This window comes from Meriones unguiculatus, chromosome 14, assembly GCF_030254825.1.
Source record: "Meriones unguiculatus strain TT.TT164.6M chromosome 14, Bangor_MerUng_6.1, whole genome shotgun sequence".
In the NCBI taxonomy this organism is placed as follows: Eukaryota; Metazoa; Chordata; class Mammalia; order Rodentia; family Muridae; genus Meriones; species Meriones unguiculatus.
Window position 1 is genome coordinate 85521228 of NC_083361.1, and position 121896 is coordinate 85643123.

General features: G+C 42.0%; 2 protein-coding genes, 2 long non-coding RNA genes and 1 pseudogene across 8 annotated transcripts in view; 4 read left to right on the forward strand and 1 right to left on the reverse strand.

Annotated features, from left to right (window-relative positions):
- The window catches only part of LOC132647266 (uncharacterized), an 8161-nt gene extending 3271 nt beyond the window's left edge, over nt 1-4890 (forward strand). Inside the window, exon 2 of the long non-coding RNA XR_009585640.1 lies at nt 4049-4890. This is a non-coding gene — a long non-coding RNA (uncharacterized LOC132647266). The remainder of the gene's footprint in view (nt 1-4048) is intronic.
- A 14011-nt stretch (nt 4891-18901) lies between these two features.
- Pgm2l1 (phosphoglucomutase 2 like 1) lies at nt 18902-72072 on the forward strand. The gene is made up of 14 exons (XM_021660696.2): nt 18902-19295; nt 46714-46881; nt 47645-47751; nt 48808-48892; nt 51383-51466; nt 54028-54221; nt 55809-55998; nt 56299-56396; nt 57001-57178; nt 59134-59227; nt 59842-59971; nt 60195-60384; nt 62045-62178; nt 65376-72072. Exons 1-14 carry the CDS (start codon nt 19185-19187, stop codon nt 65476-65478), a joined length of 1866 nt encoding a protein of 621 aa, XP_021516371.2. The 5' UTR covers nt 18902-19184; the 3' UTR covers nt 65479-72072.
- LOC132647268 (uncharacterized) lies at nt 36340-84579 on the reverse strand. The gene is made up of 5 exons (XR_009585641.1): nt 84413-84579; nt 83051-83121; nt 44864-44949; nt 38037-38140; nt 36340-37038 (listed from the first exon to the last, which is right to left on the reverse strand). It is a non-coding gene; the product is annotated as an uncharacterized LOC132647268 (long non-coding RNA).
- Nucleotides 62186-65364, forward strand: LOC132647267 (homeobox protein TGIF1-like; annotated as a pseudogene).
- Nucleotides 84572-121491, forward strand: P4ha3 (prolyl 4-hydroxylase subunit alpha 3). 5 transcript variants are annotated; one of them, XM_021660698.2, is made up of 13 exons: nt 84572-84786; nt 93283-93425; nt 94346-94569; nt 98286-98435; nt 101055-101106; nt 105107-105270; nt 105458-105634; nt 110378-110442; nt 112588-112747; nt 114917-114979; nt 118639-118707; nt 119898-119994; nt 120697-121491. In XM_021660698.2, the coding sequence occupies exons 1-13, from the start codon at nt 84587-84589 to the stop codon at nt 120765-120767; spliced, it is 1635 nt and encodes a 544-aa protein (XP_021516373.1). In that variant the 5' UTR covers nt 84572-84586; the 3' UTR covers nt 120768-121491. The 5 variants fall into 5 exon arrangements, with proteins under 5 accessions (XP_021516373.1, XP_060223635.1, XP_060223636.1 ...); XM_060367652.1 differs by lacking the exon at nt 119898-119994; XM_060367653.1 differs by lacking the exons at nt 110378-110442; nt 112588-112747.
- Nucleotides 121492-121896: the final 405 nt, after the last annotated feature.

Sequence of the window (121896 nt, forward strand, 5' to 3'; positions counted from 1 at the left end):
TGTGACTCCAAGGGACCCGGCAAAGCCTTCCTTTAGCCCATGGATGGATATTGATAGTGCACATGTGCAGAAAATGTCCACCATTGCTTTCTGCCCTTGACCACCACCATGTTTATGATCTGAAGACTGCTCCTCTGAGGAGACACCGCCCATCCAGATTAGCTAAGCCAGTTAATCTTTGAGCCAGCTGTACACAATCATCCTGACTCCTTGTTTGTCTGAACATAATAACCTGCCTCCTTGTTTAGCTGTGTGCAATAACCCTGCTCCCTGTTCTACTTCAGATAATAAACACCTGCACTTTCAGAATGCTTCAGCTTCTCCAGCAGCTGATCCTAGTTCCTCGGTGTGCCTGTGTGTCTACCTGTCTGTCTTTTCTTTATTCCCTCACCACCCTAGTCAGGCCAAGTCACTGGAGGCCTGTGATAACTGTCTATCCACAAAGGTTTCCCACACTGTTAAATATTCATAAGATTTGTGCTTCTGCCACAAGTAAACATCATTGGAAGAAATGAATGCTGCCTTGGGATGTTGCCTCCTCTATGATAGGCTAGAACTCTAACCTGTTCCTGCCCAATCTATGTGGAGCCCGTGTCTTGAGTAATTGTCAGCCTCTATGCTGTTTTACTTGTATTACATCATTTCTAACCAGTCTTTGTAGAAGGTTCTTCTTTTTTTCCTCTCCAGACAGGGGTTCTCTATATAGTCCTGGCTGTCCTGGAACTTACTCTCTAGACAGGGCTGACCTCAAACTCAGAGATCCATCTGCCTCTGCTCCCAAGTGCTGGGATTAAAGATGTGTGACACCACTGCCCAACTTAAAAGAATCTATTTTTTTTTATTATCACTTAGCAGATGGCAATAACAAAGTACATGAGGCCCTGTGACTTGCCCAAAGTCACAGAGCTATTGAATGCTTGGGCTAGGGTTTAAAACTACCCTTTTCTATGCTATATGACTCTTCTTTTGACAATTTCTTTTTCTAGAAAAAAAACCTTTACCTTGCTTGGGCTAACCTACTGTTTTCCAGACATATCTTGGGTCATTTCCATTTCATGGATTTAGTAATGTAATTTTATTAAGAATTCAAGGAGCCATATATGGTGGTGTATACCTATAATCCCAGAATTTGGGAGGCAGAGGCAGGCAGATCTCAGTAAGTTCAAGGCTAGCCTGATCCATATATTGAGTGCCAGGCTAGTTTTGACTATACAATGAGACTCTGTCTCAAAAAAAAAAAAAAATCTAAAAGAGATTTAAATATTATCACATCTCTCATGTTTTAAAATTTTATTTGTGTATTTTGTTGAATGTATATAAATGTATATAAATGTTTTGTATATATAAATGCATGTACTATATGTATACCTAGTGCCATTGGAGGTCAGAAGAGGGGATCAGATTCCCCGGAACTAGATTCAAGGATGGTTGTGAGCTACCATATGGGTGCTAGAATATGAATCTGGGTTCTTTGCAAGAAGTGCTTTTACTTTATAATTGCAGAACCCAAGTTTATTTACTGGTTATGAAGCTGGAGATGAAAGATATAGTTACCCCTGAACTGTTTTGGTTCTATGTGATAAGGCATTACATAAGATTAATGGGAGCCACTGGGTACTCAAAGCATGTTAACCTAGGATAGTAGGTCAAAAAGTGTGTGTGTGTGTGTGTGTGTGTGTGTGTGTGTGTGTGTGTAATATTTTTTATGAAAATATGTAGGCTAGGTCCCTTCCTTCCCTGCCTGATCAGCTGCAGAATACCACAGGGCTAAGGGAGAAGTATTTGGAGAATGTTCCAGAGAGAATCACCACAGCCTTACACTAGGATTATTTATTGTAATCTGCAGCTGTGTCCAGCCACAGGGAGGAGGCATCATTGTCCATGCTTCCACTTTATCCTGATTACTGCAGGCTTATTTTTCTTAAATTAAACCAGCTTAGCATTTTCTCAAAGTGGTGTATTCCTCTCTAGCTGACATCAAAATTCAAACATGTCTTAAACTCTCCACAGTCTATTACAAATCTTATGTTGCCAACTTTACTAACACTATTAGCATTTTCTTCAAGACCTTTATCCTTCTTAAAGCCAACTGACAGAAGTCCTTCACATTGGTAGGTGTATGTACAATGCTTTAAAGATAGCACAATAAATGCTGCAACCTCTAGTTGCACAGAAGTCCAATATCCCTGTGATATTTCACACTAGTGGTCTAGTGTGTCTAGAACCAAAAAGTGCTCACCAAAAGTACTTACCAAGTGTTTTCAACTAACTTTATTAGAATTATTGTGCTTTTGGTTCTTTGCCAGGGGAGTGGAAAAAAGCTTCAAGCCACTGTAACTCTGGCTTTTAGCAGCTCAAGGGAAATCCCTTAAGAAAAGCAAAAGGGCTAACACCTTAGGGAGGTTGTTAACAATCTAGTATTTTCAAACCAGCTGGGAGTGTTTAATTTGTTCACTAAAAGGAGCAACACGGTCTCCAGAGTATGGTCGGAACAATGCTGCTTTGCCTATAGGTAGTAATAGTGTATTGAACACTTAAAATATTCTTAGCACACTAAAACAAGGGCTCTAGAAAGAGCAACTGGGGGCTGGGGAGATGGTCCACTCAGCAAGGTGCCTAGTGGCCAAGGATGAGGATGTAAGTTTCTTCCCTAGATCCTCAACAAAAGATCATGTGTGTACTCTCAGTGCTGGGGGAGGCACACCTAGACAGATCGCCGGGGTTTACTGCCTGGTCAGCCAGTCTAGCTTACTTGGTGAGCTCCAGGCCAATAGGACACGCTGACTCAAAAACTGAGGTGAACAGCTCCATAGGTAGATATATACACATGAATACCCAAACACACATGAACACACATGCACACGTGTGCACACACATGCACACATATACACACAAAACAAAAAGGAGCATTTTCATTTATGTTACGCTTTATAGTTTACAAAATGTTTTCTTGTCTCTCCTCTTGCCAGGTAGACAGATAGTATTAGCACTGATTTTTCAAAAGCTAAATGGTAATTGTGTCAGTTTCAGAAGAATAGTTTTCAGAAATCAGAATTATGGACATGTCCAGGGTCACACAGATAATCAGTGCAGAGCTCTGATTAGTCCCATGATACTCCTAGAAGAGAAGGGAAAATTACATAACTAGTTTAAGCTGGAAATTATCTACTGGCTTATGTAGCCGGTAAACTATGAGAGACACGGTCATCTTCCTAACATCCGTTCCGTTTCCTGTTGGTAGTTCTCCTGATTTTCCTTATCATCCTCCAAGCTACATCCCTGCTGTGGAGCTCAGGTGCTTCTGAGACAGTGACTTCACCCCTACCCAGAGCCCCAGAACTTAGAGCTCAGACTTACACCAATTAGCATAATTCTACTTCCTTGCCTTGGTTACTTGCTCAAGAAAGCATGTGATTTGATCTATGCCAATGAAAAGCAAAGGAAGTTTTGCCAAGGGTGTTGGGAAAGAACACCCTAACTGAGTATCTGGAAATAAATATTTGTTTCCCATTAAATGTACAGCTGCTTATTTATACCTTGATAGAAAACACCCTTATAGTGAGGGCTTTGATGGCACTGTCTGAAGGTACTCTGCAGTCAGCCTGTCTCTGGAGCTCCACAGGCTTCTTTGTCTTCAGACTTCCAGTGGGGGTGGAAGGAAGGTAGCCTGGGGACGAGTTCTGCACAGTTCAATAATCTCTGACAATGCCATCCAAAACCCCATTTACCATCTCTGCAGCTAGTCATAGCCTATCTTATACAGTTTCATAAGGTATGAAATGACTCTAGTGCAGCCTTCCATCAAGTCCCAGAAAATTCCACTCAAACATTAATGGGCCTCCTCTTACTTGCCTGAATGCCACAGAGTATTCAGTTCACAGTAATAAAATGATGCCGTAATCTAATAATAACTCCAGGAAGTGGAAAAGAAAGGTTGTAGAAACCAGGACCGTGGGACTGGCATCGGGGTCTCCACGATAACAGACTTGTTTACTCTTTCCATCTTGCATTCTTTCCATTCTCTTCAACCCTTTTTTATTATCTGCAGGAATTTGATCACCTGCCATTCATATTGACGTGGGTCTCACTAGGAAAGAGAAGCCTTTCAGACTGGATAGCATGAGGAGGGTCTAATAAAGAGACAAACTTTATTTAAGGGTAAAAATACCACAAAGACCTGTGTCCTGAAGCGAGAAGGAGCCTGCTGGGGAGACACGGCCATTTATGAGCCTGGAGGGAGCAAGGATGAGCGGGAGCCCAAACTGCTGATGGACAAGGCTGCATACAGAGGGTTAGCAGACAAGGGATGATGAGACAGCAATCCAGCCTCTGCGTGCACCTCACTCCTGTAATTGCCGGCATTCTCCACGGCCGCACCACCACGGGGCGCCCAAATTGAAGGAAGCCTGTGGAGAAACCCCACACAGGACAACCTTCCACGCACAGCGTGGGCTGGAGGAGGGGCAGGTGGAAGGCATCCTGTCCACTAAGGCCAGCAAGCTCTGCAGAACGAGGACATTTCTTTCCCAGAACAAGTGAAGTGTCCACTCAAGAAAGGGCCCTGGCCCTATTAGAGCAGGGGATCACTTCTTAGATCAACTCTATACGCATGTAAGCAACTTCTTACTCTCAACAAATCGCCTATAGGATTGAACTGCAAAGTGTCCAGTGCATGGAGGTTTACCATGTATGACACATAGGTGTCATCAAAGAACACACTGACTATTTGAATGTTACCTAGTTTTCCACTGACCCTTTGGGCTACCAAAAAGCATAAGAAGTCAATGGGAGCTATGTTACAATGTACATATTTGGTTTTTTAAATTAAATTATAAGTGCCTTGTAATTTGTTGTAATTAATGTTTGTTGTAATAAAAATGTTAGGTTATATATTTTATTGCTTCTTTTTTCCACTTTATTTATTTATTACAATTTACTCACTTTGTATCCCTATTGCAGCCCCTCCTTCCTCTCCTCCCAGTCCCACCCACCCTCCCTCTTCTCCCCTATGCCCTTTCCCTAGTCCCCTGATAGGGGAGGACCTCCTACCCTTATATTTGACCCTAGCCTATCAGGTCTCATCAAGGCTGGCTGTATCATATTCCTCTGTGGCCTGGCAAGGCTGTACCCCCCAGGGGGAGGTGATCAGAGAACCAACCACTGAGTTCATATCAGAGACAAGACCCTGTGCCCCTTACCCACTTGGAAACTGAGCAGCCTATGGCTTCCACTGAACAGGAGGTCTAAGTCCTCTCCATGCATGGTCTTTGGTTGGAGTATCAGTCTCTGCAGGCCCCCCTGGGCCCAGGTTTTTTGGCTCTGTTGTGGTGGAGTACAGCTTCTTTTTTAAAATATTTATTTATTTATTTTGTGTGCAATGTTGTTTTGCCTGCACGTATGTCTGTGTGAGAGTGTCAGATCTTGGAGTTACAGTTGTGACCTATGACAATGTGGGTGCTGGGAACTGAACTTGGACCTTCTGGAAGAGCATTCGGTGCTCTTAACCATTGAACCATCTCTCCAGCCCCCTATTTTACTGCTTTTTAAATGAAAACAGAGTACTTGAATATTACAGTGAAAAGCCTTTGGATGCAATTCTCCCTTTTCTGGAGATTTTTTTTGCGGCTAATTGTGGAAAATTGTAGCCATGTGTTCATTCACTGACATTTGCAAGCTATTTTTGCAGACCGTGTTCATTACTATGTACGGTCAGTGAAGCTTCTGCTTGGGTACTTCAGGGCTTGACCTAACCAGGGAGTGGTCGTTGGATGCCTGCAGCCGAACAGACAGAAACAAAACAGTCACAGTACTCTTCTCCTTGCCTAAACTAAAAACATGGCAGCAAAACACAACACACGGTGCAACTAAGGGCAGCCTCCAGAAAGAACACCTTGAAGCAAGGGTGTTTGCCTTTGCCAGCCTTTGCCAAGGCTGGTCTCGACGTCATGGTCCTCCTGCCTTTACTTCTCAAGTGACTGGATCGTAGTTTGACCCCCTTGCTCTGGTTCATTCAAGTGTGCGTCTAGGCAGCAGTTGGGGGGGGCGGCAGCAGATGGTGAAGGAGCGGGGCGGGGGGCGGGGTCTACGCACATGAGTGCAGGTGCCCACAGAGGCCAGGGGCATCTGATCCCCCTGGAGCTGAAGTTATGGTGGTTGTGAATTGCCTGGTTGGAGACTGAATTCGGATCCTTTCCAAGAGCCATACATGCTTTTAACCAGATGAGCTAGATCTCTAGCCCCGTTAACAAACATTGGATAACAAATTGTACTGGTCAAGATCTGAGGTGGGAGGAGAGTTGAACTAACTGACAACAATCTTTACAGGTAATTATGAAGCTCACAATCATTTGGGAGCAACAGGGATACATGGCAGGATAAAGCCTTGGATGAAGGGACAATAACATGGGGGAAAGGAGGAACTTTCCCTAAGATACATCTGTGTCTATAGAAATCTCTTTCTCTTAAGTGTCTTACAATATCTTGTCCATTATTTCCAGGGTCTATTCCCCTCCCCTTTCTACTTCCCACCTCCTCCATATGGTACAAAGTTATAAAACATCATATAGTATGTTACGTTTTTGAATGTCTTACAATGTATATTGTACAGCTTTACCTTGGACATAACAGATGTTTGGTCAATAAGTGAGTTTCTGTTAAAGAGAAATGTAGATTATGTAACCAGTGTTTCTGCAAAATAAAACAGACAGGCTATGGGAGAGAGAAGCGGGCAACACCTGACCCAGACTTAACAGACAACTCAAGACTTAAATATTTGCATATTAGCCGCAACAAAAGTGAGTCATTACTAATTCAGCAAATATGAAATAATTCTTAAATAAGCCATAATATAGTAAAGAGAAACAATAAAATGCCACGAAGACAGTCCAATATGCACACCCACTTTTGTTTAACTAAATAAAAGCAAAGTATTAATAGGTAAAGCTATCAACACAATATAAGTATATCTAATTATTAACTAAATAAAAAATACCATAGAGTCAAAAATTACTCATTGGTATGTTGCCTGCTTTTTGGTCACTTCTGCTTGATGGGACTTCCCTACCAGGCCACAGAGGAGGAAGAGGAACTCAGTCCTCATGTGAATAGATGAGCTAGGGTGTCTGGGTGGGGCTGCTCCCCTATTCTTAAGAATAGTGGAGAGGGGATGCAGGAGGGAGGGTGGGACTGGGAGGAGAGGAAGGAGCTATAACTGAGATGTAAATTTTATTATTAATAAAAAATTACTCATTGGGTTTTTGATGCCCTAAATTATTTGAAGCTGCTTGTAAGTGGAATGCATTCAGTCTTTTTGAAATACAATACTTATTTCCAAGGCTACTATTATAAGTTGGAACACAACATCCTTCCCTTAGCATGTCAAAAAAAAAAAAAAAAAAAAACCAAACAGCTTCTTTTGTGTATCCTTGCAATTCAAGCTTTATAAAGAGAGCTTACAGAACAGTCAAATGAAAAAAACCGAGAGTAAGTAGAAAAGAATAAAAGTCAAGTATCACAATGCTCAAATTACACGCTGCTGGGGCCACGGAACGAATGCACTTTTCAAGGGTTCTGCGTCACCACATTCCCTTTCTGCCAATATGAGATCAGGGAAAGAAAAGAAAACAAGACAAAAGGGCAGATTTATAATAAATAAGTGACATAATCCAAGTCAGTGAATCATTAGAAAACAGTTCTTGAGCTTCAGTGAGTCATCATCAGCTTTCAGGAGGAAAAATTTCCAGTTCCTTTTTCAGGGAGCAGATATGTTGCTATTCCTCCATTTAATTCAGTACCACAACCAATAAAATGTAACAAAAACATATTTTGAAAACTGCAGGTTGCAAGGTGGCTCAGTGAGTAATGGTGTTTGTTGCCAAGCTGACAACCTGAGTTCCATCCCTGGGACTCACATGGTGCATGCTGAGAACCGACGCACAAAAGTTGTCCTTTGACCTCCACACGCATGCTGTGGCATGCTGCTTTCCACCTCCACAAATAAACACTCCTCTTAGAAAGCTTAAAATATTTTTCAAAACATAGAACAAAGGCTGGTTCTTCCTCTGTGATGGGTACAAACTAGAATCATCTCTAAAATTCCACATGTGCCAGGGTGGCAGCTGGATCCCAGCAGGTGGCTGTGCCCAAGGCAGAACTGAACAGAACACACTGGTAAGTGGGTGTTTTGTCTGTATGTTTGTCTGTCTGAGAGTGCCAGATCTCCCTGGATTGTGGGGGCTAGGAATTGAACCCGGGTCATCTGGAAGAGTAGCCAGTGCTCTTAACCACTGAGCCGCTGAGCCATCTCTCTAGGCCCACCACAGCCCTCATCTAAGTCAGCCTCAGCTTAGCAGTGTTTGCCTGTCTCTTAGGCTGTAGGAGTCAAGCTAGCTTAATATCCCACGACTACTCTGCAAGTTGGAGTCTGCAAGGTCACTTCCAGGAGGGCAAATGCTGAAGCAGAAATGTTCCTGCATTCAAGACACTCTGTTAAGAGGGAGCAGGGTTCAATGAAGGAAGCGCTGAGTCCCACCATTCATATTCAGAGGACTGAAAACACCCAAACAGTGGTGTGGGGAAAATAGAACACTGTGGCTACACGGACCTTACCTGCTCTACCAAGCATTAGGCCGTCCATGTCATGGTATATTACTTAGCACATGGTGGCCTTTTCTACTTTTCTACAAAATAATGTGAAGTGCTTAACACAGATGCATCCACACACACTGTAGCTCACTGTCTCATTGCTGAAGACCACTCCATGTTTCTGCACCTGCACCCAAACCTTGCTCCTGCTCAGTCCAGTATTCAAAACAATCCCTTCTCCCTAAGGCCTCTAGTTCCCATGGTAACCAAAAGACATGTACAAAGGGGAAAAACTAACATAGCAAGGCTAGCTGCAGAATCTGAGCTATCCCCAGCCGACTTGCTGAGACTATATCCCCTTTCATCTTGAATACATGTAATAAATAAGCCACAATCTTTGTGGTTGGTTTTAACTATTTAATACTTTAGTTTACAAGGGGAGGGGGTGGGAAACTGGCTCAACCTGTTTTAAAAGGCTTATTGCCAATTTTTTTTGGTCATTTGTTTTTATTGCTTCAGGTTTTTAAATATTTCATAAAAGAAATTTCCAAAATTACTCAGGAAGCTTTTAAAGAAAATATCAAATGCTCTAGACAAACAATATCACGTTTTTAGACCTCAGAGAATACTTTAAGTAAAAGCAGGTAGTCTGCAGAACTGTCTTGGCTTACTCTGCCCTGACTGAGATCAAACATTGAAATAATCTCCCCAAGTATTCGGTGGGCACATAGCATAGAAGGAATGGGCTATTGGGACAAAGTTTATAACAATAATTTGAGTAGGTACTTCATGAGGCCAAATTATGATTTCCTCTGATGTAAGGTTGTATGTACTCAACCATAAGAAGTAAGCATCTATTATCCTTTTCATGTGCTTATTTCCTCTTGAGTTCCCTGTGGGAGTGGTATATGGTGTTTTGATGCCTTCCCTTCCCTTTTCTTTTGCAATAATGGAGACTGAATCCACCATCTTGCTCATGTTAGCAAAATATCCTACCACTGAGCCACATCCATGGCCCCTTTTTATTTTGAGGCTATATCTCATCATGTTGCCCACGCTGGCATTGAACTTGCAATCTTCCTGCCACAGGCTGAAAATAGCCAGGATTGCAGACAGTTTGCCCTGCCCAGCCTCTCTGGGGTGTTTTGATGCTGCTGAGCATTCAAGAGCTTAGGGAGATACGGCCTTCTGTCTTCAACTCTGCCTGTGGTATGCGACTCTCTGCCTTTCTCTCCTTTGTTTTGTTATTCCCGTCCTTAACAGATCCTGCCGCAGTGTTTGCATATATCAACTGTTCCTTTTGTCTTGCTGCCACAACTCCATATTTGCACAGGTTCCGTCTTCCTGCCCACAGCTCTCCCTAGCCGTCTAGCCAGGAGGGAATTGTGTTTATCTAAGGCACTCATGCAGCCTCATGCACCTTGCCATGGAGTCTTTATGGAGATGTATACATTTGCTAAGGACTTCTGGAAAAAGTTTCTCAGACTAATAAAAACCACGAATCATTCTTTTCTGCCCTTGGAAATGTCTGGGCTCAGAAATGATGCCTGAAATGGCATAGCTACTTATTTTTATGGGGATAGAGGTGACAAAAAGTGCTAAGCCATTGACTAAGCTAATCCTGGAGTGGGCTCAATGCAAAACTTCTTATTTCTGGAAATATTCTGTACTCTTATGGTTACAAGCCATTGGGGTATGGTTCATTATTTGTTGCCAAGACAGCTTAAAATGTTTCTCATATATGGCTGAGGAATTAATACAGATTATTATTGGCTTTCCATCTAGTTTGTTACAAACAAAAATGATAGATAATTAACACCAGAATAAAACTGATAACTAAAATAGACAAGGATCAACTAAGCAACCTGACCTGAGAGTCTCGGCCAGTTGAGTTCCCTGGGAATCAGTCAGCTAGGAGGCTGGCCCATTCCCCTGAGGACTCAAGGATTCATGGGAAAACAGCTCAAAGTAGGTTGGCAAGCACATGTGACCGATAAGAATTTTTTGCTCTTCACTTTCTTGCCTACAATGTCTACATAATGCCAAAAGCGACAGTCATCTTTTGACTGTGAGGATGAGAACAACGTGCCAGCGAGAGCCAAAAGATAAAAGGAAACATGCTTACTTATGACTTCCCTTACCATCTACATATGCTTATTACCCCTATGGTGATGGAGTGTGACTCATGCTGCAGAACTCACATAAAATGGAAAGTGAAAGAGGAGCCGTTTCTCAAGGAAGTTCAGACCAGAAAAGAAAATCCTCCTGTCACATAATAATCAAAACAGTAAGTATACAGAACAAAGAAAAAATACTAAAAGCTGCAAGGGAAAAAGGCCAAGTAACATATAATGGCAAACCCATCAGAATCACACCTGACTTCTCAACAGAAACTATGAAAGCCAGAAGGGCCTGGATGGATATCATGCAGACCCTAAGAGAACACAGATGTCAGCCCAGGCTACTATACCCCGCAAAATTCTCAGTCCTCATAGATGGAGAAAACAAGATATTTAACGACAAAAACAAATTTCAACAATACCTACACACAAATCCAGCGTCACAGAAGATACTAGAAGGAAAAATACAACCCAAGAAAACTAACTACTTTCAAGAAATCATAGGAAATAAATAACCTCACTACAACAAAACAAAAGTAGCCAAACACACATACACATACACTACCATGGCCAACATCAATATCAAAGGATCTAACAGCCACTGGTCATTAATCTCCCTCAACATCAATGGACTCAATTCTTCAATAAAAAGACACAGACTAACAGAATGGATTTTTGAGCTTTCAAATGCAGCAGATTTCTTGAGCATTTTCTCTCACTAACCAGAAAACTTTATTTACTGGTGGTATTTAGAACTGTCATAATACAAAGCTGGCAAATGCCACTCATCGGGGGCAAATAATCCCCATAATAAGAGGGGACACTTTGGTTTGTTTATCACTGTGTTTCTAATGTCTAAAAGATTGCATAACACAAAATTAGACAGTAAAAAGTACATGAATAAATAAATTGGGGTTTTTTTTGGGGGGGAGGAAGAACTGAGAAAGGTGATTGACAGATGGTTAAAAAAGAAAAGAAATGTGTGTGAAGTTTAGGAAGATGAATTAAATCAGTACTGAAGGCATCTGTTCTTATATCTGAATTTTTTTTATCTCCTTCCAGGCCCCTACCTCTCCTTCCCCTCTCCTTTTCCCCCCAGAAAAGGGGAGCCACCCCCCATCGACCCTCCCTAGCCCACCAAGTTACATCAGAACTGAGCATATCCCATCCCCTGAGGCCAGGAAAGGCAGTGCTGCCAGGGGGAAGTGATCCAAAAGCAGGCAATAGAGTCCATGCTGAAACAGCCCCACTCCTCCACTCCCCAGGTGTCCCATGTAAAGACCAAGCCGCCCATTGGCCACATGTGTGCATAGGACCTAGGTCCAGATCATGCATGTTCCATAGTTGATACCTCCATCTCTGTAAGCCCCCTTCTTTCCCTCTCTTTATCCATGCTGAGAACTAAACCTAGGGCCTCACATGTACTAGAGAAATGCTCTAGAAGCCAACATTGGCTAAATAATTCCCTTAATGCTGATTTGCTAATTTTAATGACATAATTGAGCATCTTTGTTGTTTGTTTGTTTGTTTGTTTGTTTGTTTTACACAGGGTCTCTCTATGTAGTTTTGGCTGGTCTAGAACTTGCTATGTAGACCAGATTGGCCTCGAACTCATAGAGTTCTACCTGCCTTTGCCGCCTGAATTTTGGGATTAAAGGCATGTGACACCATACCCAGCCTATAATTGATTAGTTTTACATTTCCCTCCTCAATGCACTCTTTATGCTAAGAAACTTTACCTATTCCCAAATTGTAACAATATTCTTTGTTTTCTTCTCGAAGACTTCAGCCTCTAGATCTATCTATATAAATCTATCTAAAATTAATTTTTATATATGACGTGAGGTAAAGGACTGAGGTAGACTCCCAAACCCCGATAGATATACAGTGGCAGTTTGTGGTAAAGATATTCCCCATTTTTCATTGGCTTGCTCTGGTGATTTTGTTGAGAATCAAAGACCATGAGTTTGTTTCATTGATATATTAATCTATCCTAATGCTGGCACTACATACTCTTTTGATCAGTGTAGCTTACAGATATCTTGATGCTCCCGGCCCTTACAAAGACAGGGTTTCTCTGTGTAGCCTTGGCTGTCCTGGACTCTCTTAGTAGACCTGGCTGGCATCAAATTCACAGAGATCTGCCTGCCTCTGCCTCCCAGAGTACTGGGCTTAAGAGTTAACATTTTAAAAGCCAGCAAAGTTCATCTTCTGCCTAAAAACTACTTAGTCAGGTAGCCAAGACTAATCAATTCTACTTGGTTTAAAATATTATTACTCTTGTGACAGTACTAAAAAGATTCAGTGGAAGGCCATATATCCGGGAATATGTAAGCAGCACAAACTGGACTTGATGGATATGTGTGTGTGTGTATCTGTGTGTATACATATACAAAGCTAGGTGGGTAGGGAAGGAGGTAGATAGAGCTGGGAGTAGGTGGGGGAGGGGTAAATATGATCAAAATAAATATTATCAAAATAAATTCTTTAAAATTCTCAAAGAACTAATAAAACAAGATTAAAACCATAAAATTTAATTCCCAAGAAAATAGTTCAGTTCTTTGAAATCAAGTTTACGAAATGTTTATAGTATAGTGCCCTGTAATTGAGCCCTCGATAATTTAGGTAAGTGGAATAATGCAGGAAAACAAAAACAGTCTTATGCACAAAAGTATCCACTGTTTTCACTTATTATAAGAGAAAAATGGAGATGAGTGAAGAATACTACAAAATGAGAATCATAAAAAACACAAATCAACTTGACATAATATTTACAGCCATTAGATAATTATAAAAATATAGTAACCCTTCCCAATGAGATTATTTGTGCTAAGCATGTTGCTAATAATAAATGGAAACATAATTTTTAACCTTCTTTAAAGTTATAAAGGAGAAATGACACGCCAGTATGAAAAGACCACACCAAAAGTGAAGGGAAACTGTTAGACCAGAGAAGAAACTGAATAAAATGTGGCTTTTGGCCTGAAAGCATTTGCCAGTTCTGAAAACGGTGACTTTAATTTTAAAACTCTAGTGAGCAGGCAAGAGACTGTTAGTGAACTGACAATCTGAAGCCTGGAGCACCAGGGTGGCTGCTGGCAATTTGCACACCAGAACTCTCTCCGCAGAGGGCTTGTTTTCCAGCCCTGCCTAAGGGACAGACGTCTACCAAGAAGACAGATGTAGCACTGACTGCATTGTGTTAAGATGTGCGATTGGACTCTCGGAAACATAAATTATGTTTTGCATTGTAAGCCTAAGAGCACACACTCAGTCTTTTATTAACCTGCCAGGTTTTTATGTGTTTTCAGAAAACGGTTTGAAATTTCATCTACAAATAAAATGATCTAAATAAAGACTTTGCTGTCTACATTATGGGGGGGGGAACTCTAGCAAGCAAATAAGACAGGCAAGAAAACACATGGTTTTCTTTAAAAAGCTGATAGTCTAACAGGAAAAGACTCTTCAAAAATGTTGGGACCCCACCCTAACATGCCAACATTGAGGAGAACCTAGAGGAGAAATAAGGTGCGTGGAATAACAGTTTTTAGAAACTCACGAAAATGCTAGAGTATTCTAAGCCTCAACATGGCTGAACTCCCAGGAACATGGCAAATCCTCCTGAGGGCTGAGAACATTCACTGAAAGTCTAAATTTATTCCTGCAACTGATTTTTAAAATAGAATGTCCAACATACACATATATAAAAAACAAAACTTAACACACATACAAACTAAATTCTATGATTAAAGATCTAGGGAAAACTATAGATAAGGAAAATCTAGAGCACAGGTATTTTAGATGACAAGCAACAATACTAACTATAGATATATATTTTTAAAGTCTGAAAATCTCTGCAAAGACTAGGAAGGCAGGCAAACTATAATTCCAAATTTGTAAGAGTCTAAAGTAACTTTAGAAACAAAGATATCTTAACTAAAATCAAAAACCTAAAGGTAGAGTTTCTGGATTGGTGACTATGTGAGGGCATCATGAAGGTGGCATGTCCTAAGGAGTCACAGAGGCATGATGTCACATTTTCCATCCGAGTAAGGATTAATATCAACTCTTTGCAAATTCTTTCAAAAATCAAGAGGACACATCTTTTCAATCATTTTATGAGAACAGTATTGCTTTGAACACTGGCAAATACATCACAAGAATATATATATTTGTTTTTTGGGGTTTTGGAGACAGGGTTTCTCTCTGTGGCCTTGGCTGTGCTGGACTCTCTTTGTAGACCAGGCTGGCCTCGAACTCACAGTGATCCACCTGCCTCTGCCTCTCTGAGTGCTGGGATTACGGGATGTTCTAAAATTCTTATGCATGTATATGTTTTTGTAAATGAATTTTAAAAATAATTTAATTATATATTTTAAGTGAGTATATTCTACGGTATGTGAATCCTATCTAACTATAGATACTGAGAGTGGAAGGAGGCACTCACACACGGGCACCAGCTTTACACTTCCACAAACATGAGAGCAAGTGCCTCCTTATGATTCGCACTCTGGGCTCCTCACTTCGATTCACTGCAGCCTGCTGTGTCTGCAGCCATTCTCCCTTACACACGGACCCCCTTTTATTTGTTGTTAAATCTCCTTGCATCAGAGGAGGCCTGAAAGGTTTACATAATTCTTCCTTTACACACACCCTTTATTGAAGGTACTTAACCCAGCCTGATGCCCTGAGTTCCAGTCAGTCCAAGCACCCACACGGTGGAAGGAGAGGACTGACCCCCACACTTGTATGCTGAACTTGCACATATGCTGTGGCACCACACACACATCATGCATGTACCCACAATAACAAGCACATATTTTACGCTTTAAAAGGATTCAATGTCTTGATGCCTTGTCCCTGAGCTGCATTTAGTAGTCCCTCCTCCAGGACTGACAGGGTTTTAGTAGGGATGGTGGTGATAGCTAATACTGGTTGTCAACTTGACTGCATCTGGCGTCAAATAAAGCATAAGCCAGGGAGCACTTCTGTGAGAAATTTTCTTGATTAGATTATCTGAAGAAGGGAGACCCAGCCTAAATATGGCCAGCCCAGATAAAAAAAAAAAAAAAATGAAAGAAAGAAACTTTTTCCCCCTGTTTGCTCTCATCTATCCTGTAGGTGGTACATTCCTTCACCAATAGCAGAACCAATTTTTTGGGGGCTTCCAAAGGCCAGCCACTGGGACATGTCCTTGAAGAGCATATTGAGAGCCTTAATCCTTTTCCTAACTCTCATTCCCTGGCCACCATGAGGTAAGCAGCTTTGCTCTACTTTGTACTCCTTGCAACATACTGTGTTTCCATGTGTCTAAAAACAACAGAGCCAAATGATCATAGACTGAAGTCTATGAAGTTGTAGGCCTGAATTAACCTTTCTTTTTGTTAAGTTGATTTATATTAGGTATTTTGTCACAGTAGTGGAAAGCTGACTGAAACAATGACACAACCATACTTACATATATAATTGACATGCATACAACATAATAAAATGCATACATATTGATTCTATTTTACAGTTTTGTACAATGTCACATTCGTGTTAAAGGAGGACTGTCTATATAACAGTGGCCCCATACTATTTTCCTCACAGAGTGATATTATAGCCAGCCTGTGATGTTCACCCAATGATAAAATTGCCTCACAAGTAATTTCTCAGAATTTTTGCATTTCTATTCTGAGAACCAAGAACTACTTTCATGATCACAGGGTTGAAAACTTACCGAATGAAAATGCAGTAAAAACACAGAATGCTTTGGATAAATCCCAACAGGAAGAAAAAGCTTCTGAGTTTTTCTCGATTCCCCCTTCTGGATATACTTAAACAATGTTCTTAGATTTGATGAGTTGAGGGTCTCCTTGGTTACCTTTCAATGTCTAAGCAATAAAGCCCTAGTCTTACCTGCTGGGTAAGACTCAGGTAACCAGTTAATATCTGTTAGGATTTTGCTGATAAAAGTAAGGAGAGGCTGGTTGAAAAGGGTATTAATTTATTAAGTAATGAAAATTTGCATTTCTTAATATGCTCCCAGAGAATGCCAAAACATTGGTCCTAATGTGTGTTTTGACTATGGCCATCTAGGTCACAATCAATAGATATTTTTATGGAAGTATCGAGGCCTTATCCAAATTCAGACTCTCTGGGAATCATGTTCACTAGTATAAAATATATTTTAAACAATCTCCTGGTGGAACTTGAGCATCACTGATCAGTGGGTTTGAAATGCCCTCTACTTTTTTTTCTCAACTTGTTTATTTTCTGTTCTTGAAATCCCAGTGCAGATCCCTCCTGCTTGATGCTTTTATTGATCCCTTCAGACAAATTCATTCCCTCTGCTTGCAGCAAGCTTTTTATCATGTACTAAACATTCTTGCACATATCCTGTCTCTCCAGATTTGACTTCTGGGCACTTTGGTTGTGAGCCTAGCTTTAACAGCTGCACATCGCTCTTAAAAAAAAAAAAAAAAGAAGCAGCTTTTATTTCTTGAGGCAAGTAATTGTTTACATTCTTGTAGCATCAGCTCCTAGCATCAGTCTTGTCTTGTTGATTATGAGGCTAGCCTGCAACAGCTGAGCCATCTTTTGAGCCCAACTAGCGTAATTCTTAACACACAGTGTTAAGAAACATAATGAATGTTTGTTGTAGATAATAATTCTGATTATAATGGATGATTAATTTCTTTCCTGGATACATGGTTGCTCTTCAGTCTCATGAGGTTAAAATAAACCCCTAAGCCCTTAAAAAAAAAAACACTCAAATTTTAAGGCAAAAACTGCAACTCACAACAATGGCATATTACTTTTCAGAAATTGGCAGTACATGTTTTTTATGCCATCAGTTTGGATTTTATTATGGCAAATGACACTTTAAAGAATGAACGGAATATGTCTTTTATCTGCGAGATTCAAAATACTCTAAAAGCATCTCTTAAATCACTGTACTGTCATGCTATAAATACAAAAGCAAAAAGCTGATGAGAGAGAGAGTTGTAACATACTTGGTCCAATCACCGACATCCTAAGAGCCAGGTGGTGCATAATTTTAATCTCAGACAGAGGCAAGTGATCTCTGTAAGTGCAATTTCAGCCTGGTATGTATCAAGTTCAAGGGTAGCCAGAGCTACAGAGGGAAAGCCTGTCTCAAAATAAAAACAAAGAAAGCGAGTGGTCCACGGGTAACACCTCGGTATTTCTTGGGCCTCAAGTTATGTGACCTGAAAGGTGCACATGTTATAGAAGAAAGCTGGGAAGAAATTATTTCCATATGGGGGAGTCCATTTCTTTTTTCCTCTGTATTCCTACTTTTTATTGGTTTATGTATTTTATGATGTTTGTACATTTTAAAAGTAGGGTTAAATGCTGACCCATCCTCTGACAACATTCTTATCTATTTCTCAGACATTATGTTCTCCCTACCTCTGTGCTGCTGTTGTCGCCCAGCAAAAACAACTGCCGGCTGAGGTGATTTGACAGGTTGGAATCCCCATTCATTTCTCAGGAACACTGCTGCTTAGAAAATTCGGTTCGCCTCTCAGTTCCCTCGGTGTGAAGTGGGAATGGAATGTAAGTACCGCCTACCTCGCAGGATGGATGAAAGGACAGAAAACGACTCGTAAAACTGTCAAGCACCAAATAGATACAAGTTGTTCCTTACTACATTTCCTATTTACCTTAGTGCAGGAGACTATCCCTGCGTAGCATAACTAAGAAGCAAAGGGAAGGCGTCAGGAAACCTCCTTGGGGTAGTGCTTTTCCCCTCTGAGGAAAGGGGAAGGCAACGGGTGTACAGAGCGCTGGCAAAGGGGGGGAAACTACAACTCCCGTGAGGCTCCACGCGCGCCACCTTAGGCTCCCAGGCAGCCGGCGCCCGGAGGCGAAGAGGGCGGGGTCTGCGCGCGCCAGCGACTCTCCCAGTGAGTGGAGAGGCGGGCTGCTTGAGGCGAGGAGGGACACCCGGTGGAGACGCACGTGCGAGTGTGGGGCGGGTGACCAGGGAAGACAGCGGGGGAACAGCGTTAGAAAAATAAAGCCGGCTGCGCGCCGCTGCCCCGGCGGCCGGCGAGCGCCGCTGCGGAGGCGCCGGGCGCGCGCCCCCGGGCTCGCGCCGCATGCCTCGGGCACTCGGAACGGCCAGGGCGGGCGGGGGCGGGGCGGGAGGCGCGGGGGCGGGGCCTGAGGCGGCGCGGGCGAAGGCGGCGACCCAGACATCTGGGACTGTTGTTGTTCTCTCGCCTCACGCCCGCCTCAGTCCCTGCGAGCGGAGATCCGGAGCGGCGCTGCCGGGAGGCGGGCGGCCGTCTCCGCCCTCCCTCTCGGGTCTGCTGAAGCTGTGGCAGGGGCTGGCGCTCACCGACCGCCTCGCGGCTCGCCTCCGATGCCCGTCGGCAGGGCGGGGTCGTCTGGACCCTGGTGAGCGCACCCAGAGCCCCCCGCCTCGGTGTCTTCGCCCGCCCCTCGGGCCCGCAGACCCGCGCGTCTGCCATGGCTGAGAACGCAGAAGATGACCTGAACTCTAATCTGCCCCACGGCCCCTACCTCACCGGGGACCCGCAGCTAGACACGGCCGTCGGGCAGTGGCTGCGTTGGGACAAGGTGGGTACCTAGTCACCCCGGCATCCGTCTCTCCCTGCTCCCCCTCTCGCAGTCCGCCTTCCCTGTACCCACCCAGAGCTCTGCAGGCTGCAGGGGAGATGGCTCCCACAGCAGGGCCGGTGGAATTGGACGATGCCTCTCACCTATGCGGGGGCTGCCTCCCTCAGGCGGGCGGGGCAGGGCAGGGGCATCTGCAGTAGCTTTCCTTTGCCGTAGGTCAAGCTGCAGCCCCTCTCTCTCCGCTGTTACTCCCTCCCGTACAGTGTGTATCATCTCCCATTCTCAAAAATACTTCATCCTCATCATCTTCATCACTGTAAGCTAGACTCCGCATATTCTGCATCCGTTTCCTTTCTCCTTTCTTCCTTCACTTCCTTCTCTGCATAACCTCAAAGTGGCTTCTGGAACGTTTCTTGGACGTTACTAACCACTATCTGCTTTGGTGTTGGTCTGGTGTGTTTCCACCCTCTGTCGCTAGGTAATCGCTGGGCTGGTTAGGTATTCGCTGATCTATTTCACTCTATTTTCTGGTATCACCTTTTGCTATTGAAAATGACAAGAGTCACCTCTTATTTCTTACCTCTGCTGGCAGTTATTTTATGGGAGTATCCTGCCCAAAGAATCGTGATCATATGCATCTTGAATATTCTAATTATCCTTCCAGCGTCTTCACTTCTCAAACCATAACGTTCCAACAGATCACCTGGGAATCTTAAAAGGCAGATTCTGATTGGGTATTTAAGAATTTCTTATGAAATTCAGAATTGCTGCTGCCTTGCCATGCCATTTTTTCTGTTTTCTCTCTCCTTGTGCAGGCAGACAGGGTGGATTGGTAAAAGCTAGAATTAACATATATCCTTTTCACTCATAGAAGAGGCCCTTGGAGGATCTGGCAGAGGACAAGATGATAATTGTTTTGTGAAGCACATATGATCCACAAGCTAAAACAGAGAAGGCAGCACATTTAAAACTGTTTAGTACTGAATTAAGAGGTTGGTATGGCAGTATGTGAGATTAATGTTTTACAAAAGAACTACCGAAATCGTTTTCTAAAGCATTTTAATTTCATTTTTTCCCAGTCTTTGTGCATTTAAGAAGGGGGAAAACTCCCAAATACTGAGTGTTCTAGGCTGGCCAGGAAATACTGGTGGGCAGAAAGATAGAGTTCTTGCCCTTAGAAAGCCTTCAGTTAGTAGATAAGGAAGCCCAACAAATAAGCAATTACAGTAAAGTATTTGGTCTTACTGGCTCATATATATTGTAAATGTTCTAATCATTCTTCTAGAGTCTGAACCAGTGTTTCTCAAACATGAACGTGCTAACAGATCATCTGGGAATCTTAAAAAGGCAGTTTCTGACCAGACAGCTAGGGTGGGGCCTGACCTGCTAGCAGCTTTAGTGAGCTTCCAGCTGATTGACACAAGTGTTACTGATCTGTGGACCACACTAAAAATAATGAGACTCTTTCAGTATCAGCTTTGACTATGTTTTTCCTAATAAATGTCCTGGTTGAATGAATTAATATGTATTAATTGTCTGTGTTATGTCCAGACAATTAATATGTATTATGTCTGTGTTATGAGATATACTGAAATATATAAGAACTGTTAATGCATATAAAAATAATGCTGCAACAGTTACAGTAGCAATAAAGGAAGTTGCAGGCATTCAGTTCTTATGGGAGTTCAAAAGTGAGAGTGATGTGTGGAGTGGGATGGTCAAAGAAGACTTTATGAGAACATGGAAATGCACATAAAAAGAACAGGGAAAACCTCCAGGAGAGAAAGAGATGAAATATATGTAGACCTCCATGAACATAAAAGAGGATAAAACAAAGGCTCCCAAATAAAATACAGGGAACAATAATAGTTCCTTAACAGAAGAAAAAAATAATTTTATTATTTATATATTATTGCTCTCTTAATGGGAGATAATGCTTTTATTTGAGAAACAAAGGTTTATCTACTGTAGATTGATACTTACTAAGTTAGGCTAAGTCCTAGGTCACTAGAATTTAGAGTACAGTTTAAAATTTAAGTATTTCATTACTATACATTGACAGTTCATATATCCCTCCCCAACAGGGTTTTTCTGTGTATTCTTGGCTGTCCTGGAACTCACTATGTAGACTAGGTTGGTCTCCAACTCAGAGATCCACCTGCCTCTGCCTCCTGATTGCTGAGATTAAAAGTGTGCACCACCACTGCCTGGCCAGCATACATGTAGTCTTTTAATGAAGAGAGTCTGAGCTGAACACCTGATTAATACCAATTAAAGAACCCTGATAATGCTGCTGATTCTTGAAGATTGATGAGGCATGTGATAAGTTATAAACTGGTCTCAGGGTACTTTGCTGTATGCCATAGTCGGCAACAATTACTAATTTTACCTTTGGTGGCTTGGTGTACATTGAAAAGTCTTCATGAAAAAAATGTTATTTGGGTTGAACTTTCTCAGTTCATTAACATTAAGATTTGCTAAGATGGAGAAGGAAGACTGAGAGTCAGAAAGATGGAAAATTGAATGTGTCGTTAACACATTTGTGTCTGCTGAAGCTTAGGGTACATAGAGAGAAATCTTCTAAAAGGTATGTGAAGACCATATTGTAGAAGAGCTTTTGTATATCTTTAGTGGCCTTCAGCAGTGCTAAAAAGAAAATAGTGCAAGAAGATAGTCCCAGCATAGCGACTCTTGCCTATAATCTCAGCAGTTGGGAGGCTGACACATTAGGAGCAGTTAAGAGTTTGAGGATAGCCTGGGCTACATACTGAGTTCCAAGCCAGCCTGAACAGTGTGAGAGTTGTTTTTTGTTTTTATTTTTCATCTATTTGTGTTTTTTAATCATATACCCTGGGGCTAGGGCACTCTTGTGTAGCTCCACTAGGGCAGCTTTCTGTAGGCAGATTTACCAGACTTTGATCTGACCTCCTATTTGCATCCAGGCTTTTGTTTGATATGTTAGTTTCCCTAGTCAACTCAAGGTCATAGAAACCAATGACTGATTTAAGAATACTGTTTTATTAACTTACAGTTTATGATATAGGTGCAATAGCCAAATAGATTTGTTTCTTTTTTAAATTTTTTAATCACAATTTATTCATTATATATCTTGATTGAAACCCCCTCTCTAGCTACCCTCAGTCCCACCCTCCCTCCTTCTTCCCCTCCATCCCTTCCCCCTAGTCCACCGTTCTCCACTATTGCCATCTGCCCATAGCTTGTTAAGTCTCATCAGGACTGCCTGGATCCTCTTCATCTGTGGCCTGGGAAGGCCTCATTACTAGGGGTGAGTGATCAAAGAGCAGTCAACCAAGTTCATGATAAGGGCATTCCCTGCTCCCCTCACTCAGAGATCCACATGGAGACTGAACAGCCAATCGGCCACATGTGAGCAGGGGGTCTAGGTCCTCTCCATGTAGGGTCCTCCGTTGGTGCATCGGTCTCTGCAGGGCTCCCTGGGCTCAGATCCTTTAGCTTTGTTGGTCCTCTTCGTGTCCCTCTATTCCCACCCCTCTCTTCTTCCATAAGACTCCCTGTGCTCTGCCTAGTTTCATGAGTCTCAGCATCTGCTTCAATCCCCTTTTGGGTGGATCCTTTCAGAGGATCCTCTCTAGTAGACTCTCTTTCTGTTTCCTCTCTTCCACTGCTTCTGGTGTCTATCCTGTTTGCCATTTTGAATGAGATTTAAACATCCTCGTTAGGGTCAGTGTTTATCTTCTTTAGGTCTGTAGATGGCTATACTATATTATTCAGCTAATATCCACATATAAGTGAGTGTATACCATGCCTATCTTTCTGTTTCTGGTTTACCTCACTTAGGATGATTTCTTCTAGTCCCATCCTTTTGCCTATAAATTTCATAATTTCCTTGTTTTTAATAGCTTATCCATACCTCCATTTTAATCCTTATCCATTCCTCCATTGAGGAACATCTAGGTTGTTTCCAGATTCTGGTTTTTACAAATAGAGCTCCTATGAACATAGTTGAGCAAATGTCTCTATTGAATGGTGGGCCATTTTTTGGGTATATGCCCAGAAGTGGTTTAGCTGGTTCTTGAGGTAGTGCTATTCCCAATTATCTGAGAAAGCGCCAGATTGACTTCCAAAGTGGTTGTAGATTTGTTTCTAATTCAGTCATTTGGTAGGTACACTGTAGGGAAAGCCAAATAATCCAGAGTTTTGATGATCATGAAGCTAAATTACATGGGGTCAAACATAACATTTAACAGCATCAGCTTGTAACAGGCAAATTAATCCATCTCTTGTGTGTGGCTTTGCTACTACTATAACCCCAAAGTCCAGGGATTGAGGAGTTCCTTCAGTCGGCTTTGCACAGAGACTGCCACCACCAGTATGCTCTCCTCTGCTCTAGGGTAAGGCTTATACCTCCTTCCTGTTTCTTTCATTCAGGGGTTTCGTGAGTTGTCAAGTTACAGACAAGCAGTCCTGACGTAAAAGCCAGGTTGTTCAATGTCACAACTGTCAATTGATTTTGTTCCAATGTGAATTTTAACTCCCTAGAAGCAATTGTATATCTAAGCTATTAAGCACTGGTAAAGCATGGGTGGGTAGACAGGGAGGGGCCCTAGGACACAGGGCAGAGCTACTCTTTCCAACTGTAATAGAACAGTGAAGGTCCTATATGTTAGCAACAATGTGTAGGCAGGAATTTGCCATGGCAATTTAAGAAATAGTAAGTAAAACATTCTGGTCTTACAATGTAGATCTGTATTAAGAAAGAGTAGAACATGAAGTTGAAGATGGATTGGGTTTATAAAGAGCCTGGAAAAGGAAAGAAAAGGTATCAATCTAAACCAGTGAGTTCAGACATTTAACAAAAGGCTGTGAATTAATTCCCTACGCCTCCTTTATTAGTCAGTCTTACAGTGCTAGAGTAATACCTGAGTCTGGGTAATGGATGAAGAAAGGAGGTTTACTTAACTCAGTTTGTATAAGATCTGCTAGCCACTTTTGTTTGGCCTCTAGTTAGAGCCTCATGCCTGATGGAGTCATGGCAGAAGCATATGTAAAAGGGATTAATTACACAGTGAGGCAGGAAGCCAAAGAGCAGGGAAGGGTGAGCCTTGCTTTTTAAATTTTCTTCTTCTCCTATTACCTCCTCTCCTCTCTTTTGTAAATTACAGCTTATTCTTGTTAGAACTCATCCACAAAATCGCTAGGGAAGTGCCTCTGGTGGTAACCCCACTACCTCCCACTAGGACCAAAATCTTGAAAGATGCTACTACCTCAGTACCTCACACTGAGGACCAACTTGTTGATTGGGAAGCTTTGGGGGTACAGGCCATATTTAAACTACAGCACTTTCTAAAATTTGATAGTTATATTATTAGTTCCTTAGTTATTATTTTGAAAAATAATTTAATCTGTAAATAAAATCCTCAGAACAGTAACTTGCAGATATAGAAGTCCCAACTCACCATTCTAGTTAAGATGTTGGCAAAAAACATACTGTGTTTATAAAACAGAGGAAGCTTATGCCAAAGTACCAGAAAAAAAAATCTGTGGATATTAGAAACTAAGTATCAGTCTATATGAAGAAGACAATTTGTCTGAATAAGATAAAGCATTAGGTACATACATAAAAACAGATACAATAGGGAGCATAAATCCCCCAAAATTATAAATTAGAAACAGAATTATTTCATCATCAGACAAGAAGAGATAGCATGAAAAAGTAACAGGAAACAATAATAAGCTCTTGGAAATGAAAGAAAGTTATCCTCCCTCTAATGTCTGTGTCATAAGTAGATATGGTAAAGATGGCATGTCATTTCTATCAACATCAGAAAAGCAGTCACCTATGAAGAACAGAAGGAAGGGAAATAGTCAAGAGTGGGTGGGTCAACAAAAACAGAAAGGAAAGAAACAGGACTGAGGGTGTAGCTCAGTATAGTACTTGCCTAGCAGGCATGCCACCCTAAGCTAGAAAAAAAAATGAAATAAGTAAATTATTGACCAAAAATGAAGCAAATTAAAACATGACCTGATTTTGACTAATTAGTTGATAAAGCTTAAGAAACTATTTGAACTCATCTTTTCAGATGGCACAGAGATGTCCTTAGAGTAAACAGTATTTAGAGCACCTTCACCTGGTAGTTACATTATTTTCTCTTTTGATGATCAACCAGAAGATAGAACACAGCATTTAATTTCTTAATTGTGGTGGAAAATGCATACAAGTTACCATCTTGGTCATTTCTAAGGGAATATATAGTTGATTAGTGATCACAAAAATATTCGCATTGTTGTAGAACAGACCTTCAGAATTTTTCAACTTGCTAGGCTGAAATTCTATCCCCATTAAATAACTTTTTCTTCCTTCCTCTTTCCCCTGAAAACCACCATTCTTTCTGTTTCTGTAATTTGACTTCTTTAGGTAGCTTATGTGAGTGGAATCATACAGTATTTGCCTTTGTGACTAGCTTATATCAGTTAATGTCCTAATTATCATCCATGTTGTAGATAACGTTTTATTTTGACTGTACAGCAAAGTGTAAAGGTGTTGTGTGACCAAACTTCCTGGGGAGATGAAACACACAAGTCTGCTCACCCCAGATAGGAATCCCAAGACAGACAGAAAATACAGGTGCCACCAAAGTCCAGCCTGGTGAACCAGTGAGTTTTATTGTGGTTACTTACAGGAGCAGAAATGAGTGGAAAGACATGCATCATCCATGTCTACTCCAGCGTGGGTAACAGCTCACAGAGCTGAGAACCGGGAACACTGCAGGACCTGCAGGCAGCTCTCCCTGGTCTAAGCGTTTCCAGGCAGCTGGGCCTGGAGCGCCTTCAAGGCACAGGTGGTCTCAGAGTCATCTTTACCTCATTGCTTACTCTAGCAATGAGGGGCTTAGAGAATCTGCTCAGTGTGAGGGACTGTTTTGTAATTTTGTACTCACCTGCTTAAGGCTCTCCCCCAGAGGGTGCAGTGTTTCAATCATAGGGAAACTTACACAACAAGAGGTTAAACAATGCTTTGGGGTTTGTGCCTATATACTTTGTTTCATGATGCTTTCTGCCTTCCTAATGATTATTGAAATTGTTAATTAGTACTGAGGCTGCTGCCCTCTGGTGTTGGAAGTTAACAGAAAGTGATTTATTCTGGTGCAAAAGATTCAGAATAGCTATTGTCACCAATCTTGCATAGGATCTTTTCAACTACATTGTTGAATAAACATTGTATTAGTTATTTTTTCATTGTTGTGGCAAGGTATGTGACAAAAGGAACTCAAGGAAAGAAGGGCTTCTTCTGACGGTTTTCTGAGGAGGAAACTGGCACATTATGATGTAGCCAGGAAACAGAGGTAAATGCTAGTGCCTAACTTGACTCTTCTTTGCATTTAGTCTTGGACTCCAGCCCATGGAACCTTGCGTACAGTAAAGGGTCTTTCCACCTTAGTTAAATCTCTCAGGAAATGCCCTTACCAACACAAGCTAAAGGTGTGTTACCTAGGTGATCCCAAACCCCATCAAGCTGACAAGATTAGACACCACAGTTCTGAATCTTACCAAAGTATGAAATGGCAATATTTTAATGCCCCATAGAGTACAAAGACCCTAATATTGTAAATGAAAAATTATTTTCTCAGATACAAAAGCGTTTTAGTTTTCAGCTAACCAGAGCTTATCTTGTTAGAAAAATCTTGTTGATATAAGTGTTTGTTGTTTTTTTTTTTCTGCTGCAGAATTTTCCTGTGTCATTTTTCTCTTTGAAATGTTTCTTTTTTTGTTTTTCGAGAATGTTTTTGTTTTTGAGAAAGGGTTTTTCTGTGTAGCCTTGGCTGTCCTGGACTCGATTTGTAGACCAGGCTGGCCTTGAAATCACAGCAATCTGCCTGCCTCTGCCTCCCCAAGTGCTGGGGTTACAGGCATGTACTACCAACCATGCCCAAGGAAATGTTTCATTTTTATGTAGCCAAAAAAAAAAAAATTTTTTTTTAAACTTTGAATGCCCATTGTGCTAGTCAGTTTTACAGCACTATAACAAATTATAAAAATGTTCATTTTATAAAGAAAAAAAATTATTTGGGCTCACAGTTTTAGAAATCTAGTTTACAGTTAGTTGGCCTGCTTCTCTGGGCCTGTGGCAAGCCATCAGATGGAGCAAAACTGCTCGCCTCAGGAATAATAAGCAAAATAAGGAGGGGTCAGCATCCCTCTCCAATTCAGTGACCCAAAGACCTTTCACTAGGCTCCACCTCTTAACATTTGTACAACCTCTCAAAAGTACCATATTGGAGGACATTCAAGTTCTGTACTTTCAAGTCTGGAGACACACAGACCTTTGGAGGACATTCAAGTTCTATACTTTTAACAGCCATCAATAGGATAGTGACTTAATTTAACACTCTGAAGTGAAAAGAATGGCACAAATTTACACCTATTAAAAAAGGACCTCTGCATAAAGATATAAATACATTGGTATATATATCTGATTTATTTTTTTTTAACTTTGTTCTACCAAAGACTTAATGTGAGATCTATGGTAGTTGTGTATTTTGTGATGAATACGGTATTATATGGTAGTGTAACTTTATATACTTGTTCAAATTGATTAAATTGAACCCTTAAAAGGACAGAATTCACTGTTAATTATGTAAATGTAGAGTAATCTCAGTAAGCTCAACTTTTAAAAAAAAGTATACAGAAAAGTTCTAAAACCAGTGTTGAGGAAACATGGACAAATCCAGAGAGATAGTGTTTTACCTTATTCTGTATGAATTAGTGGTAGAAAATGCTTGGTGGTGTTCTCACTTTGTCTTTATAAAACATTTGAAAAATATAACAATGTTAAGGAGTCAATACTTAGAAAATCCCTGTACTATCAGTGGATTTATAGCATGTTCCCCCCCTCCATGGCATGCAAATTACAAAAGCAGATTGAGAGCTGGGAGTATAGCTCAGTGTAGAGCCCGTTAGTTTTAGCATGCACATTCAGTCCCCAGAATCAAAAGCCAACAGTGAGCCATGTTTATCTGTTGTTGTACACTATTATCACTCTTATTTAAACATTTTTGTTTACAGTTTATAAAAGTTCTTTGATATTTGCAGAAATAAGATTAGATCACGTATTATGTATAAATATGAATCAAATTTTTATACAAATTACAGTTGTAACTTTACAATTCTTGTGTGAGCTAACTACTTAGCATGATAAAACCGTAAGGGCTTTTCTATGTCTGCTCCAGCTCTGAATAATGACACAGAGGCTTATATATATTTATAATAGCTTTAGGCCATAGCTTATTCTTTTTCTCAACCAGCTCTTTTAACCTGGGTTTAATCTATGTTCTGCCATGTGGTTCTTTACCACCACTCATTTTCAGACATCTAACTTCCTGTCTCATAGGCAAATCTTTTTGCCCCTCTGTCTTTCCCAGAGTTCCTGTCTTTCTGGAAGTCCTGCCTATTCTCTCCGGCCTTTGCTATAGGCCATTCATCTCTTTATTCAACCAATCGAGGGTGAGGGAGAACAATGTTTATAAAATATTGAAACAGGTGATGCTTAAAAATACCGAAGTCTGGTCTGTACTCAGCTCTGCTGGTCTAGAAATCAGCATTTGAACAGCCTCTACACAGTGCACAAAAACATCACTCCAACACATGATAAGGCTATTATTTACCGTATTTTATTATTGACTTGTGTTTTGTGAAATTATAACTTATGAAAATCTTGTATGCAATTTAAAGTTCAGATAATTGCACCCATATTTTCAAAAATGACATATTAACCTTTTACATTAGAAATTTAATATTTTCTTCTGATTTGTTTTCTGGCATTGAAATACTTTAAAATGGTTTTGTTTGTTTTTTGGTTTTTAAGATAGGGTTTCTCTGTGCAACCTTGGCTGTCCTGGACTTGCTTTAGAGACAGGGCTGGCCTCAAAGTCACTGTGATCTGCTCACTTCTGCCTCCCCCAGGGCTGGAATTCACCCGGCTTTAAATTGATTTTTATAAAAGGAACTGGATTACATTTAAGTTAAAACAGCAACAACAAAAATTTAAAGAAATGCAGAGAAAATCCTACTTTTCCTAGGTATGTACTAAAGAAGAGCAGAGAATAGAATCAGAGGAATTTAAAATGTAATTTGCATAAATATCTGATTTTTTTTAAACAAGATCTGATTGTTCAACAAGATGGAAACTGTTTAGCATTTTCTATCTTACTTTAAAAAACAGAGAAATAAATTTGTTTAATCTCACGGTTTCTTAATTTTACTGAAAAGTTCTGTGAGCTCTTAACATAAAAGTTTGATAGTCACTTTTCTAAGTCTCTAGACTACTGCCACAACTCAATCTTCTTCTTCATAATTACATACCACAGCTAGATTATTCAGTCAAGAATCAATACTAAATCAAGTGTAATTCCAGCTAGGTCAAGGTTAGAGAAAGGAGATTGGATCCTAAAAAGCCTAAAGGGCACAGCAATTCAAGCCTGTTTTGGATTCAAGTACTGGCTCTACTCTGAGCCTCAGTTTTCATATAGGTTAAAAAGAGAATTTTAAAAATGAGAGTAACTACCTCCAGCAACCCTTGGGTGAACTAAAACTTGGAAAATCAACACTGAGTTCTTTTTTGTATTGTCTGCTTCTCTTCTGAGATGGCTCCTCGTCTCCTTATGTCATTGAGTGATAATATAAGCTGCATTAAAGTCCTTGTATGCTAACGCTAACATTTGAATATCTTGGTGCTGTTATCTTTGCTTTTAGTTATTAACTATAGACTATATTGTTGTTAGTCAGCTGGAGGTTCTTTTGCTTCAAATGGAAATCATGAATAGGCAAAGTATAATTCCCTTAATGTCAGCATCTCTGAGATGAGTGTTGCTACTCTTGGATATTTGCTCTCAGGATTATAGCTCTAGACTCTTAAGAGTTATTAGCTGAGAACCCAGCAGTTGGTGCCATAACCTTGAACTTAGTGCATTGGCATTCTCAATGCCCTAGTGCTTAGTTCCTTGGCATCCAGAGCTAGTAAATGTACAGCTTTTCTAGTGTTTGGGTCTTGCAGTTCTTCTCCAAGCTTGGCTCATCACTGTCTTTAACCTTCTGTCTTCACTCTTTACCATCTCTTGCTTTCTTAGCACTTCTGTAGTCATAGTCTTAACTCTCTGTTCTCTCTGCATCTGTTCAGGCACCTTCTAGTGTTGTTCTTAGGTATGTCTGGGACTGAGAGCTGAGGAGTTGTCTGCTCAGCCTGTGATGCAGATCACAAGCAGGCAGTGCTAGTCAGTGAGGCTTTATTAGGGTCAGAGCTTACAGCGGGTGAGTGTACAAAAGAGATGTTTTGGGTTGCTCAGAGGAGAGGAGAGGAGTGTTGCTTATACAGCCACATACACATGTACATGCATTACCTGCCATGGGGTGCTTTCAGACCAAATTTAGGACATCTGGGAGGAGGTGGGGCAACTATGGGTAAGCTTTTGTAGAATGACTGTAGAAACTTATCTGATGCCATCATGGCTGAAAGGAAGTCTCCTAAAGAAAAAGACTCAGTTACGGTAGTTGCCATGCAATATCAGTGGTTGCTGCTATTAGAGTGAAGTCTAGTTGAGGCTTCTGGTTGGGAGTCTCCCCCAGATGTCGGTGGCAGGACAGGAGTCTCCCTGAGCAGCCTTGAAGTTTGTAGAACAACTCAACCTGGTCATAGTGCTCCATGTCTGCAATCCCCGCACTTGGGAGATGAGAGCATGAGGATCAGGAACTGAAGGTCATCCTCAGCTATGTAGGAAGTTTGAGGCCGAGCTAATCAGATACGTAGCTGGACTTGGCCTTACATGCTACATGATTTTTTTTAATATTTTATTAAATATTTTAAATTAAGTATTTTATTTATACAGTATTCTGCCTGCATGTATGCCTACAAGGCAGAAGAGGGCACCAGATCATTACAGATGGTTATAGGTGGTAGCTGGGAGTTGAACTCAGGACCTTTGGATATACAGCCAATGCTCTTAACCTCTGAGCCATCTCTCCAGCCCCTGCTACATGATTTTTTTAAAATGCTATTTAAAATTCTTTTTGCTGAAATACAGAAATGTGATTAGCTTTTATTGATCATATATTTAGAAGCCCAACGCTAATTCCAAAATTTCTGGATTTGTATGTATGATAAATCATTTCATCTTAAAAATATGTTTTTTTTAAATTATAGTTTTGTGGGTTTTTTCTTGCTTATATCTTAAATGGGGCTTTTTTCTTTTTGCCTTCTCTTTTCTATTTTTAATTATAGACATCCATTGTAGACCAAGAAGTTCTCTTCTATTCTTTGTAGTCTAAGATATATACGTATGTAATATATGTACATATACAAAAACATACAAGTTTATATTTCATTGACTTCAGATTTATTGTGATCTGGTATTACATTATAAGAAATAAATCAGTTTTTGTCCCTGTCTCTTAGCAGCGTTCCTAAAACCTTAGGAATTTCCTGAGTTATTGAAGTGTCCTTTGTTATCCATAACAGCCTCCTTTGATCATATCTCAGTTTATGATTAGGTGGAGCCCCTGGACAGCTTTAGAGTAGACTGGTCACCAGAATGACCAGTGAACCTTTCTGCCTGTCACTAACCACTGACTCTGGTGAAGGAAGGTAAGGGAACTAGAAATTGAGCTCTGTGACAACTCTTGAATACTGGGAGGACTACCAACTAGAGAACAGGTGCCTCATCCTCCTCCCCAACGTCTTTGCCTCATCTCTTTCTTCCATTCGGTTGTTCCTGAGTTGTTTTCTCATGATAAGCTGGTAAAGTAGCCTCTTGAGTTTTGTGAAGCATTCTAGAAAAGTTTTGAACATGAGGAGCTGGGCAATGAGAACTTTCTTCTATGGTTCTGTAATCCTTTGTTTAGAAGTATGAATAGCCCAGAACTTGCATGGGCATTACAAAGTGGGGACAGTACTATGGACTAAACGCTTTAACCTTTGAGACCTGATCTGATGCTGAAGCGATAGTGGCAGAATTAAAGTCATGAAAATTCAGTTTATGGCTAGAGAAGTGGAAAATCGGCTGTGATTGAAAAAGACACTGTAAATTGGCATTGTAAGGCAAAAGCCCTGGCTCTGGCGGTTCCAATAGGCTAGACCACTGTGTTCTAGTTCACCAATTAAAGAGAGAACTGATGTGGAAAACAGGTGTAATCAACTCATGTTGTCTTTTCTATTGCTGTGGTAAACACCACGGCCCAAGTAACTTATAAAGGAAGTGTTTAATTTGGGATTACAGGTTAGACTCAATGATCTTAATAGTAGTAACTGGTACAGGCAGGCATGGCGCTGGAGCAGTAGATGAGAGCTTACTGCACCTTGAGACATAAGTAGAGTAAGAGACACTAGGAATGGTGCAGGTTTTGAAACCTCAAAACCTGTCCCCTACTACTACAAGGCCACATCTTCCAATCCTTTGTACCAGCTGGGACCAGATATTCAAATAGATGAGGGTATAATGGTTGGGAGGGGCATTCTCATTCACACCACCACACAAGAGGAACAGATAAAATCAAGGTACTAATAGCTTTAGGTTTGAGTATGGGAAGAATTACGCATAAGGAAAAATATGGATAATTAAAGCAGTCTGGTCAGGGTGTGGTTCTGCTGGTTACTGCCCAGTTCTTCATGGCAAAAGCAGCTTCTAAGTGCCTGTTACAATACCACGTATTTAGCATCTGAAGAAAAATAAAACACAAAATTTTTACATAATGAATGATTTTATTTTGTCCTTAAGGTCATTAGCTCATACTGTAATTTTTACACATATTTACATGAGTTGGAACAAGCAGATAGCTAAACTTCATAATGCTGTCATAAAACCCATTATTTAATTAAGAATCTCAGTAAACACATGATTCCTTCCAGATTTTTATACCTTGTGTTTAATATTTAAGTGAATGTTCAAACTGTACATTTTTTAAATGAATTAAAGATCTAAGATATCCAATGAGTATCCTACCTGAGTATAGAAATTTTAAAACTGGTCACACTGACCCCTACAGTTTCATTTCTGTAATCTACACTTTCATGATAGAACTTAGTGAGTACTTTGCTTTTTTTGCAGTGAGGTCTTAGTGCTTCTACAAAAGGAAGTTCTATTTCAGTATGATCTAGGTTAGTAGTACTCATTTGGATATCGGAGGGCTTTCATTGCTATATGACAGACGGCTATGTTCATCTTCCAGATTCAACCTGTACCTGTACCCCCACCAGCATTTTTTAAAAATTTAAAAAGGAAACAGTTATTGTAGTGTAGTCCCTAGAACACTATCCAGTACTGTAAATGTTTTTATTTCCTCAGATGAGGGAATGAGATGAGAGCTATTCCTAAACCTTTCCAGCTCTTTCTGAACTTTCACTGGCTGGTTCAACTCAGCTATTCTGGCCCAAATGCCTCTCCAAGCTGACTGGCTTCTCTCGGCTTCTAACTGAATTGCTCTGCCTGGCTTCAAACTAATTCTGGTAATATGTTTTAATCTTCTGGTTCCTTTTCATTCTCTGGTTTGTTCTGTCTTTACCATTGCCTAGGTTGTTCTCTCTGTAACCTGTCCCTGTAAAAAACAAACAAAACAAAACTCCTCTCTCTCCCTGTACTGCACAAGTAAGCTCTCTTTCCTGTCATCTTCTCGTGAGAGTTGGGCATATCCTATCTATGACTCATTTTGTCAGATCTTTCTCTGATTTGGCAGTTTGTCTGCCCCTCAGTTAGATGTCACTCTTAAATGTAGCTGCTTCCTTCTATAAACTAAGGTTATTTTCATTGTTAGGAATTAGAAGTATGTACTAAGAGTGTGTCTGTAATCCAAAGTGTGTCTGCAGTATAGCTGGATCACATAGGCCTAGAAGGTCTTTGGATGTGATTATTTGCATGATGCTGGATTAAAATTCCTCCACATAATACTAAATGCTTTTCAAATGTCGGCAGTACAGACCTGTCCAGAAAACACATGACTAGACACAGATGACCTGGAGGTGCCTCTGGACTTCATTCCAAAGAACCTCTTTAGAAGGCTAATGCAAAGTGTGATCTTGCTGTTTTTTTGCTTTTGAGACACGGTCTCACTGTATAGCTCTGGTTGACCTCAAACTTAAAGAGATCTGGCTGCCTCTGCTTTTGGAGTGCTAGGGTTGAAAGCGCAAGTCACTATGCCTAGCAATAAACTGTGATCTTAATCTTTATCCTTTACATAGATTGAAGGTTTAGGAGAGGAAGGTAATAGATAGTATTTGGTCCCAGTGAATAGCCAAATCTTTGATATATGTAAATATGTCACTAATTTAATGTAAATAATTTGAATTATAATCTGATATTCTTAAAATATATTTCTGTTTTCCCATTTAGTGTTTGTCAGCATGTCTATCTTATTTTTTTTTTTTTTGCTTGTTAGCATAGTACACTTGATTTTTTTTTTTCTGTTTAACCACATTTCTGTACTTAGAGCATTTTTCATTCTACATAGTTTTTTAGAGATAGGATTTTTCCACATAGCTCAGGGTGCCCTTGGATTTGCTGTATAACCCAGGCTGCTCTTGAACTAGGCATCATCTTGCCTCAGCCTCTCAGTGCTGAGATTATAAATGTGTGCTACCACGCCTAGCTTTCCATTCTGTAAAACTATTACTTAAAATAGGTCATATATGTATAGATATACTTACTGTCTGTCACTGTTGGCTTCCTATAACCAGCTATTTTTTTTTAAAGCAGAAACATTAGGCAGTAATTGATATATTTTCATATATACTTAACCTGTACCCTATTGGTGTTTTTCCCTTTGCTTTTTCCCATTTAAAATACTTTCCATTGGTGTATTTGTAGAAGGGCTCCAATCACTTGAGAGCTGTATAGGATTTTAGTGAATTGGTGGACCAGATTAATTATGGAGTCTTAACTGATGTTATGTTTTTCTTTCTTTTCTCCTTATTTTGTTATTATCATCCCTGTGGTGTTGCTAATGCACCGTCTTCAGACGCATCTAAGTGTCTCTATGGTATCAGTTCTCAGAAATTGGATTATTGAGTTAGATTTCATGCATTTAAAGTTTTGACATAAAATTTTGCCAAATCACCCTTCATAATAGTCCTTGCTTTCTTGGATCCTTTTTTTTTTTTTTTTTTCTTTCAAGACAGGTTTCCTTGTGTAGCCTTGGCTGTCTGGACTCACTTTGTTACCAGGCTGGCCTGGGACTCACAGAGATCTGCCTGCATCTGCCTCCCTGAGTGCTGGGATTGCAGGCATGCACTCACAGAGCTGCTTTCTCAGGTTCTTTTTCCTTAGAAGTCTTTATTTCCTTATTAAATCAATCTGGCGTGTGTCTACTCGTATTGCTACTTTGTTAGCAATATGAATTGCCGGTTTTGAAACAATGCAGAAGCAGCCAAGTGTGGTAGCCTAAGCCGGTAATCCTAGCACTGGGGAGATGGAATCTTTCTTTCCCAAATGCTTTTCCCCACACTTCAGTGTGAAATATTTTCTATGCTAGCATAAAAAACAAAAACTATATTTTTGATTGAATTTTCATTTTTTTCTTAAAAATGAGGCTGAGTGTATTTTCATATACTTAAATCTTTACTTGCTCTTCTACAAACTGTCTTCATAGATTTTATTAACTTTTCTACTGAGTTTTTCTTTTTTTTTTATGAAGAAATAAGCTTCAGGAAGCATGGCCAGAAGCAAGAGGATCATTTGAACTAAGAAGGCTTTGGTATAGCCTGAGGAGCACAGTGAAACTCTGCCTCAAACAAGAAAAGAAAGAAGCCCGTTTTGATTATTCCACATTTTCCTCTAAAATTATCTCTTAAATTCATTCATATAGCTTTTTTCATGGAAAACATTATTCTGACATTACCAATAATGTAGTATTTTACTTGGAAAATCACCATTTTTCATTGAATATGTTAAAAATATTTATGATTTAAAACCAAAAAACAAAGCTATTTTGATGCTAGGCCTGGTGGAACCTGTGCTCTCAGGTACATAGGAGGCTAAGACAGGAGAAGCTCAAGTTCAAGGCTAGCTGGGGCAATTTAGTGGGATTCTTCTTAAAATAAAAGGTTTTAAGGAGGGGAAGGTAGAGCTTAATAGTAGGAAATTTGGTTTAATCCCTAGTATTGGCACACACATTTCCCCCCCCCAAAAAAAACCCTACCAGCAACAACCCTAATTCAGTGATACTGAACACATCATTTAATATACAGCTTTTATTTAGGCTTACCCAATTACCTCTTATTTTTAAAATTTTTATTAGTTTTTTAGGTTTTATACAGTGTATTTTGATCATAGTCACTCCTCCATGCCTAACTCTTCCCAGATCCACCCACTTCACTACTCTTCCAACTTTTTGACTTTGTGTCCTTTATTTTTTATTTTTTGAAACACATCAAGACCAATTTGTATTGCCCAAATATTCTTGGATATATGGTCTTCCACTGGAGAGTGGTCCACTTACCAGAGCTACACTTTTAAAGAAGACTCTCTGCCTCCCAGCAGCTAACAACTGCCAGGAGCTCCAAAGCCAGGAGATGCCCACCTCCCATCTCCATGCTGGGATTTGGTCTGGCTTGGACTTTCATACTTTCTATTTATTTTTTTTTTCTTTTCATGTTGTTGCAACTGCTGTGAGTTCATTTGTGCAGCTTCACTGCTGCATCCAGAGGCAACATTTTTCTTGTAGTCATCCACTGCCTTGAATTCTCACACTTGCTCTGCCCTCTCTTCTTCAGCAATCCTTAAGCCTTGGGAGAAGGAGGTAAGGTTTTATTTAGGGCTATCTTCTGCAGTTTCTTCCTCTCTGTACTTTGGCTAGTTGTAGGTCTCTGTTAATCACTCTCTACTACTAATAGAAATTTCTTAGGTGGGAGTTGGCAGTTGCATGGATTAGGTATAATGGTAAGCCATCAGAAGTTGACTTACTACTATGTTCATGTAGCGGAATAATAGTATAGTAGGTTCTCCCTTAGGCCTACCCATGAGCTATTAGCCAAATATTGGTGCGAGGTGTAGTTTTCATTCTGTGGACTGGGACTTACATCCAGTCAGAAAGGGGTTGATTGCTCTTGTGGCGCTCTTGCCACTATTGCTGCAGTGGCATGTCTTGCCATGCCAGTCATCATTATTATAGGCCTCACAGTATTCACAGGTGGGTGTGACTGATGATCACTTTTCTCCTCCCGTAGTGTTCATAGCACTTTCTATTGCTTTGAAAATTAGCTGGTAGGGATGAAGCTTCCGTGTCAATACCAGCTTTATTTCTCCATGTTTTATAACTCAAATATGTTTTCAGCAATAAAGTCTATAAATAAAATCAAGGATGAGGGCTTAAACAAGCAGTGACTGTGGCCTATATGTTTGGGGATATATGGAACTTCAGTGGCCAACAACTCTAAAAGATGTAACCCATTCCTAGCACTGGACTTTAAAAGGTTTTTAAACAGGCAAAATTTTATTTTAGGGTTTAGTACTGCTACTTGGGTATGATAGTCCAAAGGACTGCCAAATGACTACTCATGAATTTAGTGTCAGCACTAACACAGACTAAATCTCAGATCTGAGTCATTTGAGTGGCCTGAAAATTGGGCTAAAATGAACTTAGATTGCTGTTGATTTCAGATGTCCAAGAAAAGAAAAAAAAATTATATAAGGGGAAGTACTTTCATCTTTGTTCCTGTTGTTTTAAGAAAGGACCTCAAGTAGCCCAGGGTAGCCTTAAACTTATTCTGTAGCCAAAACTGACCTTGAATTGTTGATCATTCTGCCTCTGTTTCTCATGTGCTTGGGTTGCAGCTACAGTGCTTGGCTTCAGCAGGAAATACCTTCATTGCAGGCCTCAATGTGTTCCTATTAATAACATTGCAAATATAATATCCAGTGTAGAGTCAGTTAACCAGACTCATAAAGAAACAGGTCAACATAAACAATTATTCACAGAAACAAATGTACAAATGACTTGTAAAGGTGCTTTATGTTAAGTTATGATATACAGACTTTAAAATAATAACTGTGGTTGCCAAACCTAAGAGGTCAAAAAGAGAAAATTAAAAATTAGGCAAGAGATGAAAATAATGCAAATGCTTGTATTTTTTTAAATATAAGTTCTGATTCTGAAATAATATAGAAAATAATACCAAAACTAAGAATTCAGTGAACACAATTAGTAACTCTCTTTAAGAGTTAAAGAGAGAATTAGTAACCTACAAGATAGGACAGCAGGACAGGTTTAGGATGAAGCACATAGTGATAAAATGATAATAGGCAGATTAAAGAGAAAGTGTGTTTGAGGCCTCAGATAATATAATGAAAAGTTCTCAGATCCATTTGATTGAACTCACCTAAGGAGAGGAAAGAGAGAGTAGAGCAGTAGCAGTATTTGAAGAGATTGTTGTTGGGAAATTTCTTAAACTGATGAATAATACCAGTCTATGGATTAACTTTGGTATTAATATGTTCTCTAAGCTTTCACTGGAATTATACCTAATTACATTACCCTCAATAAGAACAGTTACATTTTAGTTGTATTTTTATGCATATATGTATATCTATTTTTTAAATCTGGAGTAATTACATGTATGGCTTATGAACATTCCTCTCCTAAAGATGTCTTGAGCATCTCATATATCATTAAAATTTAATAAGATTTTGGATATGATTTTTGAATGTGCCATTATACTTTTTATTTATATATGTGCAAATATAGGCTTGTTCATATTTATAGGTACATGTGTATTTTTGGATGTTGTGGGTACAATGTGAATTTGGTGGCGAGACAAGACCTTGGATGTCTGCTTCAGTAACGTTATCCATTACTGGCTTGGAGCTTCCCTGTTAGGCTAGGTTGGTTGGCCACTGAGCCCCAGGTCCCCTCCTGTCTCCCTCCCATCATTAAGATTAAAAGTGCATGACACCAAGATTAGCTTGGATTAAAAGTGCATGACACCAAGATCAGCTTGGATTAAAAGTAAATGACACCAAGATCAGCTCTTTACATTGATGCCTGGGATCACACTGAGCGCCTGGAGCTTGGGAGGAAAGCATTTTACCAACTAAGGTATGTCCCTAGCCCCTTATGTGATACTTTTTTATTTAACCAATTTTCTGTAGAGTATGTAGTTTACTTACATTTTAGTTAATATTATTAACATTATTTTAGTGAGCATCCTTAGAACTAAGTCTTTGGTGTGTTTGTTTTTGTTTTTGAGACAGTCACATAGAGACTCAGCTGGCCATGAACAAGACCAGCCATGCCACTGAGGACACCCAACATGCATCCCTGATCAGTTATAATTCTCTTTGGGGATAAATTTCTAGAAATAGAACAACTGGATCAAGATTCTTTAGTATTTGAGCTACTGGCTATGTACCCTTTACCCCAAATTCTTGGAATAAGCAGTATTTCAGATTTTTAAGTTTGGGGTTTTATATAGTCCCTTTGTGTAAGTCGAATCTTTAAAAAAAAAAAAATCTGGCATCATTTACTTACTTTATCTCACATTCTTTGTGTTCCTGATGACTTTGACACTCCTTAATTGGAAGTCAGGATCTGTGTTCCCTTTCCCAGAACTTGGTGAGTCTTTGTGACAGCCTCAAGACATAACAGGAGCAGTGGAGGTAAAATTTCTTGCCTTCCAGGGCTAGGCCAGGAACGGTAGCACAGCTACTCCCTGGCCTGCTTGCTTTCAGGACACTTGCCCTTAGAACCCAGCATTGTGAGGAAGTCCAGGCTACAAGGAGTGCCTTCTGCAGATGTTCCATCTGGCAGCCTGTCCTAGCCAACAGCCTTCACTGCCAGATACATGACAGGCAAGCCTAGAGTTGATTCCAGCCGCCAGATCTTTGGGTCTTTCAGCAGAGGCCTCAGATACTTCCTGCCTACAGGAACTGTGACCGTGATAAGTGATTATTGATTTAGTCCTTTAAGTTGGAATGGTTGATTATCCAGCCATAGTAAATTCATTCTTCCTCCCCGGCACGTGTCTTTAAAACTTTTAAAATTAAATCAAGAAACTATTTTCATCTAAAAATTAAAATCGGAAAAAATGGTGGCTTGATTTAATTGTATTTTCTGAGTTACTGTGAAGAGCTAGTCTAGTAGAGAGAAAGTGGTTGGTGTTCTGAGTGTGGCTCTCACTTCAAACTCAGTAATTCTAATACTGGAATCATTATGTTTCTACTCTCTATTCCCCCACCTCCTTCAGCATTCAAACCGTACTTCTCACTTCTCAGGCCAGACATTGCTTCCTTCAGTTCCCTTTCCTTAGCTTACCCTAGCTTGAAAACTTAGACCAAATACTGAAAGATTGCCCAGAACCTGTGCATTCTCCCTACAGAAACTGTCCTTTATGTGTCTTTCTACCTTGCTGCATAAGAAGGTTTGTAAGGTCCTCTTTCTACCAATGGTATCGCCTATGTGTGGTACATAGAATATGCTTGGTAAATAAGTATTTTCACTTAGTTTTAATTATTTTAGTATTTTATATATATGGTTATTTTGCCTACATGTATGTCTGTATACCTTGAGCAAGCCTAGTGTCCGTGAAGGCCAGAAGAAGATATCATATCCCCTGGAACTAGACTTACAGATGATTGTGGGTACTGGAAATTGAACCTGGGTCCTCTGAAAGAGGAGCCAGTGCTCTTAACCACTGAGCTATCTCTCTAGCCCCATTCTTGTTTTTTTAATACTGCTGTAGATCAAACCTGGGACATGTGCGCTAAGCAAGCCGTCTCCAGTGAGCTACATTCCCAGGCAGGTTTTAAAATACAGTAACTGACATTTTTAACTTTTCACATTAGTCTTTATGTATCCAATATTATACTTAAGTGATAATAAAATTGTATTTTAAAACTTACTTTCCAGTGTTAGTCTAGTTAACATTTTCATTTCCTGGATTTTATTTTTCTCAATAAATGATTTTTAAATTAAATTTTGTTTTATATGATGAGCATAGCCATCTAAGCTTTTTATCTAGGCCAATTTAGTAATGCTAATTTGAGCAATTTTTTTTAAGATGAGGAAATTAAATTTAGAATTATACACAGATTCTTTACATGGGTAAACACTCCCATTACATGATTATATTTTGGGCCATTTCTCTGGGAATTCTGCATATGGACCTGGCCAGTGTCCATCTTCCTAGCCAGTGTTTAATAAAGCTTGCTTCAATTGGGGAAAAAAACATGACTATGTTTTGAAGCTAATAAGCAGTCATCTGACTGGATTCCCTGCTCTTCTTCAGGGCTCTGGAAATGGATCTCCAACCTGGCTGACCCTCAGAAGTAAATGTCAGCCGTGTTCACCCTTCAGGTTTTCAGATTGCAGTTTCTATTTCAACTTTTCTTTAGACATAAACTTAAAAGATTCTCTCTTATTTTATTAAGCTAGTATTTGTTGTTCAAGCATGAATCTCTGACAGAGATATTTAAGACTAGCATTTAATGTTTTGTAATTTTAGACATACTGAATTATAGAGTTTTGTGCATAGGTTCCCTGTAATGAATAACAATATCAGGAATTAGAATTGTTAATGGATACTATGTTCTCTAACTCTTTTCTAATCTTCTAAATGATACAGTGCATGGTTTAGGTTATTCTCAAGCTGTTAGGTCTAATACTTCAGTGTTCCTAAGTAGATTCATGTTACGTAGGGATTATAAAATAGGCAGTATATTAATTACTTTTCTCATTGTTATGACCAAATACCTGCCACTCCTCATGGCAGAGAAGGCATGGCAGCAGGTGAAGGAGATGTCTGATTGTGTTGTATCCATAGTAACAAAGAGAGAGAGAAAGAGAGAGAGCTGGTGCTCAGCTTCTTTCTCCTTTTTAGGACTTCAGCCCACGGAATTCTGCAGTCTACATTCATGATAGGTTTTTCCTCAAGTAAACCTCCTGGAAGCACTTTCATAGATGCACCCAGAGATGTGTTTCCATAATGATTCTAAGCTCAGTCAAATTTGCAGTATTATCCATCACGGCTCTGGAAAAAGATTTACAGGTGAACCCATTGACAAACTTGGGTTACTTTTATTTAAAGTACTTTTATATGCATTTATATTTATTACACATAAACAATGCAAAAGGCCCTAATTATGGGCATAATAGGTTCAGAAAAGCTTAGACAAGTTCAGATGGTTTTTCATATGAGTGAATATAAAGACCATAATTTGTTGGCAGACAGAGTTGTGTGACTTAGTCCAGTGTGTAGCTTTCTTCAGACCTATGAAAGTCTATAAGAAGTTGAATGTGAAAATAAACACTTTTATGTATTTAAACTATCTTGGGAAAGCCATTTTCTTCAGTGGTTTAGCCACTGAGAAGGTGCCTATTCGCCAGTAAACAAACCCTCATTCATGTACCTATGAGGGGCCCTAATGAAACTCATTGAGTCACCAAAGATAAATTAAAAGTGTAAGTACAGACATAAAAGTAGAAGACAGGACTAAAGGATCAGTGAGAGTAGAAGAAAGCCAATAATGTGGAGGAGGGGGAGAATATGATTGAAATAATTATGTACTGCATAATGATATGCATTGTATAAATTAAGATATGCTAATAAAAACATTAAAAATTAATAACTACAAACGATCACTTCCTTCATATTTGCATTTGTACCCAAAGGTTCTACAAGTATTATATAAGTAGTCATTTCCTTTTCTTCATTTTAGCCTTATAAAGATGCAACAGTCAACCCAGGCATGGTGGTAACAAGCCTTTAATCCCAGCACTTGGGAGGCAGAGGCAGGTGGATCTCTGTGAGTTCAAGGCCAACCTGGTCTACAGAGTGAGTTTCAGGCCAGTCAGAGCTACACAAGGAGACCTGATTGCAAACCAACCAACCAACCAAACAGCCTCTCCACTCCCTGAGGATATATATATGTTTAACAGTTTCCAGGAGGGAGTCTTAGCAGTGTAGCTGCTAGAAGTTGCCCTTGTTCCTGTAAATAATCCAAGTTACAGTCATGAAGCTGGAGGTGGGTGCAGCGATCAGTTTTCTGGTCTACCAGTTCTCTCCCAATCTGGGATGCATAGAAATAGACTTCTCAGGAAGTGATGCAATAAAAGCAGCTTATGAGATGAAAAATATTCACATAAATTCACAAATACAAATTCACAAATACAAAGCTAGTATTTATAAGAAAAGATAGGTTCTATGAAATATCTAGACAGCACTAGGGCTAGGGCTATAAAACATAAATGTCAACTTTTCATCTCAATTTCCACTTCTGGTATTCCCTTCAGGGGAAATACGTATTTTTAGCCTTTTTTTTTTTTTAACATGGAATATGTCCACATGGTATACATGTAAGCTCCTTAGCTCCTTTTATGCTAATTAAAATACTTTATATATGCTTCTGCCTGCCTTTTTTTTTTTTTTTTTTTCTGGGACAGGGCTTCTCTGTGTAGCTTTGGCTGTCCTGGACTCACTTTGTAGACCAGGCTGACCTTGAACTCACAGTGACCTGCCTGCTTCTGCCTCCCTGAGTGCTGGGATTACAGGTGTACACTCCTATGCTCGTTTTGCCTTTTCATTTATTATATCTGAGATAATCAAGGAAATTACATTTTAAAATGATTTACCTATGTTACTTTGGGTCCTTGTTACAGTTTATTGACATCATAGTTATTTAAAGATTTTTAGCAACAAAATACAATTTCAAGCCAGATGGTGGTGGCACACACCTTTAATCCCCGCATTTGGGAGGCAAAGTCAGGCAGATAGATCTTTGAGTTCAAGGCCAGCCTGGACAGCCAAGTCTACTGAGAAACCCTGTCTTGAAAAACCAAAAAATAAAAATTAAAAAATTACAATTTCAATTTTATTATCTGAAAAGTAAAAGCTATTTTGTTTCTTTCTAAGTTTGTAACACCATGTAATTCTGTCTACATGTGAATTTAAAATAGACCTCAAATGCCTGTCACCACAATCATTTAACTTTTTTCCTTAAAGGTTTACTGTGTTTGATGCATCATGATTCTTTATCCATTTTTATTTTTCTCAAACTTCCAGCTTTTTAAGAAACAGGAATTAAGTTAATACTGGCTCCGAGATTTGCAACACAGAGGAGATGTTTTAGGTCCTACACTGACTTTTGTGCCATTAACATTAGAGGTATATTCAGTCAGCCCATTATTATTGTTGGATCATTTGTACATTTGTGTAGGTGTAACAAAAAGGATGTTGTTTCGCTTTGTACCCGGAGCTCAGTTTGTTTGTTTGTTTTTTTACATTTTATAACTTGCTCAATACAAATGTTCTGTACTTAGAGCTAGACTAAATGTTCAACCAAATGTGTTCAAACCCTGCTTAAATGCTAGCTGGTTGCTCCTGGCTTCTTCTGTAAATCATATTTTGTTCATGTATGTAATAGTCACAATGATGCTACCAACAAGAATGCAGCAGTGAAGATTCTAGTGTCGATAATTGTGTAAAGTGAAAATGTTGCTTCAGCACAAAAATCTTGTCGGTCCAGAGCATATGCAATCTAAAATTTGATGCAGTGCTGCAGTTACTCTGAAAAGACCATCCCAGTTTACAGTCTCTGTAACTCTAAATCAGTTCTTACCCTCTGTACATTAAAAAAAGGCCAGTCAGGTTTTGCTGTAATCCCAGAATGTTAACGGTCTCCAGATCATTTTATATCTTTCAAATCTGAAATAAAAATTAAAAAATTACTTTGACTTTGACTTTGGGATAGTTTGTTGGTAGCTTAAATATTCTTTTGTTTAGGTTTTTCTCCTAATAGCTATTGATATTTTTATACAGGCTGTGTAGATGTTAGTGTATGCCATTTATAAAACAGGAAGTACTTGAATCTAGGTTTTACACATACACACCCTGGCTCTAAGATTTTAAACAGATTAAAATCTTAGAGCCAGGTATGGTGGAACATGCCTGAGAGACAGAGGCAGGAGAATCAAGAGTCCAAGGCTACCCTTGGCTACATAGTGAGTTCAAGCCCAGCCTGAGCTACATGACACTCGGTCTCAAAAAGAAAGAAAATTCGGTTAGTAGATTTCCTATGTCTTATTAGCTTGCTCACAAACTCTAGTTACTTTCATTTCTACTATAATCAGAAACTGGTTTAAATTATGATTTGATAATGTTTTTATGTACAAGTACAAAGCTCTCTTAACATTGAACACCTTGCAGGTACCTTGGTTTGTAATGCCTAGCACTCATTAGCATTATATAAGCTATTGATGTAGAAAATGTGACTAATGCAGATTCAACTCATAGAAACTTTGAAGAGAGAAGTTATATTTGACTTTGTTTTTTTAATATTTGGTTCTCCCATAAAAAGTACCAGAAAGTTCCATTTAGGCTTTCTCATAACTTTATTTTAATTTGGAATCTATTGATCTTTTTATTTGCTTGCCTATTTCTTTCTTTATATTGGGGGTTGAATCCAGGGCCCAGTACATGCTAAAACTCTAAATATGAATGTTGGCATGCCCTTTCTTTCCAGACAAGTTTGCATTTTAATGAAAAGCTAACACGACACACTTGATGCCCAGAATCTTATGGTCAGCTGGTGCTATACATTAGTGGAATGTGATTTTTTTAAAGAACAGTAGGGTGGGATTTTTTTTGTAACTTTGTTTGGTCATTTATTTTCAGTTTTTTAAACAAGGTCTTGTGTAGCCCAGTCTGGCCATCAAGCTTGCAGTGTGGAGAGGCTGCCCTGAGACCCTCCTGTCAGTCCGCTCTCTCTGTAGAGACACAAAGTAACTAAGTATATGTGATCTTGGTTGAGGTCTGGGAAGGAGATAGAGAGGAATGAGTAGGAAAAGCAGCATGTACTCTACCTATCAAGCTATCTTGTCACCATTATCCTCCATTCCCTGCATTAGTACTTGGCCTTATAGAATTCTCTCAGAACCAAGCTAAAGATGATTTATTGTTTGGCATTATCAATTAGAACTATATCCATTGGTGGGTTATAGGCATGTGCTACCATACCTGGCTTATCTTGATTTGAAGAGTTAGCTAAGTAGGTAATTAATTGGGAGGTGTGTTTTGATAGCATTTATCCAATAGTTTGCCTCTATATTTTAAAATGTAATACAGACTCTAACTTAATTGACTAAAAGGAACATTTTATTCATAGCTCTTAAATTTAAGATTATAGAAAAAAAGATATATGTAAATTCCCCTCAGTAGGGCCTGGCTCTTTTGATGACGCAGTAAGTAGAAGGATTTTTAAATAAATAATACATGCCATTTTTAGTGAATATATATATATATTTATGTATATGCATAAATAGTACTGTATTTTTGTAGTATATACTAATTTTAATAAGTATCTTTGGAATCAAATGAACCAGGCTTAAGAGTTTACATTTGGACAGGCTTAGTATTCGAACTTTGTGTTCCCAATTAGATCTGCTTTTTTTTTTTTAAAAAAAAAAACAGAATCCCAAAACAAAAGAGCAGATTGAAAATCTCTTGCGGAATGGGATGAACAAGGAATTGCGTGATCGTCTTTGTTGCCGGATGACTTTTGGGACTGCAGGCCTTCGATCTGCCATGGGGGCAGGATTTTGCTATATTAATGACCTTACAGTAATACAGTCAACACAGGCAAGTATTACAAAATATTATATATATGTACTTTTCTCATTCTATTATTTTACTTTATAAGTTAGGTAGTACCCTTTCAAAAAATTAACTCTTTTGTTCAGGAAGGTATTGTTATAAACAAAAAGGGCAGACCCAATTTTGATCATTTGTTTCGCCGAAGATTTATGTTGGAAATCATTTATATACCCTACAAAAACAGTCCTTTTCATGGACTTTAGTCCCATCTCTAAAGAGGGAGACTGAAGCTGATGAACTCTGTAGTTTGAGGACAGGCTGGTCTACATAGCAAGTTCTAGGCTGGTCAGGACCACATAAGGAGGTGGTGAAAATTTTCCTGGTTTCTTCTGAATACACTTACAGACATGCCCCACCCTTTCCCCTTACCTGACTTTCATTCCCCTACCGTTTGTTCTCTCTTCCTCATGTTTTATGTACTGTACTGGCTATTAAGTTGGTATTTCTGTAGTACTAAATGTGTTTGCAAATCTGAGAAATAATTGTCCTCTCACAATTGTGGGTCAAGCAGTATTGCTCCCATACTAGTAAGCATGGCCATAAAGGCTGAAGCCAGGTCAGAGTCAATAAGCAGCACGCTGAACATAAAAACAGGAGACTTTTAGGTTGTAAAATGGAGACAGTGAGGCTGGCATGCAGCTCAGTGGTAATGCACTTGCCTAGCCCATTCATCCTCAGTGCTGAAAGGGAGGCGGGCACTTAAGGTGGAAGCTTGTTCAGGAACTAATCTTCTGTCTCTTTGCTTCAGGGGATGTACAAATACCTGGAGAGATGTTTTTCAGACTTCAAACAGAGAGGTTTTGTTGTTGGCTATGACACTCGGGGTCAAGTAACTAGCAGCTGCAGCAGCCAGAGGTAAAGTGTTAATTACTGTAAAGATTACATTGGAAAACATTTAACATTTTTTCTAGTGGTAAGAGTTCTGAAACAAGATGCCTTCATAGAGAAACATGAGCTCATGCTATTGCTAATGTATGTTTTTCTGAAGCTTGAGAACAATTTTTAGCTGAAATAGAAATTAAAACACCTCGGAGATAAGCTTTAGATTTTATAAAAGTATAAAATCTTAAATACTGGAAGTTCACAGAATAATGTTAGTGTCTACATTGAGGGGATACAGTCACTGAGTAGGGGTAATTGTGAAGCTTCTGTTTTTATAATCCTTTTCTAGGATCTCTTCATAAATTGATAATCATGATACTTTTTTTGTCGAGTTAATTTGTTTCACTTTCCTCCAATCTTACTGCCTTTTACAAATTTTATTTCTTTGTTTAAAACAGCTATCACCACCAAAAGATGAATGAGAAATAAATAACTGTAATGTTAAACACCTTTTAGTTTTCTTACTTGTATTTGGAGGGTTAGGGTTTTTGCTTGCTTGCTTGTTTGTTTGTTTTGTGTATGTGTGTCTGGGAATGAATGTAGGAACCAGTATGCTGCCACTAAGTTATATCACTAGCTCTTCAGGGGAGGGGCAAACAAAAACAGCAAACAAAAAATTCTTAACAATTTCAAGTTGGTGCATCAAGGTCAAATAATTAGTTTAAATTATCTATCTATCTATCTATCTATCTATCTATCTATCTATCTATTTACTTACTTACTTATTTATTTCACTCTACATCCTTGTAGCCCCTTCCCTCCAACCCTAACCTCTTACATAACAGTTTCAAGTTGGAGCAACAAGCTCAAATATTTAGTGATGGTAAGCTGGGCATGGTGGCACTTAAGGGGCTAAAGCAGGATTGTGAGTTTGAGGCAAACCCAGGTAATAGTAGGTTCCAGCCAGCTTTGGCTACCGTGGAAGATCTTGTTTCAAAATTGAGAATAATTCTGTCGTGAAACATTTATTCTACAGAAGGTTGCCGTGTTAGAATTATGAGAAGGGCTGAGTGCAAGCTCTCTTTTCAGGCTCGCTAAACTCACTGCTGCAGTGTTGCTGGCTAAAGATGTTCCTGTTTACCTTTTTTCAAGATACGTGCCTACACCTTTCGTCGTAAGTATGTTGTGACAGTGCTCACCCAGCTTAGCTTCCCCTTCCTTCCAGGGATTTCTTAAGTCAGTTAGGTTCACATCTCTGTGATGTTTTAGTGATCTTCTTTCAGAAATTAATTTATCAGGACAAAAATGACACATAGATTTGAACACACTATTAATAGGTTGAGATGGGTTTTGGATGCATGTCCATCTGAGAGCTGAAAAACAGACAGTGACCAGTCCCTGACAGATTTTTAAAAGACTGATGTGATTGGTCACTGACCTGATGATCTATTATATACACAATGTGATTTGTACTAAAGAGCCACCAACCACGTCTGTACTCAGTGAAGTTAGTAGATCATGTCCTAGTTACTGTGTTACAGTTAAAAGTGATGTTTGTGGTCCCAAATTTGCACGTGTTTAGGAAACTTGGTGCTACTTGATCAAAATGTAGTGGAAACAGGAATGTCATGCAAAACAAAGACTGTCTATCTTGAAAACAGAACAGTAATAAAAAAAACAGCAAAACTTATGATGTAGAAATAAGCTCTACGTCAAGGGAAATTTGTAAGTTTAATGAATTTATTAGTTAAAGAAAATATTTTAAAATACCGAGCTTGAGCTCTAATAGTATGTTTATACTAAAGCAGATTAAAAAGACTGAAATCATAAAAGTATGAGAAAAAATAAGTACAAACTTTAAATAGTATCAAAAGACAAACCTGGGCTGGAGAGATGCCTCCAGATGCCAAGCCTGGCAAACTGTGTTCAGCCCCGGGCCCTCATGAGGCAGAGATCCAGTGCCTACAAGTTGTCCTCTGTCCCCACACATGTGTCCCACACTAAGCAAATGTAATTTAAGGTTCATCACTAAAACCATGGAAAGAGTGCTGAAGACCCAAGACAAAAAGGAGTGTATCATAAATACAGTACAGATGAAGGCAGTCCTAGCATCTCTAACTAACGCACATAAATGTGCGAACTCAGATGCATAGACTCACAGTTGATACATCAAAACTGATAAGAAATAATAAACCTAAATAAAATCTCTAATTAGTCAATAAATTTAATTGATTTTTTTTTTGTTCTTTTGGTTGTGGATGTTTGTTTTGGTCTGTTTTAATTTATTATTATTTATACAATATTCTGCCTGCATGTGGGCCTACATGCCAGAAGAGGGCATGGGATCTCATCATAGGTGGTTAAAGAGCCACCCTGTAGTTCTGAGAATTGAACTCAGGACCTTTAGAAGAAATGCCAGTGCTCTTAACCTCTGAGCCATCTCTCCAGCCCCTTAACTGATATTTTTAAAAATATTCTCTAATTTAAAATGACAACTCTGGATGATTTTTATATGTAAGTTTCATTAAATATTTAAGGAATAAATAATGTCTAGATTATTCTATTGAGTTTTTGGAAATTTAGCAACTCAGAGAATGAAAGGAATTACTTTTTTCAAAAGTACGTGACTAAATAAAAATTAGCACCAATAAGTAATAGAAACTAGAAAGGAGCTGGGATTGTAGCTCAGTGTTAGATCTTTTGTCTCCCTAACATGATGCTGTCTCTGTCTATGTGCTCTACTCCAGGAACAAGGGTGGGGCAGCAAGAGCACGTGTAGACACAGGAAAGAGTCAGAAAACAGAAAAGATGGTGCCGTTGGGGTGCTAGTTCCAACTAATATTAGTGTCAGTGTGTTGGCTTCCCTATCTTATCACATGTCGATTTGCTGCAGTTAATGAGGAAGATAGATTTCTAGTTGTAAATTCACACCCTTTTCACACCATGGCTTCAAATCAAAGGCTGTCTTCCTTGACTAAGTATAGCCAGACCTCTGATGAGGTGTGGGTTTCAAGGGAATAGACTAGTGTGATCAGACCTGGAACATCTACCCACTCCTTCCCCTCTCCTCCCACCTCCCTCTGTGGTCTGGAAAGTGGTCAGTGTGATGGTGGAAGCAGAAGGGACGCATCCAAGGAAGAGAAACAATAGTTTCTACAGAGAGAAAGAAAGATGAGTTGACCCTTATGTGACATGGAGGCCACAGAGTACATGTAAAGATCTTCAAATTAGAAAGCTGAAGGCTTTGACTCTTCTACCTAATGACTGTAATGTCAGATAAAATTCATGTAAAATATGATGAATTAGATGGTTGCTCAATGTATTTCCATCTCTAGTTATGGTTGTATTTACTATTCATATCTTCAGTAAAGTGTCTGACATATACTATTTACTAAATATTATTATATAACAAAGAATAAGACATTTTTATACCAGTAAGCAAAAGAATATTAAGAGGAAAGGTCATTCAAGGTGATAATCGGTTGTTGAACTGTATATGTTAGGAAGGACCTTACCCATCAAACCTAGAGCTGGTGAGATCTAAATTATTGATATCCAAGTGTCCTTGTGCATTACTTAGCCAGGCACTGTTCATGTAAAATGCATGAGCATCTAGCAAGCACAGTGGAAGAACAATGCTTTAATATATTTGCAATATTTTCAGCCATATGCAGTCCAGGAGCTCAAAGCAGTCGCAGGAGTGATGATTACTGCATCTCACAACCGCAAAGAGGACAATGGATACAAAGTAAGCCTTGGACCCTCACCTTTGCCTATTTTATAACTTTTATTTGAATAATATGTGCTAAGTATATTTTCTACACTGAGGAACAAAGCCAGACATTGAAAACAGATAAAAACTTTGAGGCTTGGTTCTCACAGAATATGTACCTCCAGTTGTGTTTACTGGTTCCTGGGTATGCACATTATGATAATCTCTTCATTGGGGTTTTAACTTCTGTTTTCCTTGACTTCTCCATCCCATCCCAAATATACCCTCTCTATAATTTCAGAAATCAAGTCATGTTTTATATCAAGGATATGGAGAATGAATGGGAAGCGTCAGGGAGTTAATACCTTGACCTCACTCTCCTCTCTCTCTGATCTGCTGTCTTCTCAGTGGCCAACGGATCCACTTGCTAGTCTCTCTGATGAAATGTCAAAAATAGAGTGGCAAAGGTGAAAAGTAGCTTGAGAGGTGCACACAGAAGGTACACGTCACAGTTCTGAGCCTGTGTTTCAGGCTTCTGGGCATATGAATCCATATTCTTACATTTTTCTTATTGTTTGGGAGGACTCCAGACATACTGAGTTCTATTTTAAGTGGGAATAATATCTCATACTAATTTAGGATTTGAGGCCTGCTGGGCGATGGTGACGCAGCCTTTAGTCCCAGCACTCAGGAGGCAGAGGCAGGTGGAGCTCTGAGTTCAAGGCCAGTCTGGTCTACAGAATGAGTTCCAGGATAGCCAAAGGCTACACAGAAATCCTATCTTGAAAAACCAAACAAAAACAAAAAACTGGGGCCTGCCCCATTCCTGGAGGCAGGGAAGAAGCATAGTTAATTCAGTGTGGAACATGTAAGTATCAGGTATTGTGAGTTAATCAGGGAAGCAGATGTGAGCAGCTGGGTATGGAGATCTGTAACTCAAGGAAGAAATATGGGCTTGAAGTTACAGACCTTAGGGATACATATCTATTAGAGCATGTAGAATAGAGGCTGGGGAAATGGCTGGGGAGGGGGAGGGGAGGATGCTTGCTCTGAAAGCATGGGACCTGAGCTTGGTTCCTCGGCATTCACGGAGGAGCTGGGTGTGGCAGTAAGCATCTGTAACCTCAGCGCCATAGGGCATTGGCAGAGAACCTGGAGCTTGTTGGCCAGCCAGTCCATCTGAGACAAGGAGCTCCATCCAATTTCAGCAAGACTTGTTTCAAAAATTAAGCTTGGGAGGGGCTAGAGAAATAGTTGAGGGTTAAGAGCACTGCTGTTCTTCCAGAGGACCCTGGTTCAACTCTTAGGAGAGGAACCACGTAATGGCTCACAACCATCTGTAAATCTGTTGGTGGGGGGATCTACTCTTTGGATGTTATTTCTTCTTGCTCTGGAGCCTTTAGTGTATTGCTAAGTTGCTAATATGAGGTCGCTCAGTTTTTTGTTTTTAAGGTAGTCACTTCGTGCCATTAATTTGCCTCTTAGAACTGCCTTTTTGTGTTCCGTAGGTTTAGGAAGATTGTTTTCTCATTTTTATTTAATTCTAACAGGTTAAATTTTCTTCTTGATTTTTGTCTTGACCCATTTTAAATTCAGAAGTGAGTTAATAAATTTTTACGAGTTTCTATACTTCCTGTTGTTTCTGTTGTTGATAAAGAATTTTAAGTTAAATATGTCACATTGCTTGTGACATAGTATATGCTCTCAAATTTATCTTGCTTTTTTTTTTTTTTTTTAATTTAGGGTGTAATAGCAGGGTTCCATGCTGTGTCTGTGATAGAATTAGAATATATATTTTCTAAGCAAAGTCCCCTCCAGCTTTGAAACCCTGTAAAGTCTTAGAATTACCTTTTTGTTTGCTTTTGGGGGTTCATGATTGTTCCTAATGCCTTATTTATTACAGTGCTTGATAAATTTTTGAAAACTGATTGAACTGTATATAAATAATTAACATTATCTTTTCTCATACATACTTTGATATATTCTGATACATACTTTAATTTACAATGGAAATGGTTTCTTCTGTTTCCTATAACATATAATGCTGAATTTAATAGTGTAGATCTTTGTGGTTCCTTCACGGTTTTTTGTTTTTAAAGATTTATTTTAAATGTATGAATGTTTTGCCTGTATGCAGTACCCTCAGTGCAGCGGACTGCAGCTGGAGCTAGATAGTTCTGAGCTGTCATGTGGGTGTTGGGAACCAGACCCAGGTCCTCTGCAAGAGCAGCCAGTGCTCTTACCTGCTGAGCCCTCTCTCCAGCCCCATTTCGTGATTTATGTTATCTTTAATACAGTTATAAATCTAAGCATATAGTTAGACATAGTGTATGCATATGTTACAAGGTGGTTGTACTGCTGCCTTATATTGACTTGTTACTAAGGTAGATTCAAAGATGGGAAATAATACGTGATTGTCTTTTGACGAGTCTGAATCATTATTATCAGTGTATTTTAGTATTAGTAAATTAGTCTAATGCTGACATTTTTACTTGCTTAATTTGATATTCTTCAAAAAGCCAGATATTTCTACTATAGCTAAGAAAGGGCCAAACAAGCATTTTAACTAAATATGGCTATATTTATGTGTCATATAGGTTTATTGGGAGACTGGTGCTCAAATCACATCTCCACATGATAAAGAAATTCTGAAATGTATAGAAGAGTGTGTGGAACCCTGGAATGGTTCTTGGAATGATAATTTAGTGGACACCAGCCCACTGAAGAAAGATCCTCTGCAGGACATTTGCAAGAAATACATGGAAGATCTGAAAAAGATCTGTTTTCACAGGTATCCAAGTGAGACTGTAGGATAACCTTAGAATAAGATTAACATATATCCAGACCTGGCTCCCTTCCCATCCTCCCTCCCTGTTCTTCTCCCTCCTTCTTTCCCTCCTTCCCTTCGTATCTCCCTCCCTCTTTTTGTCTTTCCTCCCCCCTCCCTCTCTTCCCACTAACATACTAGGAAGTACTAGGTCATATTAAAAACAGAAAAATTAATATGAGGGGCCTGTCACTTCCCAAGGACAAGAAAGCTATACAAATGAAGAATCACTATAATTATCTGACATACAAAAAGAAAACCAGTGGTCATTAGTTATACTAAGAAAGTACAGTATTGGTTACTTTTGTGTATTTCTAGACTGAAAATCACTCATTCCATGCTTTAATGGATTGTGAATCTTTGCTTTTAAAATTATTCTCATAATTTTTGTTTTTCGTGTGTAAATTCCATTTCAGAGTTAAAGAGTTGACTGAAAGAGGAACATTTTTCAAAGAAAAAAATCTACTTTTTTTTTTCTGTGCTAGGTATTGAACTCAGGGCTTTATACATACTAGACTGGCACTCTACTGTTGATCTAACTCCCTAAAAGTCAGCTATTAAATGCAGAAAGAAAAACAGAATTGAAACATCACAATTTTGTGATCTTGATAGTGAACCTTAGCAGCCAAAGCTTAGGAAATTGCAGATGGATGAATGAGGATGACAGGACCCTGATGAATATTAACTGTGAAATTAGCATTATGGCTTCCTCTTATGATTCAGTGGAAAATACACATCTATTCTTGCCAAAGAAATTGGAATAGAATCTACTATGGCCTCTAGAGTCAGTGATCCATTCGCAGTAGAAACGGATCAGAGAAATATACTAATATAAACAAGGACTGAGATATAGCTAGTAGAGTGAATGTCTAGTATGGGACAGGCCCTCCCTGGGTTGAATCCCTAGAAATGCACAAACTAGGCATGGTGATATACCACATGTAATTCCAGAGCTTGGAGATAAGAGGACCAGAAGTTCATGGTCATCCTCAGCTATATACTAAGCCATCTGGACACATTTAAAAGATCTGGTTTCAGACTGAAAGAGAGGAAGGGAGGGAGTGGGAGAGGAATGGAAAGTAAAACGAATTATGAAAAGGATGCAGAATTTGCATACCAAGATATGGGACATTTTTTTGGGGGAGAACAGGGATTGGAGACTTAAGGAAAGAACATTTTTAAATTAAAAGGTACTTGAGGGACATAGCAACCAGATGATATTTTTTTAGACCCTTGGAAAAAGGATATTAGACAACATTTAAAAATTAATGTTCAGTTTTTTTAGATGTGATAGATAATGGAGGTATAAATGTGTTTTTAAATACTGAAGTATTTTGGACAAAATAATGTGATGTTGAAGAAGTAAAGTCAGGCTGAGAGAATTGAGAAATGTTGAAGCCAAGTGCCAAATACATATGGATATTGGATGTTCTCTTTATGGGCATTTTGAAAGCTGTTATGAAATATTTGTTATTTATTTTATAAATTTTGCTTATTATAGGAAGTGGTTAGTAAGTGATAAGTAAAGATAGGTGTGATTTTCCTTTACAGGGACTTAAATTCAAAGACCACCTTGAAATTTGTACATACCTCCTTTCATGGAGTTGGACATGACTACGTGCAGTTGGCTTTTCAAGCATTTGGTTTTAAGCCTCCAATTCCAGTTCCAGAACAGAAAGATCCAGACCCAGACTTTTCTACTGTTAAATGCCCAAACCCTGAGGAAGGAGAATCTGTGCTGGTATTGTTTTGAATATTTAAATTATTCTTTACTGATCAGTCATCAGAGTAGTTGGGAATGAGTGACATGTCAGAGATGGTTTACATGTTTCCCTCGTGCCCTGCAGCAAGCACCGTAATGTACACCTTTTAAATTGTATTTGAGCCATAGGAGTTTTGTTTGAAAGTGGCCTTAGCTCTGTTTCTCCAGGCTGCATGCTTTCTGAAATTCATATCACTGACTTAGTGCCTACATTTAGGAACAAGAACGTTGGATTTAGGTTCTTTAGTACAATCTAACCTTATTGTATCACTGTTTTAGGAGCTGTCCCTGAGACTGGCAGAGAAAGAAAATGCCCGGATAGTGCTAGCCACAGATCCTGATGCAGACCGGCTGGCAGTCGCAGAACTTCAGGAGAAGTACGTCCTAAATGGGACATCACCTCCTCACCGCAAGAATTAAGGGTTGTCACAGAAGGGGGAGTGTGTAAAAACTCTAAGAGCAGAGGCAGTAAGTGACCACAGCACAGCTGTGTGTTTAGGACACAGCAGGGCAGCTGCACATAGGAACTCACAGCACTGGTGGGACATAGAAGGAGGCTCGTGGAACTCACTGGCTAGCCAGCCTCGCTGAATCGTTGATGTCCACGTTCAGTGAGAGACCCTGTCTCAAAAAAACAAGGTGGGGAGCTAGTGATTAAGAGCACATACTTCCTGAAATTCTGGGTTTGATTCTCAGCACTCACTCAGGTGGCTCACAGCTGTCTGTACTCCAGTTCCAGCGATCCAACACCCTCTTCTGGTCTCCAGAGTAATATAGGAAGTTCACTTCTGGCCACACATACGGACATACATGTGCACACAGGTATATGTGTGTATACTGTACACCAAAAAGAAGGGATAAATGTTTTGTCAAAAGTTCCATGTAATAGCTTTGAGGGTTTTCCATCTAAAGGAAGGTGATTTGAAGGTCTTCATGGGAAGCTACAACGATCCTGACTTTGACTTTTCATTCTTTCCACAGCGGTCACTGGAAAGTTTTCACGGGGAATGAGTTGGCGGCTTTGTTTGGGTGGTGGATGTTTGATTGCTGGAAGCAGAACAAGTCAAATGCTGATGTGAAGAATGTTTACATGCTAGCCACCACTGTCTCTTCTAAAATTTTAAAGGCAATTGCGCTTAAAGAAGGATTTCATTTTGAAGTAAGAAAGAAGCGGACTTCATTAGAAGTCTTGATGCTACTTTTCTAAACATTTCTATAAAGACATCTCTGCACCAAAATGACTTTCGTTAATCTCATTGATAACTTTCTCAGTTTTCTAACTGTTCACATTTGTTTGATATTTTTGATATCAAAACACCTAAGCCCTTTAAAGTCATCTAGTATGTGAATTTCTGACTAAGATGAACTGTTCTTCAAGACCTTACAATAGTACTCCTTATTCCATGAAATAATGTCTGGGAATGTTGTGTGGGAACATGCATCATTTTAGACTGGGAAAATCTGGCTTATCAGTAACACAAACTTAAGAAAATACAGACTCATTGAGTCTTTGCTTCTGCTGATCAAAACACAGAATTATGACTTGTTAACTTATGTGTAACTCTGAATTGCAAACTACGGCCCAGTGACTCTATAGCCAGAAAATGAGTAGTGACTCTCAGGCTGGATCATTGAATCTTGTAAGCCTCGGGCAGTTGGTGACCCTTTTTACAGCTATGTGGACTAATGACAGGTGGTTAGTGAGCTTTATTGCAGCCACTTGGACTAATGTCAGTTAAGTCGTCTTTCTTCTGTCATCTTTGTCATCTTCAAGCTTTGGGTTTTAATTCTATTTAGACAAGTAAAAGACGATTCTGGGCTGGAGAGCTGGTTTAGTGGGTAACGTTTGCCTTGCAGTCTTGGGTGCCTGAATTTGAATGCCCAGAACCCATGGGGAGTTGAATGCAATATTTCATACATGTGATTCTAGTCCTCCTTTGACAAAATGGGGTTCAGGGATGAGAGAATCCCTCTAAGCTCTGGGCCAGCTGCCCCAGTGAATGCAATGGCAAACAACGAGACCCTGTTTGAAACAAGGTTGAAAGATGAGGACCAAGTCCCAAGGTTGTCCTTTCAAGTCCACATGTGGACTGTGGGAGGCCCTCGTTCAATGCCTGTGTATACATACCCATCGTGTACAGCAAAAAAGAAAAAAAGAATATTTTGCTTGTGAAACACAAATACAAAATTAGAAGATACTGAAATTTTATTCAAGCCTAAGATCCTGAATTACAATGTTAACATTTTCCTTGCTTATAGCAGTATATATAATATGAAACTTGATTCTAAAGAACAGTATTATAAATTTGTTTTTACTGAGGATACTGTTGGCTTTTCCATTTCTATTTCTTTTCCTTTTTTTGAGAGGAAGTAAAAGAGTAAGTTAGGAAACGGATTAGTGATGAGCTCTAGAATGAGTGTGTGTGCTGTGCCCTCTGTTGGCATTAAAGCAGGGCATGTCTTGCAGTTAGACAGTCGCTCATCAGATGAAAAGCCCTCATATCTAACTACAAAAGGGGCTCGGTAAAGGCTTTGTGTACACCACAGTGATGTGGAACGGTACATGCAGCTCAAGCATGTGGTGTGCTTACATTGCGTCACTAAAAAAGGCTTGATTACCCAAGAAGACTAAATCGCATCCTTCATGAGTGCTCACATTAAGGTTATAATGCGCTTAAAGGACAGTTTTAGGAAAGCAATATAATTAAACTCTGCCTCCATCCTTTATGTGCAGTCTTGGGAACAGCACTTCTGAGCTTCTGCTATGGCAACAATGATTGAGCATTAGGAGGGATGATGTAAAGCGCCCATAACAATACTTAATCGGCAGTAGATAATCGTAGCATATGTATATGCACACCTGTCATTTTGCATCTGTATTCATCATCCCTTAAAACGTGTTATATTTGATATAAATCACCTGTTGCTCTGCTAGTGGGTCATTAATTGGGCCTGTGTGTGTGTGGTTATGGTAGCTAGTAACTATATATCTACCACTAAATGAACCTTATTGCACCAAGGACCATGACAGAAGCTCACTATGCGGGGTTATTGCATTTAGAGATAAGTGCTCATCAGAGGCACTTAACTGGAGTGTCTTCCTCTACATTTCAGGAAACTTTACCAGGCTTTAAATGGATTGGAAGTAGGATAAAAGACCTCCTAGGGCATGGAAAGGAAGTTCTTTTTGCATTTGAAGAGTCTATTGGTATGTAGCAAATACTAATAAACTTTTGTTTTGGTTGAAAGCATTTTAAAAGATGATAATTCTGTAGAGAGGAGACATTTTCCTTCTGGCTGTAATTTTGAGTTGCAAAATTGTAGACTCATGCCTAGCAGTATATATGTCTTTCGAGTGCACAGTAGCTCATCAGATGAAAAGCCCTCAAATCTGATTACAAAGAAGGACTAGGTAAAGGCTTTATAATGGCCACAGTGTTATGGAAAGGTACATGCAGTTTAACCATGTGTGGTGCTTATGTTGCATTGCTAAAAACTTTGATTACGTGCATTTTCCATCAGAGAAGAACTGAAATGTCCATGCATGCATTCTATTACTAGAATCTTGCAGAGTTGGATTTTGTTGTTATTGTTGTCATTGTATTTTGTGGTTAATGTTTTTATTTTGAGATTTTGGTTATTACAGCGTAGGCTGGCCTTGAACTCCCAGTTCAGCCCCTTGAGTGACAAGATATAGTCATACATTACCACACCTGGCTTGATACTATGCTCTTCAGTTCACTGGTCAGCAAAGAAATGCAAAACTGTAGAAATTATAGGCTGAAGTTTTCTCCTTTTCTAATGACACTATGTAACCCTCAGGCTTTCTGTGTGGAACCTCTGTGTTGGATAAAGATGGAGTGAGTGCAGCTGTTGTTGTTGCTGAAATGGCCTCTTTCCTGGAAACCAGGAAGGTAACACTGACGGAGCAACTGACCAAAGTTTATGAGAAGTGAGTTCTCACGGGAGCCTCACACGACAGATCTGCCTCACTTGCTTTTTTTTCCCGGTTTTTTGGTTTGGGGTCCTTTTCTTAGTTTGTTTTTGAGGAACAGATTTCTTTACTATTAAAATTATCAGTATCACTTTCCATAAAATACTGTGTTGGCTTATCTTTAATATGTATATGTCCCAAGTTACCTAGCATCTGATGTCATCTTTCAATCTCGTTGCAGATACGGTTATCACATGTCAAAAACTTCCTACTTCTTGTGTTATGATCCACCTACCATCAAAACTATATTTGAAAGGATTCGCAATTTTGAGTCTCCAAAGGAATATCCAAAGTTTTGTGGGGCATTTGCTATCTTGCATGTGCGGGATATAACCACTGGGTATGACAGCAGCCAGCCTAATAAGAAATCAGTAAGTACCTTTTCTTTTTTCAAACAATGAAAATAACATAATGACTCAAGTAAACCAAAAATCTTAAGCTAAACAAGATAAGATCCAAGCATAAGATCACATAAGATCCAGATAGAAGAGAGGCACAGGTGAGATTCTAGAGGTGAAGGCCTGACAGGACCATCTAAGCTTGTAGTTCTCAGTCTTCCTAATGCTGCGACCCTTTCATACAGTTCCTCATGTTGGAGTGACCCCCCCAACCATAAAATTATTTTGTTGCTATTTCATAGCTATAATTTTGCTACTGTTAAGAATTGTAATATAAGCATCTTATATGCCATCCCAAGGGGTCACAACCCACAGGTTGAGAATGGCTTTTCTAAGCACTATCCAGGTAACCACCTTCCCGGCATTCTGTGTGTTCATCTGGAAGTTGAAGCTCCTGGGAAGCAACTCTTATTAAAAGGAAAGTTATTTTAAACTAGTTGTCATAATTCATACTGTAGCAAAAGAGTGGCCTCTAGGTTTTTGAGGGTAGGACCCACTGTTTCCTGCCAGAGTAGTTTCAAATGCAGCAACTAGTCTCTGATTTTGACACTCATGCTCCCCAAGTAATCATCTGTACTACTGGCACAAAGCAAAGTGGGCTTGGAGAAGAGGGACCAAGGAAGAAGAGGCAGTGAGAGAGGAAATGTACAGTGGTGATAAATGATGTGGGCGAATTAAGTCTAAAAGCTTCAAATTTCAGAGCCCTCCATCTTTCTAATTTTAACATGTTTCCAGCCTGACTCCCTATACCTCTAAACAAATCACTGATGATTTCTTAAACACAAATGTTGAAGGTTTTTCTGTATTTTGGGTCAATTTGTTTCCTTAGTTTCCCTCGTTTCCTTTCTGCTGTAGGTAAGCCCACACTTCACCATTTCTTAAGACTCAAGGCAAGGGGTGATGGTGATGGGCGCTTACGTAGAATGCTTAAGACTTAAGGCAAATGTTGCATCCTCTTTAGGACTTGCAGATCCCGTAATCAGTTACCTTCCTTGGATTATATAATAGTACCTTTGTTGACATCTATTTATGTCATTGTCGCATTGCATGTGGCAGGCCATTTCCTGTATGCCTCTCGACTCTTACCTGTGTGGTAGGTGCTTAATAGAAACTTAAGTGTGATAAGTTCTTATCATTCATTTTATTATGATTATGATGGCAAGTGGTAGCTTAAATTTTTGTTTGTAATGTTCAGATGTGTCAATATTTTAATAATGTATTTAACTCATGTTTGTATCCTTTCCATTTTAAATATTTTTTTTTTTTATTCTTTGAAAATTCCATACATATGTACAATGTCTTTTGATCTTATCCATCCCCACTACCTCTCTCCAACTCTCCGGGATCCATCAACCTGTCTCCCTCAGGACTTCATGCCCCTTTTTATAATCTTAGCAATTTTACAACATACAGTTCTGTAATGTTAAGTGTATTTATATTATTATTATACAACGGATTTCCAAAACTTTCAACCTTGATAAACTGAAATTCTGAACTCATCAAACAGATCTTGGCAACCACCAGTCTACTTTGTTTTTATGAATTAGACACCTTAGATACTTCATGTAAATGCAATGTATTTTATAGTTCTTAAAAATGAAAATGCAAATGTAAACTGTTTCATTTTGCGTAGGTACTGCCTGTGAGTAAAAACAGCCAAATGATTACATTCACTTTTCAAAATGGCTGTGTTGCTACTCTTCGAACAAGTGGGACAGAACCAAAGATAAAGTATTATGCAGAGATGTGTGCATCACCTGGCCAGAGGTGAGAACTGATTCTTTTGCATATATATGAGAGCTATATTATACACAACCAGAACATTTTTATAACTCCAAAAAGAGGCTTCCATACCCTTTAGAAGTCCTTCAGAGCTCTAAGCAATCACTAATCCACTATCTGTTCCTATAGATCCACATATGCTGGACATGGGCTACACTTTTTCTTGTTTTCGGCACTTGAAAAGAAGGGAGAATTTTTGGGGGGTCATATTTTTTTAAGGTTTTGAAGTTTTGGTTCACAGTTGTCAGGATCCATTGCTTTGGACCCAAGGCAAGGATGAACATGATGTCACATGTAGAGGAGGAAGGGATCAGGTAAAACTTTGAAAGCTTAGCCCCAATGACCCAGTTCCTTCGGGTCCTTCTACCCCAGATAGCACCAATATCCGAAGACAGGGCGTGCATAACACCTGAGTCTGTGAGGGGCATTTCAGATTCAAGCCACAACAGGACATTTTATATAAATGAAATACAGTATGTGGCCCTCAGTGGCCGAAAGCATCCTTGGTCCCCAAATATTCCACTGTATGCCATGTTTTTAAGTCCACTCGTCAGCTATCATTTCGATTATTACTTTTTAAGCTATCAAGAATGGTACAATTATGGGTATTTGTGAATGAGTTTGTATGGCATACACTTTTGTTTTTCTTGGATATATATATGTGAGAATAGGATTGCTGGGCCCTAAGATAACTATGTTTTTGCCTTTTGAGAAACTGCTAAACTCTTTTTCCAAAGAAGCTGTATCACTGGAAATCAAATTTCAAAATTATAGTGACTATCTGTTCTTGGGAAGACCCTGAAATTTAATATAAAGAAATGATATAGTAAATCTTGTTTTCCGTATCTGCCATGGTTTTGCATAATCCAGTTTATTTTCTAAAAATATGAGTGCAGTTTGTCACAGATTGTTAGTCTATTTAAGATTATTTAAAAGTATTTCTTTTGACATGTCCTTCATTGACAAGTGAATTTTAGGGGAGGATTTTTTTTTTTCTTTGTCTCCAGAACACACTAGGGTGTGTTACTTTGTATTTCTCTGTTCCTATGTACTAAAATTGAGACAGGCTCACACTAGATAGCCCTGGCTGGCCCGGAAATAGCTGGCCTCAAACTTACAGAAATTACCTGTCTCTGCCTATCCAGTGAGTGCTGGGACTCTTTTCTGATACATGTAAGATATGTAGTATTGTTCCGTGTCACCTGTACTGAATGTCCTTTAGTACCTCAAGAAGCCATTTCATAATACCCGGTATTGGCCTTCTGAGCTATTAAATTGCCCAACTGGTAAGTTACTGGAGCACCAGTGAAGGAGGGCCATCACCTGCCTCCAGCCACTCTGGCTGCTGGCCCCTAGAAATCTCAGCTTCATCTCTCGCTGGGAGACGAGTTCCAGAATGAAGAGCAAGAAGGGCGTTGTTGCAGCATCCGCAGTGAAACTGAGGATGAAGACCGCATGGACATTCCCCTGAACCTTTGCTCTTCAGCAGCCTCAGGCAAGAGAGGGAGGAGAGGCAACCTCCCCAAGGAGTAGGTCCAGATCCTGCAGGACTGGCTGTATGAGCACAGATACAGCGCGTACCCCTCGGAACATGAGAAAGCACTGCTCTCGCAGCAGACACACCTGTCCACACTACAGGTCTGTAACTGGTTCATCAACGCCTGCCACAGGCTCCTCCCTGACATGCTGAGAAAGGATGGCAAAGATCCAAATCAGTTCACAGTTTCCCACCGTGGGGCCAAGATTTCAGAAGCTAGCTCTATGGAAGCTGCAATGGGTGGTATTAAAAACTTCATGCCAGCTCTAGAAGAGAGCCCGTTCATTGCTCGGCTGGACCCAGCCCAACCCTAGGGAGGCCAGTCTCTCCCAAACCTTCCTCTCCAGGATCCGTTTTGACTCGCCCATCAGTGATCTGCCATGCCACTGTGACTGCTTTGAAAGATGGGCCTTTCTCTCTCTGCCAGCCAGTTGGTGTGGGACAGAGCACAGATGTGCAGCAAATAGCGGCCAGCAACTTTACAGATACCTCTCTCATGTACCCACCCAGAGGACGCTTGCAAATCTGAACGGAGTCCAAACCCTCAGAGCGGTCTTTTCCACACTCTTCCCCCAACTCCACCTGACCTCAACCAGGATTTTAGCGGATTCCAGCTTCTAGTGGATGTCTCTCAAATGGGCGACAGAGATGGAGCTTCAGGCCAAACTCACAGCTTCATAGTTTTCTGGACAAAACAGTACTCCAAAATATGGTCCTGATTGCTGGGGGTGATAGCAAGAGATGCATTATTTTATTTTTCTATTTAAATATTTTATTTAATATTTGCACATGGGATTGCTCGAACGAAGCTTCCTGTTACTAAGATGTCTTCAATGGAATACAGTCATTCCAGGAACTACAGACTAAAGCTACTGTAGAAACAAAGGGTTTTCTTTTTAAAATGTTTCTTGGTAGATTTTTTTTTTAACAGTGTGAGATAGTTCCCAGTACCATGTGATCTTCTCCCCATTCCTCTTTTGTGATGTTTTTATTTTTATTTTTTCAGACTGCAATACGTAGAAGCCCTAGCTAGCTTCTTTCTGTCCCATGTGGATCAGGGTGCCACATGCAGTCTAACGGATAAACTCTCAGTTTTTGGTTGGTTGTTTTTTTTTTTTAAGATTCAAACAAGTATGGATCTAGTTGTTGAATACCTTTTTCATGATGTAATAAAGTATTTTCTTTAAAAGTTAAAAAAAAAGCCTAACCCAGGAGAATTCATTGGCCATAATTAACTCATACTTTCTCATGGGTCAGAAGACACTTAGTAATGTAGTTCTATTTTAGCTTATGGTTGTTTTGTATATGATTTTGGGAAGGGAGGATTCTGAGACACGGTTTCTCTGTGTAGCCTTGGCTGTCCTGGAACTCACTCTGTAGATCAGGCTGGCCTCCAACTCAGAAGGCCTCCTGTCTCTGCCTCCTGCCTGACTGCTGGGATTAAAGGCATGTGCCACCACTGCCTGGCTTGTATGTAAATTTTTTGAGAGTCTTGTTTTATTTTAACTAGGTGAGTGTCTATTTTGCTTGTCAAGTTTTAGTTATCCCATCAAATACATGCCTTTCTTAAAAGTGGAAATAATTGAAATAGATGGTAAAGCTGTGAAATTAAGAATGTTAAAGCTCTTTTTCTTTTTCCCCTCAGTGACACTACCTTACTGGAAGAAGAATTAAAGAAGCTCATTGATGCTCTGATAGAGAATTTTCTTGAGCCCAGTAAGAATGGACTGATCTGGCGTTCTGTGTAGGGCATATCAGTACGTTACTACTTCGCCTTGGCATATGGAATGAAACATCCAAGAACTCGATACAGTGAACCTTGTGTTGAAATTTTCTCATCTGCCAAGTTATCTTTTCCCTTTTCTTTCCTGTGTTCAGCTAAATAGATTATATACCTTTGAAATGAAAATGTTTGGAGGGATATGTGTCAAATATTTTCATGATCTTAAATGACAGTCATTACATTGAAAGTGTTCCAGTGGCACGCCATTTCTCCCATATTACAAACAATCCAAAAGTGAGTTTTCCTATTGAACTGTGGCTAAGCTTAGTTACATATCTTGTCATTGTGTATAGCATGGTTTAAAAGAAGTTAAACATTATATAACTGTAGGGTTAGTTAAGGAAATTAGGAAATTACTTCTTAAAGTTGTATATGTGGCCGGGGGTACTGTTCCTGACCATGTGGAAAAGTGTCGTCGTTATGTTGTAGGTATTGGTTTTTCAAATTAGAAACCCAGCTTGGTGGCACCTTCCTGTATTTACAGCCCTCAGGAAGCTGAGACAGGAGAATCATTAGTTAGTTTATAGCCAGCTTGGGCTGCATAGTAAGACTCTGTCTCAAAAAAAAAAAAAAAAAGTTTCTAGGTTATTTAGATTTTCTGATTTAGGACAGATGTTACAGTCTGTGGTGTTTGCACCTCGTTTTGGGTGCCCATGGTGTGTATATTTACTGTATGTATTTAAGACTGATGTTTACTGAACATAAAACAATAGTGGCAGCACTCCTAGTGGCTTTGTTCTTGTCCAGTTTTTCAGTCCATTCTCAGGGTCTAGCATGAACTGAAATGATATTCCTGTATTGAATATAATTTCATCAGTCCATTTTCAGATAGTTAAGGAAAATCGTCTAAACTGTGTAGGTGCTTTCTCTATAGAAAACAGAGTTGTCAGCTCTAAAAATGGTTGTAGTAAAAGATCTTAATAAAATCTGGCTTGATGTAACTGTAATTGAGTCTTCATGCTAGGATTCAGGTATTATAAACTTTAAGAGAAAATAATCTGTACTGTGGAATGAGTATGAAATTTATTTGACAGTCTTTTTGAATTTACATTTTTACAATTATATTTATTTTATCTGATAAAGTAATGCTAACTTTATTAAGAAATGAAACATCAAGATTTAAGTATTTTCCAAAGCTATACCACCTTGATTCAATACCCAGCCTCATTTTACCTCAGAAGCTATACAAGGCTAAGCTTGGTTGGTGCTTGGGTAAGAAGTTTGAAACACTGAAACTGATGTTTAAAACTAAGAATTTATTTAATGTGTTGCTGACTTTGGAATTTCTGATCATAAATACCATAAATATTCATTTTTTCAATATGAAAATAGTTTTCAGGAAAGTCATTTATGGTTGATTCTCTAGCCTTCTGAAAAGCCCTCATAGAGAAATATTGTCTAAGCTTTTCAAATGGTATATTCCTCTACCTAGTTTAGAGAACACACAGTATAGTTAGGATAACAGTTGCGAGGCCATGGGGTATCAGCATTTAGGAAAAGTTGCCTATAGAAGACAGCACTGATGTTAGATAATTTATCTCCTAAAACTAATAATATAAAGCCTAAACTGATTAGAATGTTAATTAAATCATGGTTTGGTTTATTGGCGCTTTCAGCTAATTTTGGTTGAGCTCACATAATCCAAACACAGTTTTTATATTGTTGCCACTATTGCTGTGTTCCTTCTCCGCTGTCTCAGAGCAGGGTCCTGTATCATGGCTGTAGATGATAGTTAATGTACAGTGCCATTTTTCTGTATGAGTTTACTTTAAAGGCTTTGCACTAGAGAAGTGGTGTATAGGATTTCTGTTTTATTTTTAACTGTATAAAACATTTCATTGGCTTTGAGGAGTGCACATTTAGGAAATGGCATGTATTCAACGAAGTGGCACAATCAAAGCCGTATACGGAAGACAATGCATATTCGGTTTCAGTGTCTGTGTCCCAGTGGCCCAAAAACAAAATGAAACGGAAGTGATGCGACAGCCTACTTATAACCCCCCAAAAAAAGCCACATCGTGATTGCCATTTGCTTATGAAGAGAACATTTTTGAATGCTTTAGCATGTGCAAGAGATAAGTCATCGTTGAAGTTACTACCATTTGAGCTCTTATCTTGAAAAGTTAAATTTCAACTATATATAAAGGTTCCCAGAGTACATAGGTTGAAGAGACTGATTTTTGTCTTATTTTTGCTTGATAAACTTGACACAATGGGTGCCTAGGTGCCTAACAAAATAAATTTAGTAGCAGCCCCAAAAAGGGGTGCCAGCTTGTGAGTATCAGCCTTGGGGTAAACGACATTATTTGTCTCTTCCCTTTTCTCAGCAGTAGAAAGGGAATGAATATATTCTTTTTGAGCACATAAATCAAAACAGGTATTTTCTGGAGCTCTGAGGGAAAGAGTTAGGCTAGTACATAGCCCAGTGGCAAAGCACTTATCTAGCATGCAGATAAAGCAAAGCTTACAGTTGATCCCTGGCAATGCAAGGGGCGGGGGAGAGGGGGAGAGAGAGAGGGTTATTAGAGCAAAGCCAAAGCATAAAGTGTAAGGAACAGTAGAGACTGACAAGCAGTGTATAAAGACCGGTAACAGTGACGTTGAGAAATGCCTGTGAAGCACAAGCGAGGCTCTGTAACGGTTGGGTAAGGTGTATGCAAGGCTGGGCACTAGTGTTTGTTAGGGGCGAGTGAGCCAGCGAGCCTACCACTCTCCTACAGTAGTGACCACTGAAAAGAAGCCCAGGTCTAGGAGATGAGTTAAAAACATTCTTCCTGTGGATTCATTTCCTGCTGAGATGTGGTTTCAGAATCACATGAGAACCAGAGAAGAAAAAGAGCGAAACTGAAAGAAATAAAATCAAGGACTAAAAAATATAACCTCTAAGGAAAAGCTCAAGGGATTGGGATCACTGAACTCCGAAACAGAGGGCTTTGAGATCATTTACTAAGTCATAAGTGTTTGTCGGGGTTTTTACTGAAGGTATCAAACTGAGAAGCACCAATGGCACCCTGATCTCTCGTGAAGATGCCACAGGGGCTGAGGATATAAAAGGAATAGGCAAGACCTCTCAGAACAAGAAGACATGGTGGTTACACGGGGACTAGTTGAAAAGTGAGTCAGCAAGGGTAGGAGAGGGTTCAGAGAAGGATAATGGGCAACTGTGATCATAATACATTCTATACACGCATGTAAGTGTCAGAAATGAATGAAGAGACAATGGGAAATGTTCAAGAGGTAAGAATTTATGGGGAAATGATCACACAACCTATTTGAAATCTTATTTTTGATGGAATGATATTCAAAATTTAAGGTATATACCAAATGGCAATTTGAAGAGTCCATCAAACATATTTTTAAGAATCAGGCTGAAACAAAACTTACAGAGAGCACCTGCGGTAACGTTTGTGTTTCACTTCATGTCTAGAGTCTGGCTCACAGGGAACTTGTATGTATTTTGAATGGTAGGTGCATGAGTGCAGTGATGGGTGTTCTTTTTAATTTGAAAACTTTGAGACTTGAACATACTTGTACTCATCTGGGAGAACACACAGCTTTAAAGGACATTTGAGATGTATTGCAAATATAAAGTATCGGTATTCGGATGTAGTAACCAAAGAGAGAGTCCAAGAGATTAGATACTTTGTGATATCTGCATATAGCAAATAGGCCCTCCCCACACGCACACTGCATTTCTTCATCAAGATGCTTCTGGAATTGATGCAGCAGAAACATAAATGGGAGTCTCCTGGAGACTTCAATGAATGCTGCTTTTACTGCTGTTTTCAGACTTTCCACTGGTATTTGTAAAGCTTGAAGAGTACAGATTCCACTTGGATACATTTAATTTCGTATTTTTCTTGCTCTACCTCCCTCTTCCCAAGCAACCCTCCACCTTCTGTTACTGTGAAATGTTACTACCCTGTTACCTCACTGTTAAGAATCTTCACTGTGTTCATTCAGATGGCTTTATACTTAGTTGTGAATTGTTTGTTTATAGACTTGTTTTCATTATTATCAGAACATTCGAGATGTACTGTATAAAGTTACTTTAATATCTTTCAAAGCCCTTTTCTGGTTGTGTAGACACTACTAGATAGTATCACTGTGGGCTTTTACAATGAACTTGTTATCTAAATTCGTTCTAGAAACTGATGAGGAAACAGTTATACTGACCAAAGTGGATCTAGCATTTATTAGAGGTTGCCTGTGCCTTGGGGCAATGATAGCATAAAAATTCAAGGAAATATTTTTATCCTATATGTCCCTCACAGCATTTTACCATAAGCTGAAGTATGAATAGAGAGCTGGTTGTGGTTGCTCATATGTATACTCTCAGCCCTGGAGAGGTTAAGGCAGGAGAATTGCTATGAGTTCAAGGTCTACTTAGGCTACATGGAGAGATTTAGAAAAAGAAAAGGCTATAATAGAAGAGAATGGCACGTTGTCTGCCTCTTTACAAAGCATTGACTAAGCACCAGTCAGAAACAAAATTAGTGTTTTTAACTATTCATGGTATTGGTACACCCAACAACCAGTCTTCTGTTAGTTGAAGGCTATCTACTTTAAAAAGAGAACTTATAGGGGCTGGAGAGATGAATCAGAGGTTAAGAGCATTGGCTATACAGCCAAAGGTCCTGAGTTCAACTCCCAGCAACCATGGTGGCTCATAGCTATCTATAATGAGATTTGGTGCCCTCTTCTGGCCTGCAGGCATACATGTAGGCAGAATACTGTATAAATAATAAATAAATAAAATATTTTTTTAAAAGACAGCTTATAAATTTAATTAAGAGGCCAAGACAGGAACAGAGTGACCAGAGTTTGCTTCCTAAATTTCTCATCAGCAGAACCCTAAAGCAGAGGAGCATGAAAAGGATGGGTAACTAGGCCTTGAAAGTGAATCCCAAAGAAATCTACCACTGACGTGGGAGTCCATGAGAGCCCCTAAGTCACAAGTGAATTCTCAGTTTTCTACAGTAAAATATAAAGATGAACTTCAATCTCTGAGAGAGAAACACAGGGGCCTAGGGATGTAGCTCAGTGGCAGAGTGCCTGCCTGACATGCCAAAGGTCCTAGGTACAATATCCCCAGCACCATTTACAAACAAAACACCAAAAGTACCAGGAAGGAACACAAGTTTATCATGTTACCCTCAATTCCCAGCCCCAGGCCCCACACCTGAAATCGCTGCTTTTTCCTGGAAGGACACACAATGACCTTATTATAAGAAATACACATTCCAGGATATTCTTTGCCTTTCTAACCTATACTTTCAAAGTATTACTGCCAGATTAATTGAACTGCAACAGCTATATTACCCTTGAACTTTGTAATAGTGCCTGGTGTATAAACCAATTTATTTTAACTCACTGACACTCCTTCACATGCCTGTCAGCTGCCTGAGAGCTGGTTTCTGTTTATTGTTTTTAATAGCTACTCTCCTTAATATCTGATCTCCTTAATCCAAATCAGTTTTGCAGTATTTAACTGGTGGTAATAGCAATAAAGGAAAAAGTTTAAAAGAGAACAAAACATCCTAATTCAGTTTTTAAAATATTACTGAAATATCCAGTAAGCAGTGTTTACTAAGCATGCACACCCTTAAATATTCAGTGTCTTAGAGTTTATATATTGTGGTAAACGCCATGACCAAAAACAACTTGGGAAGAAAAGGGTTCTTATTTCTGTTTCATCTTAGAGCTTGTAAGTCCATCACTAGGGGAGCCAGGGAAAGAACTCATGGCAAGAACCTAGAGGCTGGAACTGAAGCAGAGGCCACGGAGGGGTGCTGCTTACTGGCTTGCTCTCCGTGGCCTGTCTGCTTTCTGATAGCATCCAGGACCACCAGCCAAGGGGTGGCACCACGCAGTGAAATGGGCCCTCCCACATCAGTCATCAAGAAGATGCCACCTTCCAGTCCGATGAGGGCACCTTCTCAATTGAGGTTTCCTCTTCTAAAATGACTAGCTTGTGTCAAGCCAACATAAACCTAATGCAACACACTCAGAGTTTCTTTGGGGAGTGCAAAGCATCTTTCTACATGAAAACTATAAGATAAATAACATTTTGCTCACAAAACAAGGTTTTGGCCAGGAAGGCTAAGAATGTATCTTAAGTGGTTTGGATGCCATTTTGAACCTGGTAAGCCTCACCTCTCCAGTGAGTCACATCTGATTTGATATTGGTCGATGCATTTTGTCCAATATTAGAATTCATCATGTGTGTTATTGGAGTCACTCAGGCAAAAAAAAAAAAAAGTGGGAAGAGTCTGCATCTGTATACGGTGAGACCTTTTTATAGGTTACAGTAAGCTCTTGGTGTACATTATTGAATATAACAGATAAAACACAGGATTAAGAATAGATTTTCTAATAGTGTCTCAGAATTGTGCCCTTGTTTTAACAGTTTCTGTCAATAATCCCATCTTTCCCTGTAAAAATAACAGGGTATACTGTTAGCTTGTGAGAATTTGCACTTTTATGTATTCGTGTGTGGATTTCTGTGATTTTAACCAAATGAAATGTTCTCAGTAATAAACAGGTCTCTTCATAGTCATGCATGTCTATGTAATTTTTATTGTCTCAGATATAGTATAGTTCATAAAGTTTGTTGTGTACACTGATGTTCTGAGAATGTGGCCATAACTTACCCTAGAGTTTGCTTGCCATTTGAATTCATATTTTGGCTCAGCATTCTGTAGATTATTTCTCTATTGGCTCATCTGGAATTCTCAGGGGGTCGAGAACTCATATTAAAATAATAGCTTGCGCCTACAAGGGAAACTGATTTCCCCATGGGGAGGAGATGTCCTAACATTTCTCTCCATATTTAGGGACCCACTTGAGTACACAGTGGTGGAATCAAGGCATCTTCCTACTCTGCAGTTTCCTCCCTGTTTCAGTTTAAATATGAAATATCCCCCACAGACATGTGTGTTTAAACACTTGCTCCTTAGCTAGTGCCTCTGTTTGAGAAGGTTACAGGACACTTATGAGGTAGAGCCTTGCTGAAGGAAAGCGTCCGTGACAGCAGGCCACTTGAGTTCAGCTGACTGCGAGGACCGTCGTGCCACCATCTGTTCCCCACCGCTCTGTCATATGTCCCCTTGAACTGTACGCCAGTCTAAACCCTTAAGTTGCTCTTGTCAGGGCACTTTCTTACGAACAGGAAAAGTAAAGCACTACACCAGGGACCTGAAAACGGCTACTCAAATTTTCCTCAATGAATCTTCCAGCCAGAAGGGGCATCCCTCTCCGCTTGTATATAGAAAAACACTGAGGCAAGTGAATGTGCAGAGATCATAGAGGCAACTGGGACTGGTGCTCAAATCCCTTTAAACTGTGTGTGTGTCCTGCTCATAATTAACCTATGAGCAGGACAGTGAATAAGAAGTTTGTAAGTCTATAACACATGCTTCAGAAGACAACCTGTTATAACAGAAATGTACCAATAAACTAAGAATAAAATGTTGCAGAAGGGCAGAAAAGGGAAACTGCTGAAGCTGGGAGAGTCCTCCCCCTTCCTCTCTACACTGAATTTTGGCATTTCTGTTTGTTTTGTGTGTTTGTGAGTGTGTGTGCCTGTGAACATGTGTAGGAAGGTTAGAGGAAGCCATTGGATGCCTCCTATCACTGTACCTTATTCACTTTAGACAGTCTCGCCGAACCTAGAGCTCCTTTGCCTACTACACTAGAACCCAACAAGCCCCCATGAGCCTCCTCTCTCCCCAACTCCAGTGCTGCAGTTACACTCAACGGCAGCTTTTTACATGTGTGCTGTGGGCCCAAATTCAGGGCCTTGTGCTTGCACAACAAGCACTCTTAACCTCAGCCATCTCTCCAGCCCAACTTTTGTATTTTAGTAAGTCCTGCCTTGCTGGCCACTCTCTCTGAATTCTTTTTGCAAACAGGCACTTTCTCCAGTCTAGTTTGCTGTCGTCGTCGTCGTCGTCGTCTTCTTCTTCTTCTTCTTCTTCTTCTTCTTCTTCTTCTTCTTCTTCTTCTTCTTCTTCTTCTTCCTCTTCTTCCTCTTCTTCTTCTTCCTCCTCTTCTTCTTCTTCCTCCTCCTCCTCCTCCTCCCTTCTTTCCTTCCTTCTTCCTCTTCTTCCTTCTTCCTTCTTCCTTTTTCCTTTTTCTTCTTTCTTCTTCTTCCTTCTTCTTTCTTCTAATTTTCTTCTTCTTCCTCCTCCTCCTCCTCCTCCTCCTCCTCCTCCTCCTCTTCTTCTTCGTCTTCTTTTTCTTCTCTGCCTCAAACTCACAGAGGTTCACCTGTGTCTTCCTCTGGTGTGCTGGGATTAGAGGAGTGCACCACCATGCCTGACTTTCTCAGTCAACTCATAACAAAACAACTGAAAATGTTGGAGGCTTAAAACAACCATTTTTTAATTTTTATTTTTTTTATTAATTAGTTTATTTACTGTGTATCCCAACTGTAGCCCCCTCCCTCATCCCCTCATCCCCTCCTTTCCTCTTCTCCACCTGTACCCCTCCCCCAGTCCACAGATGAGGGAGGTGGTCCTCCCAAACTTTAGGCAGAGTGCAGAGAATCTTATGAAAGAAGGGGGTAATAGAAAGACCTGGAAGGTACAGGAGCCCCACAAGGAGAGCAAAAGACAAAGAAACAAAAACAAAAAAACAGGGATCTTTCCTGAGACTGATACTCCAATCAAGGACCATGCATGGAGGTAACCTAGAACCCCTGCACAGATGTAGCCCATGGAAGCTCAGTGTCTAGGTGAGTTCCCTAGTAAGGGGAACAGGGACTGTCCCTGACATGAACTCAGTGGCTGGCTCTTTGATCACCTCCCCCTGAGGGAGGTGCAGCCTTTCCAGGCCACAGAGGAAGACAGTGTAGCCAATCCTGATGAAACAAATTTTTTTTAACCTCACCTCATATTAAGGCTGTATAAGGCAACCCAATGAGAGGAAAACAACCATTTCTTACAGTTGTATGGATAGACAATTTTAACCAAGATCAGGTGGGTGGCTCTTCAGGTTCTGGCTAGTTCTTTTATCAGTCAGGTCATTTTGGTAGTTTAATTCCCATTAATTTAGGATGCCTTCACTCTGCCCCATGTGGTCTGATAGTGCATCACACTAACTTAGGCCTATTCACATGTGCATCTGGGCAGGTTCTTAGGCACACAAATAGGCAGAGCCTCTAGAGGCCTGTGCTCGGAATTGTTTTCTGTTGCAAAGTATTGGCCAAGAAAAGTCATAAGGGCTTCCCAGATCCAAGGGCAAGGGAAATAGACTCTGCTTCTTATTTTAGTGCTTTAACATGCTATAATTGACAGTATGTAAATTTCATATATCACACAATTTGGTACATTTTGTGGGTTGTGTGTGTATGTAGTACATGTATTAGTGTGTCATGTGCATGGGTGGACATGGCTGATCATTGCATGTGTGTGCACCAAAGATTGGCATTGGGTGTCTTGTGTCTTGTTCCCTCTCCATCTTTTTTATCTTTCTTTTTTGAGAGAGGGTCTCTAGCTGGACTGAAAGATCATCTATTTAGTTGGGCTGGCTGGCCAGTGGGCTTCCGAGGTTCACCTGTCTCTGCCCTCCTCTCTCTATCCTCCTTGTACCCGGCTTACGTGGATCCTGGACTCCAGACCATGATCTTCAAGCTTATGCCGCAGGCACCGTACTTCTGAGCCATTTCTCCAACCCCGTGATCTGATATAGTTTAGCATATATGTGGGACAATGAAACCGCCCTCCCCATCAAGAGAGTGAACACACCTGCCACGGCAGTGCGTCCCTGGAAGCATCTCCCTCTGTCCCCACCGCTCTTACATGTGTCCTCCAGCAACCACCAACTTACTTGGGGCCACTGTAGATTTATTTGCTTACAAAATGGAACCGCACCTTTTCTTAAGTTTTTTTTTTTTTTTAGATTTATTTATTTTCATGTATTTGCGTGAGCTTGTGTGCATACGTGTGCCATATTCATATAGTGCCTACAGAAGCCAGAAGATGACATTAGAGCCCCTGGAACTGGAGTTAAAAATGGTTGCAAGCTGCCATTTGGGTGCCAAGAACTGAACCCAGGTCCTCTGCAAGAGCAATTAAGTGCCCTTAAGCATTGAGCCATCTCTTCAGCCCTAGCCTCACCCTCTTAATAGTGTAGACACAAAATCAAGTCACACAATTAAGTGCATGTTGTTGGGGAGGAAAGAGGAACATGGATATCTTTACAATTTAGGTGGTGAGCATTGTTCAGTCCCAGATTTTTACATTTATACATTTATATTAAAAAGATAGAGTATTTTCTTTGAGTATTATGATTTGTATTGAACTATTTTACATGTGTTTTAAAATCTGTTGTCCCTGGCATGGTAGCTCATGCTTGTACCAGCATTTCTGAGGATGAAGTAGGAGGATCGCCATGACTTCAGGGCACTATGGGCTGTAAAATGAGACCTCATGTCCAAAGAAAGACATCTTTGCATGTCCAGTACAATCACCATTTTCTTCAGTGTTTCCAATACTCGGTTAAAGCTGAAGGTGTAGAACTCATGGGCTTTGAAGCCTGACTGTACAAAAAGAAATCAATCTTTTTGGCTAAAGCAATAATAACAAATGCTTACCAAGGATGGTGGGCGCGTACTGGCTTCTAGGTCCCACTAGGGGGCAGTGTGAGAACGTCTCTGCTCTCATAAAAGATTTCTTTGGGAAGACCCATCTGCTTTGAAAGGAAATGTGACTTGAGGTATTGGTTGTTGTTTTGTTTTAGTAAACTGGCTGTTCAGGTCCTGGATAAAGCCGTGTCTGAGCCAGCTGAAATCCACAAGACTAGGTTACCCGTGACAGTACTCCTTCCTCCTGTACAGTTCAACTTGGAATCATCGGAAGAGCTTTCAGAGGGCGGCTGACTTTCCTCCATATTGGCCTCTGGGAGCCAGAGTAGAGGTTATTGTTCCCTCTTTTAATAGAGAAGTGAGTTGGAGTCAGCTCCCAGAAACTCCTGAATATAGAGAAAGGCTAACCCAGGAATTGATAAGAGCAACCTAAGGAAATGAGGGGTGGAGACATGGTTTATCCGTTAAGAGCATCGGCTGCTCTTCCAGCTGTCATAGCAGCTTACAATTACCTCTAAGTCCAGTTCCAGGGGCTCTGAAGCCTCTTCTGGCCCTTATGGGCACTGGGTATGCATGTAGTACGTATATGTACTTACAGGCAAAACCCCCAGACACATTAAAATAATAACGTTTCTGGAGCCTACATGTGGCACCAGCGCTCTTTCAGAGGATCTGGGTTCAATTCCTCACCCATATAGCAGATTGCAATCTACCTCCACTTCCAGAGGATTTTTGCCCTCTTCTGGGCACCAGGTACCTATGTGTAGACATACATGTGTTCAAAATACCCACACACACACAAAAAAAAAAATAAAATGATACCATGGAACATGCAACTAAGCCTTAAAGACTGTCCATGCTCTGGCTTTATTTTCCTGTATCTCGCAGTGTTCTGAACTGCAAAGTGCAATACATATTTCACGATGCTTGAATTTTTTTAGGTCTATTTTTTTGTTTTATGTGTATGCATGCTTTGCTCACGTGTATGTATGTGCACTACATGAGTGCCTGGTACCCACAGAGGCCAGAAAGGGGCATTGGACCCTCTGGAACTGAGCTTGCACATTGGTTGTTAGCTGTTTCGTAGGTGTAGGAAGTCAAACTTAGGTCCTCTGCAAGAGCTTCAAGTGCTCTTAATGGCTGAGCCACCTGTGATGGTTAGTTTAGGGTCACCATGGAAACAAAACTCACAGATCTGTAAGGAATTGTCTAGATTAGATGAAATGAGGCAGCGAGATCCATCTTAACTCCGGGCAGTACCAGTCCAGAGGCTATGGTTGTGGGCTAAGTAAAAAGAAAGTGAGCTGAGCCCAAGCAGTGGATGATGGTGGCCTCAGAGGAGGTGTGGTAGACTGGCCATGATGAGCTGTACATAGTCCCTGAAACTGTAAGCTCAAGTTGCTGTTGTCAGGTATTTCGTTGTTGTTGCTGCAGACACTTAACTAATAAATACAATGTGGATTCATTGTAAAAATAAATGGAGATAAGCATTATAAAAGGTTTGGCAGAAGGCTGGGGTCGTAAGTCTTGAATGAAGAGAGAGGTGGATGGATTGTTCTGATGCTTTCGTACTGTATTCTTTGCTTTTGAATGCATGCTGATTATTGCCAGGCACTCCACTAGGCACAGCCCTGCATGCCTGAAACTTCTGACCTAGTGGCAGCAGACAGCTATTTCCCACACAAATAAATTATGATTTCGATAAAGTCTTCTAATGAAAAACATAGGGTGTGTTTCTCATGGAAAATATGGGGACCTTAAGTTAGCCTGCAGACAGAATGTCCCTGCGGAGATGCACAAAGCATGAAAAGGAGGTGGTCAGAAATTACTCATGAGTCAGGGACGAGTCAGGAAAGGAGCCAGAAATGACAAGACTGAAAAGCAGCACAGGGAAGGGGGTGAGCAGGGAGGGCAAGATGAGCTCAGGGATTGACTGTTTTTGAAGATACGGCTCTCTTTTCCTGCCTTCAGGCTTATTTGAAATCTTGATCCTTCTTTGGCCATTTTATTTCTTTTGTAATTCCTCTCTCTCTCTCTCTCTTTTCCTAAAAAGCCTAACTATGTAACATTTCCTCAAAGCTGAAAACACTTTTCATTTTTGACCTTCAAATATAGGGATGGCCTAATAACACAGGTTCACAAAATAAAGTCCAAACAGGAAACCTCACAGCTTGCTAAATACCAAACAGGAATGTAGTATTGTCTTAAGAATGTAGTTGTGTCTATGTAGCCAAGACTGCTTTGAATTGATCCTCTGGCCCCACCTCCCGATTGCTGTAATTACAGGTGTGTGCCATCATGCCCAGCAGAAAACACCTATTCCAACACCACAAAATGATTTGCATTTGCCCCATAACTTAGTTAAGTTTTAGTTTGCTTTGGCTGTAATTGATCTGGGGCTTATGTTGTGACTCAGAGGGACTTCAGAAAAAAATCTTCCCCAATAAAAAAATTAAGCAAATTCCTATGCTATAGGAAGTTCTTGTAGATGAGATGAAGGGCCTGTCTTACCCTCCTTGTCCACTGCATGCAGCTATTAAAACCTGGACAAAACACACAAAGCAGGGGGGTTTGAGGACTCTGGACTTCTAATACTTGTATCCAGTCCTAGGAAATAAATGGCAGGGTAGGTTAACTGAAGGCCCAGGTTTCTGTCCAGAGAACCCAAATGGAGAGCTCAAAAGACTGGCCAAGTGTCAGGCCTCAGTGGGGGAAAGACTCGTTAGTGAAATTCTGTAATTCCTGGGCCCAGTATTAAGCTGTATCGCTACAGAGTTGATGCTTAAGAGCATGGCATAGTCTTGAGTACTGAGACACGGGGTACAATGCACCACTGTCCATATCCCAAACTAGCCAATTATGTTCACAACTTGGATGCATCTGAATGTCATTGCAACTGGGGTAGCAATGGTGTTACAGCCAGAGAGGCCAATCAGCACATCAGACCTGAGTCCACCTGTATCGATGGCATGCCAGACAGAAAGTAAAGAAGAGCCAGACATAATATTCCAATTGTCGGGACAGGGGAGGCTTCTGGGAGTCTATGGTGGTGACCCTAGCTGAGACATCTTACAACGGGGATTAAGGAACCTAAAGTGGCCACCTCCTGTAGCCAGGTGGGACCTCCAGTGGGGGGAGAGGGACACCAACCCACCCATAAAACCTTTGACCCAAAATTTGTCTTGCCTACAAAAAGTGTAGGGGTAAAGATGAAGCAGAGATTGAGGGAATGGCAAACCAATGACTGGCCCAACCTGAGACCCACCCCAAGAGAGAGAGAGCCATCGCCTGACGCTATTAACGATACTCTGCTGTGCTCGCAGACAGGAGCCTGGCATAACTGTCTTCTGAGAGGCTTCATCCAGCAGCTGATGGAAACAGATGCAGAGACCCACAGCAAATAGGCTGAACTCAGGGACTTCTATGGAAGAGTGGAAGAAGGATTGAGGGAGCCAAACGGAGTCAAGGACAAGACAAGAAGACCTACAGAGTCAACTAACCTGGGCTCATTGAGGCTCACAGAGACTGAGCCACCAACCAAAGAGCATGCATGTATTGGACCTAGACCCTCTACACATATGTAACAGATGTGAGGCATGGTCAACTTGTGGGTCCCCTAACAATGGGAGCAGAGGCTGTCTCTTACTGTTGCCTGCCTCTGGATCCCTTTCCCCTAGCTGGGCTGTCTTATCAGACCCCACTGGAAGAGGATGCACTTAAGTCCTTCTGTGACTTGAGGTGGCAGGGTGGGTTGATACCCCTTGGGGGCCATTCTCTGGGAAAAAGAGAGTGGGCCTGGAAGGAGAGGAGGAAGGGGGATGGGATCAGCTATAAAGAGATTAAACAAACGAACAAATAAATAAATGGGAGAAAAAGCCAGAGGTCATGGAGAACACCAAGAAAAAAAAAGCCCTCTAAATCAGTGGTTCTCAACGTTCCTCATGCTGTGACCCTTTAATAAAGTTTCTCGTGTTATAGTGACCTCCCAACCATAACATTATTTCATCGCTACTTCATAACTGTAATTTTGCTACTGTTATGAGTTGTAATGTAAAAATATCTAATATGCGAGACATATGGTGTGAGACCCCCAAAGTGGTCCTGACCTACAGGTTGAGAACCATTCCTCTAAATCAGTATGATCACAGCTCATAAAAATTCCAATTGTTTGGTGTTTAATCCAGGATTACTTAGCATACAAAGAGTAAATAAAAACTCAATCAGCATAAAAAGGTAATAACAAAAACAAAAGGGCAACTGATAAATGTTGATGAAGACAAAACAAAAATGCTAGTTATTGAAAATAACTTAGAAAATATGCTCTAAGAGTGAGCATTCTTGAAATGAAGGAAAAGGTGAGAAGGATCATGACATGAGGAGGAACCAAATGGACGTTAGGATTGATAGCAGAGTAAAGATGACAGAGGCACCAGTGAGTTTAAATGCAGACTCATAGAAATTATGTGATGTGAATGAATAGAAAGCTAGTTTTCTAAAAAAAAAAAAATTATCTGAGCCTCAGAAACCTGGTAGGAAATACCATATTTATGTCAAGAAACTTCAGGAAAAAAATGTAGGACTAGTCCCACATTTGATAAAAGGCACAAGTTACAGAAGCAAGCAAATTTAGTGACCTCTAAACAGGATAAACTCAAAGAAATCTATGCCTATCCATTAAACTGCTGAAAAGGAAAAGAAAACATGACGAAGCATGTAATTTTGAAACTAGCTAGAGAAAATGATTCATTACTTGAAAAGAACAATGATTGAAATAGCTGTGTATTTTCCACAGAGGACAGAAAAATCTAAAGTGCCAAAAAAAAAAAAAAAAAAGGGGGAGCGTTAACATGACATTTTATAGCCAGTGAAGACAAACTTCAGAAATGAAAGTCTTAGATGGAAGAAAATTAATAGAATTAATTGTCTCCACCTTGCTTTAAAACAATTGCTATGGGGATTGAATCGAGAGTCAGAAAAGTTCCCAAAAGAAAGCTTAAAATTAACTGACTTTAACAGTGAATTCTTCCAGATATTCAAAGCAGAACAATTTTCTGTCCTTTCCAAACTCTTCTAAAATGTAGGAAAGGAGGGAACACTTCCCAGTGTATTCTCTGAAACTAGTTCACACTGACATGAAGACCAGACAAAAATAATGTGAGAAAACTATGGCCAACTTCTCTAATAACACAGGCATAAAAACCTACAACAAAATATTATGGAACAAAATCCAGCAACATGTCAACAAGACTGTATCCTGACCAAAGAGGATTTACCTTAAGCCAGGCAAGGTTGGTTTAACATACAATGAGAGAGTTCTAATGTTTTGCTGGAAGCTGCCTTTTGCAAGGGGTGTGGTTTTTTTTCTTTTCTTTTTATCATTTATAACAATTTATTCAATTTGTATCCTGGCTGTGGCCTCTCCTTCATCTCCTCCCAATCTTACCCTCCCTCCCTTTTCTCCCCCTATGCCTCTCCCCTAGTCCACTGATAGAGGTCCTCCTCCCTTTCTATTTGACCCTAGCCAATCAGGTCTCACCAGGACTATACTGTCTTCCTCTGTGGCCTGTCAAGGCTGCACTGCCCGCCACTGAGTTCATGTCAGAGAAAATCCCTGTTCCCCTAAATAGGAATCCCACTAGGAGACTGAATCTATGGGCTACATGAGTCTCAGCATCTGCTTCAATACCTGGATCTGTAGAGTCTTTCAGAGGCCCTGTCTGGTAGGCTCCTGTCCTGTTCCCTGTCTTCTCCAGCTTCTGATGTCCACCATGTTTGTCCTTCTGAATGAGGATTGAGCATCTTCCCTAGGGTCTTGTTGTTTAGCTTCTTTAGGAGTATAGATTTTAGTATGTTTATCCTATATTAAATGTCTAATAACCACTTATGAGTGAGTATATACCATGTGTGTCTTTCTGTTTCTGGGTTACCTCACTCAAGATGATCTTTTCTAGATCCCACCATTTGCCTGCAAATTTCATGATTTCCTTGTGTTTAATTGCTGAGTAGTATTCCACTGTGTAAATGTACCACAGTTTTTGTATCCATTCCTCTGTTGAGGGACATCTGAGTTGTTTCCAGCTTCTGGCTATTACAAATAGAGCTGCTACAAACAAGGTTGAACAAATATTCTTGTTGTGTACTTGAGCAAATTTTGGGTATATACCTAGCAGTGGTATAGCTGTATCTTGAGGAAGCACTAATCTTCTCCAGCATCGGCTGTCACTTGGGTTTTTGATCTTAGCCATTCTGATGGGGGGAAGGTGAAACCTCCCAGGGGTGTGGCTTTTAAACAGCCTCCGTGGACTCTGAATGGATAAATAGCCCATGGACAGGGAGACAACGCTTTCAGATTGCTATACTTTGCAACTGTCCACATTGGTTCACTGGTCTTCGTTTTCAACACTTCACTTCTCAGAGAGAAATGCTCCAGAGCATTTCTCCCCTTTGCTGCTTTTGCTGACTCATTCTGATTTGGCGGATTTTTGCTGTTTCTGCTGAAATGTGCCACTGCTGTTGATTTGTGTCACTGTTTGGTGTTTTGTTATTTGACTGGACTGCTGGAATTGCCCCAAGGAACTATGTCTAAAAAGGTCCGCAACCCCCTTTTTCTCATAACCTTCTTTTCTCCCTACCTCTGGTCAGTGGGTTGGAAGGGAGGTAGAAGCGTTTAAGAACCCTAAATAAAGTAGGGTTTTGGAAAAATCTGACTCTACAATACAACAATCAATTATATAACACACCACATTAAGCAAATAAGAAACAAAAAGCACACAATCATCTTAGTTGGCTGGTTCCCCTGGAGCTGCAGTTACATGTGAGCCCCCTTCCATGGTGGATGCTGGAAACCCAACTCAGGGCTTCAGCAAGAGCAGCACGCACTCTTAGCTGCCGAGCATCTCACCATCCCCAGTTTCCTCAACGACTTACAAACTCAAAGCTGTTTACCTACCGACTCAGAACTCAGAAGTCGGGGTTGGGGATTTAGCTCAGCGGTAGAGGCCCTGGGTTTGGTCCTCAGCTCTGGAAAAAAAAAAAAAAAAAGACAAAAAGAATTCAGAAGTCTGAAGTGAAGCATTAGGTACGTTTTCATCACTGCAACCAAATACCTGACAGATGCAACGTAAGGGAGAAAAGCTCTGTTTTGGCTCATGGGGTCCAGCCTAAAAAGGAAGGTGTGGCAGAAGCTGTTCCACCGTGGTGGCTAGAATAAGTGCCTGGTGATCACGTCACAGCAGACAGGAACCTGGTGTTTCAGGCCAGAAGTGAAGCCTGGCTATACCCTGAAGACTGCCCTGGTGGACTATGGAAGCCCCACTGCCCCAAAGCCCCATAGCTTGCTTTCCACCAAGTATTAAAGAGAAGGAACCTGTGGGGGCACATTTCAAATTCAAACCATAACAAGTTAGTGTCACAGAGCTAAAATTAAAGTGTCACCAGCTATTTGTTCCTTCTGCGGATTAGGAAAGACCTATCCTCTAGCTTTCTCAGCTTTCTAGAAACTTCTCACAGTCTGCTACTCACAAACCATTGATCCCTTCTCTCTCTCTCCCTCTCCCCCCTCCCCTCGATGGGGATTCTCTGTGTAGCCTCGGCTGTCCTGGACTCGATTTGTAGACCAGCCTGGCCTTGAACTCACAGAGATCTGCCTGCCTCCACCTCCTCCCGGAGTGCTGGGATCACAGGCGTAAGCAACCTCTCCCCACTGCATTTATCCATTTTCAAAGTCAGCAACTGAGCATCATCAAATCTATGTGATTTTGCTGTCATCGACCTGCATCTTTCTTTGCCTTTTTAAAAGAAGGTTGGCAATTGCACCGAGCCCACCAGGATAATCTAGTATGGCCTAAAGTCACAATCCTGTGGGAACTACACACATTAGCTCTCTGAAGCCCTCCCTCGATCATTTCACGCCGGGTGGGGTCCCTCTTCAGTGTCCTCACCCATTGCACAGCCTATGATTACCCATGAGGTTTTGTAGAGGTTTATATTTCCATCTGCCTTTACGAGCAACAGGCTACATCTGCACAGATGTTCCTGAACACTTAAATGCATGCGTAAATGAACGAACGTTGTCTGGCAAATGAGTAACGGGTGAAAGAAACAAGCAGCCTCGTGGAACAGAAAGATCATGCTTTTGTGTGACCATGTAGGGACCCGATCTATGAAGCGTTTCCCCTCCGCCCTGCCACCCGCTCTTCTGTCCACATGCTGTTATCTGTCACCCTGTGGAGTGTCCCCTGACGATCCCGAGGGTGTTTGTAGTTTTCGCTGATGGCGCGGCGCGGCCGTTACTAGTGAATCCACTGCTCACCCGCTCTGCCTCAGTTTCCCCAAGTGCTCCAGGCACGCTGGGATCAGCGCGGCGCTGGCGGCCGGCGGGCACGGAGGTGCTGTGGGGTTGAGGGGGCGGCGGAGGGCGAGGCCGCGGGCGGGGCGGCGGCCGGGGCGGCGCCGGCGGGAGCGCGGAGGGACGCGCGAGCCCGCGATGGGCCCCGGGGCGCGGCTGGCGGCGCTGCTGGCGCTGCTGGCGCTCGGGGCCGGGGGCCCCGCGGCGGCCGCCGAGCGCGGGGACACGTTCTCGGCGCTCACCAGCGTGGCGCGCGCCCTGGCGCCCGAGCGCCGGCTGCTGGCGACCCTGAGGCGCTACCTGCGCGGCGAAGAGGCGCGGCTGCGCGACCTGACCAGGTGAGGGCTGCGAGCCCCCCGCGGGCGCCGGCGGGGACGAGCGGAGGCCCCGGCCCCAGGCCAGACCAGCTGCCCCGCTGCGGGGACCCTGAGGCGCTCGGAGCGGGGTGCGGGGCAGGGGCTTCTGTGTCCCACTGTGGGAGGGCGCTCCCTCACACCTTCTGCCTCTGCCTGTCTGTCTCGTCCAAGTTGGTCCCCTGGTGGTTCTAGAATCTAGCTGGATCTCAGGAATGCTGTAACGAGCTGTGAGTGACCCCGGGGCTCCTCGTCAAGTTTCCGCAGACACGGAGCAGTGCGATGACCCTTACAGCTCTCATTTCGTTCCCACAGGTGAAAAAGCTCGCTGAGTGTAAGCAGTAGCTGAGAGGTTGTATGTGGGTGAAAATGTCTGACTCCAAGAAAACATAGTGAAAAGCCGTTTCATGCTAGGCAATGCTGAAGATAATGTGCATAAACGCACAGCCAACAGCAGCAAAGTCTTGCTAAACACTGGGAGGTAAATTGTTAGAAAATGTGGCACTAATCAGTGTTCAGGATGAAAAAGGAATGCTTGATTGTGATACCACATGCTTTGCGCCTTCTTTGCTTCGGGCACTGAGAAGCCGAAGGGATATAAGAAGCAGTTGCTTCCACATAAATCCATTCGGTCTTACAGTCTGTCTAGACAGAGCACAAGCAGATTGTTTGATTTCTAGCTTTAACTTTAAATTTCAAATTAATCCCCATGCCAGCACCAGAACCCTCCCTGCTCCACTCACTCAAATGTTTATAAGAAATGGTCATTAAGGACAGTCAGTTTCGTAAGAGTTGGCTTAATCCTGCAGTCTGCTCTTCAAATGGCCATTGGTGGTAACTGAGGACTTATATGCCAGTAAGCGTTTGTGCGGCTTGCATTATCCAAATTGGTTTGTTAACAACAACAACAACAAAATCCAGGTCATCCTTACACTAAGAAAAAGATTCCATAAACATGAGACACGTTTAGGAGAAGCTAAGAGACCTGTCTACACTACAAAGAAGAGGAGGAGGAGGAGGAGGAGGGTAAGCAGGGGAAAGGGGTGTGGGGACACTGTGAGTATGAGTGGAAGGATCAGTTTGGGAGTGTGAGGGAGATCTTGTCCCGGCTTTGTCACCAGTGGAAGAATCACAGAAACCTCATTTCTCACACACTGCCTTGAAATAGATTGGCATTCCACCCTTAGCAAGTGAGAAATCATTCGGTGTGTAAGAAAACTAAGACCTAGTAGATTACTCAGTTTTAATAAAGATGGCAGACCTATGGCTAGGACATAGTTGTTTTGATTAATTTCCAGTGTCCATTCCATCACGTTCGATGTCCCCCCTGCTCGCATTACCTGAGATGTCAGGACCCAAACAGCCCCACAAGTACTTTGGCTTTTGTCAGTAGTCAGAGTACCCTGTAGCTCTAGATTCAGGAGCTCAGCAGACCTCCGTCTGAATTCTTGACTCTGACCTTGTAACATTTTTGAGCTTTAGTTTCCTAATCAGTACAATGACTTTTTTTTTTTTAAAGGTAACACTTACTCCCATAGTGTTCTTGAAGTGAATGAGTCCCAATTAATTTATCAGTGTGCTTAGCATGTAGTAAACTGCTGAAAAAAAAAGTTATCACTTTATGTCTATGTAAGACTGGCTGATCAAATATGATCCCAGCACTGGGGAGGTAAGGCAGGAAGACATCTGTGAGTGAGACAAAACAAGACCAGACTGCCAGCGCTTACGGATGAAACTACTGACCCTGTCAGCAGCAAGCACTAGCTGGGATGCTGGCGGATTAAAAAAGGAATTTTTTAAAAATCCTAATTATTTTTTCTCAGATGACTATGAACATTTAATCTCATCAAGCTCAATCTGATGTGGTGGAGGCTACAATCCTGTTCCCAAGTCATGCTTAAAAGCCCAAGTGGAATGTTTGCTTTTAAAGTGAGAATTTGGGCAGTTTCGGCTCATTTTTCTATAGTCTTAACCTGGTGGTTTTATATAAGTTGAAATGTTATTTCCAAGGCCCTTGGTTTATATTCTTTGAATTTCTGACTCGGGAAAGGAAGTGGCTTTGGCTGCGGAAGCTATCACTACCTGCTAGTGGATAGGATGTGTGCTAGTTAGAGTCCCCATCAACACGTGCTAGCAGAGTGCACAGACTGCAGGCGCGTGTGCACATCTCTAGTCTATTTTGTTGCCACAAAGAGTGAAAGACTGGAATTATTTCTGGGCTCAGAATGACGCATTCAGAATGTCTCAGAAGAATGATGACAAAGCCCATTTCTCAGTGTCAAAGGAGAAACATTGCATTGACATGGCTCATGTATTGCGGTTGAGGGACCTACCGAGGAAGCTTATTGCAGGGATTGGGTTGCAAATTTTATGTGCAGATTCTTGAAGGAAAGGATCTGATTTTCCAGTCTCAGCAGCATTTGTTAAAGCAAAAAGCCATTTAGGAAAGCCTGAGGTTTGCCTTTAGCGTCCCATAACTCAGTCTCTGGAAAGGAGCTATTTGTTCAGAGGCTGGGCATGCAGCCAAATTTTGCATTCCTAGCCAGCCTCAGATATCAGTCTATAGATTCCCCCCACTTCTTTCCTGTGTGAAAGGGAAAAAAAAGTTATATTTGACCACTGTATTGCTTGTTGTGCTGCAGTAAAGAACAAACCCCCCCGGTCTAAAACAAATCAGAATGCGAAGTGCGGTGCAAGGAAGGCAAGGGTATAGACAGTGCTTTTGGTGTGATGATTAACTTGGAGTAATATTCACCCCTGCGCCTCACCCCTTTCTCTTTGTGCCTCTGTTTTCTTGGCTGCCTACTAAACATTTGTCCTTGCGCTAGTAAGGAAGGAGTCTATTTATTCTGTTGTGGAAAGTGTCAGAAAGAAGTAGAGTGGAAAATGAAGAGACCCAAAGAGTTTTCTGGAGTAGACCAGCTTTTTCACCTCACAGAGTAGAGGGTTGGTTGGTGGCTGGGGCCGAATTAGTCTCAGGGCTCCTCCCAGCTCCTCCCTGTCCAACTGTCCTGCAAAATCACTCTGAGCTCAGCCTCAATTGTTCCTGGACACTTTACTTTTTAAGCTGGGCTTGGCTTGGGCCCATGCTTGTACATTTTTTTTTTTTTTTTTCTGTCTAGCAGCTCACTAAGCGGTTCCATATGGAGCCGAAGGAGGAACTGATGGGCAGTAAAGTGATCCCTCCACCCTGGAGGCTGGTTCGGATTCGAAACCCCAGAGGAACAGCTTACAAGCAGCCTGTCTTTGGGGTTGGAGATACCATGAGACTTGCCAGGCTTTTGTGTCCAGCTTGGGTCAGCTGGGCTCAGATTCTTCTTTCTTAGCTTACGTTGAGCATTTGACTTCCTGGAAGCCTGGGAGCCAGTCGTTGTCGATTTCCGGCTTCCTTTTCAGTTGAGAGCTTTACTCTTCGGAAATCCTCAGATCACACCGCATCTAGGTACGGAAATTCCCCGACCCTACCATGTCACTCCCTCCATTCTTCTCATCATTTCTTCTCACCATTCCATCTACACAGTCCCTAACTTCCCCCCAAAGACTCAGTGTCTCATGAGCTCTTGTACACATCCATATATTCTACTTCCATTTGTTGTTATGTTGATTTTGAGATTGTTTTTTGGATAAGGAGATATCCATAAATATCTAAGTGCCTAGAGTAGTGGTTCTCAACCTTCCTCATGTTGTGGCGACCTCTCCCAACCATAGAATTATTTTTGTTGCTACTTCATAATTTTACTACTGTTATGAACCATAATGTAGATATCTGTGTTTTCTGATGGTCTTAGGTGACCCCTGTGAAAGGGTCATTCAACCCCCAAAGTGACCGTGACGCACAGTTTGAGAACCGTTGTCTTAGCGGCTAAGAGGCATCTGTAACCTTCCCTGGTCAACAGGATCAATACATTTCAGTTATGTAAATTCCATCATTGTGTTAGACGTGGAGTCACCACAGTATAGCAGGAAAGGAAGCAACATGCTTTGCCTGAGTGAAGATTGTGGAACACCCAGGAAGAAGTTAATCAGTAAGATGATCCCCCCAGGTCCCACCACGTCCAGCCTTTCCTGCCAGAGCCACCCCGCTGGGAGAACGGAGTGAGTGCGCCGGCTCACTGTCTGCTCCTGCTGTGGTTACCGTACTGAACTGATGCCTAGACTGCTCCCTGGAATCCCTCCCGTTCTCTTCCCTAGGGTCACTGTGACGGCTTAAATTCTTCTTGCCTCGTGTTGACACGCTGAGGAGACTTCCTCCTTGGTCTTTCTGCTTGAGTTGCTTCCATTTCTGAATCTTCTTTCTCCACCCTCTCACAAATTCATTCATATAAACAGGTCCTAGCAATTCCACTCTCACTTGCCCTGGCCAAAGTAAGCACCCCCTGTTCTCTTCAGGGTCTTGTTATTCAGCCTAGTGCTGCGCCTGCAACATAATTGTGTCTTGCTCATACACTGAACTGTAAGTCACTAGGACCAATCTCACTGTCTTATTCAAGGTTTGGCTTCTAGATTCTAGAAGAATACAGTTCATTCACTATTTCATAGAGACATGCGTTGTCACAGGCCTGTAACTTGGGAGGCTAAGTCAAGCGGATCACAAGTTCAAGGCCTGCATGGGCTACCAAGTGAGTTCACCGTCATCCTGGGCAAATTAGGGAGGCCCTGTCTCAAAATTAAGAGAAAGCTAATGATGAAACACATGGGTAAAGTGTTTGGCTCATACACAGAATTCTAGGTTTAAATCCTTAGGATCACACATATATACACAGAAGAGTATTGAACTTAGATACTATGGTGATCTGAATGAGAATATCCCTCATAGGTTCATAGATGTGAATACTCTGTCCTCTGATAGTGGAGATATTTGGAAAGGAGTGGCCTTTGTTTGAGGACGTGAGTCCTTGGGGATAGGCTTTGAGGTTTCAGAAATCTCTCACTATCCCCAGTGTGCTTCTGCCCCATGCTTGTGGATCAAGACGTAAACTCTCAGCTGTTCTTGTGCCATGCCTTGGCTCCACCATCATGGACTCTAACCTTCTGAAACCATAAGCCCAATTAAATACTTTCTTTAATAAGTTGCCTGGGTCGTGGTGTTTTATCACAAGAATAGAAAATAACTAAGACAGGTAGAAAGTGATGATAACAAGGTCCTTTTGGCCCATGAACGTTTTGTTGTTGTTGTTTTTCAAGACAGGGTTTCTCTGTGTAGCCCTGGCTCTCCTGGAACTTACTCTGTAGACCAGGCTGGCCTTGAACTCAGAGATCCTCCTGCCTCTGCCTCCTGAGTGCTGGGATTAAAGGTGTGCCCCATTGCCATCCCCCTTGGTCCATGAACTTAATGTGCAGTGGGCCCCATCTTTCCTTTGTATCTCGGTGCCCAGCATGGAGTTGGACATCTAGAAAGTAATGATTCTATATTAATTGAATAATATGTCAAGCTTTTGCATCTTTGTACACATTGGTTCCTGTTAACTCAAAACCCACTCTTCCTCCCTCCCCTTCTTTGTTCATTTCCATGGGAACCATGGCAAAATTAACCCATAAGCCAAGCTTCTGAATGGCTTGGTTTCAGTGCTGGCTTTGCTGTATACTAACTAGTTTAGCCTCATTTTGGTTTCCTCCACTGCAAACAGGACAAAATAAAATCTACAATGAATGGGCTGAAGTGATGCCTCCATGATTGACAGCACTAGCTGCTTCCAGAGGCTCCAGGTTTGGTTCCCAACACCCACATGGCCCACAACCATGGGTAACTCCAGTTCTGAAGAATCCAGGGCCCTTTTCTGGCCTCCGCCAGCACTGCACATATGTGGTAGATAGACACACAAGCACCCATATACATAACACATCCATATACAAACACCCATATACATATACCCATATACATATACATATACATAGACCCATACCCATACCCATATACATATACCCATACCCAAATACATATACATATTCATATACCCATATACATAAAATAAATAAAATAAATCTATTTTTAAATTCTACATTAAGGGTTGTTGTGTGCAACAACTTTTTTTTTTAACTCTACGTACTGATCATAGCCTCCTCCCTTCTCTCCTCCCAGTCTCACTCTCCCTTCCTTTTCTCCCTGTCCCCCTCCTCTACTTCTCAGAAAAGGGGAGCCCCCTGCCTCTACCAGCCTACCCTAGCACATCAAGTCCCTTCAAGAAGAGTCTCTTCTACTGAGACTGGGCAAGGCAGCCCCAGTGATTGAAAAGCAGGCAACAGAGTCCATGTCAGAGATGGCTCCTGCTCTCCTTACTAGAGAATTCACATTAAGACTAAGCTGCCCATTGGTTACATTTGTGTCAGGGGGCCTTGGTCCAGTCCATGCATGGTCCTTGGTTGGTGCTTCAGTCTCTGTATGCCTCCTTGGCCCCAGGTGAGTTGACTCAGTTGGTCTTCTTGTGGAGTTCTTGTCCCCTCCAGGTTCTTCTATCCTTCTCCCAGCTCTTCCACAAGACTCCCCAAGCTCTGCCTAATGTTTGGCTGTGGGTCTCAGCATCTGTTTCAACTTGAGCTTGGTGGGACCTCTCAGAGCACAGTTTTGCTAGGCTCCCATTTGCAAGCATAGCAGAGTATAGTTAATAGTGTCAGGGGTTGGCTCTCTCCCATGGGGTGGGTCTCCGGTTGGGCCAGGCATTGGTCAACCCTTTCCTCAATCACTGCTGTATCTTTATCCCTGCACCTCTTGGAGGCAGGGTAAATTTTGGGTTAAGGTTTTTTGTGAATGTGTTGGTGTTCCCTGTTGGTGTTCCCCTCCCTCCAATAGAAATCCTGTCTGGCTAGAAAGTGGCCCCTCCAGTCTCCATGACCCCCACTACTAGGAGTCTTAGCTAGAGTCACCCCCATATTCTCCAGGAGCCTACCCTGTCAAAGGTCTCCAGCTTGTCTCAGAGATGGCCCTGCCCTTGATTTCTCTTCTCTCTCCAAGCCCTCTGGCCTCCCAGGCCTCCCATCCCCCACCCTACCCTCATTCCCACTCTTCCCACCCACATCTGATCCCCACCCTCATTTCCCTCTCCACTCCCTCTCCTATCCTTTCCCTCTCTTCATCCACTTCTGGTGGATGTCTTTCCAGTATCTATTCTATTTCCTTTTTTGAGTGAGATTCAAGCATCTTCTTTTAGGCCCTCCTTGGCCTCTTTGGATCTGTGAATTGTATGGTTATCCTGTACTATATGGTTAAAATACACTTATAAGTGAATATATGCCATGGATGTCTTTCTCGGTCAGAATGATATTTTCTCATTCCATCCATTTACCTGCAAATTTCATGATTTCTTTATTTTTAATAGCTGAGTAATATTTCATTGTGTAAATGTACCACATTTTCTTTATCCATTCTTCAGTTGATGGACATCTGGGTTGTTTCCGGTTTCTGGCTATTACAAATAAAGCTGCTATGAACATAGCTGAGCAAATGTCCTTGTTGTATGGTGGAGCATCTTTTGGGTTTATGCCCAGGAGTCTTAAGCTGGGTCTTGAGGTAGATCTAGTCCCAATTTTCTGAGAAAGCACCAGATTGATTTCCAAAGTGGTTGTACAAGTTTGCACTCCCACCAGCAATGGAGGGATGTTCCCCTTTCTCCACAACCTCTCCAGCATATGCTGTCACTTGAGTTTTTTATTTTAGTCTTTTTGATGTGTTTTGATCTTAGACTTTCAGAGTCATTTTTATTTGCATTTCCCTGATGACTAGGATGTTGAGTATTTCTTTAAGTGCTTTTTTGGCCATTCAAGATTCCTCTGTTGAGAATTCTCTGTTTAGCCCTGTACCCAGTTTTTAAAAATTGGATTATTTGGTTTGTTGGTGTTTAATTTCTTGAGTTCTTTATATGGATAATAGCCCTCTGTTAGATGTAGGGTTAGTGTAGATCTTTCCCAATTGTGTAACAACTCTAAGGGGGTGATATAGTCAAAGTACTCGGTAGAATGCCCAGTACATGTTAAGGATACAGTAGGTACCAGTCATCAAAATATATAAACAGATCTTTCGGGAAGCAGATCAGGTGCCACCTCTTCTAGTTACTATAGCATTGTGTGTTCAGCGCTCTCTTAGCAAACAGTGACTGCCGTTTGTTCCAGAATGCTTCTGAGAAGAACTTAGTGTTGTGAACCCTGTGAGCTGGAGGATGATTACCTTTGTATCTCTAACCTCTAGCATGGTGCCAGACACGCTGACTCACTCGGGGAATAAATGAATGGACCCCCTTTGACATGTTAGTTAGAGTTTTCATGCTCTTTATGCTTCCCTACTTTTTCTTTTAAGCTGGGCTATTCACATGAATTTCAAGCAGTTCAGCACTTTAATTTCCACATCACTACCCCCTGCTTAAAGAGGTAAGGTCCATAGGCAGGTCCCACAGTACCCAGCTCTTAATCTAGCCGTTCACATCATGCCAGCCTTCCTGGGCTAGAGCAGTTGTGTCTAGGGGTGAGATAACTCTTTCTCATTTCTTTCAGATTCTATGACAAGGTTCTTTCTTTGCACAAGGATGTGAAAAGCCCTGTAGTGAACCCTCTACTTGCCTTCACACTCATCAAGCGTCTGCAGTCTGACTGGAGGAATGTGGTGCACAGTCTGGAGGCCACTGAGAACATCCGAGGTAATGAGGAGGGCTGTGAAATATGGGAGAAGCATCTAGCTCCTGATTCACTGGTAAGGAGGGAGATTCCAGTGAGTTACAATTAGGATTAGCAATAGGTAGGAATTACTTGAACTCCTAAGCCCCTTTTGAGTCTATAGAGTTGGTTTCCTTGCTAATAGGTTTATGATTTTAGATTACAAAATGCCTTCACATCTGTTACCTCACTTGATTTCCACTACAGTCAGGTGAAGAAGTGTATATCCACCCATTTAAATGTGTGGTTTTATGTATTCGATTATCTGCAGAAAGCCATGGCCTGCTAGTAGTTTCTATTTCAGGTTTTTAAACTTGAAAATGAGAATAATGTAATGTGATCTGTAACAAATCACTTTCCTAATTTATCTTACCTTGCACTAGAGGAAGTTTGTTAGTTTGGGGCAGTTAAGAAAAAGAGTTGCCTTTTGCTAAAGGGCAAGACTTCTAGAGACATATATATGTAGGGTAGGACAATATGACAAAGTTGTGCATCTTACTTCTTCTTACCTATTCCTGCAAGTATTTTGAATGTCCTTTACCCAGAACATTCATTAACATTTACCCTTAACATTAACGTCATGTTAAGAATCCACTCTGTTGGAATGGAGAGATGCCTCAGTGGTTAAGAGCACTTGCTGCTCTCTTCCAGGAGGACCCAGCTCAGATCCCAGTGCCCACATCCCAGCAGTTCACAACTTCCTTTAACTCCAGCTCCAGGGTATCCCATGTGCTACTCTTGAGGTCACCTGTGGGCGGGCACACACACACACACACACACACACCTTTAACAAAAGGAATCCACTGCATGTCAGGAACTGAGCCAGCTGCCGGGGCCACTTTGAACAGGTAAATGCCCATCGCCTGTGTTTGGAGGCTGGGTCACAGTCTTACTACTTTTACAGCTCTGAAGGATGGTTATGAGAAGGTAGAGCAAGACCTTCCTGTCTTCGAGGACCTTGAGGGAGCAGCAAGGGCCCTGATGCGGCTGCAGGATGTATACATGCTCAACGTGAAGGGCCTGGCCCAAGGCGTCTTCCAGAGGGTCACCGGCTCCTCCACCACTGACCTGTACAGCCCCAGGCAGCTCTTCTCCCTCACGGCGGACGACTGCTTCCAAGTCGGCAAGGTGACGTGCAAAGAGGAGCGACTGCTCAGGGCTCATTTCTTATGGGTGAACGGTGTCTCAACACTATGCGTCCCCTATGCTTGTGGTAAACATTGACAGCTGATATTGTCCCTGTTCTCAGAGGGGGAAACCAAGGTTCAGATAGGGTAGATCACTAGGACTGCATAACACAAAGCATCAGAACCAAATTTGAACCCCATCTTTTAGCTCTAAACCCTATGCTCCTGCCATGGGAAAATGAAGTCATCTTATACTTAGGACACTCGAGAGTGAATAGCGTTTCTCCTCCCATCCCCCACCCAGGGTATTGTGTATATCCCAGGCTGGTGTGAAACTTGACAGGTTTTGCCTGCCTCTACCTCTACAGTGCTGGGATTATACCATACCCAGTTTCCGCAGTGCTGGGAAGCAAACCTAGGGTCTCCTGCGTGCTAACTAACTACTTAACCAACTGAGCTACATCCTTTACATACAAAATGATTTAACTAAATATGCCAGGCTGGTAGACACAAACTAGGCCAAGAATTAAACACTATATACCCTGCCAGTATATGAACCAGTGAGAGGGAAACAAAGGAAAGGGTTAAAAGGGGTTCCAGATGGTGATGTGAAGGGGTTCCAGATCACAGAAGGAGCCTCCTGAGCGGCTCTGGGATCCTTTGCAATGTTCTCTAAGTACTTAGAAACATGGAGTTAAGTTAGTGCAAAACAACCACTAGACCTCAGGAACCTCCAATGGGTATATTTAGATGATTTTTACTCATATTGAGGTTTTTGTAATATATACTCTTGGCCTACCCTTACCTTCAAAAGGCATACAGTAAATTATTGTTCCTATTTTTCCTTTTGAAGATACTTATTGCAGGAAGGAGTAGTTTTTTCCTTACCCTGCCCACCCAGTGTTCGTTAGCAGATCTACAGTGGGCTTCATGGCTCCTAGTTCCAAGACTGGGGAATCAGTCTCCCAGATGTATGCAAAGCAAGCCTCTATGCTTCTTGCTTCTCTCTCTGCAGTCTTGAGCAGAATGAGAGTCCTGTAATGCACATGGCTAGTTCGAGTGCCTGGGAGCACAGCAGAAGTAAAAGGTTGTTAATGAAGCCTCTTGGCCATGTATTGAAAACTATAAGCCATATACTGAAAATTTAGTAAGCCAAATTCCTGACAATCTTGTTGGAAACCTTTATTTATTTCTGTACTTATTTGAAAGACAACACATTTCAAATGTAAGGGCAGTACATGAAACAATATGAAAAGCAGATCGATTTATCTGTCTGTCTGTCTGTCTATTTATCTTATATATTAAAAAGCAATTATACCTATAAATGAAGTGAAATACATTTTCAAATTTGGCTATATTTAATTACAAGGTTTTCCTTCTTACTCTTACTACCTTACTGCCACCCAGGTCACCAGTGTCCTCTGCCTCGCAGGGGGCTGGTTTCTTCACTCTGAAGTTTATACTATAGAATGCATTCATGCTGTTGTATGTATTAATAATTCATTTTAAAAAACATTTTCTTATGTTATGTGTATGAGTGTTTTGCTCCTGTGTGTGTGTGAAGTCAGAAGAGGACATCAGATCCCCTAGAACTGGCGTGATAGACAGTCGTGGACCTCCATACGAGTAATGGGATTGAACTCAGGTCCTCAACAGGAGCAGCTCGTGCACTAACTGCTGAGCCATCTCTAGCCCAGTAGTTCGTTCATATTGTTCTATTATGTGACTATTCGACAGCTTAGACTCCTGTTGATACACACCCAGACTGCTTCCCGTCTGAGCAACTCTGAGGAAGGGCTGCTCTTAGCATTGTAATTGTGTCCTGAGGCTGCTTGTCTTCATCGCTTGCTTTTCTTTCTGTCTCACTCGGCAGCCCGGGTTGGCCTCAGCCTCCCACACCCTCCACAGCTTAAGCATCTGCTAATGTGCTCACTGTGGAAGTTTTCAGAGAAATTTTTGTTTCTACCATCTGGAATTTAATGTTTTTCTTTGAAAACATATAACCTTGTACTTTGTGTTTTTTATTTAACATATCTAAATATTTGTGTTTGAAAGAATCCCAGTCATGTCAATCTACCATATTGCTAAGTCTTGAAATTCCCCATGAAAATAGCAGATAAATAATTCGGACTTGAGAGCAGCGCCCTAGCATGTATGAAACTTTGAGCTCAATCTCCAACATCACATACATACACATACAACACATGTATACATACCACACATATACACTGCCTCTCCACATGCATACACACCACACACTACACATACACCACACACACGTACTACATACGCACTCCATGCACATACCACACACGTACACACCACACACACCACACACATACCAAGTACATACACACACTGCGCAAAACACACATATATATTACACACACCATCTTCTACATATAGATACCACACACATACAAACTCACACACCAAACATACATACATGTACACCACACATACTACATACACAGCCTGTACACGTACAAACACCATACATACCCATATATGTACCACACATATTAATACACACACCACATACAGTCATATAAATAAATAAATATAAATATATAAATATATATACATATACATATATACCACACACGTATACATATACACAACACACAGTTAACTTTACAGGAAAAGTTTAGGTCATCATCATCACTCAGTTCAACCTTTTTAACAGTTAAGAAACGTGTAGAGGGCCAGCGACAGCACCACGGGCTGACAGCAGAGCTGCTACGGGAGCTGCTCTGTTATTCCGGCTGCAGACTAGCAACATCTCTAGGTCTCGCCCTGACTGGCAGTTACACCTCAGTGAGGTCATTTTGTAAGATTTGTTCCAGCCCAGTGGCTTTATAGTTCCATGCTGCTTCAATACTGACTTCCAGGAAAGTGTCCCCGAAGGTCTGGTATTCTACTTAACTGTAAGCTGGGAGGAGACAGGAGCTATGTCTGGTACAGGCTACCATGCTGCCCGGCATTTCAGCATTTAATCAGCACTGACCTGCTCAGCCACCGCAGCATTCCCGCTGTCTCCAGTCATTACGGTTTTGAATGCGTTGTGCTGTAGCGATGGTTTGTTCACAGGCCCTCGTTGATTCAGTACTGTAAGGACAAGAAGCACCACATGCATAATAATCGAAAGTATTGAATCAGTTACTTGTGTTCTGTCCTCACAGAGCTACCTGCCGTATCCTCCTAAGAACACACTCAAGGCTGCAGTAGGCCAGTGCCCCCTCTTCATGCTCCCCTCTCTGTTTTCTTCATGCTAGGCCCCAGCGACTCATGTGAGCAGAATGTTCATTCTGCCATTCTCTCATCTTAAAAGGCACTCCATCACAACCTCTGCTCACTGAAATCCTCCTCCTTCGAGAAGGGTCTGTCTAGGGTGCCGCTCAGTAAGCCTGCTGAGACCCCAAGTCTCTTCCCTTCTCCATGCTCCATAGTGCCCGGCGCCATTCTGCCCCATGCTGTATAGACTCGAGTTCATCTCTCTTGTCTCCTAGATCATAAATTCCTCAAATGCAGAACCCTGTCTTTTCTCCGTAAGTACAATGACTCATACTATTGTTAGATAGTAGTGAACTGAATTAAAATGAATTTGAGAGTAGCTAGCCTCTGGAGTCCAAATGCCTCCTACTCTGAATAATCAGATAGTTTCCTTTTTTTCTGTCTGTGGGCTAACGCTGCAGCTGTGGCTTGTGTTTCCGGTAGGTAGCCTATGACATGGGGGATTACTACCATGCCATTCCATGGCTGGAGGAAGCTGTCAGTCTCTTCCGAAGATCTTACGGAGAGTGGAAGACAGAGGATGAGGCCAGTCTGGAAGACGCCCTGGATCATTTGGCCTTCGCCTGCTTCCAGGTAGAGGAGTGGTGAAGCTCATTTTTGTCAGTCAGCACACTGTTCGACATCATCTGTTTAATCTTCCTGGAGGCGGGGGAAAATGGAAGGTTGTTATTTTATTATCATCATAGACTGAATGTAAGGAGATCAAGCTCCCAAAAAATATTCTTAACCTTCCAGGAAGCTCGCTGAGGTGGCCCTAGGACACACATCTGAATCTAAGTCTGGCATGCTAAGCAACGCATGGACCACTTGACAGTCTTCTCCTCTCCTAGCACAGTCTCTCTCCTACCTGCTGTTGCAGCAGCCACATAGGTATTTGATGGACTTCGGTCAATGGAGAGCACTCACCCTACTCCCAGTAACTCACAGGTCAGCCCTGATAACATCAGAGCACTGCTGTGATGTTTGACTATCCTCTCCCACATGACTCCGAACCCAGCTGTAGTGTGGCCATCGGTGGCTACCGAGGTGACATCTTCATTCCACTGTAGCAGCCTGAAGGCTCCCTGCAGTCTTTCCCAGTTACTGCTCATCTGCTGCCTGCTGCGTCACACTTAGACATCCCTCGCCCAAAATATAATAGCTTCCATCTTCCTGTATGACTAACCTCATTTCTCACCAATTATATAGTCTTCAAGAAAAGGCTGGAAAAAAAACCATCACTGGGCAGGTTCTGTGGAGTTTCCAAAGTTAATAACCTTCAATAATAAACCAGGCCGTTCCCTGCAATTATTTTTTGGCAGGTTTTGGGAACTGAACCCAGGGTGTGGCAGGCAAGTGCTCTACCACAGAGCTATACCCCAGCCCCAGGCATGCATTTTCCTTCTGTTTTTCTGAGAATAGTGAAGGAACATGTGGGTGATCAAACCCACAAGTTGCTGAGAAAACAGATTCATCTTCAGAGCAGTTAGTAGTCTGCTCTGTCCATGGCCCTTCTTGGTACTGGGTCCTACCTATACACCTGTGTGCTCCTCCTACCGCTCCTGGGCAGATGCTACGTATCGAAATGACTAACTGTGAGCAAAGGGCGAGAAGCGGTTGAGTTTTAGTAGTGGAAGAAAACAGAACCAGCATGAAAAGACTCAGAGAAAGCAGACTAAAGCAGTTCACCCCCAAGGCGGATTACAAATACAGTGCCCAGTGATTTGTCTTATTTCCCTGCAAATCTGGTGACAGGCTTCTCCTCCCTTCTCTTCTCCTCTCCATGTTACACCCAATTTGTCTGATGAAATTCTGTTCACCTGAGAGGCTCACTTAAGTGTCACCTATGTTGTGAAGTCATTCGTACCTCTCCTCACTCCCCACCTTGGCCTGTGGACTCTCACAGAACATTTCATCCTACTTCAAATTTGCAAAAGCAACAAAGCACAGAAGACTTCATCTTATAAATGAATTGTACCTCCCACTTCTTCCCAGTAAATCTGATAGGTGTCTTTCCACTATAAACCTTTGATTACCATATAAAATATTTTTAATTAAAAATTAGTAAGAATTAAATCAGTCATTAAGCCATAGACTGTGGAGTCACACAAGCCAAGTTGAAATTCTGTGGAAACTTGAGTCACTGACTTTATTTCCTTACTTGTAAAGGTAAAAGAGGTGCTTGTTTACAAAGCTACGACTTTTAAGTTAGTATCTGGCAAGCACAGAATGCTCTTGGGCTATTTAACCACTTCTCTGTTAAATATAGAACAGAATGATTCACAATAATAAATAATGAAAAACAATCTGTATTTCCAGTAGCAGTGGAGCGTTGGTCCTCTGTAATGTTTCTGGGTGGAACAAAGTGCAGCCGTTAAAGCAATTGCTATGAAAACCATGCAAGGATAATGCAAAATTAGAAGGAGACAATAGTCATATGAGAAATTTTATTGTAACTCCATAAAAACTCTGTACAGTCAGAAGAGCTTGAGCAGCTAGGTTTCAATGGAGTGGTCTTTAAAATCGTACCCCATATATTTTACACTGTGATCATTAATTGCTTTTGTCACGAAAATGAAACGTTAGTACGCTAACAATTCGAGGAATTCCATTTTTGTACATCCTGGTCAGCTAGTCATCATTCTGTTGCACCCAGAGGAGCCTGAAGGCTCCCTTGGACCTAGGTCTTTCAACCATGATGAGGCCAGGGCTGAACAGCTGCGAACAGCTAATTCCCACACTCAGGCAATGCTCATCTTAGTTTTTCTTTTGCTTCCTTCCACTAATTGTCTAGTCTGTAGGAATTACTAAGTGTGAAGAATAAGAAAAAACTATACCTTCAGTAGACTTTCTCTCTCAATCTCACCTCCTCCTCGTGTTCCTTTTTTTCTTTTGGTGGCACTGTGGATTACATTCAGGCCACGTACCGGGCGAGCACTTCACCACTGAGCTATGCACCAAGCCTAATCAAACTTGTCCCGATTTCTCTCTTTCTGTCTGTTTGCTGGTCAGGGTAATAATAATGTATTTGTTAACAAGGAGACTTGATTTATAGAAGGGCTGAAAACAAAAACAATCCTCTGCATTTCCAGCCCACTGCTTTTTTTCCAAAGAACCTTATTATCTACTGTGGTTTTTTTAAAAACTATTAAGTGATTTGGTAGGAGAAAATACTCTTATTTTGATTGACATTTTCTTTCTTTTTTTAACAAGGCAGGAAATGTTTCACGTGCCCTGAACCTTTCCCGAGAGTTCCTTCTCTACAGTAAGTGATGCCAAGACATAAGTTAACCCATCTCACTTTGGCCCCTGGCCTTTAGTTCTTGCAAGTGAAATATAGTTTGTGTATAGATTGTGCATGTATATGTGTGTGTGTGTGTGTGTGTGTGTGTGTGTGTGTGTGTGTGTTAGAGAGAGAGAGAGAGTGCGCAAATGGCTATGACTAGAGAAGAGTACGGGGTGTCTTCTTTTATTGATGGATTTTTTTCTTAATTTGACTTTATGAGTATATGTGTATGACTATTTTGTCTTCCTGTATGTTCGTGTACCACCTGTGTGCCTCGTGCCAGGGGAAATCAGAAGAAGACATCTCATTCTCTGGAACTGGAGTTACAGACAGCTGTGAGCTGCTGTGGTGGTGCTGGAATTGAACCCAGGTCCTCTAGAAGAGCAATCAGGGCTCTTAACCACTGAGCCAGCTCACCAGTCTCTCCACCTTATTATTAAAGACAAAGTCTTTCACTGAACTTGAAGCTAGCTGCTTTGTCTAAACTGCCAGGCTAGCAAGTTCCTTGAGATCCCTCAGTCTGCCTGTCTTCACCCCCAAAATCTGGGATTTCAAGCGCAGGGGGCCACGTCCATCTGAGTTGTGGGTGCTGGGGATTTGAACTCAGGTTCCCTTGCATTGACAGCAAGCGCTCTGTGAGCCACCTTCCCAGGCCCCAGCTGTCCTTTTTTTTATTATTCTAATTTCACTTTATTTATACACAGATCATTGAAAAGGGGAGATTCATGAGTTAGTTGGAAAAATACTTAGAAAATGTCAACCTGCCTCTTCCCAACTTGTTCTTTCAATGAGAACAAGTGCAGGCTCAGAGCCAGTTTCTGCAGAGGCAGTTTGAAGACCCAGGTTTTGGAAGGAAACCTGGGAATGAAGAAAATCAATGCACACTGTGTGTTCGAGAAGGGAGTGACTCAGAGGGCCATTCACTTCTTCGACTGTTTACTGAGAGCTATCAGTTCTTTCTTAGAACCAGAGCCCACTTGGCGATGCAGGCATCCTGCCCATGTCCAGCTCCGGCCTCTTCAGGGAATGCCTTATGTCAACAGCCAAAGGAGGAGATGCTGCATAGCTCAGCTCTGAGATTTTTGCCTAGTTTGGTGGTAGATGGCTTATTAAAGTTTCATTTAAATATTTAGCTACTAAAGTAAGATGCAAAATCACTAATAGTCACCAAGTATTTGAGAACTTCTTTTTTCCATTGTATTTTATGTGTATGGATGTTTTGCCTGCATGCATGTCTGTCTGCTCACTGTGCACATGCCCAGTGACCATGGAGACAGAAGAGGGTGTCGGATCCCCTGGAACTGGAGTTACAGATGGTTGTGAGCCACCATGTAGGCGCAAGTAACTGAGCCCACATGTAAAAGCAGCCAGTGTTTTTAACCACTGCATCATCTCTCCAGCCCCTAGGGAGTACTTTTTAAACTGCAATTATTCATAACTTTTAAATGGATCTACCAAGAGTGTTTGGCCCTCCATATCGATCTCTGGGTTCTGTATCCATGGATTCAACCAAGTTTGTATTAAAAAAAAGAAAAGGAAAGGAAACCAGCTGTGTTGGTAAAAGAACTTTTCGTCATTCTCCCCTAAGAAGCGCAGTGTAACAACTGTTTCCTCACTTGTGTATGTAGCATTACATTGTGCTCAGGGCTATAAGTGAAGCAGAGCCCACTCAAAGCATGTTGTGGGTGTGCATAAGCTGTCTGCAGGCCCTACACCATTTTATAAACTGACCTGAGGGTCTGTGGATTGTGTTATCTGAAGAGAGCCCCGAACCAACCCACTGTGGACGCTGAGAACAGCCTCTAACATTATTCCTTTCTCATACTTTGACCATGGTGGGGCCATGGTGGTCTGGAAATGCATGAGTAATTAGTAGTGTAAAGAGACTTAAAGGGCTGGGGTGATGGCTCCTATGAAAGCACTTATCTCGTAAGCATGAGGACCAGAGTTCAGATCAACAGAAACACACATAAAATGCCAGGTGTATGCAGGGGCCCACCTGTAATTCCAGCCTTCAAAGGTAAAGGCCAATACAAGAGGTCTCCAAAACAAGGTCACTAGCAAAACTAGTCATAATCGGCAGCTCTGGGTTCAACTGAGAGAGCCTGCCTCCGTAAATAAGGGGGAAGAGCAATGGAGGGTGACTCTTGACGACAACCTCAAGCCTGCACATCCACCCTTCCACATGCTTTCACAAATGCGCAAGAACATGCATACACACATACACACAAAAAATAAAAAACATAAACTTTAAAGTCTACATTCTTTTATTTCTTTGTGCTCGATCCATTAAAATCTCCATCTCTTAGTGACCCAAGTTGTGTGCTACCATTGGTGGTAAATAGGGTGTGGCTACTGAAGATCCGAATTCATTTCTGGCTTTGCAATGTTTCTGCTGGTGTTTGGGTCCATCATTTGCATTCTGTAAAGCTTCATTTCTCCTTTTATTAGAAAGGATTTATCATGTATGCCCTCCCCCTCCTCCTTTGCTAGGAGTGGTGCTAGTGATGGTGAAAAGCACGGGGGTCTCAGATTCTCTGGCAGCATTAGAACAACTCAGCATTTCCTTCTGAGACTCATCCACAGAGGTCACAGGTGGCTACCAGTCCATGGGGCACCTTGCAGTCGAAGAGGGTAGAAACAGGAACACACAAGTCTCCTGGATCTCCAAGGCACTGTACCTAGGACAAAGTCTAGCTCCCTTTTGACCCATACTGCTCTGCTCTGTGGAGGCCAGTGGGATTTTAATTAAGTATACATGGTGGAATCTGTGTATGGGGATGTGCGTGTGTGAGTGCGGGTGCTGGAGGAGTCCAGGAGAGGGCATCAGATGCTCTGGAACTGGAGTTAGAGGTGATTGTGAGCTGTCTAATGAGTGCTGAGCTCTGAACTGTAGTCTTCTGAAAGAGTGGGAAGCACTCCTAACCACTGAGCCGCCTCTCCAACCCCCTAGTAGGAATTCTGAAGGATCACCCAGAGCAGGGGTTCTCAACCTGTGGCTCCAGTGTGAGGAACTGTATTAAACGGTCGAAGCATTAAGAAGGTTGAGAACCACTGTTCCAGAGGACCCAGTGGAGCTGAGAATGAATATGCTTCCAGTTCAGAGAACAGGGAGCTGGGGAGATTACCCCGAGGGTAAGAGCATAAGATCCAGAGCTGGGCTTAGAAAGGGAAGGGAAGGGAAACAGGTGGCTTTCTGGGCCTGCAGGTTAGACAGCCTAACTGAATGAGTAACTCCAGGTTCAGTGAATGACCATGTGTCAAGGGAGTAAGGTGGACAGCAACTGAGGAAAGGCACCCAACATCCCAAAAATGCATGCATGGGCTCAGCCCCTGCTACACACACACACACACACACACACACACAGGAAGAACAGATGGTACCTGTACTGGAGGTGATGACTGAGCTCTCTTCTGCTGTTCTTACTTGTCACACTCTCTTCCCAGTAGTTCCAGGCTCTATGCTCCGGGAGCTCAGCTCAGCCCATTATCGAGCATAAGCCGTGTTTGAACATCTTCTAAGTGGACTGGTAACTGAGTGGATGGACGAATGATTAAGCTTCTTTAAAAAAAAAAAAAAAAACTGACCATCACAATCCCCTGTCTAAGAATATTAGCAGCCATTCCTCAGGTCCTGCCAGTCCAGGCCAGTCATTTCTTTCAGACCAGATGCTCTTTCAGGAGGAAGAACATCCACATGAGATGTTACTAAAGTGTCCAAGTGTCAGTCCTGTGTATAGCTTCAGGAAGGTTTTGGTTTTGTTTGGATGTTTTGTTGTTTGTTGTTGTTTCCATGAAACCAGGTCTCACAGTGTAGCCCTGGCTGGCCTGGAACTCAGAGAGGTCCTCCTGCCTCTGCCTCCTGGAAGCTGGGGTCAAAGGCATGTGCCAGCACATCCCAGCTGCAGGAAATCTTGAAGGTTCTTCCTGGGGCCAGTATTTGCTCATGTGTGGTATTTCCTGTTTGGGTTTCCCCCAGGCCCAGACAATAAGAGGATGGCCAGGAATGTGTTGAAATATGAAAGGCTCTTGGCAGTGAATGCTCACCAGGCAGTGGCTGAGACTGTCATTCAGAGGCCCAACGTACCCCACCTGCAGACCAGGGACACCTACGAGGGCCTATGCCAGACCCTGGGCTCCCAGGTGGGCTTCCTCGGGGAGAGAGGAAGGGGGGAACTGACTGGGGTTGGGGCAACTTGAGGGGAAAACTGATGCCTTAATGACAATACAACGCCTGAGAGGTTCCATCTTCTAGTACCAGTTCTTGATGCCATGGCTCCCAGGAGCCTTGATCCATCTTTCCTTACATAGACTCTGTCTTTCCTTTCAGCCCACACACTACCAAGTCCCCAGCCTCTACTGCTCCTACGAGACCAATTCCAGCCCCTACCTGCTGCTCCAGCCTGTCCGCAAGGAAGTCATCCACCTGCGACCCTTTGTAGCTCTTTACCATGACTTTGTCAGTGACGCTGAAGCTCGGAAGATCCGAGAGCTTGCAGAGCCGTGGGTGAGCATCCCCAGTTCCCCCTTGTTCCCCCACATGCCTGGAGAACAGATGGCTGGCACAGCAAGACATTTTCTTAATCCAGGAGCTGAAAATGCCAACCATTCCGTAAGACCAGTCAGCGGTGGGGAAAAGCATGGCTGTACTCAGCTCTGGTGGGAAAAGATTGAGATGAGGCGCCAGGGGAGTTAGATGCTCAGATTGTGCTGGCAATATCTTCTTAGGGATGTGGAATACATAGCTATCAACAGTTGTTAAAATCCAGCCAATACTGTGCTTGAGACCTGGGCCTGTTGTTGTACATCAGAGTGATCTCAGAAAATAAAAAGGAGATTTCCCCAAATGTCAGCTTTTCCTTATAACTAATAGAAGAAAAGAACTTGACAGCAACAAGGAGTGGCATACTAGTACGCATTTTCAGACAGAGTAGATATGGCTTATCTGATTTAGTTTCATGATTCTGTGAAAGAGGGAACTGAGACCAGAAAGGGGAACTGGTTTAAGGGAAACACATAACTAGAGCCAGGACTGAGTGTAGAGTGCTGATTCTCTCTCTTGTTCTTTTCTCTCTTAGTAAGTTCAGGCGAAGTTACACTGGCTAACTGGCCCCTTACCCTCGGAGACCGCAACAGTTTGCCACATTACATGTTGGCATTGGGCTGGCTGCAGCTCGGCCACAGCTCCAGTCTGAAACCCAGCCTGGCGTTTTCTTAGTTCAGGAGCTGAAAAGCCTCCTTTGGGGACTTTACCAGTCTCGTGGAAGAGGGAATAAGACAGAAATGGCAAATGTGAGCTGGCTTTTAAAGCTTGTATTTGGAAATGCAAATATCACTTCCACCAACAAACTGGTAAAAGCACAGAGGCAGGAGGATCTCTGTGAGTTCAAAGCCAGCCTTGTCTGCATCGTGAGTTCCAGGACAGCCAGGGCTACATAGTGAGACACTGTCTCAAAAAGAAAGAAAAAAAAAACAAAACAAACAAACAAAAAAACCTGTTTAATCCGGTTTCTGGAAAGGATAGTTCATCTCACCTCTACAATCCTGTTGTATTTTCTTTGAAGGCACAGTTATTTGGGGCAGAATTATTTATTTCCAAATGGACACCATGTCCTTAAGTGTGCTGTCCACCCAGTGAGACATTTAGTCATCCATCAACAAAGAGATGAGGAACTTTTCCTCTGCATAAGGCAGTGATTGCCAACCAGTGAGTCTCAACCCCTTTGGGGGTCAAACAATTCTTTCACAGGGGTCACATATCAATTATGCTGCATATCTGATGTTTACATTACACTTCCTAACAGTAGCAAATGACAGTTATGAAGTAGCAGTAAAAATAACTTTATAGTTGGGGGTCACCACATCATGAGGAACTGTATTAAAAGGATTGCAGCATTAGGAAGGCTGAGAACCACTGGCATAAAGCAAAGACAGTGCTGTGATCGAAAGCACTGTGTGAGGTTACCTGAGGGGAAGGTCAGGGGGAGGAAGCCCTGGGGGGGAGAGGAAGGAGCAGGTTTCTCTCACTGAGAGTAATGGTCAGGGTATTCTGGGAAGACAAAGCCACACATTGCAAGGGCCTGGCGGGTAATGTGTTCAGAGACTAGAGAAGCCTGGTGGCTGAAGCGCACAAGAGACAGGACAGGAGATGACCACTGATAGGGTCAGACTATGAGACACCACCAGCAAAGGTCACGTTAGAGAGTTTGGGCTTTACCGCACAGGCTGTGGAGAAGGACAAGGTGACAGATGGGGCCATGAGTGGCTCCAGTTTTTAAGGAAAACTCTGAGAGCAGAAGTAGATTGGAGTGAGACCAGCAATCATCCATTCACGTGGAAGGTCCTCCAGGCCAGGCTAAGTCTGTTCTGATTTTTGTTTGTTTGTTTGTTTGTTTGTTTGTTTGTTTGTTAACTTGGCCGGGGATAACAACAGTGCATTGTCATGACATCAAGCTAGCAGCAGCCTTTTTCTTAGAACAGCTCTGTGGCCACGGTGTTGGGACAGGTGACCCATCAAGAGATGCTCACTGACCCCTTCACAGCAAGGTCATGTATTGAGCATGCACGGACCTTGCCACTCTCCCTTTCTGAGCAACCTCTCTTTGGAGTTGTTGATGACTGTCTGGCCTGTGACTATTCCAAGAATAAGCTGAGGGCTTGTGGGAGGATGGTCCCCCTGAGCCTCCATGGTACCTGACTTATCTCTCTTCCTCTTCTTCCTCCCCTTCCTCCTCCTCCTCTGCCTCACTATTCTCTCCTGAAGCCTCCTCCCCATCCACTCCTGCCTTTTCTCCTCAAGATCTCAGTAGAAACCATGTACCTCCGAGGGCCCCCAGCACTGGCTGCAATTCTGGCCTGCTTTCATTCGTTCTCTGGGTGACTGTGCCTTTCAGGGTACTTTTATGGGGCCACATGCACTAAACCACCCCTTCTCTGAACTCAAAGCTTCTGTTACCAGCTGCATAGCACTTCATTTTTCTGTTAATTCTGCCATGTATGTATTGGTTGGTATCACTAAACATTGTGTCTCCTCAACCCTTATTATGCGCACTGCTGCTCTTATGATTTTGTCCCATGCATGTGGCGTTTATATTTGTTCATGCGTGTATACTCATTTGTATAACTCCAGATTAAATTTGAAGGTTTTCCTCATTAACCTCCCCCACCTTATTTTTTTTAAAGACAGGGTCTCTCTTTGAGCCAGGAGCTCATCAATCCAGCTTTTAACCTGGCTAGCCAATGAGCTGCAAGGATCCACCTCCCTAACCACTGGGATCATAGACTCACCTCCACACCTGGCCTTTTACGTGAATGCTGGAGATCAAACTCAGGTGCTTCTGCTTACACAACAAGCCTTTTGTCTACTGAGCCATCTCTCCAGCCCCTTATAGTTACACTTTGGGAAAGATTTTGCTGTGTTGCCCAAACTGGCCTCGAACTCCTGAGTTCAGAGGATCCTCCCCTCTCAGCCTCTTGAGTGCTGGGCTTATAGGCAAGTTCCACTGTGCCTGCCTAATCTTTGAAGGTCAGAACTGCTAGAACTGGCTTTCTAAATCTCTTAAACTCTTGAGTGTTGACACAGCAATGTAGCCTGGCTGTTGCTGACTCCTTCTTTGCCCTTGACAATCCAGCTGCCTGTCTTTTCTATAAATAGGCCTCTGTCTCTCTCTCTCCTTTCCTCCCTCCCTCTCTCTCTCCATCTCTTCTTTCTGTCTGGAATGTCTGGAATACTGTACTCTTGGCTTCTTTCAAACTGTATGATTGTAGCATGAATATAAGCATTTTGGGAAGGCTTCCCGTTCCTCATAAGAAGGGGCAAGAAGCCTATCTCTGTATATTCATAGCAGCTTGTCCGTTACAACACCATCAATCTATGGACAGGGATGTTTTCTGGTTTAATATACATACACACGTACATACATACTTACATAGATTTAATGTCCCTCACAGCGCTTAACATCAAAAATTCAATAAATACTTGCTCTAAAAAATGAATGACTTGTTTGTAGACACTGACAAAACTATGAAAGAAACTAGGTACAAAGTAATTCCCTAAAAGGGGTGGGGTAGAATTTTTTGAAAAACAAACAAACAAACAAAAAACCCATTGAGTTTTTTGCTCTAGAATAACAAAAGAGGGCACTTCTCTTTGAAACTCTCCTCCTCTGGTTTTAGAAATGACAGAGTCCCACTGGTCACCAGTACATCCAGTAGAGCAGAACACCAGGCCGGGAAGAGCTGTCAGGGGTGCATGGTGTGACGTGCCTACAGACAAGGAAATGCATCCAGGGGAAAGGAGCGGGCTTTCCTGGGATCGGCTGTCTGGGTTAGCAGCTGGGAAGACTGCTGCATTAGAGGAAGGGAGAGGCTTAGCTATAAAGAGTTCATGAAGAAAGGGTTTCAGCTGCATGTGGCTCGTGAGGGGAAGGGTTTCAGCTGCATGTGGCTCCTGAGGGGAGGGTTTTGGTTGTAGGGTTTATTGTTTCACCTCTTCTCTCACTTCTCAGAGATAGAGAATGCTCTAGGTAGTAGGGGAGAATGTGGGAGCTAGCGGAGCTGGCTTCGTTAATTAAGTTGTCCCTTTAACCATTTCTGAGCATCTGCTCCCTGCCGGGCCAACTCCTTGCCCTACAGAGGCTCACTCAGATACTAGACAGAGGCAGACACAGTCTCAAGTGCTCATCTCTCTGTCCCTGGAACAGTGAGTTTTCAATAAGGACATACATTCAAAACAGGCTATAGATGCTACGTACAAAAGTGTTCAGGGCAAAATAGAAACGGTTAAATCAGTACCTTCAAGTCTGTGGGGTTTGGGGTTTGTTGGTTTGTTTGTTTGTTCATGAGCTGGGCAGTTGCGGCATAGCAGTGACCATCTGTAAGGAAGAGCTTTGGCTAGGGTTCTTCAGAAGGAACAGGCTGCCCCAGAAGGACCTTGCTGTTAGAGGTGTCCATTTAATTTGACAAGCATGAAGTGCTTATCCTAGCTCAAGCCCCAGGCCTGACACCAGGATACAAACCGAGATGAGAAATTGCTATGCTCTTCCCCAGCTCAGTCTTGCCCACACAAAAGGGATTCTGTAGTGACACAATTGTTCTGGCTCTTTAAATGCAAGAGACATGTTTGTGCCACCCATAAAATACATTTTTAATGAGCAAGGAACTGTCGGTTTAGAGAAAGGCACATCTGTGGCATGATGAGCCATCCCTTTGCATTAGAACCACCTGGTCTTTCTCTTGTGCTTTCTACCAGCTCCAGAGATCAGTGGTGGCTTCGGGGGAAAAGCAGTTACAAGTGGAATACCGCATCAGCAAAAGGTAGGAAAGGGCCTTGCAGGCAGCCCCTCTTGGGACTGAAGGTACAGCTGGGTCAGTAACAACCTTTCTGGGACCTCTAGAGGGACAGTAGTTCATGTTGTTGAAATCTATTGTGAGGGAAGTTTCCACGCTGTCACGCCATGCCTCCATCCAATTGTAGTATTGTCTGGAGATTAACTGAGACGTCACTAGGAAAAAGCTTGGCAAAAACTACTCCACCTTGAAGCAGGATGCTGCTCGGAGAATGCGTTCCTACACACGTCTCTAGTTTGACTGTACAGACCCCCTTTCCACCTCCTCACTCCTGTACAAGGCTCCAGTGTGTGCAGCCAGGCCTACCCTCCGGCCCTACCTACCCCCAACCATTTCTTTACACCGTGAGTACAGGACTGGGGAGAGAGTGAGAAGAGGAATGCCCTTCACAGCCACGTGAGAATGTGGCATCAGCTTCCTAGAGAAAGGCTAGACCTCTAGGCAAGTGTCCTTGTCCTCTGGGAGGGGACGTGACAGATGAGCTTTAGTCCAGGATTATTTGAGCGTCCTTGGTTTGGACTGGTACATTTAGGACTGTCCGCCCTACTTCCTACTGTGAGCCAAAACCTAACCAGAAGCAACTGAAGGGGAGAAAGGTCGGTTTTGGTGGTTGGTTAGAGCGGGTCTAGTCCATTGCAGTGGAAGGCGTGATGGCGGTGGTTCCCTGGTGGTAGGAAAGGGCAGTGCAACCTCTTCCCCTTCCTACATCTCGGGGGAGCAGAGACAGGGCCTGGATTGGAAGCAGGCAGGACCAGGCTGTGAACCCCAAGACCCACACCCAGGTTCTACAGCCTCACACAACAGCAGCAGCAGCAGCATCTGGAGACCAAGTGTTCAAACACACGCACCTGTGGGAAACATTTTCCACCCAAACCATTATCAGGGACATTTTACGTTAAAAGCTGTTCTCTTGGAGTGTATGTACCATGTGCATGCTTTGCCAAGGAAGGCATAAGAAGGCATGTGCTTCCCACAACTGGAGTTACAGACGGTTGTAAGCCCTGTAGGTGCTGGGAACTGAACCCAGGTCTTCTGCAAGAGCGAGTGCTATTAACCACTGAGCCATCTCTCTAGCCTCTGTGCTTTTTTTTGTGCTTTTTTTTTTTTTTTCTTTAAAAGCAGTGGCTAATTTTGTCCTGCGTGACTTTTGCAAATCCAAGAGCTTGTAGTTTAATTTCTCCGCATAATGATATGGAACAAAATAATCCATCAGGGCGCTGCTGCCGCTGCTTAGAGAACACAGCCTCGTTTGTCCAGGGGTTTCAGTTCTGGCTCCAAATTCTCTGCTTCATCAGAACCTCAACAAGACATTCAGACAGAGTCTGAACCGGGCTTGGACCTGTCCTGGTTTGCGCAGAGCTGGACCAGAGAGTTGAGACGCCCCTGGGTACCATGGCAGTCAGTAACATACCCTACACAATTCTCCACACGTGTTTCTCTCTGTCTTCTAAAATCGTGGAGGTAGATATAACCGTCACCCCTCTTATAGAGGAGTGCACTGGCCCTTAGAAAGGTCACATACCTGACAGCATCATGCAGAGAGGGAGACATGTTGAAGAAACTACTGTCCTTTCTTCCACTTCCATTCTTCCTTCCGTTCCTTTGGTAGGGGCATCCGGTCTTGCTGTGTTTCTCAGGCTGCTTTTGAATGCCTGGACTCAAGCCACCTTCCCACCTCAGCTTCCTGAGTGTTGGATGCACCACCACACCCAAAAGTCATCACTTTAAGTCCTGGCTGCTCCTCATGGAGATGTCTTAATAGCACAGCGATTTTAAGGATGGGGTTTGTCATCTTCCTCTCTGAGTCATGGTCCTGGGTTCTGTGAGCTTTCACCCAGCTCAGCAAGGCTCAGCAAGGCTCAGCAAGGCTCAGCATAGCCTCAAAGACTGTTAGCCATGCAAATGAGACTGTAGGCCGAGCAGACTGGGCTGGCCTGAGGATGACTGGGTGACTAGGCATTCATGGCTCCTTCCCTCCCTCTCTCTGGTAACAGACTTGATTCATTTGTTATTCATTCTTTCATCCACATGTCTGTCTGACATTCACTCACAGACACCATGTGGTCAGCTCCATCGTCAGATCCTGACGTTGCAATCCTTGCTGTGTTTCAGTGCCTGGCTGAAGGACACTGCTGACCCCATGCTGGTAGCCCTGAACCAGCGCATTGCTGCTCTCACAGGCCTTGACATCCAGCCCCCCTCCGCAGAACACCTCCAGGTGGTGAACTACGGGATCGGAGGGCACTATGAGCCTCACTTTGACCATGCGACGGTAACAGTGGGGTCAATGGCAGTTTTCTGGGGTAGGGAGCCAGTGCCTTCTTTCTCAGAGGCACAGGTCTGGTAGGGCTCTCAGAAAGTACTGTTAAAGTCCGTGAACACAGGCTTTTGTCTCCAGATTATCTGACAGCCTTGGTTCCGCTGGTTACTGGATTTATTTCCTTACCTGTCACTGTTCTTCTTCACCGGAATTTTCAAGTGGGAGAATATGGCCTGTAATAAAATCCTATCTCCTACTATCCTCGGGGACTTTCCGGTGAGGATTGTCTTCAAATCTTTCTCCTTTCTTTGTGACCTCAGCTGCTAACCTATATTGCCAATAGCACTTATTTACCTACTTACTTACTTATTAGCTTTTCCAGACAGGGTTTATCTGTGTACCCTTGGCTGGCCTGGACACACTTGTTAGACCAGGCTGGCTTCGAACTCACAGAGATCTGCCTACCTCTGCCTCCCTGAGTGCTGGGATGAAAGGTGTGCCACCACACCTGACTGCCGGAAGCAATTTATTTATTTATTTATTTATTTATTTATTTATTTATTTATTATTTTTCATCTTTATTCTTCTCTCATACGTTCCATACTGACTGCAGCTTCTCCCCCTCCATTCCTCCTAGTCTCTCCCTCCACTCCTCTCTCCCTCAGATCATTCCTCCTCTGTTTCCCTTCAGAATAGTTTTGGATAAAATTTTTAATTAAAAGATTAAGAGACTGGGGAGATTAAAAGGATCTCTCCAACAGAGCAGACAAGATCAAATCATAGAAATATCACAATAAAACCTATGAATACAAATAATACGTTGATAATTTAATTTGAGCAAAACACATTAGGTATATAAGTGACCGATAAGCATAGGAAAAGAATTGCAACCCCATGAAACAAACAAACAAACAAACAAACCACCTCTCTACAATTGATCTATCGATCCAACTTTATCAAGATTCCAAGAACTTTAAAAGTAGTGGTCAAGTGGCTGGGGAGATGACTCAGTACTTGTAATACTCACTTCCTGGGTACTTACTTACCCAGAAAAGTATTTGCCATGCAAGCATGAGGACGTGTGTCTGAATCCCTAGAGTACACATTAAAAAGCAACCAGGCACAGAAGAACACACCTGTAATCCCAGTTTAGGGCAAAATGGGAGGTGGAGACGGGGAACCCCTGGAAGACTTTGCTCAGCTAGCCCGGCACATGCAGCAGGCATACAGCGAAGAGACCTTGTCTCAAACAGGGTGGGGAGGGACGACCTACACCCAAGATTGTCCTCTGACCTCCACATGTGTGCTCTGGCATGTGCATGCCTATGCTCAGGGACACACACGGCATACATGTACACATCATACATACGCAGAGAGAGGGGAATGGAGGGAGGGAGGGGCCGAAGGAGGGAGGAAAAGAAAAAGAGAGAACACAAGTTAAAGAAGGAAGCTGGGCAGAAAAGACTGTATATTTTATGAATCTGTTTACATAACTTTCTAGAAAAGTCAAAACATAGAGACAGAAGAGTAGATAGCCAGGTGTGTGGGGACATAATTGACTATAAACCTTTATTAGCAGATAGAAATTTATAAAACTAGATTATGGACAACTGATAAAATTTGCTAAAATTCAGCAAACAGTGTTTACAGTGAGTGAATTTTGTGGTGTGTAACTTGTATTTCTGGTTGTTCCTTGGGCAATTTTGACCACCAATCTTATGATTTGATATTTCTATAATCATCTTTTATAATATATATTTTCTTTGTTTTACAGAGAACCTAAAGTGCAGAACCCCTTGCCTGATTTTCTACTTGACAATCATTTGTTTGATTTGCATAGAATTCACTCATATGTATATCCAAAGAAATTAATGTCCAGATAAACAGCATACTGAGTACTTCCCAGCAAAGATGAACACACAGTCTACTTGATGTCGTTTGCAGTTTTATGCTGTCCCTGACACCTGCACTCTAGTGTCATTTACTCAAATTAACTTGTTTGTTTGTTTTCGAGACAGGGTTTCTCTGTGTAGCCTGTGTGGCTGTCCTGGACTCACTTTGTAGACCAGGCTGGCCTGGAACTCACAGAGGTCTGTTTACCTCAGCATCCCAGAGTGCTGAGATTACAGGTGTGCACCACAGCACCCAGCTCCACTTAAGTCTGTTCCATTTCTGTCTCAGTCGCCCAGCAGCCCCCTGTACACGATGAAGTCCGGGAACCGAGTTGCAACGTTGATGATCTATGTGAGTCTCACGCTGGGAAAGCCAGGGCTTCTTTCTCAGTGGCCAGTTAAACTATTCTATCATGTGGGCTTTCAAAGTGGTTTCATAGATCGGTTTTATCTGGTACTGAACACAAAAATCTCTAGGAATTTTGTACACTTCAGGGCAGCATTTCTCCCCTTTGGTTAGGCATAGACATAATGGGATACCAGACAGACTTCTATCCTCAGCGCTTGCGTGTGAAGGTCTAAATATGACCTTGCCTGGGCTTTGGGTCAGGATGGGGAAAGCTAGGAGATCACAGACTTGAACAACACAGGAAGAAGATAAGGTTGCCTCCCATCTTAAAGCCTGGTTGGTACTGAAAAGCATAGACCAGTCCATGAGCCTGTGGACTTGGGAGGAGAAAGAGAAGAGAAAGGAGCAATTTAGACTCTGAGAGGAGAGAGTGAAGAGATATAAAGTCAGTAAGTGTAAAACCTCCTCTCTCTCCCCTAGAGTCCACACCCTTAAATAACACAGTAAAGTGATCAATTGGCCTCCCCTCTAAATCCCTAGCCTGGTCTCACAGGATGCAGTCCCAGCCCTTATCAACACTGTCATTATCCTTCAGACTATGAGGTTCACTTTCTTCTCCACAAACCTGCTGCAATTCCAATCCTCTGTCTCTTAGCGGGGACTTTTAGAAGCAATCATTTACTGGAGGAGATTAGTTGATGCTTCTGATCTGGGTCGTTTGGCTAGGAGCAAGTGTAGGTGAGACTTCCTGGAAGGGTAAGCCTGCCGACTGCTGGGGCTCCAATAGCACCCCAAAATGAAGGCCTCGCTTTAGGCTCTGTGGAAGAACAGACAGTCTCTTGGCATGCCCTCTGTCCAGAGGGCTGGATCTAGTCTCCACAGCACAGCCAGAAAGCCAGTCAGATGCTGGCGTTCAAAAATCATCTATGTCAAGTATTCCAACTTGTCCCCCAGTGGGCCAGTTACACACTTCCTGTGGTAAGAGAATGTCCTCTAGAAAGTGTCATAGAACTCTGTGGCTGTCCCTGTACCCCACCAAGCAATACGGGAAGAAACGTCCAAGGCCAATCAGAGTCATAGGGACCCAAGATGGGCCCAGTTGTGTTCAGTGCTTGCGTCTCCATATCAATATGACAGCAGATATTTCTCAAGACAGTTGTTGAGGTTTATGGGAAGCACAAGCAATAAAGTATGGAGGGAATAATCTTTAAGAAATGCAGGAAGAAGATTTAGGTGAAAGCCAACCAGTTAGTGACTTTTCTGCTCAGTCTAGACATAAGATCGGTCCAGATATGAACCGATCATATCTGGTTGATCATTGATCAATGAACATTCCTCTCCTTTCCCCCAAACACAGGAGCAAATCGGTATACTCATTGGTCCTGAACGTGGGCAGAGGAACAGGGGAGGCAAGGAACACTCCAAACATGGCTGCCATTTCCAGGTTCTGAACTGGCAAGCCAGCTGTGTTTTCTCTAAGTCCTGGCACCTGGATTCCTGGTGCTTGCTGTGTAGCACAGGTGATGGTAGTGGGGTTGACTGCCATAGGATTAAAGAGCGTGAGCCTTACTGTGTCCTAGGCGGGGTAGGACCAGCTCTCCTGTGTCCTGCGGCCAGAGCAAATGTAATATCAGAAACAATGTATTTACATCAATGCTTTAACCTAGTAACTGCGAGGTTGACATTTTTTCTCATGAACGCAAATCAAAATGCAAAAATAACTTCACCCATCAAGGTGTTGAGTGCAGCATTGTTTACAGTCGTATTCAGAAATAACTTACATGTTTGTAAGTGTAGCAAAATGCTTTTGAGGGACATTGGGGCCAGACAGCATTGGCGCAGCTCAAATCCTGGCTCTGACTGGGAAGAGTTAAGTGACCTTTGGTCCTTTATCTCTCCGAGACTTGGTTTCCTCATCTGTAAATTGTGAATAATAACGGCCATCTTAACTCACAGGATTCTCGTCAGGACCAAGGGGACAATACATTTGTGCAGGCTTAGTATAACGCTGCCGTAAATACCACCTGCTAATCTGCGCAAACCGTGACCGTATGTGTGTGCTCCTAGACGGTGAGATGGCAGGATGTTAGTCCTTAATACTTTCATATATTACAAGTGTTTATGTTATTTCTCTGAAAGTACAAAGGAAAATGTATACTAAGAAAATACATCCAGAGCTAAGAATCTTCAGTCAGTAAAATGTTTGCCTCATGTTTGCAAAATATGAGGACCTTGTTTGATCTCCAGGACCCATATCAAAATCTAGGCTTGGAGACTAGTGCTGGAGAGACAGAGACAGGTATGTCAATGGGACTCAGGGGCCAGCTAGCCTAGCCCCCTGGGCAAGTTCCAGGTCAGAGAGAGACCTTGTCTCAAAAGACAAGGTAGACAGTGTCTGAGAACTGAGGTTGTTTTAGCCATGGGGGCACGCACATGCAGGTCCACCCCCCAGGCGTGGGGCGTGGAATATAACACCAAATTATTCCTCAGTGTCTTAGGGTTATTATTGCTGTGGTGATACACCAGGACCAAAACAACGTGGAGAAAGGGGTTTATTTGGCTTACTCTTCACAGTTCATCCAAGGAAGACAGACGCAGAACCCAGAGCAGAAACCGGGAGGCAGGAGCTGATGCAGAGGCCGTGATGGGTGCAGTTTCACTGGATTGCTCCCTTGGCTTTCTCAGCCTTTCTGATAGCACCCAGGACCAGCAGCCCAGGGATGGCCCCATTCACCATGAACTGGGCCTTCCCTCATCAATCACTACTTAAGAAAATGCCCTGCAAGCTTGCCCACAGCCCTAGCTTATGGAGGCATCTTCTTAAGCAAAGTTTCCTCCCCTCTTGTGACTTTAGCTTGTGTCCAATTGACATAGAACTAGTCAGCACATTCAGTATAGGTAACCAGGAAGGAATCTGAGTGATCTGAGGACCACAGTGGGGCAAATAAACAGTTCCTATGATGCCAACTTTCCTGACTTCGATACTTAGAGAGAAATAGATTTAATCAAAAATATTTGTGCAGTGGTCGAGGTGGCTCAGCGCTTCAGTGTGGGGCCTGCTCTTGCATAGAACCAGAGTTCTGTTCCTACACCTACATCAGGCATCCTACAACTGCCCATGGCTCTAGCTTTTCCAAGCTCCAAGGGCATCTGCACACATGTGAACACATACACAGGCATATACTAATTATTTTATTTGTATAAATGTTTTGCCTGCATGTATATTTGTGTGTCGCATGCTTGGTGCCCAAGGAGGCCAGGAGAGGATTTTGGATCCTCTGGAAGTGGAGTTACAGGTGATTTGAGCTGCCATATGGGTGCTGGGAACCAAACCTGATCCCCATCAAGAACAAGTGCTCTTACCCACACTGATCTAGCTCTCCAACCCCTACACGTAATTTTTAAAAACTAAACAAATATTTTTAAAACTTTCGAATCTACTTGTTATAGCCCTCCATCAAGATGGTAGCCAGAAGCAAAAGAACGAGGAGCAATTCCAAACTCTCATCTTGTGGTGAGAAGCCCCACAATTTCTCCCATGACTGAGACAGCGGACCCCAGCATACAGTCTGTGCAGAAATCACCTCTAAGTTCATGAGCACATGATGGTGAAGGACTGTCAGCAGTTATCTTAACTCTGTCTTCTTCCTCTTGCATGCTAGCTGAGCTCAGTAGAGGCTGGAGGAGCCACGGCCTTCATCTATGGCAACTTCAGCGTGCCTGTGGTTAAGGTGAGTGGGTCCTGGCCCTAGAAGATGGGGTTTGTGATGCTTGTAATGGTGTAGAACTCACCCATCTTTCTGCAGGCTGTTGCTTGGGGAGATGGATAAAAAGCGATCTTTCTTGAATCCCAAAGACAGCCTCCCACTCCTGTCTGTCACTACAGCATGTTCTTGTGATGTCATTTTATTTCCATGTCTCGTTTTACTTCCAAGTAGACGATGGCACGGCAGTCTTCCTTGTCACTGCGGGTTCCTCAGAGGTGAGAACTCTGAGTTTCCTTCAGCTTCTCTATAGTAACTAGTCCCCAGAGAGCTAAGGCACCGAGACTCAGAGCAAGGCCTAGAATCCGGTCCCTAGAGCTCAGACACTGACAGTCGTGACAATACACTGCAGTGACAGCTGTGGCCCTCCAGAGAGCCAGTGCTGAGAGGCTCGTTTCATGAGTGACTCTATCCTCCAGGGTTCAGAGGAATCAAACTTGCCCTTAGTAACCCGGGAAGGAAATAAGGTAGGAGAGGCCAAGTCTGCAGCACAGAGACAGTGCCCGCTGCACCCTGGGCACCCAGTAAGCAGCTGATAGTGCCCAGGGCTTGGGCTGGCTGTCTAATGTGTCTTCTTGCCAAAGGCTCTACAAGTCTAAAGGCCATCATGGTTGAAGGGAGTCTTGGGGAGTGGATAAGGATACAGTGCATGGAGGAGAACATAGGCTATGGGGTCAGAACTCAGGGGCCTGAGGCCTGACTTTGCTTCTTGGTTGCATGATATCAAGGCCCTAATGCAGGAGGACTGTGGTGTACTTGCTTCCAGCTGTGTGTCTGATCCTTTTTTACCCTGTGGGTCGTGTAGGGTGTTTGTCTGCAGTGACCCTATGAGCCTATGCCTACCTGGCTTCCAGCACTTACCACATTGTCCTAATCTGCTGTCTTTCACATCTGTCTCTTTTGAGCTCCCCAAGAGCAGAGCTGGGTGTGGTTTGTCTCCACATGCCAGGCCTGGGGCAGAGCAGGCCATGAGGTGATGATGCTTTCACCCTCTGGTCTTTCAATGCCTGCTTGCTCCAAACTGCATGGGGGTAAAAGAGTTTCCTTATCTAGTGGCCCAAATTCTGTGCCCTTATTTGCACATGTAGCAAAAGTCTGGGATTCTGGGCTGACTCCCCCGCTTCTGCCCCCCGGGGGCGGGGCCCTCTTGTTTTCAGAACGCAGCACTGTTTTGGTGGAACCTGCACAGGAGTGGAGAGGGAGACAGCGACACACTTCATGCTGGCTGTCCTGTCCTGGTGGGAGATAAGTGGGGTAAGGCTGTCTTTGTGGGTGAGAGAAGGGAGTGAGGGGCATAGAAAAGTGAATGGGAGTGGGTGGAGACAGGCAGAGCCTCCCTTCTGAAGGTTTCATGAGACCACCCGGCACCAGTGATACGAATGGATTAGCAATGAGGGCCCCCCAGCAAACTGGGACCTAGGAAGAGCAGAGCCACAGTAAGTGTTGGCAAAGGGTTACTGGCCTGGCCAGGGTGAGGCTTCACCTCTGAGCACAGAGGAGAGGAGTCAGACGGTAGAGGTCCTTCCCCCCTCTGCATCAAGGCAAGCACCATCAAACCTGCTGCTACCATTTGTGCCCCCAGGGAGTGCTTAGGAAGCAGCAGGACAGCAGAGGTGGGTGGGCCTGCTCGTGGTGGATGGCCATGTTCACTGGGCACACGTGTGCAGGAGCACCTCTCTCTGAAGCTAGAAAGGCAAGTGGGAAGTGGCTGTCATGTTGGCACTGCTGTGGGGCTTCTGGAATGGCGACTGAGCCAAGTGCCATGCATCTGAAAATCAGTCCAAGATCTGCTGGGGGATTTCTGGAGGTCGGTATGCTTGCTAAGCCAGAAGGAGCAGAACTGCGCAGCTTGGCCAGGCCTAGGCTAAGCAGAGAAACAGAAGGCTTTTAGGCCGTGCTCCCATGCCCTGTGAACACCTCCCTGCTGAGGCCGTCTCCCTCCCTGCTCTCCTTCAGTGGCCAACAAGTGGATACATGAGTATGGACAGGAATTCCGAAGACCCTGCAGCACCAACCCTGAAGAATGAAGCGCTGGCAGATGGCAGCTTGTCAGAGAAGCCAGAGCCATGGGTAGAGGGGAGCACAGCCTCCTGAAGGAAGGCTGCTACCTTATAAGTGGGAGCTGAGGAAAAGCCTTTTCCAGGAACCCTCCAGAATTTGCATTTGTTTCTACTCCAGCTGTGAGACTGAGAGCAGAATGGATAATACAAAAGAGGCCTAACAGGTTTCAGACATCGGTGAGGATAAAATGGATGAGCTCAGTATAGAACACTTGTTTAGCATGTGTAAATGCCTGGGTTCTGTTCACTAGCACTGAACACACACATACTCTACACACACACACACACACACACACACACACACATATATATATAAACACATACAGCTGTGCATACACACACATACACAATACCCACATGTATTATATATACATGTATTATATACCTACATACATAACACATATACACACATGAGCATATACATACATACAATCACACACAAACATGCACACACAAGCACACACATACACTCATACATACACATACTCCACCACCACCACACACACAAATTTGCAAACAGTGTATCAGCTGACACCTGCTGCTGCTCCAGCAGAAGAGCCTGACTCACAGGGCTCAGTCCCATCACCAGTGGGTAGATCATGTGATGACTTTTTCTTAAAGTGGAAAGCAATTGTGTTTTTTTTTTAAATGATGGTTTTTATTGCCATTAAAATGTTTTTAAATCTCCTCATCTAACAGAGAACGTTCTTCCATGATGTTGATCCAGAAAAACCAAAGTAGTGCCATTGATTTGTGCTCCTGTAGGCCAGGCCCCAGGCCCCAGGCCCCACTTCCATAGCCCTGTTCTGGACTTGCTGACATTGTTCCTCAGAGCCTACCATCTCCTGTCCCTCCAAATCCTCACAGGAGCTTTTCTCATTTCACGCAAGGTCCCTTTCCCTGACCACCTCCTTCCAGCCTCTCTGCTGTATCCACCGCATTTCCTTGCTAATGCCCGTTTGCTGAGCAGACTTCATTCCTTTGCTAATCTGGGCCACTTGCTTTCCCGGCCTCCCTGTTCTCTGTTGATGCCTCTGTCAGAGCCACATCTCCACTCTTGCCCGAGTGCTTGCCTGGCCTCTCAGAATCCCCAGAG

Coding starts and splice junctions, on each gene's coding strand:
- P4ha3 (XM_021660698.2), top strand. CDS start 84,587: ATGGGCCCCGGGGCGCGGCTGGCGGCGCTGCTGGCGCTGCTGGCGCTC. Junction 94,570..98,285: donor ACTGCTTCCAAGTCGGCAAG/GTGACGTGCAAA, acceptor TGTTTCCGGTAG/GTAGCCTATGACATGGGGGA. Junction 112,748..114,916: donor CTCACTTTGACCATGCGACG/GTAACAGTGGGG, acceptor TTTCTGTCTCAG/TCGCCCAGCAGCCCCCTGTA.
- Pgm2l1 (XM_021660696.2), top strand. CDS start 19,185: ATGGCTGAGAACGCAGAAGATGACCTGAACTCTAATCTGCCCCACGGC. Junction 59,228..59,841: donor TGCATTTGAAGAGTCTATTG/GTATGTAGCAAA, acceptor TGTAACCCTCAG/GCTTTCTGTGTGGAACCTCT. Junction 62,179..65,375: donor TGTGCATCACCTGGCCAGAG/GTGAGAACTGAT, acceptor TTTTCCCCTCAG/TGACACTACCTTACTGGAAG.